General features: G+C 39.8%; 1 protein-coding gene and 1 non-coding gene across 2 annotated transcripts; one reads left to right on the top strand and one right to left on the bottom strand.

The window, feature by feature from the left end:
* Positions 1 to 47,840: 47,840 nt before the first annotated feature.
* On the top strand, positions 47,841 to 120,210 carry TMC1 (transmembrane channel like 1). Its single transcript, XM_075726846.1, has 20 exons — positions 47,841 to 47,880; positions 56,386 to 56,451; positions 56,580 to 56,952; positions 61,561 to 61,701; positions 76,188 to 76,278; positions 77,511 to 77,592; positions 82,278 to 82,384; positions 83,639 to 83,737; positions 88,583 to 88,725; positions 91,416 to 91,560; positions 93,517 to 93,711; positions 98,658 to 98,837; positions 99,057 to 99,209; positions 100,607 to 100,735; positions 105,826 to 105,893; positions 112,570 to 112,809; positions 116,929 to 117,054; positions 118,664 to 118,742; positions 118,837 to 118,972; positions 119,942 to 120,210. The coding sequence occupies exons 1-20, from the start codon at positions 47,841 to 47,843 to the stop codon at positions 120,208 to 120,210; spliced, it is 2,862 nt and encodes a 953-aa protein (XP_075582961.1).
* Positions 120,211 to 135,867: 15,657 nt separating this feature from the next.
* On the bottom strand, positions 135,868 to 136,030 carry LOC142596768 (U1 spliceosomal RNA). The gene has a single exon (XR_012831890.1). It is a non-coding gene; the product is annotated as a U1 spliceosomal RNA (small nuclear RNA).
* Between the last annotated feature and the right edge of the window lie 8,149 nt (positions 136,031 to 144,179).

Genomic DNA, 144,179 nt, shown 5'->3' with positions numbered 1-144,179 from the left:
TTAGAAAGCAAGGGGGTCCATTCTGAACCTCGTGACTCAACGGGAGGGTTTCTGTATCCCCAACATACGATTTCTTCCTCCCTCCCTCCCTCTCTCTCTCTCTCTCTCATGTAACCCAATTTCCTTTATACACTTCTTCTATGTACTAGATATAAATATATACATATATATATATTATCCTTATTCATATAAACTGTTGACCAAGTCTGAGACTAAGATTAGACCTAGCCGTACCTAGGCTCCTCCCTGAGAAGGAGTTTAGAAAGCAAGGGGGTCTATTCTAAACCTCGTGACTCAACGGGAGGGTCCTCCTTATCCCCTATATATGCAATGCCTTTACGAATCATTTGTGTGTGTGATTTAATTTTCCTTTATGCTCTTCCATGTAGTAATAGAGTGAACCTTGCCATCTTTGAATCTGTAACTAAGTCACTGTTTTGATCAATTTTGTCTAATCACTTTATTAATCATTGATGATTGAGTGCTATTAAAAATATTATAATCAAATTCTGCGATTTGCTACAAGTAAATTCTAACTGTTACTAAATCAAACTCTGTAAAGACACTCATTCATAGTGAATTGACATAATCAGCAGGATTCACAAACCTGCATTCGTGACAATTTGGCGTAGTCGGCAGGATGGCAAGCAGTGTCACTCATTACTTAAAGGTGCATGGAATAAGTCCAAGTCCTAAGTTCTCAGATGAATGGGCTCTTGATAACTGGGATAATTGGTAAGCAATGGAAAAACAGCTAAAGGTGGCCAGAGGGAATATTAAAAATGGTAAAGGAAAAGGAATCATCTGTAAAATGCTAGGCACTTGCCTAGAAGCTGCCTGCAAAGACAAAAAAAAATCTAAGAGAAGGCAGCAGCATCTAAAGGATGAAATAGAAGGCAGGAAGGCAGCTGAATTAATACTGTCCCAACAAATTGAAGAACTACAGAAACAGTTGCAGAAAGAAAAGGAGGAAAACCAAAAATTGGCAAAAAAGGTTGAGATGATGCTCATGCAAGCTCCCAATTTGCTTGACATTGTACAAATTAGGAAACTAATTGTATCCCCTGAAGAATGGGATGGAAACATCTGGGGTCACCCTGATGATAATGAAACGGGGAAAGATGATTCCTTATCTCCTCCAAATCCCCCTACATATGTAGCTAAGCCCATTATAAAATCAGAAGAACTACTGGGCCTCAGAGTGGAGTAGGAAGTCGTACCTGAAAAATAACCCCATTTGATCCAATCCAAGTGCCTGACCTACAAGAACACTATGGCTTTAAGCCAGGCGAAACTGAAACTGAATATTTATGGAAAGTATGTTTAACTGGACAAGACAGAATTTTACTAAATGGCAATGAAGCCAGTGTATATTGGGGCCCTGGTGTCTTCTTAAATGCTGGCCCTGTGCCTCTGAATGATCCCCATTCGATAACCAGTAGACTGGCATACTGGGCTGGTGGAATTGATGTACGGAAGAGAAGAGAACCTCTAGTAGTACCTATTAAATCCCTAAATGAACTTTCCACAGCTATTACAAAAGCTGCCTGTATCCAGGCCATGTATGATTGCAGCATTTTTGACAGTCCCATATCAGCAATCATGCATCATGAGATGCTAAAGCCATTAATTAAGAGAGCCCCTGCTATGCTCAAATCCTACCTTATTGCAAAACTAGATGAAATAAGGGGGAACACAGAGTTCAATGCCCTATTAGACATGAGGGAGGTTGTCAATGGGCAAGAAGGGGCCCTACTGCGCAGAGATCTCCCCACCTGGGCAACACTGATGCATGACATTATAAAACATGGGCAAGGAGTGGGATGGAGTAATCAATCTGTTGAAACTGAAAATCCTAATCATAACATCGGACAAATGAAACAGGTTGATATTGCACACCAGGGATCACTGTTTCCCAAAAGTGTGCTCTGTGGTTACCCTGCAGCTGCTTTGGTGACTGTTAGACAGTTTCTGGTATAAGCGAGTCTTCATCAGCTGTGGTAGCTGGAAGAAAACAGGAAGACTCAGAAGAAGATAGGAAAACACACAGTAATCTCCATGCATCCAAACAGTCAGCAGCAATCTTGAGGACTGCTGAGGACAAGGCAGTGGCAATAGCTGTAATTCAAGGGATGTGCCCACCTTCATCACAACAGCTCTGCTTGTCAGGCTGTCAGCACTGTGTTGGCTAGCACCAGCAGGCAGCAATGGAGCATCATGATCTGCCAAGTGCTGTAGGTGCTTGCAGGAGGTCTCCTGTGTGCATGTTCCTGCTGCTGAAGTGCACAGATCTTTGTCTTCTGCAGCCATGGGTCTGCAGCACCAACTGCTTCTCCCTGACGATGCCTCATTATTGCCTCCAGAACAACAATGCGCTAAAGGAAGCTATTCTGTGTTGTCCTCACTCACGCAGCTACCTAGGCTTCTTCTCTTTCCTTGGCCTCATGCTTGTGCTCTTTCCCGGGCAGCTGCAGATGAGACAGAGGAACCTGTGACTGTGGCCACTAAAGCCACTGTCACAGCTGTTGACTAGTACAGTGCTTGGCTTACAGCCACCTTGCAGTGGTCAGCGTCACATCAAATGTACACACACCATGTGTGTAGTGCATCTGCCTGAATATCAGATTGAAGCATAAGTTGCTTCTGTGGTGGCTGTGGCTGTTCACTGGTGCTGGCTGTTCAAAGGAGTTAGAACACAAGATGGCAGGAGAACTTCCCAGGATTGTTCTTGTGTGATCTGGAGGTGGGGCACAACAGTTTTTAGTTGCTTCATGGCCCACATCCAAGTGCACAAGTGCTAGGAAAATTGCCACTGTGAATTCAGATCAGCACTGTTATAAGCAAGTGAAACTGTCAGAGGAAACCTTCCTTGTCTGAAAGCACTAACTCACTGCAAAATGAAAGCTATTAGGATGCTGCCCCTTCATGCCTACTCAGATGGTATGCTTAAAATGAAGGACATCACCTTGATGTAACCCAAAGAAAGCAGACAAGCTCTAAATCTTTTTCTGTATTGGGCTGGCTTGAGTTGATATCGCTGAAATAAATGGGCTTGCACAAGTGAGTTGTGCTTATTCATTGCGACTGCTCTAGACTACTTTTTAGAGAGGTGTTGCCTTGTTTCATGTGATCCCAAAGCTCGAATAATTCTTGCCATGACACTAGAATTTAGCTTCTCTTTAGCAGGTAAAATTATAATAGGCATTCAACAATCTGGGAGTACTCTGCCTTTTTGCACCAAGGCTCCAGCTATAAGCTGGTGGTGAAATCTAACAACATTATTTCATTCCCAGAATATCTGGGGAAAAAATACCTAGAATTAGCTACCAATCCCAGATTAATTATGCTAAATAAAAGTTGTGTTGTCTTCTCAGTTCTGTTCCAAGTTATGGCCTAACTACAGAATGGCAAGGTTTGTGTATTGCCATAAAATGCCACAGACCGGAGTTATGAGCATGTCAGGGTATGGAGGTTGAGCTGCCAGACCTGCTGAACACCATCGGAGCAATCAGAGATACTGCTGGTCCAGAAGACTGCAAATTCCCTTAACACTAATTCAGAAAGCCTATCAGCAAATGGCTGGAAAATGCAGGACATTTATCTCAGTGCTTCATTATTGCTGCACTCATGCCACAATTCTTTTTCCTCAGCAGCTCTGTGAGGAAAACTATACTTTAAGTGCATGAAAATAAAACCAGGCTGCCACTCTGAACACTGGCAGAGCCAGTCCTGAGATGAGAGTAACAACGGGAAGCAAACTCCTTTCTTCTGTTCACAATTTTCTTGTCTTCATTTCATTGTCCAGCTTTGTAATTAAAATCAAAATTGAATAAAGAGAAGTTTGACTATTGTGAGATAGAATTACTTTTTGTCTTACAATTAGCTGTTGCTTACTTATTTGCTATACATTACATCAGGCCACAATTTCAATCCTCTCCCAAACTGCATGAAAGAAGACTACGTGTGTGTGCGTGTGTGTGTGTGTGTGTTCAAACTGTCTTTTCTCTGTGTGTGGTGAAAGCATGCCAAGCACATTGTCATCATTACCAAAATACAAATGAATAAAAATAACACAATATACAATAATCTATTTTACATGTGCATGGGGTGTGCATGCAGATCATATTGGTGCAGCTTAGCAGCCCATACTTTAAAGACTTGCTCTGCAGTGTCTTGACACAAAGCTTTCTGTAAGCTGTGTTGTATGCTGATGCCTTGTTATTTAATTTTGCAAAATATAAAGTCAGTATGTATCTTCCCCATGTGTCTCCCTGGGCAAGAGGGAGCAGTTATAACAATTGGGATCTTGCATAATGAGTGGCTCCATTGGAGGAGTGGAGAGAAATACAGCAATTAGAAACTTGCAGCATCTGGTTAATATTCAATGCTAGCCCTAATTCTGAAAATGATTGTTCATTTATTTAAATCTGAACACATTTTCAAAGTTCAGGGCCCTTTACGGTCCTTCCTTGAACTGACAACATGAGAAAACAAAACCCTGGTCAATTTTCCTTCTCCAAGGCTACTATAGCCTCTCTCTGTTCTCTCAGGATCATATGATTTGCTTGGACTCTTTTAAAAATAATATTGTAAGTATAAACAATTAAAGGTGGAGCTTAACCTACCACATCAGCACTGTTTGACTCTGTGCTAATGCTGAACTTTTCTTACGGCTGAGAGTGCAGTTATTCTCTGAACCCTAGCAATTGTGACAGTCCCTTGGGAATTGTTATTAAAATCTAAGTGTTGCTTAATACTTAGAACTGTCATAAGTCTCTGTGGAACAATAAAATTACAGGCAGTTTTGCACAAGTGTCTTTTAAATGACAGCAGAGCATCCCTCTTTCTTCCATTCAGTATTGATCAGAAAACTCCCTCCCACACATCTTCCCTGCTTTTAAAGTAGAACATGATGTGTTTTTCTCTCTCTTGAATAAAATTTATTTTAAGGAGGGGTGTGCAACAGGTTTATGCTTGTGCTGAATTGGAAAATGTTTATACTTACATTCAGAACATGTTGGAGTTCACTCAGGGGTGTACACTGTACATACTTTGACATACACGAAAGGAACAAAATAGGAATGTATTTACCATATATCTAGACTGGCATTTGCTATGGCTGAACAAAAAAAAAAAAAAGTGCAAGGCTACATTTCTGACAAGCTTTCTATTGGAAAATGCGCAGTGAAAGTGTGTAAATATCAAAATTCTAAAGAAATCAAGCCTATTTTGCTGTCTGGAACTTCTCTTAAAAATGTGAGCAGGAAAACGTTTGAACCATATGAAGATTTCCCAATCAATATTGAAGCTGAAAATTTACAGTGTTTAATAAATGACTATTCATTTCAAGTATTAAATGTGTACAATATACTTTATGTACATAATGCAATATAACAGTTGAAAAATTGATGTTAATACAGGATGATTTTAAGAAGTTTTGACCATTCCAACACTTCCCTTTTCTCCCCAGGACCTGGAATTTCCTTCCTGAAGAATTTTTAAATTTTGGAGTTTTGGCCATACAAAGGGATAAAAAGTGAAAATTCTTCATAAAACTTAATTCCTGGCACTGCTCAGTACTAGTGATGACTGCTGTATTGACAGAGCTTTGGTGGTGATAATAGATTAGATATAATGCTTCAAAGAAACTGGAAGAAACTGATTTGAGACAGCTACAATCTAGACAATATGTTTTAGGCAACAAGCTAGCACAAGACTAGATGAACTAAAATGGCTTACGTATCTTTTACTTTTCTGATTCTGTGACCCTGTACTATGTGTTGTTAACCCATTAAAATAAGCTTTGAATGCTCACCATCAATTTCCAGCCTTACAGTCAGTAACAGCAAAATGAGGTGTATTACTCATGCTCAGACTGCTGCCTGGCACTAGTGGCTGTGCTGTGATCTGACACTGTCAGAAGATGATAAACGACCATTCTGAGCCTCCCTCCGAGGCCACCATGTAATTTAGGAGAAAACTACTAGATAGTAAGGTTTTCTTTTTCTCACCTTCCTGTGTGCCAGGTAGGGCAACATTTTCCATGAAGAAAGACGATGGAGGCAACTGAAAAGTTCACTTAAATCAAATGCTGAATCACCTCAGGGCAAATGATAAGCCGCACAAGTGCTTCTAATTTCTATGGCATTATCACCTTTGTAGTGGGAGGAAAGGAGTGCAGGTAACAAGGTAGTGAATACAAGCACACTGTCTAGAATCTGGTCTTTTAAACCGGGCTTCTGGCATACTGAGCAACTGGCATGTTCTAAAATGGGATATTTATTGCCAGACCTGCAACTTCAGTCTGAAGAATAGATAGCAATCATAATAGAAAATGCATTATACAGAAAGACTGCATCAGGAAGCTACCTGTGTACTTGTAACCAACATATACAATTACTCATGGGCGAATATGACATTTTAAGAATGCAGAAAAATTGTCCAGTTAGAGAACTCTTTCAGTTTCCATTACAGGAAGGTTAAACAGCAAGAGGAAACCTCAAATTTTGGCGTGTGGTATTTTCTTTGTAGGTTCTTGTTAGTGTTTCATAAACAGACTGCATAAGATGTAGCAACATTCAGGAAAGCCTGTTGCTCCTCAGTAACGGTTCAGTCATGCCTCCATTAGCAGAAGTCTGTCCCTGTACTTTTGTGTAATTTTGCCCTTTGTTTTAGTAGCTGTTCACCGTCCACCCCAGCAACCACGCTGTTCGATGTAGAGCTGATCTGAAAATTTTTGAGGATGCTAAAAACTGCCACCTTTGTGGATCTGCTCCTTTGGTGTGGCCTTTGACAGGAATGATGAGGCAGAAGTGGAAACAAGCAGAAAGAGACTTAAACATATAGAGAAGTTGCCAAGGGCATGCCAAGGAGGTTATGCCATGAAATAAGGCAATAGCTACACATTAAGAACTGTTTTCTAATTTGGGAGCCATTAGGCTTGTGCATTGCCAAAGAATTGGTGGAAGTCTGCAACTTTTGTAAAAGGACTTGAAAGCAGTGCTGAATATATGGCAGGGGATAAGACTGACCTGGCAGTAGAAGGATAGATGAGCTAATAGATCTTTTCTATCTTTAATTATTATGATTCCTATTCCATCAGTCAGCACATGGTATAAGGAGAGGGAACTCAGTGCCTGCCAAATTGGTCCAGTTTTACAGCTGGGATCGTTTTCAGCAGTTTGTTCATGTCTGCCAAGAACCACTTGCATAAAGTCCTTAACCCATCAAAGACGGGCACTTTTCGGCATGCAGGGCCTCATTGATCCTAAGGGAAAAAACAATGCACTGTTTCAAGAACTCGTTCTCCTTCCTGAAGGGCAGTGCTGCACTTTGTAAGTGAAGTGGTTTTACCAGCCCTGTAGTATTGGCTCCTTGCACTCAAAAATCACAGAATGTCTAAGCAGTTGTGCAACTGTAACATACTTTGGCATCTTTGAATGGTTGCTCAAGCTTTAAACTTTTAGTTTTTTCTTCTTCAGGAACAACAAAGATGGAACTCTTTTAGAAATAGCAAAGATGCCCTAATAAATGCATACACCAGGAACTAAATATCCATTGTAAAATCAAACGTGATTCTGGGTGTACAATTCATGTACCTGCACGCACAAAAATGATACTTAGAGGCCAGACGAGGCCCTGGTGTAGACTTTTACATGATTTAGAAATGCAGAATAAGAGCTGTAGTTTTGAGCATGGACTGCTGGCAGCCAGTTCAGTCTTTGTATTTTAACCTGTGCTGTTGGCAAGGAACAGTGTTGTTCCCCCGAAGCTGATCTGGGGATGGGGAAGAAAGAATTAAGCCAAAGGATAGGATGAGAGTCTGCAGGGGTGTGCAGAGTTAGTTAGCATTGGTACATCTGGCACCTGCATTTCAAAGAAGAGAAGCCATTGTCACCCCACACTAATCTGCATGATATCTCGTGGGGACTGGGAGTCTAACCGCAGCTCCGTAATGACCTGTTAGAAAGACTCCTCAGGGTCAGCTGGAGATGCAGTCCCAATGTAATGGGCACTGTGTGACATGGCTTGGGTCATGTCTGCCTGGGTGTCTACATCCTAAGTCCAGCATCAACAGCTTGCTTCTCAGTCTATTAACACGAGATGCAAGGCAGACAGGTAGCGTTGCATCCTTTGAGACAAAGGAAGACACGGATAAGTGCGTTATAATAATTTATTGTGTCCCATGAGATGCCTCTCACTCATGTCCAGAAATTTTGGTCTATTAATATTCAGGAAATGTGCATGTTCAAGCAGTGTTTACTTTCTTGCCTGGTCCAAGGTTCCTCTGCTGCAAAATAATCTTGCAATGATAGGGTGTTTAAATGGACAAATAGCAGGCAAGAAAGTAAGCAAAGACATCTGGGTCACTAAGGTGGAGATGACTTCTGTCCTATCCTCCCATCAAGCTGCCAGCTTTTCAGGTTTTGAAATAAATTTGTTTACCAACTCTCTGTAAGCCCCAATGTCCATGGATTATCTCTTCTATTCATCTCAGAGCAGATACATGTGTCAAAATTTTTGAGTTTCCCATGCAGACTTACTCCAGGCTGAACTGATCTGGATGTTTAAATACCTTCCAGGCATTTAAAGTTACAATCTTGTAATTTAATTCATCTGAAGAAAGACGATAATAAGAAATAATTGCACGATGAAACTTTACTGCGCAGGTGACAAAACATCTGCAGCCAAGTGCAAGGCATCAACAGGAAGAAGGAAAATGCTTTTCCTGAAACCTGACTCTGGCAACTCTCAGGTCTTAGAAACTCTCTGCAGAAGTGGAAGCCCTGGGAACGGTGTCTTTGGCTGAGCCCTCAGACTCTTGGTTTGCAGGTATAAATTTGAGGCTCTCAAAATTGACTGCTAATTCATCCATAGCTACCAGCATTTTTAACAATCTGGCTCTTTTTCGCTCCTATAAGGCTGTTAGGAAGAGGAAAAAAAACAGACTCCGGCACCCACAGCTATGAGGATCCTTAGGGTTGCTGCCTTCATTTTGTGCAGAATTCCTCTAAAGAAAATGTTCCATTTGTTCTGAAATAGTATTACAGAAGTATGGATGTTTTCCATGCCACAGGAAATATAAAAACATCCTATTAACCTGCTGCTGTGGTTCCTCACACTGTTAGTAGAAGCTGAATGGAAAGCATTTTTAAAATTGTGAGTGTAATGGTCTGTATCCAGTTGTAGCTCCTGACTGATAGTGGTGCTAAGCAAAGAATTAGGTCTGGCCTATCACCAGGATATGAATGGGGGGAGCAAGGTGGTGCTGCATGTGGGTCTCAGGTTTAGCTTAGTAACTGCAGAAGAGGATGACACAGCTACACAGTGAGGAAGGGTGAGCACAGCTGCATGATGTCATTTGACCTTCCTAGGATAAACACCAGAAAGTACAAATGGAGGAGCTATTGCGGGCTTAGAGAGCTGTCAAGGACATTTATTCTGCAGACTTTGCACAAAGAGCAGTGGGGAGAAACTCAGGACTCCTGTGGTATAATGCTGGGCTAATACTAGCTAAACTGTGGACCTGGTTTTCTAGCCCATGCTCTAGTTTTTTAAGATGGTGAAGTTACTGTAACACAAGGGAACAGAAGATGATTAAAAAAACTGAAACAGAATTCATTCACTGAGCTGTAATACTTGAATCACCAGTGCCCTGTAAGACAATATTCTCCACTTAAGCCATTAGCGTGCACTGACTAAATTGGTATATACACTTAACAGCAAGTACTTTCAGTCTGTCTGCAAGCACAGATGAGTAATCAGTACTGCAGATATGACACATTCATAATACTTCGTAATAGTAATAGCTCCATCCAACGCACACACACACACACTATGTCATGTTAACCTAGTTAATAATTAGTCAAAACTTGTTTATGACTTATCATATTCCTCTTGGAGCAGCCCATTGAATTAGCCTGCATTATAGATACTAAGCTGTTATTTCTCTGATACTCATATCATCTCTTGAAATAACAATAACAAAGTTCCAGTCTTGTAATGAATGTTAATTTGCAATTGATGTTGTTGAAGAACAAGTTCACAGTCCAAAACAGCTTCTTTTTCCATAGTTGGCTTTATTGCTTTTGCTGTACTGAAACTCCTGCAAGTTTGTATTTGGATATACTCAAATGAGATTTCATGACAAAATAGCAGTTCAAACAGAATAATGTCATTTTGGCATTTCTTCTGGAAAAAACAGGCATTAATATTTTTATTTGGAGAAAATGCCATTTTCATTGAATTTACATACTCAATCTGGGAAGTTTTCAGCAGGAAATTTGGACCAGCTGTAAAAATGACAAAATTATTATTTTTCTCCTTCCCTTCCAGTAAGGAATGGGCATCAGGGAGCATTTATTTCCTTCCAGTGATATACATAACTATGAGAGGAAAGGAAAGAAGGCACTACCATGGCGATAGGAGCATTTGTGTGAAAAGGTGGTTTTGCATTGACCTTGCTGTGCACTGAACTCAAAAACTGTTCTCACTTCAGCTGGCAATTAGGTACAGCCTTTGTCCTCAGCCCATTAAAATTTGGGTCATGATTTTGCCTGCATGAATAAACATTTCTGCTTTGACAGTGGAACAGGGGTATCTTGAAATGTTTTGTTCTCAGGAAGAAGAGATCTGTCTCAGGTAGCTGGAACCAAATTAATTCGGATTTTAACTTGAATTAGCTTCTGAGTTCAGTCGTGAAGTGGGGCAGACATCAGCAGACTGATTCTAGGTGACCTGTGCTGCAGCAGGAGCAGACCACAAGGTGGGCTTAGAACATTACAGGAGTTTTAAGTAATCTGACATGTTCATTACAGCTTACCTTTAGTACCGGGATGTGAGAGGTTTATTCATCCTGGGAAATAGTTTTCTGCCTGTGCTCACTTCTACTGTTTCCATCCTTAAAATTCATAATGATGACATGTTAAAAGAGAGGTAATATCTACAGAGGAATGAATCTCATTGATGAGATGTTTGAATCTCCACTACCCATTAACTGGCAAAAAACTGATAAAATAATTAGATCCTACAGTTTTAGAAATTGTTTAAAATATTCCTTCTAAGAGGTTTTAGGGATTTTTTTTTTTTTTTTTTTTTTTTTTACATTTATGCAGAGCAGTTTCACTGGGCACAGTGCTGATTTTTCTGCAGTTTTTGCCAAAGTACTCATTTCCAGCAACAAAGACATCAGTGACAAGGTGATAAAGCGACATGGGCAGAGAAGGAAAAGAAGAGAGGGAGGGGAGATGCTGAGGGAGGTAAGCACCCTTCTAGTTCCCCTTGTTTCTTTCCCCTTCAGTAGCTGTGAATTTGCTACTGAAATAAGTAAATAAATGAGAAACCCCCAAACGGCCTGTCCCACCCTCCTCTTCTTGTCTTACTCCTGCGCCGTACTAAATGTCTGGTGTGTAAACATGACCCAAGGGGGATGTGCAGGCTGTTCTCCAGAACCATTCCCACCAGCCATCCATGTGTTTCCCAAGGGTTAAGGGACAGATCTCTCTGCTTGGCTGCCCCTCTGCCAGCCCCGGGGTGGAAAGGTGCGGGAGAGCATGTTGCTTTCCGAGGGTGGTAACTAGGGAGTAACCTTCGCCACTTGCATCTGCCTCCAGCTCCAAAACATATGACCAGTAGAAACCTGTATGGGGATCGCAGGGTTCAAATAAACAAGTTTCAGCTCATGCACTGTATGTTAGTCAGCTGTCTTGAGGGGAGTTATTTACAGCTAGTTCTGCCTACCTCTTGGCCTCTCTAGCCTTCTGCCCCCCCTTCCCCAAATTCTTGATTGATTTCCAAGGTATGACTAATGCATTTCTATAAATGCTTCAGGCTTCACACCCCAATTCTTTTACTTTGATGATTTGTTTCATCATATTCCTGTTTACTAATGTTTCAGTCAACAAGAGTTGTTTGCTGCCTGGGGGGAACGCAGGAATAACAATGGTTAAATTATTCCTAATCAAGTTCCAACCCCTACCTGATGGGAAAGATGAGAGATTTATTGTTAATTTAATCCTTGTGAGACATCAGATGCTTTGCTGATGACCATCAAGATAAGAGCTCAACTACATAAACAGTGAATGAGATTAAATAATGGTGGTATTAAGGATTAAAGTGAAAGACCGCTTCTGCCAATGAATGCAAATTGGTCATCAGAACAGTCGCAAACACTTTCTATTGTTTCATTTAGACTTGTCCAGGCCAGGGTTTATCAAGAGATCTAACACTGTTACAGCTTCATTACAACGAGACTCAAGCTTTATAGTGTAGGAGAAATTATGTTATTTGATCAGTCCTGTCCCTGGTTTAAATACCATTGAATCTGGTCTGGTAAACTGGGCAGCAGGCAGTGCAGGAAAGCTACCCTAAAGAGACGCAGAAGAGAAGCTGCAAACACTGGAAAATGGGTAGCTGTGTGTCTCCCCTCTGCATCCAACAGAAAGGGCAGGTTGGGATCTGGCGCTGGTTAGTAGCTGGTAGGAGGCATCTGGGGAAGTGCAAAGGAGCCCTTAAGCTCCCTCTAATCCTTGGAGAGGTTCCTGTGGGTATGGGGTGATGGGTATGACTATGAGTGTGATCTAAGCTGGAGTTCAGGATCAGGGACTGGAAAGGTCACTGGGACACTTTATATTCTTCCTCTACTCTCTTGTACTTGGCTGAAGTGAGAATCTTTCCTCATCCAGCATGTGCATGAATATTTGTATTCTTTCTATGCTCTGTCATCCCAAAAGACATGGAGACTTTGCCGAGTTGTTCACAGAGACACAATCAGTAACATGACTGAATGGAGGTCCACAATGTCATGACCAAGATATTGTGCTGACAAGATGGGCAAACAAAAAACTCATGGAAAAATTAATTAATTTCAACACAAATGAATAATGTTTTGAAAGTCATCTATCCAGCTGGAAAAGCAGGTGGGCATAGTCTACTAACAGGACTTTTGCATTGCTTCTCTTTAATCTTACAGTATAGGGAGATGCAATACTCCAGGGAGGATCTGATGAACATGGGAGAGAAAGTGACTGAGTCTGGAACCTCAGCTGGGAGGAAAGGGTGCCATTTCCCATAGAGGAAAATGGAATAAGACTCTTACAACCTAGTGCATGCAGGCTGATGATGACAACATGGGCGGTTATCTAGGAAGGTCCTAAGCCTTTGCTGGATTTCTAGGCATATAAATTGGTTTTGTGCAAGAGCTGTTCTCACATGGCTTTCTAATTTCTAACGTGTTTTAAAGACTACACTAATCTATGCAACTAATGAAAAGCACACTTTTCCTCCTGCTGAGATCCAAAAAGATCAGAAAGCAATTACACCAAGAGTGTTAACCACCTCCTTTATTGCAGCTGCTGTTTTATCAGTTGTCATTCCCAGATATAAGCAGGTAAATTTCTTCCAATTTTTACATTGCAATTGACAAGCCCTAATCAGCTAAACTTTTCAGTAATTGCTTTGCAGACGTCATAGAGCTGGTAAGTAAAGAACACTGGTAATAGCAACTGAAGCCTCAGTTGCTTTCTCCAAAAAACATATTGAAAGCCAAACAAGCATTCACAAAAAAGGAACTATAGTGAAGTCTCTGCCACATCTAACCTGGCTTGTACCTCAGATGCTGATAGCAGTGTTTTATCACTTTAAAAAAAAAAGTAAACTAGATACTTTGCTCGATATTAATTAGGTGATATTTTATATTTGAAAGCCACCCCACATATATTTTCAAGCCTGTCTACTGCTTTCGATACTCCTATGCTTTAGATTCATTTCGAGGTAGTTGTTTTTGTAGCATTTCCCTTGTCAGAGGAAAGAATTTTGCTGCTTGTTTTTCTGTTTCAATTGGCATTTAAAATCTCACCTTTTTCAAGACTTTCTTCATTAAATTGCACATGTTTAGCAGCAAAGGAAGTATGTATTCTGCTATGTAATGTGCTAAAGTAAAAGTAGTACATGCTGCTTCTGAAGGCATGTATGGTACTTGGTAAAGAACAAATTGTTCAGTGATTTTTTGCCTTTTCTATTCCCAAACATTATTTAAAAAAAAAAAGAAAAGAAGAAAAATGGAAAAAAAGAAAGACTTAATCAGTCTCTGTGGCAAGGTTGATGGCAAGGATAAGATGTACCCGCACTGGACTCAATGTGCTTATCAGTTAGAGTCTGTATCCTTATCCAGCACATTCTTCCTCTGATTAGTACACATTTGCACACCACATGGAAAGATGAAGTTTTCTTCCTGCAAACAGTTCCCAAATCCCATCAAATATGAGTACAGACAAGTTGGAGTCATCCATGAGTAACCTTTTGCTGAACTCTTGAGTGAATCTTCAGCAGTATGTGTATGAGGAGCGAGTGACCTCCAGGTAGACGGGGACTTCCCCATGGGACTCACACACAATCTGCTCAGTTTTTTCCAACTAAAGTTAAACTGTGTGAGCTGCTCAGAAAAAATTTGGTTATAAATGATGTGATAGGAGGCCCTGGGTGGGCACTGCAGTCTGCTCCAGAGCTGCTGGCTGCTAGGAGTCCAGCCTGACCTCCTGCTGGAGGGGCCCATTTCATTCCAGCAATAGCTGGGGAACTGGCAGGAGCCGGGGACATGAGGAGTAAAAGGACTCCTATTCTTGTTAGGAGTAGGTTTCTAGGAAGTTGCTCAGCTGGTGAGAAGCACCTGCTGGGTTTCTTAAGAAGCTTGATCTGGTTTTAGAGACTGGCACTACGGCAGGAGAGGGCACCTGGATTTCAATCAAATGTTTCTCAAACTGCAGTCTGGTGACCTTTCCCTGAGCTCTACCCTGTGTAACTGCGAGGTCACTGCCAGTAGGAGTTTAAGTGAAAACAGCTGAGTGCAGATTTTTTACTGTTTGAGGATTCCCTTTCTCAAAACGTCTTGTCTCTCCTGCTTAAACTACTTAAGGTATGAGAAGCCAGAGGGAATTCACGGCTGGTTGCAAACCCCCAAAGGGAAAAGCAAATTGCACACACATACCAGCCAAACAAACATGATAATTAATCAAACAGACAAATTCAAAGACTGGGAGAGTCAGAAACTTTCACATTTCCTGGTGTAGGGTCAAGAAGCTCAGACACCTGACCAGATTTACTCAGATACATAAAAAGATTGACAGAAGAACAGGTTACTTTTCAATTAATTTCTTCTAAAGAGCATTCCTGTAGGAGGATAACACGGACTGAGGGAATGGGGAGTTGGAATGTTACTCTCTGTTATTAGCAGGGGCTGTTAATACCAGGGATGATCCAAATTGTTCAATATGGGAAAGCTTTTTTTGTCCCAAGGAAACAGGGCCCACAACACCCACCTAACCCCAAGCCAAAATTCATCAATAAACTCACCTCTGACTCCGACAGGTACCTGCCCTGTTTCCACTAAAGAAACAGCTAGTCACTGTTTCTTGGATGTTATTTGTGAATATATCTGTATAAAATTAAAAATGAAAGATTAGGTCATATCCCTATAGAAATGTTGATGTTTCTTAATACTCTTTCTGTCTGGATACTCTAAACTTAAAAGTGAATTTTTAAAGGGTAGAGTCTTGATTTCAAGTGCAGGTGGTTATACTAAGATTGTTATTTGACTTGTGACTGAACTTGTTACAAAGCTACTCTGTCCTTTATGTGTGTCCCCTGAAATGTTTTAGAGGGTTGATTGGTAAGACTCAGGTTATCACATGATTGTACAAATTTCAGGAAATAACATGGCATGATATTGCATGGGGAATAGATTAAGAGGGTTTTTTTTTCTTACAGCAGAGACAATGATGTGCTAGGTACTTTCCAGACACTCCAGGAGAGTCTGTAGTACAAAGGGTCATTCTCTAAGAGGAAGACAAAGTGACAGAGAAGAGGAAAGTAGAACAAAAAAGCTAATTGCTGTTGAAATAAACAAGATTCTCCACAAGAAAAAACAAAACAAACAAACCCCCCCAAAGACCCCAGTAGTGTGTTGGAGGCGGGGGGGAGTTGAAGACAGAATTAAAAGTGGAAATGATAATGGTCTGTGGACAAATTCATGCATGGTCTGGGGGAGTGCTACCAAAGAAGGCATAGACATGACTATGTGAGAAACTAGCAGTCCCAGAGACATGGGCGATTGCTTAGTGGAGTGGTGTGACATGAAAGCCAATGAATGTAGAGAGACACATTTACAGAATCTTGAAAATGAAAAAAAAAAAAACCCAAACAATGCCATAATTTCAGGAAGGAGTGAGAAACTGGGCAAAGAAGAGGAAGGCACTTTGGAAGGATAAATACCAAATAAAATCTGGCATGCAGAGCCTACATGTTCATTTCTTCTGTGCCATGACACATTTCCATTTTGCAGTCCTGTCCCACCAGTGACAGAAATAGTGAGAACACTTACACAAATTGCACAGGAAAATTGCCCCCAAATTCTTGCTTATTCTCAGAGACAAATCACCTTCAGATAGGGTACAGAGACATGAGAAGAGGTGGGTGGACCCAGAGAGGGCCTGGAATAAAAGAGGGTCAGGAAGTTATAAATAGAAATAAGCAAGTCACCGGCCACATTGCCATTCCTATTCTGACTGAATCATCTTTATCTTCCTCATCTTTACAGGTGATTCTGTGAAGACCTTGCCTATGGAGGAAAGATATTCCAGTTAAGCAACTAGGGACAAGGATCTTAATTTGTTCCAAAGCCTGAGGCTGTTAAATGTACTCAGGATGTCTCCAGTCTACTTTTTCCTCCTTCCGTTTTCCATCCTTGCTTATTTCTCTTTGAAGTAAGTCCTAGTTAATATAGAGTGAGGTGAAGCCTGGATGGAGTATGAACCTCTTCAATGTTCAACTGCTTTGGTCCCATTCCCTGTGGGCTACACAGCTGCAGGAAAAGTTTATTTCTGTCCTATTAGTCCTGGCACTTTATTCCACATGCATTGTCATGACTTCTGGGGGAAGTGTGTATTCTTCAGTGTAAGCAGCAGCAGCAGCAGCAGCAGTGCCATTTGGCCCATAGCCATGTGTCTGTGGAATATTGAAGTAAGTGCATTACTTGAAGTTCCTTTGTCTTTGTGACCTCGGCAGCGCATTTTTCCTATGGCTTTGTCCCTTTCCCTTTATGCCAAACGGTGCCTAAACTTGGATTGCTAAAGCAGTGGAAGTGCAGAAAAAAAACAATTAACCCAAGCCCCCAAAGGAAACAAAGCGCTGTAGTTCAGCATCACTTGGCTTTTTGCATAACTGTGTAAGGAGATCTCAGGAGAAGATTGCACAGAAAAAATGGGTGGAGTTAGCCATTCACTTCTCACTGATCAATGAACACATGTAGCAGAGTTACCTGAAGAAAAAAAAGTGCTTCCAGTTTCTGTAACTGCATATTACAGAAATACTCATTGCCATAGCACCTGTAGAAGATAAGGCCAATCTTGCAGCCCGTATGCTTCTATCTGCTTATGTTATCATGACTGCATATGGCACTTGGACAAAAAAAATAGACAGGATGCATGGAAAGTAATTCCTCTGGGGTCTAAAACTTATCAATTGTGGGTTTTCTTTCTTTCTTTTTTTTTTTTTTTTTTTTAATAAGGCCACAATCATGGATGCGAGTTGTGAAGAGAAATGCAAAGGCATAGAAGGTAAGCATGTGAATCAATTCAAGAAGTTGTTCAACAGATGACTAACGTGGATGAAGGAGTAAACATTTTCTGTGGGATAAAGTGTTTTGTGCAGCCAGAAGGGGGAAGAAGAGCTATCATAGTAGTAATCTCTTTCTTCAGGAGAGGAGATTAAGAAATGGGCAAAAGCAAATTTGAAAAGGGAACAGAAGGTGAGGGCTGCAAGTACTTGAACATCACACAGCAAAGCTGGAAAGTTTCAAACAAGTGTGACACCAAGATAAAAGACCAGGGAAACAATTTTGCAGTGATGAAGGACAACATGTGTGTAGAAGAGGCTTGAAACAGGTTTGTTGTTCAGACATGACTAGAATAAAGTCAACAGTATAGTAGTCTGCCTTCCTCCCATAGCTCAAGACAATAGCTCAAGACATAGAAAATGGAGTATGAGTAGGACTAACAGTCATGGGACATCAGCAGAGAGATGGAAGTGGAAATCGTGTCAGCAGGTGAGAAGCACTGACTGAAAAAGAAAACTGAAAGCCCTTTGGTGCCTCAGTGAGAATGGGAGAGCAAGGGGAGGAGGACCTACTGAAGAATCATTGCAGTGACTTCATTGCATCTTGCCACAGTACACTTAGTTCCACTTATTTCAAAAGTACTGCAGAAAGGGATGCCTGGATTAACTGATTGCATCTATGACTAGCCTCATGTTTTTAATTTTTTTATCATAGGTTCTTCTAGAATTATTAAGATATTTTTACAAATATCTGCTGAATGGAATGATTCTTTTGGAACAAATAATTATGAAGTTATTGGAGGAGGGGAGAGGGAGAATGGGGGAAGAAAAAAAAGACTAGTTCTAACTAACTGAACTCTAATAAGAGTCTTACACTTGTGTGAAAATACTTAGTAGTGGTTTTGCACACCCCATTGTATCACTAAACTATGTATCATAATGGTCAATGGCTATTTATTGACTATGGTTAGTAGGATACATATATTTTAAGCTGTGTAAAGAACAGTAGTATACCACAACTGTTTGCAAGAATAAAGGAGCTCAGACTGTGGTCTCCTCAGGGCAGGGATTTTGCGGCTTATGCTGTGCTTGCCTAAAGAAGCCTTTGTAGAGCAGCATGTTCACCTGTGGTGCTACTGAAATGCTTATAAATAGTCATCTCTTTGTAGCTTAGCGAACCTTTTTTCATCAAAGACTTCTGACTTTTAAATGACTTGAGTTACCTTAGAAATATATTCTACTCTGTGGAGGACTTTTTCTTTTCTGTAGTGAATTCAGTGTTCAGGATTCACAGCCTTGAAGACTGCAACTGTTTTATCTCCCACAGAATAATGGATAATGGAAAACAATAACTGCTAACCCTACCTGCTTGTATTTTCACATTGTCATATTTTATGGTAGTCCTCTGACCAGCTTTGCCTGACAGTGGGTGACTCTCTGGAAGTACCTGTGGTATAATGTCATCTTAATTTCAAGATGCTTATTCAAGGACTCAGCTAGTCTATAAAAATCTGAAAGCAATGGGTTTATATTATGGGAGGGATCTTTTTTTTCTGTCAGTACTTTCTCTTGACATTTGTGGTAGGTAGAGTGCTTTGGTCAGCACCTCCTGGGGACCATCATTTGCAGAAGCTCTGGGTCATCTAAAACAGGGTCTGTCCGCTTCTGAATGTTTCTCTGCCAGATGAGGAGGTTATTGTTACCAGCTTTTTGCTACGATCTGCCAAACAAAGGTTACCATCCAAAGGCTTGTGCCAGTAGAAGGGATCCCATGAGCTGTGAGTTATCCACATCAGAAAAAGTCAGGTAGGTCAACTCTAACCACCTGGCTGGATAAAAACATTTTGAAATGGACAAGGGAGTACTTCTATAATTCCTTTTCCTACACTGGTTGTGGTGGTAACAACCAGTTGTTGACCAGAACACACATTTGCCAGCTAAGCATCTGTCTAAACACGACAGACCCCTTGCCTCTCCCCGCCGCCCCCCCCCCCCCCCCCCCCGAAAATGTAGTTTATTTGGGTTTTTTTGTTTCCCTGAGGGATATGTGAGTCAGGTAAACCAAATTAGAGCCTTCAGTATATAAACTATCCCATATGATGTGCATTTTTTTCTAAGTATGACAGCTTATTCATACTTAATTGCATTTGCCATATTCAGCTAAGCTGAGAATGAAACCTGGGGTAAAATGCTCAAGTAGCTCGTGATGGATTTGGTTGCCAGCACAATGCTTGCATAAATTAAATGCAGACTAATAATTTGTGGCCTTGAAATCTTAGAAGAGTGATGGAAAGAATGATGTAAGAGCTGAAGTCCACATGGACCCAGACATATTTTTACGAAGCAGCCACTTGACAAAAGACCATCACACTCAAGGCTGGGCTTGCTGAGAGTCCAGACAGGGCAACAAATAGCAGAAGCAATAGTTTCACTATGCACCCAAGCCAGCCACTAGGAGTTTGACCTTGGGGCCCTTTCTATTACCATTGCTTTTCTTGTCAATGTTAATAAGCTGATGCATTGCCCAATGGTCCTGATAAATAGGCTGTCATCGGAAGGAGCTGGTATCGAAACTATGAGTAAAGACGAGGAAGGCAAAGATGATTCATCTAGAACGGGAAGGGCAATGTGGCTGGTGACTGTCATCACTGCACTTCCACTGTACAGCATATTGCCCTGGGCAAAGCATGGCCTTTTGTTACCAATATTAGCCTGCTTAGGTCTGTTGGGTTTTTTTTGCTTTGCTGCACATTTTTGTTATGACTTTAAAATATTTCTTAAAATATTGGGCAAAAAAAATTTCCCATAATCATAACAGTCACAATTCAATACCACACAAAGACATTACCTCATGGAGGAGAAAGAAGGGATACTTGTTACATCTCTCTTTGTTCCTGGTTAACCTTCTCTCAGAAGTTTGTCTCTCAGAAGCAAATCACCATTAGGGAGGTTTTTCTTGGAAGAACTTCTTTATTTGATTGTATCTTGGGAAAAAAATGGGTGTAAGGCACAAAGACATGTTGAACTGCTGTAGTTCACTGGATGCTGGACAACAGAAAAACAATTCATTTACATTGTTACATTTTCTGGGTTGCTGGCTATAAGAAATGCCTATTTTCTCTGCAGTATGACATTAGGTTCAGTTTCTGAACAGTAAATAGTAATTGAGGTCAAACCCTCAGTCTGTAGTCCCAGTTTATATGGTTTTTTCCCTCTTTAAGGTGCTACTCATTTCTTTATTGCTTTCCTACTGTGATCTTCACCCTTTTTCTTTAACAGTTCTCTTTCCTGCAGAGTAAATAAATAGTAAATCATCTGGAGATTATATTTTCCCTCTGTGTCCTATGTGTAATATTTAGAAGATGCTTAAACATCTCAATAACTTTACACTTTTTTTTCAACCTAAAAACCAATGTGGGTTTCCAGAGTCATTTCCTTGAAATACTTGAAGATATTCCGATTTGACACTTGGACAGATGTACACATTTTCAGAAGACATGCAGAACAATTTTCAGAGTTGTTGATTGGAACTGATTATAACTGCAGTTGATTTGTGGTATGTAATCAGATTACATTTCAAGTTTTGTACTGATTTTTTATACTACCTGTTACAGACCCCAAGTAAACAATAGAAAAAATAACGTAGTTCTTTAGCCAGTTGATCATGACTACATTTGCATAGCAAAACCTTTTCATAAATAGCCCTTGGAAATGAAGGAAAAAATATAATTTAATGAAAGGTAGTTTTCGTAAGACATGGACATGTTTTAGTCTAGTCTACCCTTGGTTGGTTTAGTGTGGACTTGGTAGTGTAGGTTAATGGTTGGACTGGATGATCTTAAATGTCTTTTGTAACCTAAACTATTCTATGATTCTATGATTCTAACTTTTACTCTGCCCTTCATTGTCACAGGTGAAATGAATACTCCAACCCAAATGTGCCTTAATGAATGGATTTATTTTCATATAGTTACATACACTCTCAGTTGTAAAGATACAAACTCTTTGTGAGGCAATACAGTGGGTTGGATTAGAGACCTCATCTGGGACAAAAACTTGAAGAAGGAAAAAAAAAAATTCACAGGCAAATCAGCTCCATGAGCTGTAACAACTGAAGAGCTGAAGCAAGGATGCTTCAAAAGAAACAGTTATATTTTTAAAGCCCTTCAGCAGGTTAATTTCTCTGTGGCTGAATTTTGCCTTAATAATTTAGTAAGGGGGTTTAAGTGCATTAGCAGCCCACTTCATCCAGTGATTGGGATAATTTCTGCTTGCCTGGTGAAGTACGGTAAGAGTACCCAATGGGTATCAGATACTGCCCGGAGGCTCCACATGCTTCTGTTGAAATAGTAATTGGCAATGTTTTGACATACATGGGCATGTAATTTCCATGCTAGCTTTTTGCTCATCTGCCCAGTGAAGATAGTAGACAACACACATTTCAGCAGACTATTCTGTGTGAGCAGGAGTGAATGGCACCATGTCCCAACCCTGTCCCAATGTGTCCCACTGCCTCCACTCTGTCTTTGGATGGCAGGTGTCCTTCACAGGGGTGCGAGTACTTCCGTGTCCCTGAGAACAGGACAGAGAGAGCACAGACTCCTACCTGCATGGGAGGCCCCTATTCTTCCCCTTCTTGCAGGTTTGCTTGTGATTTGTGTCCTCCTGAAGCTGATTTAGGCCAAGAAAATTGGTGTTACTCCTCGGCACTGCAAGCACAGGCAAGTAGTGTGCCAGACTAGCATGATGGAGACAAAGGATATTATACTGATGCAATTCAGTCATTGTAATTATATATATCAAGACACTAATTTTATTATTTGTTTTGTGATCTTGGATAGAAGATACTAAAGAAATATGGAGAAAAATTTAGCTATTGTCCATCTAGTAATGAAGACTAGGTATTAATGAATGATGCTAGACAAACCTTAACATTCTGTGTCTCCATAACTTGCTTTTCCCTTTCTAAGGAAAAATAAAGCCTAGAAAAGTTGCACCCACTGTAATATCTGCTCAGCAAGCTACAAAATGGGACCTGCTCTGCCAGAAGTCCTGTAGCACATTCATTTTACCCCGTCCTCTTTGCCATTTCGATCTGCTATGTAACATACTAAAAGAATGATTAACATAGCTGAGTAGTGCTCTTGTTGTCTCTGACTTTTTCCCCCTTCCATGACTTAATGCCTCATTCTAATAAACTTCTGAAGTAGCTTTGAAACTCTGCCAAGAATTCTTCTGTTCCATGATTAGTAAGTCTGTTTTGGCAGGCATGTGATGTCATGCAGCATTGCATTTAGACTGGATTTATTCAGATTTGATTGTGAGATCACTGCATATCACAGACACAGTGTACAACTCCTTGAGAAAATTTTTTGCTCATTTTGCTGCATGCTGAGAGAGACACACAAATCTGTATCCACATTTTTAATAACTGGAATTGCTGAGTGATTCCAGACATTATAACCAGGAATCATTCTGAGGTCCAGAGAAAGTCCTGAGGGGGTCTACCAAGGGAAGTTGCCTCAAACTGCCATCTGAGAGTCATACCACATTGGCAGATGGTGAAACCTCCAAACACAGCAGGAACTAAGGATTTGCTAAGACCTAGGTTCAAATGAGAAACTTCTTACTCTGCTTCCCATCTGCCTGTGCTCTATCCACCATGGCAACATGGCTTTGGACATCAGCTAGCATCTCTACAGATGTTCAGCACAGGTTTTGAAAGAATTAATGGAGCTCAGTGTCATATTAATTTTCACCTTGACTACTGTATAGAAATTACAGGGAGAAGGATACGGGGATGAGGTGCTGAAGCAGTTTGAGCTCTGCCTTGGCTCTTACTGGCATTAACAGGGTCCACAATGTTGTGTTCCTACGAGTGGACAGCAATCCCTCCTTTCTGAGCAAGCACTTCAGTGGGTGGTGCCCACCTCTTCCCTCAGGTTGCAAATCAGAGTTTGGAGTTTCTGTTAGCTAAAACAGAGACATGTGGTACATAACTGTTTGCAACTCGGTATGCAGTTATTTGAGACAGATTTCAGCCTGGATTGCAAAGGTGTCTCTTCTGTCCCTGGCTTGGCTACACTAGATTTTGGGCAGGATTCATGAAGTGTGGGAACTGGCTGTACTAAAACCCCCAACCTGATGTGTGTGTGGGGGGGAAAGGAGTGGTGGGAACCACCAGTGTTTTTGTGGACAAACCTGAGGGAACAGGCTTTGAAGAGGGTCTTGAGGGGTTTTTTGGTAGCTAATATCCAGGCAATATTTAATATTCAGAAGTTGCAACTTTATCTTGTAATAGTTCACTTGCTCCTGTGGTTTTCTTTCTATGACCTGCTTGGACAGTATTTATCAAGTATTTCATTTCTACTTTAAATGAATTTTACTTCACGTCTCAGCAGATGTGTCCATTTGATGAACAGAAAATCAACCAGAAATGTGACATCTGGTGTTTCTAAGCACATAAGTGAGAGAACCTTTTGTGAGATGAAAGTTTGTAAACATCCATCAATACAAGAGGTACAAGTAGCCTGAATCACAGTCTGTCTCCTCGTTCAGGAAACTGTGAACAGATTCTTACCCTCACAACCGTGTAGCAATTCTAAAGCCTGTAGAGTAGTTGAAAACCAGTTCACTGACTGAGTTAATCCTGTTCTTGAAACAAAAGCTTTCTAAAGGTGTTCTTTCCGGAAGCTATCTTCACAAAAAGGCATTTCAGATGGCTCCTGACAATGGAAGACTGGAAATTTGCTGTGCTTTCCAATTCACAAGAATACCTTTTGTTTCTAGCTATTCTTCTCTGCTGGCTTAAAAGAATAGCTAAGTGCACAGATGTTCATCCAGCACTGCTCTTCACTAAACAATGGTTATGATCTCTTCCTTTCTCATTCTGTACAAGTTTCATTTTTTAAATCCAGTTAGGTTAAATGCATAGTTTTGTGTCCCGTTTGGTGCCAAAGCAGCACTGCTTTGGCAATGGGACTATAACAGCAAATAGGTGAGGTACTTTGATACTCTATAAGCACACTGTGAGGGTGTGAAAGGCTTCCTTGCTTGTGTTGTGCATTTGTGGCACAGTGAGTTGGAACTGTCATGCCACATTCCTCAGGTGTGCCGTACAGTCAGATGTGCACCACTTCCCTACTCTGCTAGTGTCCTTACAAAGTGTGCCTTGTGTGGATGGCATTACAAAATAGATAAAGCTTTAATGATTACTGTGATTTCAGTGCAATACACTTTGGGGAAATTTGACAGGTTGTTTGTATGAATATTGTCACACACTGGAGGGTACTGTGAGCTGCAGCTATAACCAGTTTTAAAACAGGCTTACAATTTGGGGATAATTTTTTCCTGCATTAACTAAGACTTGTTAAAAAACAAGAAAACAAACATACAGCTTTGGTCAGTGATAACTGAGTCAGTGGGTGGAGCAGTTATGTATATAGGTAGAACATTTTATTTAAGGATATGACACAAAACAGGCAAAGCTTTTTTGACTAATAGGAGGAATATTTTCCTCAGGAGGCTGACATGAGTGAGTGAAAGGAAAGCAGAACCCTAACCCTATTTACTAGTGGAAGATGCTTACTGATTTGAAGCTGAAAAGTTGTATAGCTTGATAATTTCCATATTTTCTTGCTTTTATTGAATGGGAAGGAGGAGGACAGTGTGAGGTGAAACTCTTAATATCTTTTTTTCCAGGCACAGGAATGCTGTTCAGTATCACTGTTTTTACTGTCAACTCTTCCCACACAGCTGATGAGGGACAAATGGAAACTGTCTGAAGCATAAGGTGCATTGAGAGCTATACAGGTCTCCAGGACATATCTCTGTGCCTCTCATACCTGTGCCTGAGCATCACATGCCATTTTGCTATACTTTCCAATTTATATCCTTCCCACCACAACAATATCTCAACAATATGGTAAAGGTCTCAGCTTTCCTTTTTTTTTTTTTTATCTAGTGTGTAGGTGGGTATTTCTTATATGTAACAATACAGTGTAAAATCTGAGCACTCAGTCTTCTACCTAAGGATTAAGGGCTTTATCTCAGTGAAAGCAGAAAGTATTTTAAGAACATTATGAGAAGGCTTCCTTCAGGCAGGCTTTTAACTGAAGTTTTCTGTGCCCTAACACTGGGCACATACATTACAAGCTAGTATCCCTCTTTTATCTTAGCAGAGAGAGTGCCTAAATTAGATAGCTGGAGATCTGCTGAATAAAACCAAAAGCATGTGGGTTCTTCAGACATTATAAAAATCACGTCTTAAATGGCATCAGGCCTCCAAATCAAAATCGCTAGTCCAAAAAGGTCACACCGAACAGGACAGAAGAACCAAAAGATGCTCAGGTGACCACAGATGGATTAGCCATATTCATGCATACTTAAAAAGGAGGGAACTGAAAACAGGCTTTTCACAGTGTAGACTTTCCAGGCACAGCTGCATTGAGACCAAAAGCAAATGACTGAGACCTGGTCACCTGTGGTGTCCTGTCCTGCAGGACCAAGCTTAGTGGAATGAGTGACATAAAACTTTAAGCGCAGTGTCTTCAGCTCCTGCAGAAAGGCACAGTTTTGTTGAATTCAGCTGGACTCTTTCCAGCTCATCTAAATCACCCCAAGATTATTGACTTCAGCAGAACCCTCTTCAAGCCCATGTCATGTAGTACAGCATCTTAGCCTTTCCCCTTATTTCAGCTACTAATCAATAACCTGTTTTGGAGGGAGCTCTGTATTCATCATTCAGCTTTTCTTCCTGCTCACCCCCTGACAGAAAGTGGGGAAACCCAGCTGATGTCTTTGCCTTACACTGTCCGGCAGCACCGCCTCCTTTCAACACTCCCAGAGTGCCTGCAGCCAGTGTGAGGTGGTGTAGAGGGGAAGGGATGGATGACAGCAGTTACCAGGCTTTTCCTCAGGTTAACACTGAGCTCAGCTTTTGTAATTTAGAACATGAGAAGATGTATTTTGCTACCAAAGACTTAATTGGTAACAAAAGACTGCAAACAGCTCATAATTTTAATGCTGTTCATCCAAAATGCAGAGCTAGTTTTCTTGTTGAAATGAAGAAATCCTCTCATTGCCTTGCTTGAACTCAGCTGAACTACATGGATGTAAAGCTAGTATAAAGGAAAGAAGAATCAGTCCCACTCTTTAAAGAGATATATAGCTGTTTGGTGAGGAGCACTGGCATATTGCTTTTGCAGTCATTCATAAATAGGAATGCTTTGGCTATTAGGCAATACATTTAAAGCCAAAGGAGCAGGATGGAAAGCAGACACTTCGAGTGCCCCTTCACCATGTTTACTTAATATGCAGACTAATTGGGAGCATCATCTGACATCAGCTCCGGGGAAAGATATTTCCCTTGTTTGAAAATAGGTCAGGAGGAAACCTGACATTTCCTTGACTACCTGATTGCTGTGCTTGCCAGTCTGGGCAGTCTTACTCAGAATGTCTTCTGGGAATAAGAAATAAAAAAAGTGTTAAAGGGGCTGGGAGTCCTTACCCTGCTAATTTCATTTACCAGTTTCAGCTTTCTGCTCTTTTTTTTCCCCAAAAACAAATGACTCTCAGGCTTTGCAGCTGCAGTGTTGTAAGCATCTGATTAATTTCTTGGGTAATCCAGAGCAGAGAGGGGAATTGGCTGGTTGGAGAGGACTGTTTCTTACTGGCTGGGGAGATACTGTGAGGTGTGGCTTTGATGACAACTTTGGGGGTGACTCAGCAGACACTCCTATTGTCGCTGGGTTGAAAAAATTGTTCAAAAGCAGCTGGTGTGTCTCTTTCTATTTTTGTTCACTTCATCCAACTGCACCAGTGAAACAACCTGTAATAACATGAATGAGTCATTTCTTACATTGCTCAATATTTGTTTTGAAGTTCTGATGCAGATTTGAGCACCAGGCTACTCCTTCTCCCATGATGACTTGGTTTTAAAAACAAATGCAGAATTGTTGAGCACTTGGTTTAAGGAGTCACAACAGGCAACAGCCCTGATCAAACAGGAATGCTCTTCTGTGTATTTGAAAGTAGGGTTAGTCTCTGGGATGGCTCAAGGATTTTTTGTGTGTGGTGCAGCATACACTGGAGTGATGCTCTGGTTGGAGACTCAAAAAGAAGAGTTTTGTGGCTTCCAGGCACACAGAGCTACAGCACCCATGCATACAAACAAACAGGGAACTTTGTTTTTGTACACATACATGTACCTACTTGTGCAGTTGCAACAAGTGCTTTCTTAAAATAGTTAGGCATCAGCATATGATTTTGGAAGGCTTGCAAAGTTTCAAACCCCAAGTCCTCAGGGCTACCCACCTACCTTCTATACAGCAGGAAAAGGAACAGGGTTCAACCTACTATGTGCAAAGACCATAATAAAAATGGAGCTGCACCCACCAAAAGATGGTTTGAAAGTCTACAGATTAAGACCAGCCTTCTTCTCCCTGTCTTCTGAGCTTTCTCTGAGCTGACTGCTCTATCTCAGATTACTTCTCCTCTCTCTCCCCCCTGCCTGCACTACAAGCAGGTGATACGAGATGATGGATATGAAAGTCACAGGATGCTAGCAGCTGACTTGTCCAGCTCAGGACAACCCTTGCAGCTGTTTGGCATTGGCAACGTGCTTCCCTGTGTGGACCTGAGGAGTGGGGAGCAGGGACAGCTGCAACCATCCTGTTTCCAGGGCTCCACAGCAAGTCCTGGCAGCCTGAGGGAAGGAGATTAGAGGAAAGGCAGGTGTCTGTGACCATTAATAACACAACAGGGGTTGTTGTGTTGTTAAAATTGCTGGGCCTACTTCTTTCTGCCGAAGGGTGGCTGTTCAGGACATCTGAGGCAAGCTGTGTGGTTTCCTAAGACTGCCCCTGGAGGGGATGGAGGCTAAGCAGTAACACAGTTTCTGCCCCATTGGTGAAATCTGGCTGACCCCATAAGGAAAAAGTAGTGACTGGTGTGGCTTCACCTGTATTTGTCTTGCAGTGAATTGGTACTTTCTAATTACCCCAATCAGTAGCTATAACTTCCTTTAGGAAGGCAAACTAATCTGGTGCATGCTGCAGCACCATGAATCATGGGCTTTGCTGCTCCAAGCCACATTTATCATGGATGGGTGAATGTGCTTAAAGGGTATAGGAACCCTGTTTAAAACTGCACCGTTCTGCTTTCTGCTTGTAGGACTGTATCTTGGAAGGCTTCATGATCTGCAAACAGAAAGTGAGTAAATTTTCTGAAATACGGCCCTAGACTGAAGAATTCACCTGTCCCATAGGGGCTGCCTAAAGCAAGCGATCGCAGACATTCCCTGAGTGCATTGAGCAATTGCAGTGTCTCCTGCCTCTTTCCCTGAGTGGACCTGTAACTGTTACACAAAAGACACTGGCCAGGTGAACACAAAAGAATGAAAAAGACTTGCTGGATTTGGAGGAGAGACATGTGCAGATCAGAGCTCGGTGATGGAGGAATTGCTTATTGCAAGATAAGGAAAGGAGAGAGGAACTGAAGGGGCAGGGGATGGGAGGGAAGGGAAAGGGTAGGTAAAGATTTAGCTATGTGGTACAGGGTAGTTGAAAAAGGGAGAGAGCCAAGACCAAGAGGAGATACAGGGTGAGGCCATGTTTCAGTAACAGCACTTTCGGTAAGGACATTAATTTCCATCCCCATGCTGCAGCATGCATAGCGTGAACACTGTTATACCATACTCAGAGTGTTGGGATATGGCCCTGCAGGAGTGGGAGGTTATCAGCCCCATCCTCATACAGTGAGTCTCAGCTGAGGACACCTGCCCAATTCCTTGGAGTCAACAAGACTTCACAAAATGCTTAACTAACCCTGAGCCTCTGTACCTGTGCCCCTAAACTAGGGAGACCACCCAAGGTCAAGAGAGAGGGATGGTAGACGGATGGGGAAAAAATGTGTGGGACTGCTGACAGAGGCCCTGGCAGCAGGAGCTTTGCCAGCATGCATGCTCTGACTCAGGGCATTCGAAGTGAGCTTTGAAAAATCACATTGCCTGCACACATAAACTTCACCATGTGAAGCAGATTGCTTTAGTCATTTTTTTGGCATGTAAAAAGCCAAACTCCCCCTCACCCCTTTTAGAAGAAAAGAACATTGTTCATTAGGCTCAGTAGATGCTGGTTTTTTTTCTTTTCTTTTTAGCAATCAGTGAAAGAAAAAAGGCAGCAAGAATGAATAAATAAACAAACAAACAAACAAACACACAAGAAGCCAGCCTCTTAATTCCCAGTGGCAACGTGTGGCTTTTGCTCTGGAAATCATACTTGTCTCCGTACAGAGATCCCAAAGGTCCAAATCACCCCTGCTCCACTTTTCAGTAGGCATCCCTGACTGTAACTCATGGTGACTTATCCTACTGTGTCCCCCCAGGATCTCACTGTTACTGCCTCAGGAAAAACTATCGGTAGCTCCTTTCTCCTCACACCACGTGACCATGCCAGTGGTATCAGTCCCATCAAAGGCCTGGATTCAGAGTATTTCTTCTACTGATATGAAATAATTTTGTTGATTGACTGCCCAGCACACAAAATTAGCTCAAATTGAATCTTCCAAAAATAAAGCGTTTGAAATTCTTTCACAACTATGCTGACGGCTATTATCTAGCTTTTACCAGTTCTACATGCAAATCAAGTGAGCTGCTTAGAAAATAAAAGACTTTTAGAAAGCTAATGTTTGTGAAGAGGACAGAAAACCACCCTGCCATACCTGTGTTGCCATTGAGCTTCACAGCAACTTGATGGCAATCCTTCAACTGGCCTGTGCAAAGCATGGCACTTGGAAGGATTTGGCAGAGGCTGGCCATGTCTGAGATATCAGGCCAGTGTGGTTTGTTCTCAGGGATCTATCAAATCATGAGTGCAATGCATTAGGCGGGGTCACTCATTTGCGGTCTTTTCCAATATGAGTGTAGGAGGGAACTAAAGTGGGGCTGGATTCAGCACTAGCAGAGGCTCTGGTTCATCAGGCTGATAGGGGTCAGGGTGTGGAAGGGTGCCAAAATAATGCATGGGCTGAGGGACAAATTCATGGAGGAAGAGTCTCCTAAGAAACCATGTCAGGCTCAGGAGGTCTGTGAACTGAAAAGGGTGAGAGGTTGCGAGGAGAGCACTAGAAGGAAGAGTCAGAGATGCCTGTCTTGCATCGCTTGTGCTTATGGCCACTGTTACAGGCAGGGTGGACCTTTGGTCTGGTCCAGAAAAACTCTTCTTATTTATATATATGCAAAAATACACAACCTATTTTGAAATAACAAGCCATTAAAGGAAGGGAGTGTTAGTTTGAAAAATGCCCTAGGAATATTTTTGAAGATGACAAAAATGACAGAGGATCTTGACTTTCCTGATGATTTTAATAAATATTGTTCTCCTGCTCACTCTTCTAAAATGTTTCTAGAATGTTCATATGTAGACGAGGAATAGTCACATTGCTGGGGGGTCTATCATGAATAGGGATTGATCTTTGTCATGGGGAAACACGTTAACTCAGAACTTTTTGTGTAGGCTTTTATTGTAAGTGTATAGTTGTGTGTTTTTTAGGAATTCCATGAGTTAGAAGGAAATTACAGTACAAAATGTAGGTGCAATGGTTTCTGGAGGCAGTATCTGCCTTTGCAACAAGCATTCCCACACACATTTTAGTACCTGTGACTCACCGTGGAGGCTGATATTAATTGTTAGTGCGAGTGCTTTCATGATAGCCCACTGATTTAGTGTGGCTCAGTGTTTGGGTGCTCAAATGAAGATGTCATCAGGAACTGCCTCTTACTGACTAATTCCCACTAGCTTCAGTGGGTGTTAAGTGCCCAACTACATAAACATCCTTTGTAAATCTCATTGGCTATTATTCTGCATTTTAGTGAATATCTTCCTTTGTGCTCTATGTTCTGTCCTGGGGACAAACAAAGGTGTCTAGAGCACTTTATTTGCCCTCATACATGCCTCTGCTATGGAAACTGTCCTTAGAAGACCCCCATAACCTTTGCTCAACAAAAATTGATTTAGTTGAGGTCTTCAGGAAGGCAGTGGTAGTCCAACATAATGTTTTCTTAGCTTGTGAGGCAATGAGTAACCTAGCTAGATTTGGCATGATCCACAAGAGTGGCACAACTCTCACATGACAGATCAGTGTGGTTAAAACCAGGAAGGACGACTTCCATTTTTAAATCACGGGATGCTGTATAAACAGTAGCACCCGTTGAGCTTTTTATAGGTAGCACTGATCAGTGCAGTTAATTAAGGTAACTGGCATAATGTCACAAGCTGGTAATTAGCTTGAAGCATGCTTTACCATGGTTGTGCCATTTATATTGACTCACAATAAATCAGCACAAATAATGAGAGCCATGCTATAAAATTCATAGTTTTTGTTGTGACAAAACAAAACTCATGTGCTGGATTGTTTGCTGTCTAAATTGTAAGAAACTGGAGGCAGACGACAAATGATAACTCCTGGTTACAATTTTCTTCTGGGGTTTTCTGCTAATTAAGAAGATGTTTTTTCTTAAGCATGCCCACTATAAAAGCAACTGAGGGTTGATATAATGTCATCACTGGCAATATTACACTACCTGTATGCCCTGAACTGGTTTGACTGACTTACTGACAGTAATGATTTAATTAGTCTGAGAGGCACAGAATCCAGGCGCATACCCTTGCAAACAGTGTGTGTATATGAATAAGTTCTTTTTTAAAGGTGTGGTGGCTTGACCCTGGCTAGACACTAGATGCCCATGAAAGCAATTCTATTACTCCCCTTCTTAACACGACAGGGGATAGAAAATATAACAAAATTTGGGTTGAGATAAGGACAGGGAGATCACTCAGCAATTACTGTCATGGGCAAAACAGACTGAACTTGGGGAAATTAATCTATTGCCAATAAAAATCAGAGTAGTATAATTAGAAAACAAAAGCTAAATCTTAAAACACGTTCCTCCCACCACTCGCTTCTTCCCAGGCTTAACTTCACTCCTTAATTCTCTACCTCCTCCCCCTGAGTGTCACAGGGGGATGGGGAATAGTGGTTGCGGTCAGTTCATCACACGTTGTCTCTGCTGCTCCTTCCTCCTCAGGGGGAGGACTCCTCGCACTCTTCCCCTGCACCAGAGTGGGGTCCCTCCTATGGGAGACAGTCCTCCATGAACTTCTCAAATCTAAGTCCTTCCCACAGGCTGCAGTTTTTCATGAACAGCTCCAGCATGGGTCCCTTCCATGGGGTGCAGTCCTCCAGGAGCAGACTGTTCCAGCGTGGGTTCCCCCACAGGGTCCCAAGCCCTGCCAGCAAACCTGCTCCAGCGTGGGCTCCTCTCTCTCCACGGGTCCACAGGTCCTGCCAGGAGCCTGCTCCAGCGCAGGCTTCCCACAGGGTCACAGCCTCCTTCAGGCACATCCACCTGCTCCGGTGTGGGGTCCTCGTGGGCTGCAGGGGTACGGCCTGCCTCATCATGTTCTTCATCACAGGCTGCAGGGGAATCTCTGCTTCGGTGCCTGGAGCACCTCCTCCCCCTCCTACTTCACTGACCTTGGAGTCTGCAGGGCTGCTTCTCTCACAGATTCTCACTCCTCTCTTCAGTTGCAATTACTGTTGCACAGCAACTTTTCCCCCCTCTTAAATATGTTATCCCGGAGGTGCTACCTCTGTCACTGATGGGCTCAGCCTTGGCCAGTGTTGGGTCCATCTTGGAGCCAGCTGGCACTGGCTCTCGGACATGCTTCTGGCAGCTTCTCACAGAAGCCGCCCCTGTACGCTCCCACTACCAAAACCTTGCCATGCAAGGTCAATACAAATGGTTAGTATAAAGCAAACTAATAGAGAAACAATCACCAATGTTATACTAAATCTAACCAATTCAGAGCACACCTATTAGGCTTCTGCTAATGGAGGACCATCTCTTTTCTCTCTCCTAGGTAGATAAACTGATCATATTAGTTCATTAATATAGATACTGAAATTTGAATGAAATATATACTCATAATACATAAACAGTGTCATCCACAAAAATGGGATTTTGTAGGATTTTTTTCCCTTCTGCATTATATAATTATATCAATGAAATTTTGACTTTAAGAATGAAATCCAATGAACAAGTAGCATATTTGTACAAAAGTAGCTTTTGTATTAGTCTGGCTCAGTTTAAAGTTCTAGCTGTGAAAATTGTCTGATATACTGATATTCTTTTTTGGTTATTTGTCTGTCCATGTCCACTGTCCTGTCTGAACAAATGCAGTAGGCCTTAGCATAAAACATAGCACTACAAATTTGCAAGATTCTCCTGGTGCATTTTATGATTTAGCAGGCTCTACTGTGCAACTTCTTCAGATCTTTTAATCATGAAATCTATTGATATTTCATCTTACCAAAAATCAATCTTTTTGGTTGAAAATATATGCTCTGTGTAGTATTTTTAAAAATGAAATTATGAGGGCAAGAAAAAGGAGTGAAAGCAAAAGGAGCAAAGGAGAGACCACTCTCTCATAAGAGAATAAGCTGAAAAGAAGGTAAGAGAGAAACTTACATTAGTTCTGAGTAAAATATTAAGATAAGGAAAAAATAATTCCCACAGAATATTTGAGATTTGGTTACCACTGAATTAAATCAGTTTTATAGATTCAAAACTGGTTTTCAATGGAGTTACATGTCCAAAATGAAAATAATGAAATGGTGAATTGCAACAGTGCCCTGCCATCTGTGGGAAGACTCCCACAAACCTTGACAGTCTGATTTGGGCACTCTTTGGAGCATGTGGTTGGGCTGATCCCTAGTCACTGACCTTGATGTGGCCTGCTCTTCATGAGGGGTTTGCCATTGGCTTTGCTGAGAATCAAACACCTCATGCTTATGCCACTTGGTAAGCAGGAACAAGGTTAGTGATTTAAACATCTAATGCCTAATTGTTTTCCTGGATGAGACTGCTCACATGCTTCAGAGTGAGCATGTGATTTGATGTTCACCTGAAACAGGGTCTCCACTAGTCATCCAAGCAACCTCTACTGCAGTCTGCTGGCTCTGGCTGACAATGGCTCTTTGTAGCACATGAGAAGGTTTCTACACTTTCTGAAAGCTTCATTTCATGCTCACAGAGTCTCAGAAGAAAAAATTATATTACTGTATGCTTCAGTTAATTCCTAAAAACCCACTGTGAAATATAAATAGAAGATGCAGAAGTAGAACTAGAAGGAAAAAAAGGATTGCAGTATTCTTTTACTCACCCTGTACCAGTGTAGCCAGTCTGCACATTCTCTGGAGGAGGAATGCTGGCTGTATTTTGTGTACTACAACCTAGTTTGCACAAAGTTTTCTATCACTAGGTCTCAAGGTCATGGTATCCCCTTGTAGCAGATGAGGAAGCAAGAGCATAGAGTGGTAAGATATTCTGCCAAAAGTCACCCAGCATTTTGATATTAGATCCAAGTCTTCCAAACAGTAGCAGTCCCTTCTCCATACAGCAGGCCAAAGTCACTCCCAAATACTTTCCGGCATCTGTATAGACAAATAGATAATCTAGCAGGATTTCTGTCTGTATGAGGAAAAGAGTAAGAAGCAGTGAATGGTAGCAAGTTGGAAAAAAAAGCAGAAGTGATAACTTAGACACATCTAGAATTCTTGGAAACTCAGAGTCTGATACGCTCTCAATTAAAAATAAGCATCATCATCTCATTAATGCATGCCAGCCAGAACTGTTCTGAAATCATAAGTCTAAATAGCAACATACAGAATGTTTACATATACCTTCTAGCACTTGCAGTTCTAAGAACATATTTGTAACCTTATTATGAGGGCAATTCTTTTGAAAGAGAGGCTATGTTCAGATGACTGAAGATCAATGATTTTAAGAAATACTGAGTATTGTGGAACTTCAAAATAAGTTGACAGTGTAGCAATGTTATTGTTGGCTACTAGTTAAAAAGCAGGGATGGAAGAAAGAAGAGGAATAAAATACAAAATAATTTTTGTCTATGCCAAAATTGAATCGAACATATATATCTTCTGAGTTCCAAAATATATAATTGCTATTCAGTTTTATTTGTATTGCCCATTTTGCCTGGTCAGGATAAAGAAATGCTAATATAGTAAAAGTAAGAGCACAATTTTTCTGGCCTGGCTTGAAGATTTGGAGATCTTATAAATTTATCTGTTCTTATAACATTTAAGGTTTCTTTGCTGATGCAAGGGGCTTTTTTTAGTTAAAAAAAGGGCACCAGTTCAGGACTTTTGTTCCTCATCATTACTGTTCAGTTTGAATAGTGAACCAAAATGACTTAAAAGTTTACAGATATTATATCAATTTATAATAAGTATAGAGCATGTACAATTTGAAATGCAACAGCTCCCCAGAGCTATACATAAGAAAGTGACCCATTTTTCTGTATCAGCTGTAGAAGTGAGTTCCACCATACTCAGGATAGGTGTGACACATTAATTCAGTGGGAACAGTGCATATTTTCTGGTAATTGCACTTTTTCATAGTGTTACAGGTCTTTAGGTTTGTGTGTAATGGGGAACATGTAGCCCCATTTACTGTGGCAATTAAAATATGACAAGAGAAAGACTCTGGGACATCATAAAACTTGATTGAACTATGGGATAGACATGAATGTTTTAATTTAAGCCATCATCTCTGTGCATTCCAGTGACAGGCCGGCCTGTGTCTGCTGGGAAGCAAACCCTTTCCACAGATGGGTGTGTCAAAGAGGTTGCCTCTGTGGTTTTAATGCCTACAAGGCAGAGTGTCTTGGTTATCTCCCTTCAGTCCGCAGTTCTGTTCTGCAGAAGGGGCAAGCAAAACCTGTGTCTTTTTAAATTTAAAAAAAAAAACTTGTAAAGAACTTGGCTATGATCTGTTAGAAACATAAATGTGCTGAAATCCCACAATGAAGAGGTCCTTTGTGATTTACAAGGAGAATATCCTTAAACAGTAATCACTAAGTGAATTGGAAGTGCCTACAACTGACCATGGCTGTTGCCAACATGGCTGTGAAAAAGGTTATGTTTGGCAGACTAACTTGAATCAGCTGGTTTTGTGGTTACTGGTTGGTGCTAGCGTCTATATTAAAGGATCTGTGACAGCGTCATCTGCGTTAAATGTGCTTTCATTTACATTTTACATTACTGAAACTGAAGACTGCTTTGTATATGGGTGATACTGCAGAGAGCAGAACATGACCCATAAATATACATGCATATCCCCAAGGCAGACTTAAATGAAAATCCTGAATTTGAACATCACAAAAATTTTAGTAAGGATCCGATGTGGTAATGAACTTCATGTCTTTCCTTCTTATGACAAAAGTCTGATCTCATTTGCACAGTTTACTAGGTATGTTCTTTAGGGTATGTAGGATTACACCAGTGAAAATAAAATTAAGTTCCCTAGATCTAATACCTTGAATATCTGAAAGATTTCAACTCTGTTTCAAACACAGACTCATTTAAATGACTTATATTCCAAGTCTGCTTTACTTGCAGAACCTTTCCAGAAATCTCCAGAAAAAGGCCTTGTCACCACACCACTGCTCAGCTTCTCCATCTTAGATTCATGTATTGTGTTTACATGAAGACAATGAAAAATATTCTTCATAATTAGAACAAGATAAAAATTTAAAGGAAATTTAAGCCTTCAGCAAGATCTCATTATTTAAAAAAAAATAAAAAGGACAAAACATGGAAAGTTTTATAAAGGACCTTATGGAAGAAACATGATACTTGACAGAAAAACTGATCCCCTCCCCAATTTTTTTATTTAGCTGCTACATGAAACACAAAATTAAAGAAATAATTGGATTTTATGATCATTTTAGTGTCAATTTCTTCACTGAGGGTATCAGAGCTCGTTGGAAGGATTCGGTGAAGCCTGGGGCTGCTCCAGTGCTACTTCTCCCCCTCCAGGTAGGTATGTGGCCAGGCACTGCAGGCTGCATCCTCAGCACACTGCTTCTGCTCATTCAGCTGTTTTGGTACAGCCCAACCACTGCTGCCCCAAGGGAGAAAAAAACATGGTCAGCTGTATTTTGAACTCATTGCTGTTGGTAAAAGAACACCCTTTAAAGAAGTGCTACAAAAAGTTGGATCCTGCCAGAAGATAACAAGGGTTTGTGCATTCAAAGCACAGCTATCCTCCACTGGTATTTTTCTAAAACATTTTCCTCTGTTAACACTTACTCTGATTTGCACATTGACTTTGACTAACTGACTTTTGCAGCTTGCCCTGTTGAGCAGTGAAACTTTGGCGATTCAGGGTAGAGGCCGCAAGATCCTTCCAACACATTAGGGACCATGGAGGTCTCCAGAAACAGACTGGTATGGACTGGTATAGAGATGCCTCATTCCTACGCCTGCATTTGCAACATCCCTAAGAAATTCAGATTTCCCTCTGCATGTAACAAGCAGTGCACAGCAACCTGTAGACGTGTATAACAGCAAGTTTTATCTGTCCTTGACAATCCCAGGAAAAGTGCTACATATTCTTGAGTGCCAGCTGCTGGCACTTTCCTTATGTCATATAGACAGTCATACTTTTCTTACAAGTACTTTCATATTAGCTTCTTCATAATAGCTTTCACTGCCAGCTTGAGTGGTGGGGGTTACTTTATCCAGGACTGTAGGGTAAGTTCTTCACCATGCATCCCAAGGAGGACCCTCACATCTCCCACTGCATGCAGGACCCACACCCCCAGAGACCTGCACCCAGCTCCTAGACCTACAAAGCATTCATGCTGGTCCTCAGACAAACACCATACATATCTCAGCATCCTAGTTCTTCACTTGTAATGGTTCTTCCCTCTCCTTATCCTTTCTGCTGCCTTTGAAGGTATCTTGGGACAGAAGATCAAGTGCCTGCATTGAGGAATATGAACAATATATGCATAGTTAGCTAATGGCAAAACAGCTAGTCACAGAATCATAGAATATCTCAAGTTGGAAGGGACCCATAAGGATCATCAAGTCCAACTCCCTGCTCCTCTCAGAACTTCCTAAAACTAAACCATATGACTAAGAGCATTGTACAGATGCTCCTTGAACTCTGACAGGCTTGGTGCTGTGACCACTTCCCTGGAGAACCTCTTCCAGTGACTGACCACCCTCTCAGTGAAGAACATTTTCCTAATGTCCAATCTGAACTTCCCCTAATGCAGCTTCATTCCATTTCCTCGTGTCCTATTGCTGGTCACCAAAGAGAGGAGATCAGCACCTCCCCCTCTGCTGTCCCCCCTTGAGGAAGTTGTAGACTGCAATGAGGTCACCCCCCAGCCTTCCCTTCTCCAGGCTGAACAAACCAAGTGACCTCAGCTGTTCCTCATAAGTTTTGCCCTCGAGGCCTTTCACCATCTTGGTCACCCTCCTCTGGACACACTCTAATAGTCTGGTGCCCTTCGTATATTGAGGCACCTAAAACTGCACACAGTACTCAAGGTGGGGCGTCACCAGTGCAGTGCAGAGTGGGACAGTTGCCTCCCTTCACTGGCTAGCTATTCCGTGCTTGATGCACCCCAGGGCATGGTTGGCCTTTTTGGCTGCCAGGGCACACTGTTGACTCATATTCAACTTGCCATCAACCCAAGCCCCAGATCTGTTTCTATGGGGCTGGTCTCCAGCCTCTTGACCCCCAATTTGTGTGTATAACCAGGTTTATCCAATCCCAGGTGGAGAATCTGGCACTTGCTCTTGTTAATTTTCATATGGCTGGTGATTGCCCAGCTCTCCAGTCTATCCAGATCTCTCTGGAAGGCCTCTCTACCCTCGAGGCAGTGCACAGCTCCTCCTAGTTTAATATCATCGGCAAACTTACTTAATGTACATTTGATTCCTGCATCCAGACCATTTACAAAAACATTAAAGAGCACTGGCCCTAAAATTGGGCCCTGGGGAACCCCACTGGTGACTGGCTGCCAGCCTGATGTAACTCCGTTTGCTATAACTCTTTAAGCCTGACCCATCAGCCAATTACTCACCCAATGTATTATGGACTTGTCTAGCTGTGTGCTGGACATATCTTCTTGCTTTGCTTTCTAGTTCACATTGTTGAGTGGTGCATTTTGTGCATGTCAGCATCCATTTACTGTTAGAAACAACAGCCAAAGAAACAAGATATGTGTGTAATACCAAAAGTGGACTGTCTTCAGAGCCTTTATCTCCTGTAGTTAGCTGCAATCCAGGTGTTGCTCTGAACTTGTTTCACTTAAGCCATATAAACACACTGAAACAGAAGAGAACATTGTTTATGTCATTGCCAAAATGACCAAAAATCGTATTTTATCTCTGTCATCCAAATGGTTGATCAATTTAAATCTAACAGGTCATAGAAAGTAGGGACATAACTGACACGGTGCAAGAGTAATGTGGTTTAATTTCGTTGTCTCTCTTTTGCTACTTCTAAGCAAAACCTCTGTTGCGTGGTCCTCTGCTTTCTTAAGTAATGAGACGGTATTTTTCTCTGGCTTCAGGTTTTGTTGTGAATGGGGCCCTTCCTTCAAGGTGCGATTGACTCACATGCATTGCCATCTGCTGACAGCAGCTGAAACTGCAGCTTCTCGGGAGAGCTCTTCAAGGCCTGGAGTTTCTCACAGCAAATTGTTATCCAAATAGTTTAAAAGAACCTCTGTCTGTTTGTCTGTCTGTCTGTCTATCTACCTACCTACCTACCTACCTACCTACCTACCTATCTACCTACCTACCTACCTACCTACCTAGAAGCTAGAGATGTGACATATCATTCATGAACACTGCCTATTTTTCTAGCTTTGCATAATTTTACAAACTAAGTGAGATATTTTGAAGATGTATGAAGGCTCTTCCCTGACACTTTTCATTATTGTGATGGTCAAAGAATGACAACAACAATAAACAAATAATCTTCATCTACTTTTGCAGAAGTTAGGTGTATTAATTAAGTAAATTAATATAATTTGACAGATATGTGTGTGTGTATGTGGAGAGATGAAATTAATGGGTTAGTGTTGCATCACATAATAAAAACAAGTATGCGCTAATAAAACTGTCATATTCTTTCCCAGAGTTTGGCCCAGTGGCCTTGGCCAGGACTGTGTGAAACGGCATGTTAGAAACAGAAAGTGGATAGTGAAAACTCCAAGACATTAAGAAACACTAGGAAGAAAAGAAACCCCTTTCCATGCCTTGTGCTCAGCTGCCTCACCTCCTCTTGGGGGTGGTTGGAAGGCTGACCCAGGGTTTGGAGTACCAGGACTGTCACTGATATTAAGCTTTTGGTTGTGGCATCTTATCATGGCGGTGCTGCTGTAGTGTCTGCTCAGGAGTGCGAAACTTTGTTTTTCCCAAGGATCTTCCCTCAATAAATGATGACACAATATTGCTGTGTTCAGGAACAAGGACAAGGGTATTCTGAAAAAGCTCATGCAAAATTGCCTTTGTCTTTCAGCAACTGCCAAAGCTTATGCAAAGAAAAGCTCACTTGCAGGTCATAATGGTGTAGTTTTCTGTAATTTGTTCAGTAGTCGATGATCTGCATTTTGCCCAAATCATAGTAATTTTAAGACAAGCTTTAGTCTTTGCTACATTTACTGATATTTTTTTCAAAGCATCTTTGATGTTGCAAATCATTCTTTCAAGGGTGCTTATCTTTATAGCTTTGGTTTAAATGAGAATGTGATTTTATGGTTTCAAGCATATATTTCAAGCCTCTGTTTGTGTGCCCAAGGTTGGAGCATACTAGTATTTTTGCAGTCATTGTTCCTTGTACATGTGTGTATTTTTGCAGGCCTTCATGTTATGTTTTCAAAACATTTTATCTTATTTTATCCTTGGTTTGTTCTGTGTTCACTTGATACAAGCATATTTATTTCCCTCATCAGTTGAATTGCTGGATTTGTGTCTCAAGAGATCATTAATAGTCTAGAAATGCTTAGCCTGCAGTTAACCTGTTACAAATTTAGCCTATTGTATGAGTTTGTCCAGGGTTGTGAAATAATAAAACTTATCACTGTACAGCAGCTGTTCAAGGGGTCAGCAGAGAATGAGTTAATAGTTTCAAAATATTTTGTATTGAAGGGTTGTCCACATATCAAAGACTGATATTATCACTGACACTGATTGGCATCTATTCTGGCATATCAGCTCACAAAACTAAGGCTGAATGTGTATGGAAGTTAAAAAATAACTTTTCAGTCATATGTTCATATTCTCATAACAATGCTGAGGCAAATGGGTTTTATGGAAATTTTGCCATATGAGTATCTGAAAAGACTATAAGTAGTATGTTTTTGGGGTCTTTTTTCCCCTTCATGAAAACAATTTTCTTTCTATTCTTTTAGTACCAGGCTTTTCCCAGTACTACAATAAAGACTGCAGGTGTGCTTAGCTTGTTTGACCTTGTCCTCTCAGGGTACTTATTACCTCCTAGGAGCAGGCACTGATTGAGTGCATTGGAGGACTACAGGCAGTGTTATTAATAATCTTTCATTCAGTGGCTGAAGAATTTGTCATTGAATTGACTACTTGTTACACTGTTCTTCCCTGGACTCCTGCCTTTCATTGTATTATATTCACTTGATTGTACAGGCAGCATGAAACAGAGAGGTATGAATAGACTGGTTCCTCTGGCTAAAGGCACCATGCCCTTGGTCATTCTGCAGAATTTGCTTTTTTACCTCAGGGTTTTGTTATTTTGTTGAAGCTTCGCATTCAAGATTTTACTTTCTAACTCCCTGATGGAACATAGTTCTGGTGCCCTTTGCTCTATGATTCCCCTGAAAAAAAAAAAAATAAAGGTGGTGGGGTCATTATTGGTTGTATAGCATTTATCACTTGCCATGACAGCAGAGGAACCAGAGTGGGGTACAGATGCTAGCTGGGGAATATGCAGAGCTCATTATGATCCCAGTGCCTTCGTAAGATACAGACAGGTCTGCTCCAAGAACATGCAATGGTCAAAGTCCAAAGAGAGGAGTCCCTGAAGATGATTACAACCTTTTCACTTCCTCTGGCATGTGCAGTAGTAAAGAAAGTTTTGAGCTGTGCCACTTGTGCCTGCTAAGTCCTTTGCAAACAGGCTGCCTGAAAAATGCAATGAAACCTTGGAGTGGAAAGTGGTCACTGTTGAATGTTATGTTCTCTGAGTGATAATGGCTTGTGCAAGTGTTATCTGGTGTAGTAGAGTACATTAAAATGGATGTGGTATTTAGGAGGACCTCATCTGTGATTTACATGGGGCATTGATGACTATGGAGTCATAAAGTCTCAGGATTTTAGTGCTCCCAAGTACACATTGCCTCAGCCTGTCTGTGCAGGCTGAGACTTCTGTTCACCCCTTTTTGGCTGCTGCAGCTGCACTTACTATGGAAATAAGTCCTTCAAGACATGTAAAAATTAGTGGTTTTTTTTAAATGTAATTTTAGAACAAATAAGCTGTAAAGGGTTGCACCGAGAAGTAAATCTGGAGTCCCTCCATTGAGTGCAGCCGCAGCTAAGCAGCAAATGAAATTATTTGAGCAGTGTGCCCATTTGTGAGCATAGCAGGTACTGCGAGCTGTCAGACATAGCCTGCAGTGTGTGATATTGGATATTATTAAAGAAAGCAGCTGTATTAATGACCATTCAGTCAGCCATTCATTTTGGCTGGGATAAAGACAAGAATATGATTCTAAGTAGAATTATTTAAGTAGCATTATCATTAGAGGAAATACATATACACGTATCTTCAGAAGAACTTACCAAACGCTTGCAGCTACAAATTTTCAGAAGTGGTCTAAAGAACAGAGCATATAGATATGTAGAAACTCTACTAAATATTTCCCTTTCTAATAAAAAATTCATTTGGCAGAATTCTAATGAATGTTTAGGAATTTAAAGCTGGTTTTGAACTTTTAATAAAACATTCTGATTAATGATGGAATAGGATAGATTCTGTGATCAAGAGAAATTCAGATAAATTCCTCTAAATCTTATATATTACCCTAATTTCTTGTGATCCCCATAATTGACTAGAAAATTTAAAAAAATAGCTTCTTCATGAGACCTCTGATGTTTTTGCTCTGAACCTGGTGATCTTGTCTACCAGAGAGTCTAAAGAACCTAAGTATAATGAAAAATACATTACTCTGTGCTTTTGGCTTAAATTCCAGCTTTTCAGAGAAACTTGAAATACAGTATTTCTGAAATGTCAGAAAAGCTACAAATGGCTTCAGAAACAATAATTACAGAAGTCTGTTGGAATTTTGTGTAGTTTTTTGACATAGCTGTTAGATTTCCTTTTCATGAGCTGCTCAGAGACCTCTACCCAAATAAGTTTTTTTCTGCAAGTAGATTTAAGCTGTAGCAGTTTTCTCTGTGAATACCAGTGTGGCATCAGAACAAGGTTACTTGTGTTTCTGTTACATGGCATTCCCTAATCAGGGTTCAAGAGCTGAACATGTTGATCTGGGAGTTAATATTCTAAAAGGATGCAAGTCGGCTTTTGAAATTTTCTTGCATGTAATTAATCAATCTGATTTGTCATCTGACTGTGCCTTCCCACCCTCACCAGGGTCCCCCCAGTGCCACTTACAGCGCCCTGCTCTGTTTGTGTTGCTGTGGGATGGTGCCCCATGGGGAAGTTTTGACCCCCATCCCACCTTGGGTCCCTCGTGGTGCAGCCTCCTGCCACTCCCAGACACGGTCAGCATAACCATTCAGTCAGCTGTGAAAATATGTGGGATAATGAGGACAGTAGGCACAGACTTACCAGTTAATGCTGTTCAGGCTCATCTGACTCATTTGGATGCAGCAGGTTAGGGAAAGATCAATGTAAGTATTACATTACATAGAAAAAGGCGTTTTCACTGGCACAGCTACAGTGCCATGACTTCAGCTTGTTTTTGTATCTATTTCCAGAACTGCCTGATTTTACCATGTGCTTCAACAGGGCAGAATATACATTTTGTGTGCCTTCAAACAGAATGGCATTTTAAAATCCCATCCTGAAAAGAGTCACCTTTAGCAACAAAGTCTGACAGAAAATAATTTATTGCCCTAAGTTTTGCAGTATGTTTAGAAACTCATGGAAAATGCACCATGAAACACGGAAAAACTAACATTCAAGGCATTTCATTGTGGTACAAAGGGTTTGCAGCTGATGGGAGGAAGTGGCAGGAAAGAAATTACATACTCACTATTCTTTGTGAGTAGTTTGTGGCACTGTAGCTTAAGTGATGATTGCAAGCAAAATTGATGCTTGCAGCTTTATTGAGGCGCTAATGTTTGTACCAAACATAATTATGTCATTGTTCTTTAGTGCCATCTTTATTTCCCTTGGATGGATTTATCTGGTTGGCAGAGAGCTATCAAACAGGTTATCAGTTTAGCAGTATGAGGAAGGGTGTGTGGACCAGTACTTTCCACTTCTCTTTCATTACAGGTTTTTCCATGAGTTTCAGCTGTGGTAAAGGGATAATCGTGTATTTCCATCCTCATCTTTTGTCCACCACGCATGCTTCAGCACCTTGAATATGTAGTAAGTGTCTCTCACAAGAAGATACAGATTTGAACAAAGAAACAAAAACGTGGCATATTCGCTAACAGAAATATTTGCAGTGTTCAACAAATTCATTTATGAATGAGCCCAGTTCTCTGAGCCTGTCTGCACTGGGGCCATTTTAATAATTTATTATTATATATTAAAACTCCTCTGTGTTGTTCTGATTTTATTGCTATTAAATAGAGCTGAATTAAATTAAAGGCCTTTTTTTTGCAAGACCGGTGTGCTGTAAAGAGAACCTTGAATAAATGAAGACTGTCCATCCTCTCTATGCAGTCATTTATATTTGTGCTAGAGAAGCAGTAGGTTGCTATGAAGTTAAATTGGTACAGTTTTTCCTCAATCTCTGCTTAGTATTTGGTCTCCAAGGATAAACAGAAACATAGGACTTAGCTCCATGATATGCTATCTCCAGTGGCAAGTCTGTCTTCAAAGGCTTGCACCCTCTTTCTGCCTCCTGACCCTAGCTGCCCTTTCCCACATCATGTCACAATTTGACTCCCACTTCTCTGCTAATACAACTGTTTGTGGGACCGTGCTGCGGATGGGATCACTGCACTAAGCTGACTTAAGAAAATGATTATTTGCTTTGATTAGTGACCCAGTTTACAGGGCAGCCCCATGGACAGTTTTAGTGGTACACCGGTGAGGGCAGCAAGTGGTGGAATTCATGGAGAAAGTTAACTCCTGAAGCCACCAGACTGGATCTGGCTTGTGTACACTAAAAACTTGCACTGTGGTAAAAGTATTTAACTAAATCTGATCACTGTCTGAGTCAAAAGATGTTGAGAAACAAATAAAATAAAGTGTGCAATTCACCTATATCATAGCCAATGTTCATCCAGAGACCACATTCAGACTGCATGTATGACCTTAATTCTTTTATTTATCTATCTTTTTTTAATACTGCCTTTGCATCTTTGATATTAATGTAATGTCAATTTTGTTGGTAAGATTAATAAATCAGCCCTCAACGTATGTCCCTTTCCTTTTCATATAGCCAGTCAAATATTTTCCAGTGTGGCTAATAAATGAAAGTGAGGTATTATTAATCAAAATTTCTGATGAAGACTTATACAGTTCCATCAAGACTATGGTCCTGATTTGACTGCAACGGTGAAACATCTTGTTACAATGCTTTCACTGCTTCTTTTTGCAAGTACTTGCAGAACCATTAACTTGAATGCCATGCTTATCATTCCTCCCAAGCTGTTGTTCTTTCTGTTATTAAAGAAGTACAGAAGTCTGCCAACTGAATTTTTAGAACATGATTATGCTTTTTCTGAGTTCTTAAAACCATGGTTTATTAGAAATGGACTAACTATGGATTTTCAGAGATGATTTGAATATTTTCTTGCATTTCTTTTTTGCCTTAGGAGTCTTTCCCAAGTATATAAAAACATGCAAGCTAGGATGTTATATAATGACTCGCATGAGAATGCAGTAAAGGAAATAATAATAGTTCAGAAAACATGTTTTATTGACAAAGGTGTAGGGACTCTTAAAATTGTATATGTAGACTTAATCTCTTTGGGGATATTTGAAACATAGCATGTTAATGTTCCAACAGAAATAGGACTAAACACCTGGACGTATTTTGTCTGTGAACTGAATTTCGAGTCAGTCCAAACAACACCCACAAACATTTTCAGCGTTTCCAAAAAAACACTGATGCTAAAATTTGAAAATTAAAAGGTAAGGCAGCCTTCATCACTGGATAAATTTCCAGATAAACTTCTTTCAGACATCTGAATGACAGCTCCAAAGAAAAACAAATGGCTTTCATAGTCATGTGGGTCAGAGGATCTAGAAACCACTCAGGAGTGTCTAAGAATGTGGGGATTCTGCAGATGCTTACCCCTTTTTTCAAGCTGGGTCACACTGAAATAATTCCGGATGAGGAATACTGGGGAAGCTATGAAGGAATTATCTACTCAAATACAGATCCAAAATTGCATTTTATGTTGTTTTATTTGTAACATGTTTTATTTGTAGCAAGTTGTTTCAAATCTTTCACTTGCAAGCCTGACCTGTCTTCTTAATTAAATTTTTTCTTTGTTTCACCATTAAGCTTGTCTGGTGTTGTAGATATAAGGTGAATCAGGGTAAAACTGGTAAACTTAGGATGTAATATCTGCATAAGGGCAGAAGCAAAGAGTCTTAATGAAACTGCAAGGAGATGCAAATATAAACCAGCAGATGTATCAGCATCCAGCTCCTTTTGCTAAGATGTTTTAAATCAGTGTCACGTTGTTAAAGCTATGCAATTTAGATATATCTAAGGTAAAAGCTGTCTTTCATGAGAAAAAAAATCCGAGTAACATCCTCCACATGCTGAAGTGTAGATGTGTATACAGCATCAGAGTATGCCCAGGTGGACAATGTGCAACATCCTTGCTCAGTAAGGCACTTGAGCATGTAAACATTAGCGTTAGTGATAAGTAAGTACATTGCATGAGATTTTTTCTTTTTTCAATGATAGTAATAAAGAAGGTGAACAACTTATTCCATTCTTTTGACCCTAGCATGCCAACCCTAAATAGTAAACTAAACATTCATGAAAGATTAATCACTTAGGAAATTAGTATCTTCTTATATTTCAGTCAGTGAAACTTCACCAGCGCCGTCCGTTCAGTGACAGACAGGACGATGTTGATGTAGTACACTTCATCTTGAACCACCCAACCTTCTTATATAGGTAGCAGCTGGAGCAGCCCTGTGAAATACAGTCACGATGCCTAAACATGAAATGCCAACCACCATTGAAGGAAATGGTAATTACAACTATTATTATGCATCTTAAGCACATATTCATTTTCTGCATGTAGGTCAACAGTGTGCAAGTTTTGTCTTCTTCTTGTTCATTATAATAAAAAATGTCCTTTGTCACAATTCATTATCTTTTTTTCAGAAATGTATTTTACTTGGCTTTTGAAAGCAGCTTTGCTGTGTAAGTTAGCTAGTTGTAGCATAGCAGTGTGTCTTTCCATTGGTTAGTAAATCAAAAGTGTGCAACCACAGCCCTGTTACTGTCTTAAATTTACATGTAGTTTATAGGGAAGATTAAGAAAACAAGGGTATTTTGTGGCTTCTGTAAGCTGCACAAAGGCAATGCCTCCTTTTCTTGTTGCTTTCAGTATTTTGTATGAAATGTCAAACATTCTTCATAGTAAGATTAACAATATTTCTCTACTGAGACTGCAACATTCTGGGTGTAAGAAATGTTTTTGTAGGATGATAATGCCTAATGGCTTATTCTGGCGAAGTGCAAGGCAACTCTGTGATATGGGAAGTGCTTTCAGTTCTCATGGGCCATACCACTCTTTCCAAAATACGGATCTTTTTGTATGGAACAGGTATGACATTTCTGATCTTCAGCATGGAAGAAAATTGCCAGAGACCTTATTCTAGAATGATTTCTGAATAAATTCATTAGGTCTTGCTAAGTACCAGGGCTGGTACTGCTAAACAGTGCATTCTGTATTTTTAATCTACACTTGTAACATGCAATAACAATAAAATGGGTTCTGCTTCCATAGAAAACATCAGAAGGGACTACTTAGCACTTTGGCAGAATGTAACATGTTCATTTTAAGAGTCCTTATTTTCTTTCGTTGTCTGAGTACCTTCATTGGGTTTTTTTTCCACCAGTTTTTTCTACAAGTCCCTTTACTGACCAATTTAATTTTCAAGCAGTACCTGCTAATGGATCTCATTTTAACATGAGAAGCACAGAATTTAATGTAGCATAGGCAAAATACTTGCCAGCTTCAGCAGAATTTTCACCTGATAAGAAACAAGAGGAGCATGACCATAGAACAGACATTTTTTAAGAACAATTTCTAACAAACTAATTCTTGGAATATCAAGATTCTAAGTTTACTGTAAACACCTGCCTTCTACCTGCAGATATCTGACTGAATTGACTGATCTTCTGATTCAGTGATTTTATTATTCATTCAAAGTACAGAGGTTAGCATTCCCACAGTGAAGAAAAAAATCTTTTGACTGGAGAAGGTTGAGATCTTTAGGTTGCAGAATCATGATCATTCTGACACACTTTGCATGAAAATTTATCCTGTACATAATTTATAATAAAATCTAACTACCTTAATGCCAGTTATGAGTACATTTGGATATGAGATTGTGTGAGTAATTTCAAGTCTCAGTCTTGATTTAAGAAGATTTAAAAAGCTGGAGCTGCACTATAAGTAACTATGAGGCACTTTCAGAATGTGGTTCTGAGTCCACTTTTGCCTTAAAATGTTCCATGGGCTGGAATTAGTCAGCACAGAGCTCAGGCATTAATCTAGTTGTGATTTCTTTACATGAGGTTTTGCTTCATCATTGCTGACTGTCCTGAGGAATATTCTTGCAAATATTGGACCAAACCAACAATTACAAAAATGCAGTCTAGGGCCATACATTTTTGCTTTTTGAGATCTTTATTTCTAGTGAAGGCCTAGTTTGACCATTCTTCTTGTTTCATAACATGTCTTCTGCAAAATCTATGATAGTAGGAGATGTATGGTTCTTACGCTAAGTTCATGAATGTGAATTCATTGTTCTAGGCTTCTCATACAGGAAAAGGTGACTTAGAGCACAAATCTTCAGAGTGTATATTTAAAAAAGATCAGGTGGAAGGTGCCTATTATCCTCTAAAAATAATGAAGAGAATCTGTGGTGAGCTGGTCAGCTGTCAGTATCAACCTTAAAAGAGCTGTCTTCTCACAAGGTTCTAAAATATACAATTGACTTCAGATCCATTAAGAATGCTACCTTTGTATCTTGAACGTAAACTGTTTTCTCCATATTAATGTGTTCTTCCCTTGTTAACAGTACTATGAATGAATGACAATAAGCTAAGTAAATCATATTTCAGAACCTGAAAAGGTCAGATAGGTATGATTTACTGCAGTCTCACACTTCCCAGAATGCACTGGAAAATTAATATTCTGATCCTAATTCTTGCACTAAAGACTGCAATGAAGATGAAAAATTGCCGATCATCAAGCCAACTGTGTGATGAAGACACAATGCAAGTGTGGCTTCCTCTTGTTTTATTACAGTAACCAATGGGTCCTGCAAGCTTTTCAGATCTCTAGTCTTGGGTAGGACAAAGCACTACATGGTTAGGTCTTTGTCTGGGATAGGCAGGGAAATGTGGGTGTATCCACAGAGATAGTGTAAGACACAGTGGCCTGAAAACTTTTATCTATGTGTTCCTGAAGAGGGTGAAATACTGAGGGGTTTCCCACTGAATTATCTTCCTCCTCTGCCTTCTGTAGGTTTTATAATAGCAAAATCCAATTTGGCCTAAAATTCTTGCACTGAAATCATGCAATAAACTTATTTATCCCTGAAGGGGAACTTTGTTTAAGAGAAGTCCTGACCCACAAACTGAGACACAACACTCAAACCTGATGGTGTGTAAGCATAGCCCAGAAGGAAACGAGAAAGAGGAGAGTGTAATCAGATGATGTGCCCAATGCCAGCCACAGTGCCAACTTGATCTATGAGAGCTCAGTCTCTCATTTTAGTAGAGCATTTGTAATTTTTAATTACCAGTGGAAAACATACAAGAAATTTATGGATGTGAAATGAACGGATTCTATTTATTCCCTGTGGTCCCCATCTCTAATTTTCAAATGTTGACTGGACTGCAGTTAGTTGGGCAAATTCTCCTTAGTGGCAATCTGCAGAGAGAGAAAGCTTATTGCCCCTCAGCGTACTTCTGGAAACCCTTTGGGTGCAGAAATCTGCAGGCCACACTATATACATTAAGACTAACAAGTCTTTTGAGACACTAGTGGCTTTATGACATTGTAGTATAAATATTCTGCCTACTTTATTATTTACAACCTTGTCAATTCAGGTGCAGAAAAATAAGCACTATATTTGCTAGTATGAGTGTAACTGAATAGGAATTATTATTTTACTTCATAAATTCATAGCTATTGCTGGAAAGGATGGTTTTTTGGGGTTGTGATTTTTATTTCAGTCCATTGGAAGAAAAAAATGCAACACTAGCTGGGAAAAACAGAAGAAAAATCAAGCATGGTCTCAAATACTAAGTGTTCTGGTTGTTCTATGAATGCAATTTTTATTTGTAATTTCGGTGTTTCAAGTGCCGTTCTCCTGTGCACAAGGTAGGCCAAGCTGTTTTTCTCTATGTTTGGAAATACACTAAGAGGATGGGGTCTATAGTATTAAAGTCTCAGATCTTGGATGTTGAAGTCTGCACCAATTCACTCTTGCCATAGACTTTCTGTGAGATTTTGGTATGTCTGGTATGTTTCACAGCTGTTACTTCTAGTGATATTTATCCTCACAGAAGTGTTGTGAGACACCCTCAAATTTACGTGATCAGAAAGAATAGTAGGGAAATGGATGTAAATACCTAGAACTGAATATTATACAATTCTTCCTATTCTTTTTGACTACTTCACATGGATTTGTTGTCTAATGTGATCTTGCATTGCTGACATTTCTACATGTTGGGCACCCAGTTTCTTAGCTCTTTAGGCTGATGTCTTTCTGGCACTGAAAAAAGTCCAGCATGGTCCAGTCCAGAGGAAGACACAACAGTTGCTTGCAAGGCTCTGTCTACGTGTGATCCATTTAATTGACTTGACAATTAATTAATAAAGTAGAAAATCATTTTATAACATATACAAAAATTCTGATAGCATTTTTTGAATTACAGATTACTTTGCATAACACTGATTTTTTTCTTTTTTTTTTAAAGGCACCAGCATGCAAAATTGCTTAGCAGCAGTCAGTTTTGCATAGTAGTAATGTAAGCAGTAATATTGCAACAGTGAGCTGTATTTTATGGGGTAGTTCCAAGAGTCATTATCCCTCTCTCAGCGAAAAATCAAGGAAACTTTGTCAGTATAAAACAAGTTTAAAAAAAAAAACCAAAACATGAAATCTGAGTAGTACTCTCTGATAAGTGGTATACAAACAACTGGGGAAAATAAGGTGAGGATACAACAGCCCCCACAATCCGCTAAATGGCCACCTCATATAGCAAAGACTCCTATGGTTTTATAAATTTTTTTCTGTCCTTAATTTCCTCACTAGCCAACATGTCAATATTTTGAGCTCTCTCCTGAGCTGTCTGATGTTCTGTCTTCATTGCAGTCTCTGATTTGCAGGTTAGTCTGAGCCCATATTCAGGACACCCTCCTTTAGTCCTGTTGGCTCATTTCTGGCTATAGTCTAAAACATAAATAAGACTTCAAGTAAAATGATAGCTTACTCAGATTACACTTTCCCTGCCCTTAGTCTAGAAAGATGAGAAAGTTTCCCTTAAACTACTGTGGAAAAAAAAAGATCAGAAAGTAATTTGGTTTCCTAGGGCATAAGAAGTTATGGACTATAGCTCCAAATATACCTAATGATATATGTATCGCTGGGGCAGGATGATGTATCCTGGAAGGTGTAACAGCTGAGCAACAGTTTGCTCTGGGCCACTTACAGTCAAGTTAGCTGACTCAAAGCCTAATAACTGACATTAGCCCTATGGATACTAATACCATGAAGAAAAGAGGTCCTATCAACTCTTTTCTGGAACAATGAGTTATTCTAGACAGTGCTTTAGTGAGACTTAGTTGATTTTAGTGGAGGATTCACTGAACTTTTGACAGTAGGATTGCATGAAGATATGTTTAAAAAAGCAGAAGACAAGTATACAGACCTAAAAGAATGCCACATAATGATGATTTTGTTCTTGCATGAAAGTCTATATATTTCTATTTTAACAAACCAGAGCATCAAAAATGCTCTTCAGTTTTCCTATAGGATGATAATACAGTGCCTGAGGAATACGCTCTACTGTTTTTCTATATTGTGGTTTATAGAAGAACATTTAAATTTAGTGCTAAACTGCATTGAGATTTAGTGTCACCATGAAATGTAATTTGTGTATTGTTGAAATGCTTCTCCAATAATTCAGTAAGACAGGGTTTTCCACAAGCCACTAAAGTGCTGAGTTATGAGCTGCCTAGCCTCTTTATTTCCTCTTTGAAAAGTATTACAGAGTTAATGACCTGAAATAGCTTAATAATAGTAGTAGTAGTAGTAGTAATAATAATAATAATAATAATGTTAAACACAGTGATGATTATTTCTTTCTCTTATTGCTCAAATACTCAACCAACTAACAACATTGGTCTTTTAATGACATGTGCAAAAACCCCAAACACAAAAATATAATTATTAATAGAGCTTGTCTGAATTAAAAGTCTCCAGAGAGAGCAGTAATGTGGGTGCGGCGTGGGGTAGCTTACACGAATGTATGCATAAGTGCTGTTCAGGACAGACCTCAGGGGTGGTAAAGGGCTCCTTCATTCGGCATCTTCAGTGACTTTGTTCCTCCTAAACAGCACCAACTGCTATCACAGCTGACACAAGTGATTAACTTTTAGTTCTACCCTGAGCTTCAGCTTTTATACTAGTGACACAGCTCATGGCATAGAGTGAGAGGAAACTGGAGGATTGGAGGGTAGTCCTTGGCTTCCAGCTTCTTTTAAAAATAAATGCTAGTACAGTGCTTTCTGCATCATACCCCAAGGCCTGGGAGAGATCTTTTATTCTGTGGATACACCAGCATGAGAAGGACAAAACTCTAACATCCTTTGTATCAACACATTTCATCTCTGCCTGAGCATGGGGCTGTGGAGGCAAGAATGTTCTGAAATTCAGTTTGGAGTTATAATTTTAAATTTTTGCAGAAATATCTTTTGAAGCTATACTTGTGCTTGTTGGTTATGTCTGTAGTACCTACTACTCTTCTAGCTGCATGATTCCATGTAATCACGGGTCATTTTTTTCTAGGCTTGTTTAATGGCAATATATATTTCTGTTTGATTTTATGCTTTTTATTAATGTCTTTAAAAAATTTTTTTTTTTTTTTTAATCACTCATGTGCCTGAGCATTTAGATGAAAAAAAAGACATAAACACGCAGCAGTCACTATTCAGATACACTTCTCTCTGGTACTGTGTTCCCTCTACTTTCTTCAAGCAGCCTGAAATCTATTAATTAGTTTAACACTTTATTTTACCTGAAATGTTGGATTCAGACTAGAGCATTTGTTACCCTTATGCTATTAGAATTAGACCCTAAAAGCTACCTTCTTCCCTGCCTAAGCCTCCGCGTTGCATAGTCCATTGTCACTTTCACTATTATGTCAATATGATGTCAACTCGAGCACGATACACTTTCACTGCTAATGCATGTTTCAGTAGATACGATAAACCCCCAGCTATTTGCTTGTTGTATGTGCTCATCAGAATCTTAGGCCAATCTTGTACCATTGAAGTGCTTTCCTGGGTATTTCTGTTTGGCTGGAGGAGATCAGCAAAAACATTAGTTGCAATAAAAGACTGTGCCCTATTGTTGCATGCAAAGTATCTCTTTAAAAGAGTCTGTCTTCATCTTTGCAAGCTTTCAATAGCAATGTAATGATCTTTGTCAAATGGAGATCCTGTTACTGTCAGCAGCAGAAGGCGTATGTTCAAACAGAACAAAGGAGCACTTATTTTCACATTCAGCTGATGATATTGAATGATAACATTTTTGCACAGTCTTAAAAAATTATTGTGCAGATGCTGTGGAAATGATATAAAATGTAATTACAAAGAAATGTTTTGTGGAGGGAACTTAGACTCCCTACATATATCCCAGTTTTAAAATGCCTGTGAAATTCTGGATAATAACCCTTTGCCCATTATTGCACACAGTGAAACAAGACCCTAGGTTCCTTCCTTTTTGCAGGCTTACATATTTTACTGCTTTTCTTTGATACTGGGTAAAGGGGAGAAGTTGTGCCTCATAGTTAGCTACAGCAGCCCCTAGATAAATCAATTTGTGTATACATTTTCAATGAATCACTAGTGGCTTAATAAAATTCATAAAAGGAACTAGGGAATGGGTGGAGAAAGACAGACTATAAAGAAAAAATCAAAAGTATTAAAGATGAGCAAAGAAGGAAGATAACTGTAGTTTCTTCTTGCCTGAAAACTGCAACTATGACATGGTCATGACATGTCTCCTGTCCTGTCTGTACAGAGGGGAAATTAGACAACATATATCTGGAACATACATGGTATATAGGAGTGGAATGACAACTGCCTATTTCTATTCATGGTAATATTTCTCAGTTTTCTCATTAATATCCTACTACCATGTATTTCTATATATTTCACTGATGTGTCTCAAGTGCTGCGCCACATGTACAAGCTCAAAGATACCTCAAGAGAGCCTATTAGCTCCTGGCTTCTCAGGTGTTTGTTGGATTGCTTCTGAAGAAACATTGCTGGTAAATACCACTAATAGTTTCAGGAGCAACCTGTTAAATAACGTGTTCATACCAATATTTGCAGAGAGTGTATTAATTAAATATTATGATAGTTATAATGCATATGGAAAAGAGGATTATTTTTCTTTCTTGTCTATATATGCATGATCCCAGTTTCAAAGTGTACCAGGCAAATGAATTAGATACTTTCCTTGTTATTGATGGGTAGCAGAGACACGATCTCTTATTGAAATTACTGAGACTGAAAAACTTAAGGAAGAGATCCACTCCAAACCAAAGATGTTTCTGAGCAGAGATACTGCTTGCTTCTGTAAATAGGCTCTCTCTCTAGAGTCTCCAATGTTTTTATCATCTCCTGAGTGGTAGAAGAGGACTGTGGTACAGCATACGAGTGAGCTGGGTCAACTTTTGTCACTATGCTTACAGATTTAGTTGCTGGAACTGAGAGTATGTCTCCTCTTTCTTCTGGGACTGCTTTCTTCAGCCATGCTGCAGTTATGAAGCTTCATGCCCTCCAGTCAGTCAAATTGGAAGATGATTCTTTTAATCTTCTTTAATCTCAGCCAGTGCTTATCTTTCATATGTTTATGAAAATCTCTGAGAATTGCCTGAGAAGCATTTTCATCTTCCTTGTTCTTTTCCTCAAACTGTAGCATATTGCTGTCATGTTTCTTTTTGAGGGTTCTCCTGTCCTATGTATTTCTTCCATGAGAGTGAGTTCTTCATGGCATCACTTTGGGGCTTATTTATTTGAGTGCTGAACAAAAGTGTAACTATTTTTTCTGTCTTCATCTTATTTCTTGCAAGCTATTTGCCATGATCCAAAAAGCTGGTTTTCTGAAATGGTGTAAGGGAGTACAATGCAGTAATTGCCAAGAATTTCTTAAAATCCCTGCATTCCTAATGACTGATCCACACTTCACATGCACTGGCCTTTGATTTTGCTCCACAGATGGCAGTGATGTTGACAATGAAGAAGGCAGTGCAGCTGAGAATGAAGAAAATGTCAAAGGAACAGGTCAGTAGTGTGGATTACTTTGAGGCCACACACAGATGTTTTCTGATTATCTGTATGAATGAAGGAGGAGGAAAGGTCTCCCTCTAACTTCCTGCCTTCTCTCATGTGTTTTTTCTCCTCCATAACAGATAAAATGCAGAAGACAGCAACACCGAGAACCAGAAGGGGACATGTCAGAGGGAGAGCCAGGCATGGTGGTGAGGAGGATGAGGATGATGAAGATGGGACAAGGAGAGCTGGGCATCGCAGGCATAGAAACCGTAGAGGACGGGGACGAGCAGCTGGAAATGAGGGCACTGATTCTGATGGGGACCCTGCAAAAAACAGGAAGAACCAAGCAAATCAGAAATCCAAGGAAGATGATGAAGATGGGGAAGATGAGAAGGGGGGTAAAAGTGGAAAAGGGAAAAATGAGAAGAAGCAGGACAAAAAGCCTGATAAGAAAGGGAAAAAAGAGAAGGCCAACAAGAAGAAAAAAGACAAAAAGAAATCAGGATCTGGGTAATTCAGTAATTTTTTTTTTTTTTTTTTTAAATATAAACCCATGGTTATCTTACACAAAACCTGCTTTCATTTATAGCTGTGAAATACAAAAGGCATTATGACTCCCTTACTCATTACAGCTCAGTTAGAGCTGGACAGATATTTTTTTGTCCTGCAGTGAGGAAATAGTTGGCTGAGTAAAATAGAAAGCCACTTAGCCATATCCACTTTGGTGGAACAAAGTCAGGGGTTTGTCACAGGTCCAGGGTCGAACCTGAGGAACTTATCAGCCAGGCCCCTCTGGGACTGCTGATACCCTGAGGATTAGGTCAAATCTGGTCAGGCAGAATGGGAACTCAAGCCAGGGTCACCCTTACTGTAGTTAAATACCTTAAGTTGATGAGCCATTCTCTGGAGAAAGGGAGTGAAAGTGACAGAAGACGGGAGCAAATGACAGCGAGAGGTGATAACAGGTGAGATCTCTCTGGCTTTTTCCTTTCCCCAAAACTAAAATCCCTCAAACGCCAAGCTGATAACCCTCCAAAGATGCAAGGTCTAGTTCTATTTCGAATACAGAACTAAAATCTTGACCCTTCACAAGATTGAGTTCTTGTTTCCCAGCCAAGTTTGAGCCAGCTTTTTATAAAACATCAGTGCCAAAATTTCAGGAACCCAGAACCAAGGACTGAGATGGGATTTTCCAGTCTGTCTCCTACTCACTCCCTCTGAAATATTACGATTCACTTTTCCAAAGCATTTAGTGCAACCTGGGATCTTTGGAAGACCCCACTGACATGGAGCCCTTCAGAAAATTATTTTGTATTTTTCTGCTATCCTGGCATTCTCTTGCTCCCTGTCCCCTCTTGTGCTATTGAAAGCAAACAACTCCTGGGAATGGTGTATAATGGAGCAAATGGAGCTAGGCATGCTTATCTCAGTGGAGAGGGAGAGAGATTCCCCTTCCTCCCCATTCAGCACTTGCTACAGCTGTTTGTCTTCCCATAGGCATCGTTGGAGAGCACAGCAGGAGTCAAAGGAAAGAAAAAACATACAGCAAGACATGCTGTTGCATTAATTTGTCTATGATCCCAATTCAATATACTTCTGCTTCATTTCCCTTCCCTACAAGAATGCCTAAAATCTTTCTTTGCATTGGCTCTTCAGTGTGATGCCTATTACACCCCTCTGTGCAATTTCCTGTACTCATATAGCAACAGTCCTGAATGTGTCAATCCATGTTCCTTTGCTTATTATTGTCTTCCGTTGTAAACATCTAGTGAGTGTTAATTAAAAAAAGACCACTGAAAATATAAAATGGAATGAGGGCACAATGTTTTGGATAGTCTTCCAAAGTTCTTAACATTAGAATACATATGTTTGGGCTAAATAATTAGAAATTGCTACTTGGATCAAGACTTTGTTCTTGAAGTAATAAACATAACATTTGAGGAAAAACTGAGGATGCACTGGAAGATATGTCAAGAACATTATATTTTCAGACTTTTAGGACACTAGCTGGCGAGATTGCAGAGTAATAAATATAAGAATATTTTTTAAAAATTCTAAAAGAAAAACAAAAATAATGTAAGAACAAAGAAAAATAGGCTGGTGATCAGTTCAGCTGTGATTCAGATAAAAGATTTGTAGACCTTCAGGACAGAAGAGAAGGGTGGCAGCATAGAAAGATAGCCTGTCTGGCAAGTCCATGAGGATCTGTCATAATAAATGCTATGTACTGTTTAAAAGTACATCTGGCTGCTGTAGTTTTTTAATTGCCAAGATATTTCAGCATCAAAAAGCATGATAAGAGTAAAATAAGAAGCTGAGATAGAAAAAAACCTGAAAAAAACCCAAACCAAAAAGTAATATTGAATGTGATATTATTCCACAGGGAGATAGTATTGTATTTGCTGCTGTCACTGTGGATTTTGCTAACCTCTGTGAACACTGCCCTTTTTGGCTAGGTCACAGTACAGTTCAGTAGAATCTGGTGCTGTTTCCCTCTACCTCCCTACTACTTTTCATCTAAATCAGGAAAACCTCTTTATGCCCTAATTATTCTACATAAAGGACATAAAGGAATCCTAGATGAGTTTTGTGTTGATTCTTTTTTTTTTAACCTGATTATTTTGATCTCTGCTAATTTCTGGTAGTGAGTTTCATTGGGTAATTCCATGGTGAAAGGAGTTATTTCTGGGTGAGTTTTAAATCCCCAAGCTCTCAGAACAGTGAATTATAAGCAAACCAGCCTGAAAACTGCTTGCTTGATAAAGTCTGAATGAACGGTTCCCAAAACAAACTAGAAAACTATTTAAAAAAACCCCTGCAGTACATTTTCAAACATTCAAAACAGAAAAAAAAAGGCAAAAGAAAACACAAGAAACAAGTAGAAATGCATCAAACTGCTTTTACTAAGAGCTTGCTTAGTGGTAGTCATCACTGGTAGGCTTTTAGGGCAGGAAGTCAGAGTCTAATGATTTCCATTTTATCATTTTCCTGTTTGCTGGCATAAGAGGAGGAAACACCTGCTCCTAATGATTTGCTATATGCTGTTATGTAAGATGTAAGATTGCTCACAGAAAAGGTTATCTATGCAGGTTTTAGGAAAGTAGACATTGCCTTAATCAGAAATGGATGGAGCGGTTCATATTGAGTGAACTCAACAGGCAAGTGCAGGTCAACCAGGGGATCAGGCCCAGCCAGCATGGGTTCATGAAAGACAGGTCCTGCTTGACCAACCTGATCTCCTTTTATGACCTGGTGACCCGCCTGGTGGGTGAAGGAAAGGCTGCGGACATCATTTACCTGGACTTTAGCAAAGCTTTTGACACAGTCTCCAATAACATTCTCCTTGGGAAGCTGGCAGCTCATGGCTTGCACGGGCATAGTCTTTGCTGGGTAAAAAAACTGGCTGGGTGGCCGAGCCCAGAGAGTAGTTGTAAATGGAGTTAAGTCCAGTTGGCAGCCGGTCATGAGCAGTGTTCCCCAGGGCTCAGTTTTGAGGCCAGCCTTGTTTAATATCTTTATTGATGATCTGGATGAGGGGATTGAGTGCACCCTCAGTAAGTTTCAGATGACACCAAGTTGGGTGGGAGTGTCAATTTGCTCGAGGGTAGGATGGCCCTGCAGATGGAGCTGGACAGGCTGGATCAATGGGCCAAGGCCAACTGTATGAGGTTTAACAAGGCCAAGTGCCGGGTCCTGCACTTGGGTCACAACAACCCCATGCAATGCTACAGGCTTGGGGAAGAGTGGCTGGAAAGCTGCCTGGCCAAAAAGGACCTGGTCAACCACCAGCTGGACATGAGGCAGCAGTGTGCCCAGGTGGCCAAGAAGGCCAACAGCATCCTGGCTTGTATCAGGAATAGTGTGGCCAGCAGAACTAGGGAAGTGATTGTCCCCCTGTAGTTGGTGCTGGTGAGGCCGCACCTGGAATACTGTGTCCAGTTTTGGGCCCCTCCCTACAAGAAAGACATTGAGGTGCTGGAGCATGTTCAGAAAAGGGCAACAAGGCTGGTGAAGGGTCTAGAGAACAGGCCTGATGAGGAGTGGCTGAGGGAACTGGGGGTGTTTAGCTTAGAGAAGAGGAGGCTGAGGGGAGACCTTATTGCTCTCTACGACTACCTGAAAGGAGGTTGTAGTGAGGTGGGTCTTGGTCTCTTCTCCCAAGTAGCTAGCGATAGGACGAGAGGAAATGGGCTTAAGCTGCGTCAGGGGAGGGTTAGATTGGATATTAGGAAAAACTTCTTCATGGAAAGGGTGGTCAAGCATTGGAACAGTCTGCCCAGAGAGGTGGTGGAGTCACCATCCCTGGAAGTGTTCAAAAAACGGGTAGACGTGGCACTTTGGGACATGGTTTAGTCTAGTCTACCCTTGATTGGTTTAGAGTGGACTTGGTAGTGTAGGTTAATGGTTGGACTGGATGATCTTAAAGGTCTTTTCCAACCTAAACAATTCTATGATTCTATGATTCTAGGAATGCTTTCCAAAGGTAGTATAAACCACTGCATAGATAAGTTCAGGTTACAAACACAACAGATCTAGAGATACCATTACTGTTGCATCTGCTTACTCTGAGTGCTAGGACACAACGCAGCCTTGCTGCAGTGTTGTTTTGAATCTTTCTCATCTCTGAAATGTTACTGCCTTGATCAGTGGACAGGCTGTCATCTGGTGTTTAAACTTGTCTTTGATGTGTCTGTGGTGTCTCTTATCTCTCCTGTGGCACAGTGAAGTGGGGTGAACAAGTTCATTTTTGTGGCTGCAGTTATAGTGTCCTCACTTGCCTCTTGTGAGTTTGGGTTGGACTCTTAGGAAGCTGGTTACTCCTGCAGGAACATTCATTGGCTGCCAGACACTTCCCCAGGAGCTCTGCCCACTCTCCAGGGGATGCGCTGGGTGTAGCGCTGGTTCAGCTGCGACTCTGCACTTTGTGTGCTGACTTTGCCTTTCATACTAAAATTAATAACAAGTCCAAGTGAATTGTGTCCTCCCTTCTGTGCAACAGTGAAGGCATTTATCAAGGTCTCAAAGTTAACGAGAATTAATAGCAAGTATGTGCTTCAGTGAAAACTTTTGTCCTTTCTGAGTTTTGGTGATGGTTTTTGTTCCTGCTTTTGTTTGAAGCTCAGATTCTGACTCTGAGGAGGAGCCAATTACAGAGGAGGAACTGGCCAAGCTGAAAGAAGAGGTAGAGGAAAAAAAGAAACTAATTGCCATGCTACGAAACAAGCCATGGAAGATGAAAAAGAAGTTGTCTGTCCTGAAGTATGGTTTGATTTCCATAGTGAATATCTGCCATCCTGATTTGCACTTTGCACTGTTTTTCTGAACTTGCACTTTATTTCTAGACCTACTGACACAATTAACTTCAAATGATCTCTAATCTCTTTTTCACATGAAGTGCTTTCACAGAAAGGGGAGGTAAAAGACATTGCCGATCAGTGCTTTCTTGTCTCTGTAGACCTGAAATCAAATATGAAAAACTCAGATCTTTTTCTTTTTTAAGTTCCCATTATACCCCCTGCCAAATCTTTCATTTTGTTTGGTTAGGTTAATGTTAGTAAATTCTTCCATTGACAAGTTTGATATCTCATTCGAACAAAATGATCCAATTTCAGGAATACTCAAGATTACTGGGGTAGGAAGAGAGGATTTTTCTTTCTAGTCTAACGTTTTGGAAAGAAAATTAGATTTTTTTTTTAACTTATGAAAAAGCAAACTGATTGGAAACTGAGCTCACATTTTCATGTATTTTTAGGTATGCCACATATAAAACTGTATTTTTCCCTAGCAAACCTATCACTACATTTTCATTAAGGCTAAAAATTGTTTCCATTTACAGTTAAATTTCCACTAAGCACAGGAAACTGGGTAAACACAGAGAACTTTATTCTTTTGCCAAAACTGTTACGCTCCTCTGTTTTGAATAACTCATTTACTGCAGTACTGCCCAAACACCAAAAAAAATGTATGGTTGTATTTCATTAGATGCATCTAACAGAGAAAAGATGGTCTCTCCTGCAGTTTTTGATATGGATAGAAAATGCGGACATAATGGTAGGAGAGAGCATATGAAATATGGTGTGGAAGGTCTACAATAGGTAAGGTCATTTTGGGAAAGCTATGGTTACAAAGAGGAAATGGAAGGTATGTTGTGAAAGAAGGTGACATGGAAGGAGGTAAAAGAGAACAGAGTACCTAGGACATGTAAAGTGGAGACATTGTGAAGGTGAGAGAAATTTCAGAAAAAATAGATGAGCAGATCAGATAATCAGATAGCAATTACTTCATTTTGCATAGTCTATAATTGAAGGATACCCATGTACATAAAGTTAAAATTTGTTGTATTCTTACTATGAACAGAGCTTCTCTTTTTATAGCCATTCTCCTATCCCAGCATTCCTAGCAATTTCTAGTTCCTAGGAACCCTCCTAGCCTGGTACAGCCCTCAGACTATTACCCATTATTGCTCTTCCATGTGGGTGGTGATCAGGTTGTAACATGTAGTCCAAGGATGATCAAAAGAGACTTCTGGGCCTTGGGACAGCTGTTAGGGAAGCTGGAGGAGAGGTAATTTTTTCCTCTACCCTTCCAGTTGCAGGCAGCAATACTGGAAGACACAGATGTCTGCTAATACATGGCTCCGTGGCTGGTGTCACCGACAGAATTTTGGATTTTTCAGTAAAGGGGTGGTTTACACTGCACCAGGCCTGCTGGTGTTGGATGGGATTCACCTTTCTCAAAGAAGATGGCCTTTGCTCAAGAGCTAGTGGGGCTCATTGACAGAGCTTTAAACTAGACTTGAAGGGGGAAGGGGATAACATCAGGTGATGAGACAATGCACCAAGGTTTGAGGGATGAGGTACTACCGAGGGCCCTCAGCCTGTTGCTCTGTGACATGCTGGGTACACTGGAGCACATTTGAAGTCTTACAGAGAGAAGCCAGGGGCTCTAGCTGCAACAGGCATTGTGCTTGCAGGTTCTCATCCTGCTGGAGGACTTCAAACATCCTGCTATCTGCTGGAAAAGTAGCACAGCAAGCTGTAGGCAACCCAGGAGACTCTTGGAGCGCATCAAGGATAACTTCTTAGGCCAGGTAATAGACAGCCCTACCAGAGGGGATGCAATACTGAATATGTTGGTCACCAGCACAAGTGAGCTAATCAGAGATGTCAAGATTGGAGGCAGCCTGGGCTGCAGTGATCAGGTACTGGTGGAGTTTGTACTCTTGAGGGTTATGGGACAGGCAAAGAGTAAAGTCAGGACCCATAGAGCGCAAGAGCTCTCAATACTCAGGTGCAAGAAATCAGGAAAGGACAGCAAGAGATGGGCATGGATGAGTCAAGACCTGCTGGTCAAACTAAAAAGCAAGAAAGAAATGAACAGGCAGTGGAAGCAGGGACAAGTATCCTGGCAAGAATATAGGGACGTCACCTGGTTGTGTAGGGAAGGGGTCAGGAAGGTCAAGGTGTGGCTGGAGCTGAATGTGGCAAGGAATGCAAAGAATAATAATAAGGGCTTCTGTAGGTACGTCAGCCAGAAAAGGAAGCTCAAAGAAAGTGTACCACCCGATGAACACAACTGGCAAATTGGTAACAACAGACAAGGAGAAGGCTGAGGTACTCAACAACTTTTTTACCTTAGTCTTCACTGGCAACCTCTCTTCCCACACCTCTCAAGTCAACGGACCTTAAGGCAGGGACTGGCGGAGCAAAGTCCCTCCCACTGTAAGAGAAGATCAGGTCCACCTGAGGAACCTGAACATGCATAAGTCTCTGGGACCCGACGAGGTGCATCCCAGAGTCCTGAAGGAGTTGGCTGATGTAGTTGCCAAGCCACTCTCCATGATATTTGAAAAGTCATGGCAGTCAGGAAAAGTACCTGGTGACTGGAAAAAGGGAAACATTGCACCCATTTTTTAAAGTAGTGAAAAGGAGGACCCTGGGAACTACCAGCCTATTGGCCTCACCTTTATGCCTGGGAAGATCATGGAACAGATCTTCCTAGAAATTATGTTAAGGCACATGGAGGACAGGGAGGTGATTTGAGACAGGCAGCATGGCTTTTCTAAGGGCAAGTCTTGCCTGACCAACCTAGTGGCCTTCTTTGATGGAGTGACTATAACAGTGGACAAGAGAAGAGCTATGGATGTCATCTATCTGGACTTCTCTAAAGCCTGTAAGGCCTTTGACATGGTCCTACACATCATCCTTCTCTCTAAACTGGAGAGATATGGATTTGATGGATGGACTACTTGGTGGATACGGTGGACTAATGGCTGGATGGTTGCATCCAGAGAGTTAGTGGTCAATAGCTCAATGTCCAGATGGAGTTCAGTGATGAGTAGTGTCCCTCAGGTGTCCATACTGGGGCAAGTACTGTTTAATATCTTCATCAGTGACACAGACAGTGGGATCGAATGCACTCTCAGCAAATTTGCAGATGACACCAAGCTGAGTGGTGCGGTTGACATGCCTGAGGGGTGGGATGCCATTCAGAGGGACCTGCACAAGCTCAAGAAGTGGGCCCATGTGAACCTCATGAGGTTCAACAAGACCAAGTGCAAGGTCTTGCACCTGGGTCAGGGCAACCCCCAGTATCAATACAGGTTGGGCAATGAAGGGATTGAGAGTACTCCTGCAGAGAAGGACTTGTGGGTACGGGTGGATGAAAAACTGAACGTGAGCCAGCAATGTATGTTTGCAGCCCAGAAGGCCAACTGCATCCTAGGCTGCATCAAAAGAAGTGTGGCAGCAGGTCAAGGGAGGTGATTCTGCCCCTCTTCTCCACTCTGGTGAGACCCAATCTGGAGTACCGCATCCAGCTCTGTAGTCCTCAGTACAAGAAACACATGGACCTGTTGGAGCGGGCCCAGAGGAGGGCCACAAAAATGATCAGAGGGATGGAATACCTCCCCTATGAGGAAAGGCTGAGAGAGTTGGGGTTGTTTACCTTGGAGAAGAAAGGGCCCTGGGGACGCATTATTGCAGCCTTTCAATACTTAAAGGGGGCTTATAAGAAAGGTGGGGACAGACATTTTAGTAGGGCCTGTAGTGACAGGGCAAGGAATAATGGATTTAAACTAAAAGAAGGTAGATTTGGACTAGATAAAAGGAAGAAAGTTTTTATGATGAGGGTGGTCAAGCACTGGAACAGGTTGCCCAGAGAGGTGGTGGATGCCCCATCCCTAGAAACATTCAAGGTCAGGTTGGATGGGGCTCTGAGCAACCTGATGTAGTTAAAGCTGTCCCTGCTCACTGCAGGGGGGTTGGGCTACATGATCTCTAAAGGTCCCTTCCAACCCAAAGCATTCTATGATTCTGAATATATGTATGTCCACAGAAAAGATATGCTAGTGGAAAAGTCAATAGGGATTTTATGCAGAAAAACACAATGAACTTTTTGTAGAGATAGAAAGGAAATGTCTCATATTAATGTAATAGGCTGGAAAATTAAGGCAATCAGAACTGTGACAATCTGAATGGGATTGCCTGGAACAGGTTACCCAGAGAAGCTGTAGATGCCTCATCCCTGGGAACATCCAAGGTCAGGTGGACAGGGCTCTGAGCAACCTGGTCAAGTTAAAGATGTCACTGCTTATTGCAGGGGGTTGGACTAGATGACCGCTAAATGTCCCTTCCCATTCAAACCAGCCTATAATTCTATCATTAACAACAGCTGATTGTCTCAGTCTGCTTATATGACCTTGTAAAAAATATGTGTTTGAGGACAACTGGCAAACATATTTACAGTGAATGTGAATGGTGATTAACTACAGATACAAACCTCTACAATCAGATGTGTAATTTTTTACATAATACCTTTTAGCTCAGCCACTAGTTGTGGGTTTGAATCAAGAGCCCCTTTACGAACACCTGCAGCCTGTGTCATCCTTCCAGGTCAGAGGGAGAGGGAATGTCAGTCCTTTCCAGCCTTAATAATCTGTGTTACTATGAAATGTTTGTAATTGGATGAGTGCTTCTAGTCATCCTCAGTGACTGCTAAATTACTGCACTTTTTTTAATTCTCTGAAGTGGGCTTTCTCAATTAAGCCAATAGTGGGTTTTCAAAATCCCAGCCTTGTTTTCGGCCTTTTTACCTTAACAATTTCTTTATTAGTACTCAGGGTGAAGTGGTCCTTGTACATTCAGAATGGGCAGCAATTCTACCTAAACATCCATTAGTTTATCAACTTTTTAATTCTTATGTTTATGAAATCTAGACTGTGAGACTAGATATTTATTCAATTTTATTTGCTGACATCAGAAGGTTTATTTTAGTAAAAAATATGCATCAATGTACTCTTATGGCAGTTTGCAACGATGCTTTGTTTTTTTCCTATGCTTTGCTATAGCCTTCTCTTGGAAACATTTTATCAGCTTATTTGCCCTAGAAAAATTCCAAGAGCAATTGACAGTTCTTCAGATTAGCTTGTTTATTTTCAATCTACTTTTATTAACTGAAGAATTATGTTTATTACTATGTTTCACTGTCAAATAAGACTCCAAAATCAGTCACCTTTTATTCCAGGCAATCCCATTCAGATTGTCACAGTTCTGTACAGAGTCATGTATATCTCATCAGACAAAACACATAAATACAGCAAACAGCTGGAATAAAAAATAAAAGCCAAAAAATAATTTTTAAATATGTGCCATTTTTATGGTCACATTTGTAAATGTGTGAGCTGAGAATTAGGCATGTAAATCTATGTTTAGCATCTTAGATGAAAATGATGGAGTTTGGAAGCACCAAGCACCTTTAAAAAAAATCAAACTCAATCATTTACATAACAAAATACAGTCATAGACTAAGTTTTCTAGAGTCCCGTTTTTGTAATTGGCTCTTTGGAGCCTAAGTTAAACTGAGTTGCAATGGAAGACCTGGTGTTATTATGCTGCTTAAAATAAGAAGTAATATCTTATCAGTGGGTGCTCTATTATGATTGTAGGTATAACAATGCAGAAGTGTCTATATCAGTACATTTTAGGGTATCTATGTAGTTTGTTTGTATTTTAACAAGTTATTTAAGATTTATACCAGAATCATTAGTCTTGATAGATTGGCATTATTCTTGTACCTGTGGAAAATGGACACACACTGGCTTTAAATGCCTTAAACTTGCAAACCAGTAACAAGTGAATGTAATACTCTTATATTAGCATGTCTTGCTGTTGAAACTTTTGTTCAACAGTTATTATTAGTGAGTATTTCCCTATGTCATCTGCTTCTTCCCCTGTGTAGGTTTTAGAGTATTATGGGATGTGTGGGGGAAAAAAAAAGCAGCCTATCTTCTTAGATGTGGAAGAAGAAATTTCCCTATTCTTTGTCTTCCAGCTTCCACAATAGAGAGATAATTCATTGGAGATTTCTTCTCAGCATTATGAGAAATGTTCTTTACTGTGAGCCAAACCCCATTTCCATTTTTATTCTGTATTAGCACCTATTTTTTTCCAAGAATGGAAAAAATGCTCCCCAGGAATGCTCAGGGATCTGTTACATATTCGTGACAAAATAAAACCACCACCTCCCCTTTTTTGATATTATTTTGAAAAGTGAATATTAGGGTTGATTTGGACTTTTCATTCTAAATATTATTTTTTTAAAAGAAGTGTTAATTTGTTAGAACAAACTATTTTTGGGGAAAGATTTAATTCCTACTAAATTTTGCATTTTAAAAAAAGCAATAAGAAATTTTAAACTGTTGAAACATTTTGTTTAAGCATTTTCAAGACTGAACACCCCCCTCAGTTTGATGATTCAAAACCAGTTTCTCCCAAGAGAGCATTTTTTCATAGCTTAAAAAGTATAGGGTGGAAAAGATGATTTCGACTTAGCTCTAGTGACTACTTTGTAGAATAAACTTTTTCCCTCATCCTTTTGTTCTGAAAATACATGACTGAACAATAACTTTAGAACACAGATGCAGAACTAGTTGCTCTGTAGAAAATGCCTTCTGTCAAAACCTGTCTGAGATACTCATTGCTGAAATGGCATTCTTAATAGAGCCACACTGGTAAATTAGATCAGCTTTAATTTCTCATTTGCTTCCCTGTGTCCAGAAAGATGCATTTCAAACAGCTCCTGATTATTCTCTGAAGTACCATGACTGAGGATGCTGCTCTGCTGCAGAGCGTCCCCCTGCAGTTTGAAGTTAAGCTGTACCGGCACTGTCAGACTCTAACCTCATCTTGAGACATCATGGTCAGATCTTTACAGTTGTGGAGATGTGAAAGAAGTGAGGAAGAAACCACGGAGAGGAATGAAAAGATGTTATGCAGGAAACAGCATCACCACTCTCCCAGGCCCTAAACAATAGACATGTTAGGCTGCAGGCTGGGAACATAGTGCTCTGTGTTGTTAAGAGGATGAGTGTGCCTGGAGTCCAGACTTTTTCTCATTTCCAAGACACATATTCTCTTTCAGAAGAGTTTTCTCATTTTTCTTCCACTGGTTTACATGTTTTGTGAGTACTGTTGTTGTGCCTTTTCTATGGGAGATGATAATTTGTGCAAATTTCCTCTTGATACTGCCTACTTAGGCCAGCACAAAATTATCTGAAGTGCCATCAGATGATAATGACCATCAATCATCATTTACAAGACTGAGGTTTAGAGAGGGGGAGTAACTATTGAAAAGATTTTTGCACTAGGAAAAGGTATAAAAACCCAAAACTCATGGGCCACAGCTTCAGCTGTTGCAAGCTGGGAAACGTCCAGGGAAAGCTATCCCAATTTACCTCTGAGTGTCTGATTTTGGGGACTGCAGCCCTGTCTGTGCATTCTCTGTTGGGTTTTGCACAGATATGAATGAAAGGGGAAGGTTTAAAAGCTGTGCTACTGTGTTTTGTTCTGGTATACTAATCCCACTTCCCTTGTTAGTGCACATAACACTTTAGATAGCCAAAGTTTTGTGCTGTAAAAAAGCAGACTATTAACAGCTATGTAGTTTATATCTACCAGCAAAGCCTATTATGTTACCATAGAATCACAGAATCGTTTAGGTTGGAAAAGCCCTTTAAGATCATCCAGTCCAACCATTAACCTACACTACCAAGTCCACACTAAACCAACCAAGGGTAGACTAGACTAAACCATGTCCCAAAGTGCCACATCTACCCGTTACAATCAGAGAATTCAGCACAAGAATCCAGAAATGTGCCAACAGTGGTCCCAATTTAAAGCTGTACCACAAGCCAGTTAGCAAACTATCAAAACAAGAGAAATGACAATATATTAAAAAAATGGCAGTCAAATGTCAAGCTTAGGCTTTTTAAAGGACTTCTAGTTAAATACACACTATAAAAAGAGCCATAAGAACTTTATGTTTTTTCTAAGAAAAATGGAGCAGAACAGAGCAGTCTCCTCTTCATCTGCCAGGGACAGAATATAATGTGGCAATTTTTCAGTATTTTTTTAGCATCATTTATTTTATTACAGAGCTTAGATTACCCATCAAGGCAGATGAAATGGATACACAATATTTTATAAGTATACAAAACCCAAAGATATATAAGGTGCATATGTGCAATGGCAGAAATTTGTCATCTTTGGATGTGTTCTTTGTACTCCAATGAATCATTATTTCATCTCTCTTACTGTGGACATACTGGCAGTCCTGGAGGCCAGCCTGGATATCCTGCAGGCCAGCTAGGTATTAAATAACACTATAATTTGCCCATTATTACTCATGAACTTTTTTTCAAATGAGCTGTGCCTGACAACAGTTGTTTTGCAGTCAGTTTTTAGCCAGTCTTTTTAAGACTTGGAGAAGTCCTGGATGATCAGTATTAATATGATATTTCTTTTTAATGAGTTTTTAGATCTTGGAGACTGAAACCTTCATGAACTGTTACTGAAAAATGTGAACAATCCACTTGAATCCCGTTCATTAACAACAACCTCTGAGAGCTGTAATTCATCCTCTCTGCAACACTGAAGTGCCCGAAGTACCGTACACCTAGCACTTTGGAAGCTGTAACTCCACACCTAGTATTAATAATTAACTCAGGCTTCTCTGGGACAATAATGCCCAGCCCCATGCAACATTTATTAGTTCCTTGTGTCTGTAATTCAATTAATAAGGTTTCTCTGAAGCTTCTTTAAATTCACAGTTAGCTAACGGGGCACACTTTGGCCTACCTTGTGATATAGATAATTTACCTATAACACATGATACCACTGATTACAAAGCTCAGTTTTGTCACTCTGTGTTGTTTTTGACACATCCTCATGTTAGTGAAGTTGCATTACTTCTAAGTAGGCATGCATATATATATATATGTATGTATGTGGTTTTGGTTATTGTGGTTTCTAAAACAGTTCTATGGGTTTAGGACTACTTTTTATTGCTTGATCATTCTTCCTGTCCTCACATTTTATTTTTAGCACAAAAGAAATAGAGGAAAGACCAAAGCATGGCAAAAGTCTGGAGGGATGTACAAATAAAGGTCTTTCAGTCAGATCATTTAGACATCAAGGTAGAAACCTGAATTAAGTAACATATTGGTTTGTATTTAATAGAAAAGATCATGTGTCACAGAAGTGGAAAGGACATGGCAAGCCTGTTGCCAGACTGAATGGTGCCAATTTGTTGCTGAACTTTTAAAGCCAGGAAGCTTAAGTAGAAGTCAGGGAAAGGTCTCAACCTACAAATCACAGAGGTCAGGACTAACCCAGCGGGACTAACCTGCTGAAGGGCTGGTGAGAGAAGAAAAGCTGAGGGGCAGAAGGAAAATATGTTCTGTTTGATGGCTCCAGCATCGTCTGGTAGTTATGGTTTCTGTATTACTTCCTTGCACACATGTTTCATCCTCATTACCCATAGGTGCTTTCTCAAGCTCTGCTTCTGCACTGAATTTGCTTTTCAGATATTTCATTAAAACTCTAGTGGGAATTTTTCATAGAACAAAGTTGTTGTTGAGATTTGCATTTAATGGCCAATTAAATAAGATCTTTAAGTCATGCAAATATTCATGGATGCAGCTAACAGATAGGCTGCTGTGGGGCACTTAATAACTCCTCTGTATATTTGCATGTGGTGGGGTTCCCTTGTAAGACTTAGTATTTCTAAATGAGCGGTATGAAAATGCTATTTGGAATGTTATTGGTAAAAATCCACCACACACCAAAGGGTAAGACATGCTTGTAGAACATAGGATCATAGGAGCTTTTGGGTTGGAAGGGACCTTGAGAGATCATCGAGGCCAACCCCCCCTGCAGTAAGCAGGGATTGAACCTGTGAACTTGGTGTTATTAGCACCATGTTCTAATCAACTGAGCTAACCCCGCTGGTCAACATCAAAGGTAACTTGATTTCATTTGTTCCAAGAGTGGAAGAGGACTTTCACTCTTTTCTTTCACAAAATAATTTCTTTTTTTAAAAGATAATTTCTTTTCTTTCAACTGCATAATAATCATAGAATTGTAGAATCATTTAGGTTGGAAAGGACCCTTAAGATTAAGTCCAACCGTTAACCTAACACTGCCAAGTCCAACCATGTCCCTAAGCACCACGTCTACACGTCTTTTAAATACCTCCAGGGATGTTCACTCAACCACTTCCCTGGGCAGCCTGTTCCAATGCTTGACAACCCTTTCCATAAAGAAATTTTTCCTAATATCCAATCTAAACCTGCCCTGGTGCAGCTTGAGACCATTTCCTCTTGTCCTATTGCTAGCTACTTAGGAGAAGAGACCAACACCCACCTCACTACAACCTCCTTTTAGGTAGTTGTAGAGAGCAATAAGGTGTCCCCTCAGTTGCCTTTTCTCCAGATTAAACAACCCCAGTTACCTGAGATGCTCCTTATAAGACTTGTGCTCCAGTCCCCTTCACCATCTTTGTTGCCCTTCTATGGATGTGCTCCAGCACTTCAATGTCTTTCTTCTAGTGAGGGGCCCAAAACTGAACATAGTATTCCAGGTGCTGCCTCACCAGTGCTGAGTACAGGGGGACGGTCACTTCCCTAGTTCTGCTGACCAGACTATTCCTGATACAAGCCAGGATGCTGTTGGCCTTCTTGGCCACCTGGGCGCACTGCTGGCTCATACTCAGCTGGCTGTTGACCAACATCCCCATGTTCTTTTCTGCCAGGCAGCTTTCCAGCCACTCTTCCCCAAGCCTGTAGCGTTGCATGGGGGTGTTGTGACCGCAGTGCAGGACCCGGCACTTGGCCTTGTTGAACCTCATACAGTTGGCCTCAGCCCATCGGTCCAGCCTGTCCAGATCCCTCTGTAGAACGTTTCTATGCTCAAGCAGATGAACACACCTGCCCAGCTTGGTGTCATCTGCAAACTTACTGAGGATGCACTTGATCTCCTCATCCAGATCATTGATAAAGATATTAAACAGGACTGGCCCAAAAACAGAGCCCTGGGGAACACTGCTTGTGACTGGCTGCCAACTGGGTTTAACTCCATTCACCACAACTCTTTGGGCCATATAGCATGTGCTACATTTTTATTAACTATGCGAGATTTTTGACTTGGAATGGGAAATATTAACAGCCACAGTTTTAATGCATGTTTGAAACACCTTCTTGTGATGGTCAGTGTAAAATATGCATTAATGCCAAAGCCCTATTAATTCTGAAATTCACAGTGTATTGTAACTAGACTAGAATGCAAATACAGTGTAATGGAAAACTAAAATAATACTGTAAGTCCACCATTTGGACTCAGTTGATTTTTTTCAAGATTTATATAACAAATTTATAAGTACAGGAAAGCAATATATTAAAAAATGAAAGGAGTTGCTTCATAGTTCTTTCATGAAATGTGAAAGAGCTTCACAAATACTGGGCATGTATGGATCTCACTGGTTTTGTTCTCTGGTCGTGTAACTCAGTTGACTGCATGTGTAACTACCCATTAAGAAGTTTAACTGGTATCAGATCATCGTCTGGTTTGTTTGTACTGCCGTGATGAACTTAGTCCAATGCAGGCCAATGGAGTAAGAATCTGAGAAAAACAGATTATAAAGCAGTAACATTTAGGGACGGCTAATAACAGTTCTGTAACCAGCCCACACTGGAGTGGGGCTGTGTTGGGGAAGAAGAGATGCAGGGAGAAAAGAAACCTCAACCACTGGCAAAGTAAACCCAGGGAAGCATTCAGTAGAGTCGGTGGCATTAAACCTGGAGATCTGGATCACCACCTTCAAAAAGAAATGTTTTGGTTTTTCCTGGAGAAAAAGCTTAAATACTGCTAACACTAACTTGAAAGATTGCTTGATGGAGAGTCCAGAAGGCAGAGAGGGATAAGAAATACTATTTTTTGTAGAAAACCTTGTAAAAAGACATTTCAAACAAGTGAACAGAAGGGTTGGATTAAAAGTTTAAAATAAATCTTTTTATGACTTTCATTGTGTCAAGTTTGTTCTTGTTTTGGATTAGCTTAATTTTACAGCAGAACATGTTTGTGGAGAACTGTTGTGTTCAGCTACAGATATAAAATATGTTCATATCCACTAAGGAGGATTTTTAATGTGTTAATGGCTGTTTTCATATTATCCTCTTAAATTTCTAACTTACTGCTTCACTGTAAAAACAACCAACCTACAATTTGAAATCGTCATATTCTGCAGCATAACTGCATGAAATTAGTGACTGAAAGCACAGGTTTTCTACAGCTCTGTAGGTTTTGATTTCAGTAATTTGTGTGAAGAAGGCTATTAGCTGTGTCATAATTTCTCTTAACTCATGGTTTAAAATCTCAACATCAAGCTCCAATGCTTGAATTACCTCGCGACAGAAGTGGTGGTAGAAGGTTTTCCTCTGAAGTCCAGAATATGATATGCTGACTTGGGAGATTGGTATGTGTCCAATTTCTTGATTCTGTCTGCTTTTATAGTACTGCTCCAGCACTGACTGCTGAGTTTATGAGGAAGCTGCCATCTGCTGTTAGGACTGCATTATATCTCCTGACTGTGCAACAAGATTTTAAATCCTGAGGACATGGATTTAAAAGATACTCTTGGACACCGGTTTCCTGAAGCTGAAACAATCTGTTTTCTCTGACTTATTTGAGAGGGCTGCAATTTAAGAGTAGAATTTTTTGAGAATCAAAATGAAAGAATGAGATGTGAGCACTGAGCCAGAAAATCCCTGAAGGACTCAAAGTGGCTTGGAAAATAAAGAAGGCTCAGTCAGTGTCAGAGGTATCTGAAGTACAGAAAGATCAGACTCCAAAATCCAGAATACAAACATGATCCAGAAATGCAGAATTCAGAATAGGGGATCTAGAGTCTCAAAAAGACACTGACTCAATCCCCAAAGAACACTTTGAATTGAAGAAAAGATAAGATGTGTGTCTGGGTATTTTATCTTTTTTATCTGAATCTGTGCATGCCTTGTGCCACAGGGAAAGAAAAAAAAAAAAAGAGTGGTTGGACTGGGATTCATGTCATTGTGTGTGGCTTTTTGCTTCTGCCAACCTGTGTCTTTGAAGGAGAAAATGGGATCTTGGATGGTGGGAAAAGGCATGCTGAACTCCCGGGGAGGTCAGGTGAACAGGTACTGGTCCTCATGTCTCACCAGCTGTGTTTAGGTGTGAGCACTTGGAAGGTGAGAGCACTCAGAGAGCCCTCAAAGAGGAAGAGCTCTCAAAGAGTGAAAGCTAAATTCAGTAGCTCAGTTTTGCACTGTCTTGGGAAAGCATAGAAAATAAAATGCTGTTCAGAGCCTTGGTACTGCAAGCTAGAGACTGGTGCAGTGGGTGTCTAATGGGGAAAGATTTTGATAGGTCTTCAAATAATAGTATGAAGATCACCCTAAGCATTTGCAGTTACTAAAAATACACAGTATTTTTAAAGATGTTGAGATTTTTAACCATGCATTAAGAGAAATTATGACACGGCTAATAGCCTTCTTCACAAAAAATGGTTATACAGTCTTGTGCATACACTGACAGCAAGAATTCTTACTCTATTTTACAGTGTTTTAGATCAGGACATTTAGCCTTTAAGGCACATTTTCTCAACAGAGACATACATTAATATCATACTTATAAATGAAAATTAGATGAAATGGAGGAAAAAATAGTCTGCTCTTGATCTCATCTGTTTATTTTTTTAATCCATGGATATTATGCCTTTTTAAAACAATTTAAAAAATCTTCCTTTCATATTTGTATTACTAGGGTATTATTTGAATACCATATCTTTATAAGCAAAATTTTAGTCTTTTGGCACCACTGAATCTACACTTCTAAGAAATGATTCCAAGAATGGTACAGTTAGAGATGATACATGCGCAAATTCTGAAGAGTTGAATCTACTCTTAAGAAGGGTAGACACAGGGGAACCAAGGCTCTAGTGCATACATATCTCCAAAATAAAAAATGAAAATAAATTTCCCTTAGGTAGCTGGACAAAAATTTATATTAGATGGAACCAGGAGGAAGAACAGTTTGTGAGTGGCACAAATGGGCAGCAGCTGAACTGCAAGAGAAAGTCACTGTGACTAAAAATATTTCATAGTATTAACTGGAAGTAGGCAGATCTCAGAACTCCAAATGCATTTGGATTAGAGCAGATGACTGAAGTTGCTTGTTCTGTTTGCACTACATATGATTAGTCTTCTGTGAAATACAAAATCTCAGAGCTTTTATTTCTAAATGTTACTAAAGGAACAATATTATACAGAACTCTATGGGGAGCTGGAACACATAAAAAATTACATTGCTATGGTAGACACATTGTCAAATTTATCATAGTATCGTCTATATCTCTCTTTTGCCCTCATTTTCCAGGGAAGCCCAGCTTTTTGTTGAAAAGTTTGAAGGTGCTCTTGGAAAAGGAAAAGGAAAAAAATTCTATGCATACAAAGTGATGATGACCAAGGTAAATTTCTCTAACTTCATGTTAATACAAACCGAGAACCTTTTGCAGATTATTGCCATGTGTACCCATCTTCCAAAATAGAGTTCCTTGCCTTTGCATTTTAACACTTTTTTTCCCCCTGCTCTCACATGAAAAGATTTCTAATGCAAGCTCACATTTTGATTGAGACTTGTAATCAAAACAAAAATCAAAAGCTTATCAACTATTTTGCAAGAGTTTGCAAGAGTTTAGTATCTTGTGAAAGTTAATTTCTCTTGGTGTAGATCAGGTTTTTCTGTGGACTGAATCCAAAGCTCAGTCTTTCCATTGAGACAGCCCTCTGTGAAAGATCAAAAAGTGTCTTTTTGCCCGACAGCAAAAATACTGTAGGCATCTCCACTGAGCCAAGGTTCTAGGGCGATGTATAACCTAGGAAGCAATATGGCTCTGTAGGATTGTGACCAAAAGACCAAACAGTGGTTGCTGAGGACCCAAAGTCCACACAACATGCATTCTGGCAGGTCTTTGGGCTAAGTCCTGTAACTGATGTGGATTAGCATGCTCCTCAAGTACACTCCCTAAGTACATCTTTTGACTTAGTGTTATGCTCTGACACTGCTTTACAGTGCAAATGTAAGTAGGGTAAATTGAGATGGTTTGGGAGATTAACTTCAAAAGCACAGTCTTGCCCCAAATTAAGATGCTGATGCAGAATGATGCTAAGAATATATGCTATGGCCTGGCTATGGCCAGGTTTACCCTTAGTTAGACTGGATTTTCTGCAAGCAGTTTTGTAGTCACATCTCATGAGTATTACTGTTTACAAAAAATAATTAGGCTTTCAAACTCAGCTGGGCACAGGAAGCTCATTTACAGAAGTTATACTTATCCAATAGATAAACTACTGGGTAGAGTAACTGTAATTAAATGGCAAAGCTTGAGCTCCAGATCTGAATTTTGAATAGCAAAGGAAATAACAAATTAAATTCTCAGAAACAATAGTCAAATAAATGTATGGCATTAGGAAGGGATTATTTAATCATTATTGTGGAAGAAATAGAAACTTCACATAAAGCCAGTAGGAGACACATTCAGAACAAACAGAGATGGTTCTTCATAAGCTAGTGCTTCTATTGCAGTGGGCTCTGCTAAAAGATACTGTGGATGATTAAGGGGTTACATTAGCTCAAGGGGAAATTGAGTGTTTGGGCACTGAGATGATGGTGGGATTTTTTTATCTTCACCCTTTTCAGAAATGGATGAAATTTCAAAGAGATTTTGAGAATTTTAAGACAGCCTGCATACCCTGGGAAATGAAAATTAAGGAGATTGAAAGTAAGTACTTATGGAAGGTAATAAAGAGTAGTATCTAGTATCATATTCCTGATGCATGCCAAAATAGTAAATTACTTTTTGATACTTTTTGATACTTTAGAAATACATGTCTGTATTCAATGTGTAGTATAAAATCAAGTGATATTTATTTTTTGTTAATATTTATTGAGCTTGATATTACAGCTAGTTGAAAATTTCCTTGAGAGAGTGTTAGTCACCTTACAGGTAAAAATCCTCAATACACAGGTAACAGTTCAGGACCCCATGCTGAAGTTAATCCTAGAAAAGTGGAGCTGTGACTTAGCTATTGGCCACCTTCACCTTATTTTGTCTGTATTTATACTATAATTATTTCTGTGATGTTTTTTCATCATCTTGAGTCTTACGTAAGAGGTATTTTGGTGTTATTTCTCTCATTTTCAACCATATAATACAACACAGAGAAACAATAGTGGTCTTGGATGTCCCCATACATTAGGCATAAATATGAACAAAACAGTGTAGTTAGTACTATGGGTATGTTTGAGAGTAGGTTTTTGGTACAAGTCAGTTTTGTTTTTTGATTCCAGTGATGAGTTTAAACTGCAGCCCTCTCTCTGAAGGAAATTTGGCTTAACTGAATGGGTACCTGAGTGAGGCTCTGCCACTGATGAAGTGCAGATGAAAGTGCAATGGAAACTGATTTTAGAGACGTTGCCTGTGGAAGAAGCTGTGGGTTGCATTGGAAGACAATAACCAGAACAGTATAAGAACAGGAAAATGATAAATTGTGAATTTTGTGGAGTTGGCGAGAACTTATATAATGTTGTTAAACATATGGTCTACAGACTGCTGAACAGATTATTTACTCATTTGAGGTGGAGTTTAGAAAGAAGTTGCTGCATATGTGTAGTTAAAATCAAACTCAGCAGCAAGATGCACGTGTTCTCTTGCTGGTCTGAACACATAATAGACATCTTGAGAATTTATTTGTGAGAGTGACGTTTCTGTAAAGGAGTAGTCCTGGCACAAGCTGTTCTGTTAGTAGTAACTTCCAACAGACATATTTCTTTTCTTGTAAAATCAGAATGCAAAAATAGAACAGGGTCTTTTCACCAGTCCTGCTTTTATATCTATTTGTTTTTTCATTTGAAACGAATAACATTTTTCCTGTCACCTGGAAGGTCCCAAAATCACAGTGGTAGTAGTACCTTTTAATAATGTCAAGGGGTAAGAGTGTGACGTTTACTCTTTTTCTACTAATTTTTTTTTCTGTTCAGTGCATTGCTAAGGCAAGCTGCCATTGCTTTTACTTGCAGAAACAATCCTCTGTCTGAATATTAGTAATTTAAGAAGTCCAGTTATACCACAGTTTGGTCCAAAACTCTATAGTCTAGAATAAGGCTTGATTTCAAGGGAACAGCTCTGAAATACTGCTGAGGAAAAGAATTCTAAGTCATAATTTGTTTGATTCTGGTTAATCAAAGCAGCAGCTCTCAACATTTACCTCATATTAGCAAATTTGTAGTACTAAGATCAAGATCATCTTAATGATGACGCTGATAAAGGTGCCAAGTCCCCACCAGAAAAAGGGTTTTAGATATTAAAAAAGGACAAGTGAGGGAAACTGAAATGGAAAAAAGCTAATCTGTGTGTAAGGGAAGAGTAGAGATTAAGACACATTGAGTCACAGAGACCAAAAACCTGCTGCTTCAACTTTTTCTAGAAACATAATTGTCATCTGAATTTATATGTAGGTACAACATGCACTACAGTAGTCATATGGTATCAAGTTTAGTAAAAGGGAAAGAGTTATCCTCTATTTCTTGGCATTTAACAAACTGTGCTGAGTAAAGGATTACACTTCATTCTCCAAATTTCAGGTTAACACAGTCAGTATGAGATCATTTGTAAAACCATTTTTTATATCAAGCTCTGATGAAAATCTCCAGATTTGATCAGAGATCTAATACAGAACATATTGGAGGAGCAGCCACCTTTTCAACAGTCAGCTTCAAGTTTGTATGCATGAACTCTGGGGAATGAAATGTTCTTAACAATTGCTCTCTTCAGACATGCAACTGTGTTAAAGAAGCAGAAGCAGCAAGTCTGCAGGGGGAGGCTTTTTTCCAGATGGCTTCAAACTGAGGACCCTATTTCCCTTTGACTCCTAGCACCAATAGCTTTGTCTTTTGGGCCTCAATTCAACCCCTTGTAAAATGACAGTAACACTACTGACTTGTTTACTATCTTTATCGATGATCTGGATGAGGAGATTGAGTGCACTCTCAGTAAGTTTGCAGATGACACCAAGTTGGGTGGGAGTGTCGATCTGCTGGAGGGTAGGATGGCCCTGCAGAGGGACCTGGACAGGCTGGACTGATGGGCCGAGGCCAGCTGTATGAGGTTTAGCAAGGCCAAGTGCCGGGTCCTGCACTTCGGTCATAACAACCCCATGCAAGGTAACAGGCTTGGGGAAGGGTGGCTGGAAAGCTGCCTGGCTGAAAAGGACCTGGGGGTGTTGGTCAACAGTCGGCTGAACATGAGCCAGCAGTGTGCCAAGGTCAACAGCGTGCTTCATACTGAGTAAACTCTCTGTATCTGGAGTTGTGTTGGAATGCCTGGGAATTCCCAAGTTGTAAGACACAAATTTTATCAAGCTTTTCTTGTTAGCATAGTTTCAGCTTGATGGGAAAATTTAAACAGACGTCAGGAAGATACTTTTGATAAACAAAGGGCTCCTATATGATAGGTCAGACTAGTCTAAGAAGGAGACCAGCTGATGTTATAGGTAAATCTAAGTGCTCCTGTCTGCTTTGAAGAAACAATTCTGATTTCATTTCAAGACCACTTGTAGATACCCAGGAACCACCTTGACCACATCATCAGATATTCAACAGTTACATTAATGTGCCTTAGACATGCTACAAAAGAGTATAGGAAAAATAAATAAGTATTATTCACTAGTAATCATTATTAATATTGGCATGAGAAGACACACCCCTGTTTTAAACTGTTCATACTGTGTCCTAAACTACAAACTTGCATTAACCACACATTTAAACTTTATACAGGGATCATTTCTGGTGGGCCTATGGACAAGCAGCAGGGGGATTGTTAATGGTTAGATACTAAAATTCTTGAAAGAATTTTTCTTCCTGTGATAATTATAATGAACAATGTCATTTAATAATAAATAATAAAGAAATCAAGAGAGTAATAAAAAGGAGAAGAAAAAAAGAAAGTATAGAATCATAGAATCATTTAGGTTGGAAAAGACCTTTAAGATCATCCCGTCCAACCATTAACCTACACTACCAAGTCTACTCTAAACCAATCAAGCATAGACTAGACTAAACCATGTCCCAAAGTGCCACATCTACCCGTTTTTTGAACACTTCCAGGGATGGTGACTCCACCACCTCTCTGGGCAGACTGTTCCAATGCTTGACCACCCTTTCCATGAAGAAATTTTTCCTAATTTCCAACCTAAACCTCCCCTGGCGCAGCTTAAGCCCATTTCCTCTTGTCCTATCACTAAGTACTTGGGAGAAGAGACCAACACCCACCTCACTACAACCTCCTTTCAGGTAGTTGTAGAGAGCAAGAAGGTGTCCCCTTAGCCTTCTCTTCTCTAAGCTAAACACCCCCAGTTCCCTCAGCCACTCTTCATAAGGCCTGTTCTCTAGACCCTTCACCAGCCTTGTTGCCCTTCTCTGGACATGCTCCAGCACCTCAATGTCTTTCTTGTATTGAGGGGCCCAAAACTGAACACAGTATTCCAGGTGCGGCCTCACCAGTGCTGAGTACAGGGGAACAATCACCTCCCTGCTCCTGCTGGCCACACTATTCCTGATACAGGCCAGGATGTTGTTGGCCTTCTTGGCCACCTGGGCACACTGCTGGCTCATGTTCAGCCGGCTGTCAAGCAGCACCCCCAGGTCCTTTTTGGCCAGGCAGCTTTCCAGCCACTCTTCCCCAAGCCTGTAGCGTTGCATGGGGTTGTTGTGACAGAAGTGCAGGACCCGGCACTTGGCCTTGTTAAACCTCATACAGTTGGCCTCGGCCCATTGATCCAGCCTGTCCAGCTCCCTCTGCAGGGCCATCCTACCCTCGAGGAAATCGACACTCCCACCCAACTTGGTGTCATCTGCAAACTTACTGAGGGTGCACTCGATCCCCTCATCCAGATCATCAATAAAGATATTAAACAAGGCTGGCCTCAAAACTGAGCCCTGGGGAACACTGCTCGTGACCGGCCGCCAACTGAACTTAACTCCATTTACAACTACTCTCTGCGCTCGGCCACCCAACCAAGTTTTTTACCCAGCGAAGACTACACCCATCCAAGCCATGAGCTGCCAGTACTAACTACATTTAAGCCCTAGCAAGCATCTTTAACCTCTGCTTAGTTTCATAATGCTCCCCACTGTAACAAATAGTGCACAGCCCTCTTCATTTAGGTCTGACTCTTCCAGGCTGCCAGCTATCCTGAAAGACCAGGCATCAGTATGAAGTGCTGGGCTGTCTCAGGTAGGCTCCCTGCATCAAGATGGGAGTCCTTTCTAGCACAAGGAGCCCAGCTTCAGAATAACAGATATAAAGCTCTACTGTGCTGCATCCTTGCATCAGAAATAGGTGAATCTGCTGTGGGGGTTTTGATGTTTAAATTATCTGCCCTTTTTTCACATCTTACGTTTTCATAGGTCACTTTGGCTCTTCAGTAGCATCTTATTTCATATTCTTGCGCTGGATGTATGGAATAAACATGATTCTTTTCGGACTGACCTTTGGACTTGTAATGGTGCCTGAGGTGGGAATCTTTTAAATTATCATTGAGAATTGTTATGTGAATTTCTGTCTTTGCAGTGAGATTTCATAGGACTGGACCTTTAAATAAATTTGTAATCTCTTTATGCTCCATTTAAAAGTATTAAGGTGTACTAGGGCTGTAAAGATGTATTTTCTTTGTGGACAGTTGTCTCTACAAAGAGATGTCTTGAAATAGACATGACAGAAAAATATATATAGGGTTGTGTCCTGAAAGTGTTCTCCCATGGTCTGGGATGGTGCTAACTCTTTTTTGTGTAGAGAACTAAGGAGAGCAACTGAGAGAAAGCAGCAGCCAAATGGAGTATCTTGACTAAAACATGCACTGCAATAGAAAGATACATTCCAGGCCTCTGAGGCCCCATGGATCCTTTTCAGTTGCCTTAATACTCACATGCTGATAAGGCCCAACAGGGCTGTAAAGTCACAAGGGAGACCCCTCATGTTTTGTGCTGTGTGCAGCATCACTGTTACTACTGCTCAGAGCAGATGTAATTCAGGCAGAAATCACTTCTGTGAGTGGTAGTATTTTTCTAGTTCCTTTGAGCTATTATCTTCCTAAAAAGAGGGCTTATATGGAATTAAAAGTATTGTGCCATCTCCCTGATTTCACTATTCCACACCCTCTTACTTAGCTTCTAGTAAGCAGATGGGAAAGAGTCAGGTAGGAATTTCCAACAGTTTCCTAGTACAGCTTTTCAATAGCATGACTCATCTCCCATGGAAGCCAAAACAGACAAAATGCCCAACAGTTTTCAGGGTAAAGCCTGGAAAGGACGCTGTGAGGACATGGCTGAGCGAGCATTTCGCTAGCAGCAGTGGGACTCTCAGAATCCAAAAACTGAATCCCATCTTCCCATACATTTCAATTAAAAGAACCCCAAAAAATCATAATGCAAGAAAAATGAATGTTCTGGCCTTGTCTGTAAGAAAAACACCACTCATCAGAGGAATTTGGACTTCTGTGTTGCCTTTGAATATAAGAGGCACAGTTTGACAAGCCATGGATACTAGTGGAACATCACTTGAAATTTAGAAAACACCATTAATACATACTTTAAACATAGCCTCAATCATTAATGTGAGGAGCAATGTAATGAATTAGAGAAGCAGGTCAGCCTCACTAAGGAGCTTAGGACCATAAAACAAGTCTTCCTAAGAAATGACAGATCACTGACCCTTTCCTTTGTTGGTATTTTGCTTTAAAATGTAAATTCCTCTCATTTTTTGGTTCCAGGCTTTGATGGGGAAGCCATACGGCTCTATACCTAGGAAGACTGTCCCAAGAGCTGAAGAAGCAAGTGCTATGAACTTTGCTACTCTGTGGGATTTTAGTGTAAGTGCATAAATTTGCAATACTACATATTCACATGACTGATTATTATGGGCTTTTACCTCATTATTTAATATTCAGAGATTTAATATGAAATATTTCAGGAGAAAATGGCAAAAGAATTAATTTACATATTTTTTTCACACGTTCTGAGCATAGATGTTTCCTTCAGACAAAACACATAATGAAGTTCAATGTCCACACGCACATTTCAGTATATGTAGCAATCCAAGGACACATGGGAAAAAGTCTCAAAGCTGGATCCACATCCCTGAGTACTGACTTTCCATTTCTTATGGGTGAATTTGGTCCTCTGTTCTTACGTGATTAAGGTTCTGAATTTGAGGTTGCAGCATTAATTAAAAAAAAGAAAAGAAATTCCAATAATGTGCTCTGTGGGCTTTTTCTGAAACAAAGAATGCTATTTTTACTTTTTCTCAGTCTTATAGAATATACAGATACTTTAGCTGAATTGAGAAGCATGTCTTCATTCTTTACTGTTGATGGGATGCCCAGTCTAGCCTGTGAATCTATACCTTCTGTACTGACAACTAATGTTATATTCCTAAATATGTCATACTGCTTTTTCTTCCTAAAAACAATTTAAATAGTTTTATCTAATTTTGCACGTGGCATGTCTCTGTAGTCAGCCTCTTTATATAAAGATGATACAACTTTGCATAAAGTCAGCTGATGATAAATTTGGTATTACAATATATTGTGTAGAAGGTTGTTAGGTTTCTCTACGGTGTGCAGTCAATGTCATCAAAAGGTACTCTTCTCCTGTGAAAGGGTGCAACCATCTAGTTAAGTTTTTCCTTCAGATTAATGGAAGCAGCATCCGTTGAACTAAGTATGATTTCTCCCTCAATCTGCTGCACTCTTTCCCTTCTGCAAGAATTACCAAGAGTTTTAAAGAGTTATGCATATACATATCTTTTAGCACTTGAGTTGTTTTAGCGACAGCAAGCATGAATATAATGTTGGAAGCAGACCAGTCTTTTTGAAGAATAAACTCAGGCGCAGGTTCCTCCAGTTTACAGCTCAGCCTCTTCAGCTGTCTGCAGAATGACTCATCTACAAGTGGCCTCTCCATGTACGTTTGCCCCATGTAAGGTCCTGCTCCACCTGCGCTGCTGGGGAGAACTCTGCAGGCTGCAGAGCTCTGCACAGGCATGCCCAGGAGAGTCACAAGCAGATTTTCATACCTGTCCCCTTTCCAACAGGAGGCCAGCTCTGATCTCTCCTGGAAAAAAACATAAAAAGGGTACAGTGTCTATGCTTCTCATTAATATTGCCATTTTTTAGTATGGTTAAGGTGTGGAGAGATCATTAATCGTGTGACATGCAGATGTCAAACAGAATCCCTTGGTTTGTGGCTTAATACCTTCATGTGGAGACTCAGATGATGCCAGATTTTCATCCTTTATTTAGCTTCCTTGGCTTTATTTGCAATCTTCAGCTATCAGCGGAGGAAGAATCAGGTTGTAAGACAACAGCACACCAGAAAAACTTGAGTGGATATACCCATTTTCTATTTTACAAGCAAATCTTTCAGGCTTATTAACTGTAGACAACTTAATTTAAAGAAAATAATATAACAATAGCTAGAATTTACAATATTTGTCTGGTTTTTTACTATAAAGGTATGTAAAGGTGTCCTGGTTTCAGCTGGAATAGAGTTAATTTTCTTCCTAGTAGCAGGCATAGTGCTGTGTTTCAGATTTAGTGTGAGAATAATGCTGATAACACACTGATGTTTCAGTTGTTGCTAAGTACTGCTTATGCTAGTCAAGGACTTTTCAGCTTCCCATGCTCTACCAGGTGCACAAGAAACTGGGAGGGGGAACAGCCAGAATACTTGATCCAAACTGACCAAAGGGCTATTCCATACCATATGATGTCATGCTCAGTACATAAACTGGGGGGAGTCGGCCGGCTAGCAGCTTTGGTCAGCGGGTGGTGAGCAATTGCATTGTGCATCACTTGTTTTGTATATTATTATTATTATTATTATTATTATTATTATTATTATTATTATTAATTTTTATTTTTATTTTGTTACTATGATCATTACTATTTTACTTTATTTCAATTATTAAACTGTTCTTATCTCAACCCAGGAGTGTTTCTCACTCTTACTTTTCCAATTCTCTCCCCCATCCCACCGGGGCAGGAGGAGTGAGTGAGCTGCTGTGTGGTGCTTAGTTGCTGGCTGGGATTAAACCATGACAAAAGTGAACAGATTAATTCTGCTTTAGTTCACCACATAAAGTGATGGAACCTCCTTAGATACAAAAGGATAGAAAGATCTTTCTAAAAAAACACATATGTAAATTTTGCAATGACTGCTGCATAAGATGATGTTGAGTCTGGTTCATCAGGAGTTGTATATTTGAGTGACAGGAAGAATACATCTAGACATGTAGCTGGGACGTTAGATAATGATGATGACATTATAAAATGAGAAATTAAAACATCAGGGAGATATTGGAGAAAAAGGAATCATGGTAACTTGGAGATTTTGTAAAAACAATAGAGACTAGAAGAGCTTTATGCAGCAAATGGGAACGAAGTTTTTAAAAGAAATGTATCTGAGAAAAGATGAATGAAGACAGATGGTGGAAAGAGAGGAGAAGTTTATAATAACTGGCAGAAACAGGATCTGACAGCTCTGAAGAATAAGGTATAGCAGTTAACACAAGGAGCAAATGCAAAGGTAATAAACACAGAATAGGGAAGTGAAAGAGATGGATCCCCTGAAATATTGAGGGGAAAAGAGAATTTTCTTGAGGCATGTCAGATTGATGAATATCCCTGAAGACAATGACGTCTTTAATTAAACAGTACAGGAAATAGTACCTTTTATCTGCTATCAGTTCTTGTATGTTACTAGGTAAGTTACAAGTAAATGAACTCACACCAGCAAATGTTTTCTCACCCTAAAAAAACCGCCCAAGCCCCACCAATCTTTAAGACAGCAAAGAAAAGATGAGCTGAACATATCTTTTGGTTTTGCGTGCTTGAAATTCTATTAATTCTACTGACATGGCAAAGGGAAACAGTTTTGGATTTTGATATATTTTACTTGGAATTCAGTTTTAACATTTGTATATTTTACAGTCCAGATAATAATTCAAACCTAAAAAAAATGCCTCTCAAGTCTCATTACAATAAAGCATTTGACCATTAATCTTATCTCACCTCTCTTTTATGTTAGGCTTAGAAAGGAGTGAAAGAGATCTTCCATGCATTCTTGCCTTTACACAGCTAAAGATGTTTCAAGTCTCATGGTGAAATGCAGTAGGCAAAGCTCACGAAACACTAAGAAATGACACACATTGGAGGAATTATCTCTGACTTTGCAGAACACAGTGACTTAAAAAGCATTTTAATAATCTGAGGGATCCAAAAGGATCTCCAGAGCCTCATTAGGCTGTATTGAAACCTGGTCTAAAATGGAATTATAGGATGCTTTAATAAGCAAAAAGGTGAAAAAGACATACTATTGAATTTGAACGTGTCCTGACTGGTGTAGATGTTTAACTAGTAATTAGTAATAAATGTGTTCTATAACAATATTTCCCTTATAAGGAAGAACATACTACTGTCTGTTATGTGTAGGCACATCTTTCAAAGCTAGTCTGATATGAAGAAAAATGAGATATGTTGATTACCAAATCAAGACATTTTTAATAATATTTCTGTTTATCATATATTAATATTTCATTTTCAGCTTAGAATTGCAAATTAGTTTTTTCCAGATAACTCTGTGACTCATTTTGTATATATAGTAAAAGCTACAATAAATTAAGTGCATGTTTTGCAGTAATATATGAGAGAAAGATGTTATTTATTTTAAGTAAAATGAGCAACTGAAAAGCAGAAGGGAAGTAAATGGCTTTTTAAATTCACAAACCCCTCATCTGACTGTATTAGTGTCAAAATAATGCATGGTCTCTCCACCAATTACATGGTCAAATACTCTGTATTTGACTTGGAATCATTACATCCAGCTGGAGCTTTGCCTCTGCTGTGCATGTGCTGAGCTGTCCTTGTAAAAGCTCTGGATACAGTCTTCTTCTAGGAGGTGAGTTCTTGCTCTAACCTGAGGATTATCGGGAAGCTTTAGCTATTTGGATCATTTTCGATATAAGCAATTGCTTACAGTTAATAAAGTACTAGTAAATTATTTTGACAAATCAGCAATCCAACCCATAAAAGAGAGGGTAATTGTCATTAAGATTTTTAGAAAAGGAGATACCCTTTGAACTGCTGAGAAAGAAGGTACACTTACATTGCACTTTTTACAGCCTTGGAGTCTAAGTGTTAAAAACCCCTGCATAATGAATAATCATCCATAAAATGCACTATTGGTTAACATATATTGAATGATCACCTAATGAACAGTAGACAACATTGCTAGGCAGAGAAGGCATATAAGAATTTTATATCAAATAGGCTATGCAAGTAAATTTTACAAATGTGAAAATTAAGTTAAAATCTGGCATTTTATCTGCAAGTAATTTGTAAAACAAATTTTGTAAACTGAAATGTTTTTGTATTTACAGCAAGAAGTGTGTGGATAAAAAAGTTTTGGCTCATTAAATCACAGATGGAGTGGCCATGAAGAGTTTTAAAGATAAAAGATTTGAAAGTTGATGTGAAATATTCTAAATCTTTTTAAATGAAATGAGAGATTTTACATCCTGTGAGATTTAATACAGTGATGCTTATAACTATTTTGAATGCATTTAAATGAATGTTTCAGTACATTGCTATTGGTACAATTTCTGAATACAAGCATATTTAACAGATGTAACATTATAATTTTTGCTGGCTTTTCAGGGCTTTGCACAGTATTCTGTACTCTTTTATGGTTATTACAATAACCAGAGGACAATTGGATGGCTCAAGTTCAGGATGCCTCTTTCGTATTTCCTTGTTGGAGTTGGGACTATTGGCTACAGCTTCATGATTGTCATTCGAACGTAAGTTCTCCTTGACTCTGGAATAAAGTACATTGAAAAAGGCAGATAATTCCACTGTTGACCACTGAGACTATCTTTTTAAAAATATGATAATTGTAAAGGCAGGACAATGCAAAATTGAATGCAAGGTCAAAGCCATGTAAGATTTCTTCAGCCTGTATCTATTTTCCTGCACCAGCAGCTGTGTTGTAGTGTTGTGGAAATGGGAAAAAATCTTTACTGAAATAACATAACACTTCCTACCTGCAACTTCAAAATGAAAAAATGAATGCATAAAGTAAGAAACAGAGCTGTCAGCCCATCTTTTCATAATACTCTGCATCTAGCAGAATGTCAGCTAACATCTAGGAAATCAGTTGTTCTACCTTTAATGATACCTTATGGGATTTATCCTTTTATGAAGGAAGGAGACAAGAAAGAAAGAAACATATGGCAAATAATTCTGTGTGTAACTCACAGTCAGCAGTAAAAGACTATAGTGCACAGTGGTGTAGAATTAATGCTACTGGCCACAGTAAGAGTTTAATGTTCTGTGGAATGCAAAATATTCTCCAGCAGTGTGAAAACTATGCTTAATATAATGTTAAGAACATAATGTTGAAACAGTAGGAAGCATAAGGGTAAGTGAAACAGGTCCTAGGTGGTACAGCTGGTGATAACATTAGCCTTTTGGATCTCAAATTCCGGACTTGAATTTTGTCTTAGGATCAGAATTTAAATGAAATGAAATTATTATTTTATAGTCAGATTGACTATTGGAATAAACTGTGATAATTCTGGTAGTTTCTAAGGAGATAGGCTGCTAATGAATATAATCTTTAATACTCTTGATTCAAGCAAGGTGACCACCTACCACAATAATACAGTTAGCTATAGTGGTGGCTTTAAAAGATGCCTATGGTGAAAAAAATCAGAGCATTGCAGATCAAGATTCAAGGGCACTCATGAACATAGAGAGAACTGCAGTTAATCTATTTCCACTGTTTTGTGCTGAAGTCAGTATTTTTCACTTGCATGAGCACTATTTTTCAAATATTACATGGTTTCCTGCATAGGACAAGAAGCATTTTGGAAGGAACAAAAAAAGTCTTCAGTTACATATATGTATTTTTGGAGGAGGAACAAACTACTATGATAAAAAAGTAATTGGTTTAGCTTGAAAATATATTTTTAAATATTTTTGATAATGTAGGTGTGAAGATTAGGAAAGTCTTAATCTTAGACAACTGTATTTCAATGACTGTCACCCTGAAAAAAAGAAAAAAAAAATTCCTTCTAGCAGAAAATCCCTGTGGCCCAAACAAAGGAATATCTTTGAGGAAAAAATACACTGTACGTGCTAACTTCCCATTTGGCCGCATGACACTAATGTTGATTAATATTCAGGTAATCTTATAAGCAGATCTTGCAGTCTTCTGCCCTTTGCTGTTTCTCCAGAAAGCAACACGGAAACTAAAAGCAGTGTAACAGGAGCTGTTACCATTTTTCTGTTGTTGACTGAGATCTGGGAAAGGGAATGTTTATGTGAAAGAGGCAGCGAGGATTATAAGCACTATTATTCTATTTAGGGGAAATATTTAGATTTAGGCTTCTCTCCTCAGCTCTTCCAGTCCATAACATAAAATGGAAACATTACTGGTCTCAAAGAAATGATATCCCAACCACAAGACTGTTCACTATTTCGTTGGGAACTCTTGAGAAGGAATTATCTTAGTCTAGAAACCAGCAGCAGGGCAGATCCCACCAAGAACCTTTCATGATCTCTGTCCCTTCTGTATATGAGGAGCAAAACAAAAAAAAAACAACACTGGTATTGGTTTATGACAGCTCAGAAGGATTTTCTGTATTATTTACTTACTATTCTCTTCTGAGATTTGAGAGTACGTATTTTACTGGACTACTAAAAATGTGATCTGTAGAATGTATTGATATTAATAACATAACTCTGCTGCATTAGTGAGCTTTAAAATAGACATTGCTTTTTCCTGACCAAGAAATCGATACAATACGGAAGGCTAAATGATTTGTACCCTACTGATATACTCCATCCTTGTGCTTAATGATTTGAATTAAGTGATAAAGTATGCAGAAGCAAGACCACTATTATTGCATGAATGACAACACTTGGAAATAGAGAAGTTAGTAGTCAAGATTAAGTCAAATCACTGAAGAAATAATTTGATGTTTCTGGATACTGTTATAAATCTTGTTTATAAGTGCATAGGAGATGAAAGGGAAGATAGAAAGCTATACTAATGATACTTTCATATGGTATAACCAGGTTTTGTTCTGGCTTGTTATTTTAGAATTCTTTTCTTCTATTTGTGAAGTCTCTAATAAAATCTATTGCAGTTCAGGATTCTCTGCAGCTTTCTATTTGAGAGATCTTGATATTTTTTTCCTATTGAGTTTCTTATCCAGCAGAGTTTCTCTGAGGTGTTAATGAAACAAATTCATTCGTTCTCATCAAAATGTGTGTTGTGAGCTTATAAATTGTCTAAATATGAAAATCTCCGTCCTTCTCTCTTGTTTCAGACTGAACTTTCCAGATTTAGTATAACATGTCTGACTGCAATAATAATATACATTTTTTCTGAACAATGTTAGAATTTAGGAACAATTTAAAAATCATGCTCACATAGCAGAACTAGTTCTAACAAGGTCTTCCTGTGTCTTTCTGGCTTTTGTAGAATGGCAAAGAATGCAAATGAAGAAGGTGGTGGGGATGATACTAGTTTTAATTTCAGCTGGAAAATGTTTACAAGCTGGGACTACCTGATTGGCAATCCTGAGACAGCCGATAATAAGTTTGCCTCCATCACAACAAGCTTTAAGGTAAAACAGAACTCACTAAGGAGAGGTAACCTGATTTGTCTTTCACACTGGTGTGAATCAGATGGAACTAAGGTCAAGTATTAGCTGTGCCTGGGGCCTAGAAACTTAAACTAGAATTGGCAGATCTATATCCTGCTAAGTCTGTGTCTTTGTGCTTTGGCATCTTATTTTTTTCCTTTTGATTGTGGAAGAAAAAGCATTAATGGCATCTTTTGTGTCCTCTGTGACTGCAGTACTAGTTTTAGAAAAATTATTCTACTGTAAAAATAATATTTTCCTTTTTCTCATCTCTGATGGATTCCAGTTTCTATGATGCTTGTCTGAAAAATTTTTTTTAAATGTTGGTGACATTTTGCCAACCTCACATTATCATCTTCCCTTGCTACACTGAAAAGATACCATAAGATAAAGCAATAGGATCATCTATAAAGGGCTATTCATCATGTCAGAAGAATTGGCCTCAGAATTTTGAGTGTATACTTGCTTTTCAGTAAGAAAAAAAGGGTTGTTTTCCTTGCATAATATAAAGTTTTTATTTTCAAATTAATTATGAAATATAACCCAGATTTCAAGGCAATACAAAGTGTTATTTGGCCTCTTTTCAGTTTATAGGGTATGTTGAAGAACGTCTTTCTACACCGGGATCACTGGGACACACCAGTACAGCATGTAAAGGAAAACTTAATTTTCAATGTAATAAAGTACAGGGAATGCATTGGCAAGGTGTTGCCAGGTAATGAACAAGATTGTAGACTTGCAGTCACACTGAAAACATACAGCATGGGAGCTGGAGGACCAAGCATTAACTGCAGTATCCAATCACACGCAACACCCTTCCTTTCTACAGTGGTGGTATAGCCAATATACCACCTCAGCCTGGCCAGACTCCCAACTGGAGGCATGAAGGACAACTGCATTCAAATTCAGTAGAAAGAAAAGCTCCCAGGAAAACAAATATTGAAGAAGTACTGACTGAAAGCTCCGAAACTGTATGAGCTTTCCCTGACTGCCTACTAAGTTGCTGAAAGATATTTGGAGAAGAATACAAATCAGCTGAGACAGAGACTTACTTTTGAGAAATAAACTCATGAAGCTTTACTCTGATCTTTGCAAACGAGCAAGGAACCTCAGAGAGAAAGGGTGAAGTCTTAGCTTGGGTGAAGTCATGGGAGTTTTGCTCAAGAGCTTCTGCAATCTCCTTTCATTTATGTAACAAATACAAGTCATAAGAAAAGCAGAGCCATGCAGAGTAATTATTACAATGCAGGAGTTCATCTTCCCCTCTGGGCAACTGCTCTCTATGCCAGTGAGAAGCCGTAACCAAACTCCCTTTCATGAGGACACTTCAGAGCAAAAGCTCTTTCTGCTGGTAAAAGTAGGAAGTGGAAATTATAGTTACACCAGAGTCTTAGTATTTATCAGTCCTGGCCAAGGGTAAATGTGGGACAGATGTTTTATTCTGCAGTCTGAAGCTGTGCACTATTTGCCTTTTTTGGCATTTCTACATCTAAACTGTCTTTTCGTTCTTTCTGAATTGCTGACTTTCAGAATAAAAATTTTTGCTTTTTTTCTCAAAAATGCACATTTTTAAAGTGTGACAGTTCCTTTTCTGGCAGCTAAAACCACATTTATCCTGCTGGGTCACTCAGCCTCATAGCACCTTGCAAGCAGACAGAACATGCTAGTTTCTTTTTGGCACATGAGTGTGAGTGTAACGAGACTCAGTGGGGACACACTCAACAGATGCAAAGTGAACTCTGGGGATCCAAAATACCAGGGTCTGCCAGGGTCCAAAATAGATTTTATGAGACAATATAAGCTCATCTCAAAACATGATGGCCAGGTGTGCATTCACATGTCTGTAATTTATTTAACTGAATTCTAACAACTGGGGAAGCAATGTGGGGTTTGACCATTCAAGCACTCATAATATTCTTTTCTTTCTAACAAGTGCAGGAAGCTATCGTGGAGGAGCAGGAGAGCCGAAAAGAGGAAAATATTCACTTGACTAGATTCCTGAGGGTTCTTGCTAACTTCTTAGCCCTATGCACGCTTGCTGGGAGTGGCTACCTCATCTTTTTTGTTGTCAGAAGATCCCAGAAATTTGCCCTGGAAGGTCTGGAGAACTACGGGTGGTGGGAAAGAAATGAAGTTCGTGCTAGCACATTTCTAAAATAGATGTGGTTTGAAACTGTGTTCCTCTACTCTGCATGTTGCCTTTTTCCCTGAGAATTTAAATACTCTGAGTGTGGGTGGTAAATGTCTAACAAAAGAATTGTTGTCTCTCTGCTTCCTGCTTTATTAAAATAATTATTTCTCAGTTGGTTCTTTCAAATCTCCCTTTGTATTTAGTTTTCATCTGAGGCTTTTACCTTTCTTCCTTTGTGCTCTTAAGATTTTTTTCCAGCTACTCTATGGATTCACAAGATATCTTCAAGGAGGCCACTCTCCTGTTGCTTTGCTCCTGAGACTGGCCCAAGCAAAGTGACTGGTGTTTGGCCATATCCAAAGTTATTTGACGCCTCATGTATACCACTCTGCAGTGTAGCAACAGGATAAAACTCATGCCTTCCAGTTCCAGCTGCCCAGTCCAATACCATTTTTTTGTGTTTATTCTGCTTTCTTCTAGAGCAGATGCAGCCCTGCCTGATAGAGATGTATGGTGATAGTGACTGTGTTGCTCTAACAGTGTGCAGCAAGCACCTGAAGTCAGTGCTGCTATATGAAAACCTGGGCAGGTTTTACTTTCTTAGCAAAGATGCTGCCGTGTATGTTGTAAAACTAGCTGTTTGTTACTTAAAGCTCATCTTCTGAGCTGGAGTGTGAAGTAAGGCAAAAAAGATGCTAGCCTCAGAAAGCTACTGGGATGGGTGACAATGGAATGAGGAAAGTCAATCCTTAATTTCCAACACCAAAATCTGACTGAGAAAGTAATGTAAAAAGCTCCAACAATCCACCTCTGGATTCCAGAGAAATGGTGCTGTTGAGATTGGGTTAAGTTACTTGATAAAACTATTACATTTTGATCTGATGGGAAAGAAAAGTCGTGTACAAAACTGCTTGGCTTAAGGCAACACGAGCTCTAAGTGTGACAACAGACTAGCAGATGAAGACAGTTCAGGAGGAATTCACCTTTCTCTCAGTTGAAAGGTGCGGTAATAGATTTGTACTAACGAGAACTGTGCTACCGAAAACTGTTATATTAGCTTATGCTGCAATCTGGAAAGCAGCTAAACATATGCATATTTACACTCATTGTTTTACTTTTGTTTGCTTTACAAAAAAATACTGCTAAGGAGACTCTGTATCACAGAAATAAGATCTGGAACAGGTGAGTCTCTAAAGGAGAGTGGATAGGGCAGCATTACCATTTGGCTGAAAAATTTTTCCCATTGACAGGTAATGAACATATTTGTGAGTTACAAAATATTGCACTTGATGGATATTAATATTTATTTACATAAATATATTTGGCTTCTATGTAAAAGCCATTGAAACTTTTTTCTTATCTTCTAGATCAAGCTCTTTTATGTTCATATCATAAATAAATTAATTGAGATTTTGATCAGAAAAAAAACCCATAAACACTTAATGTCCTACTTAGAGCAAATGAAAGTGCAGCTCTTACATACAGTTCAAGCAACAGTATGTAAAAATTGGCATTCTTCATAAAAATATTAAGCTACTTTTGTAAAAAATTTCTTTTCATCACACTGGATGTATTAAGGTATTAAAAAATGTTTACACTTAATTATGGTGTCCTTGGAGCAATCCAGGGTAAATAAATTTTATATCATCTGTTCCTAAAGCTCACAGCCTAATAAAGCGCCACTGGTGATTTTGTGGACAAGACCTTTTCTTTCTGACTATCCTCCTCTGTCATAATGTTGTAGATTTTTAAACTCCCTCTCCATACCAGCAGTACCTAGTCCTGTCAGATCACAGTTCAGATAAAATTGCCTACTGTGTCCTGGAGAGCAGGAAATCGGTGGAAACAGGCAGACTGGGACTGTTAAGGGATTTAATCAGCCTTTGCATCACTCCTCATACATGGCTGTGGCCTGGTGGTTGGTCATGGATGAATGATGATTCTGCACCATGTGACAATTTCCCCATGACTGTGGAAATTTTGGGAAAATGAAGAATAATGCCACTGATTCCCTTAGTAAAGTGTTCTGAAATTGGGTGAAAATTGATGAATAAAATTGACTTTTCTCATTTGATAGAAGATAGTTTGCAGAGCTAGAAGGTAGTATGAGCATCTGTCTGGTACTGAGGTACTCTGTTTTCTCAAATATATTCCTGTACTGTTTAAAAATAAAGCTACTTAAAAGCAGAGAAAACTTACGAGGAGACAGACTGATTTTTCTGAATCAGAATCAATAACAACATTTTGGCAAAGAGGAAATAAGTTTGACACATAATTTTTTTTTTCCAGCAACAAAAAGTATAGCTTTAACATTTCAGATCTTGCAAGTTGAAACAACCCCATGATCTTTTGCCAAAAATATCCTGCTGTTTACTTTAATGTTCCTAATAGTGGGTATGGAGTACATTTATATTGAAGTTATTAGACCATGTTGTGAGGCTCTGTTTAATTCTAGAAATCATCAGGCAGCTTTTATTAGTATGAAATATAATTTCTAATTCTAATTTTTTTAAAAAATGAAACTGTATTTACTAGAAAAATAGGTCCTTATTAGTGCTTTCTGCAGCAGATGGTAGACAAATCTATGACTACTGCAATCATTGTTAGTGGAAGATATGATTTATTTTAGCTAGACTACTTACTCTTAATGAACTTATCATTTAACCAACAAACAGTCAGTGTTCAATATTTAATGTTGTGTTGGCACAGTTTAATATGCCGGGGGGCTGGTGTTTAGATGTGATTGCAGTCACAGGATTTCTTACCAGATTCAGAACAGCTGGAAAAGCTATTGTAGGCAGTGATTGTCTAGCTTTCGGAGTGTAATGCAGGGACTTGGTATCTGGAGTAGTTAATGTCACAGAGAGACAAAAAACTTTATTTTGAACCAGAGTTTTGATATTTAGTGGGTGCTGCTTGGCTGTTCCTTTCTTAGGGAAAATTCTCTCTCAGTAGGGCAGAGAGGGCTTTAGAGATTCATTCAATAGATAGTGAATATAAGACCACATTGGCTATCAACTATAACTGTACCATGTATGCATGCTGGCATGCTGCCCCTCTTCTGGCATATCATTCCACAATTTTTAAGTCATAAAGAGCAGTGCACCATCAATCATAAAAACAGGGGAAGAAAATCTGCTCCAGCACCTGAGCTTCAAGTTGTCAAGAAATCCAGAATATAAATCAGCTTCTTTCTGAAATCAAACTAGATTAAAGTGGCTAAAATCCAATGGACAATTCAACGGAAGATTTCTTTGTTCAGCGAAATCCTTCACAAGAAACTGAAAGTCTAATGATAATATAGCTATGAAACTATATGAGAAATGTTTATGCTTTTGAAATATAGAACCCATCATAATTTTTGGATTTTGAAAGCTAAATGTGCTATATTTTGTCTCAGTAAAACATTGCATTTTTAGTTGTAATAATTTCTCACTTTTCAGCTTTGCAAGTTTCTGTGCCTTATTTCACCTCTTATCTTAATAACATCTTTTCTCTAGAATTAGAAATGCTCTTGAGATGGGGAGCATGAATAGTGAAGGCATGGAAAAATGCAGATAGAAAGCAAATACAAAAGAATATGCTGGCTTCAGATAAGTGGTAAAAAGGGCAGAACATAATAAAAATATGGAAAATATTGAAAGTTCAAGAGAAAGAAAAGCAGTGACTCCTGTCCTGCCTCTCCCACGCAGCAATAAGGAAACTTTCAAATGAAGTTAGCAGGTACTATATTTAAAACTGCCCAAAGGACAAACATTTTCTTCCAAAATACATATTCACTATGTCTTCCAGTATGAGAACTAAGGGACATCAAATAAATTGAGCAGAAGCCAGGTTCAGAAAAAGCAAAAGGTAAGGATGGTAGATGGTGGGTGCCAATGCTACGAATGCCAAAATTTACATCCGTCTGAAGGAAGACCGATCTAACGAATGAAAGAGAAATTCTCTGGGGGTTAGTAAATACATAAAAACCACACCTGACTGAACAAGTACCCAAACTGAATATAGTTGGAGTCTAGGACTTATTATTCATATATGTTTGCCATGTTGTTACTCATCCCTGGGCATCTGTTGGGCTAGGCCAACCTTTGGTGTCACCCAGGACATCTCCTCTTATGCACACATTTGCCCCTCAAGGCGGGCAGCAGAGGGGAAGGTGCTGATCTCCTCTCTTTGGTGACCAGCAATAGGACACGAGGAAGTGGAATGAAGCCGCATTAGGGGAAGTTCAGACTGGACATTGGGAAAAGGTTCTTCACTGAGAGGGTGGTTGGTCACTGGAACAAGCTCCCCAGGGAAGTGGTCACAGCACCAAGCCTGTCAGATTTCAAGAAGTGTCTGGATGATGTTCTTAGTCATATGGTTTAGTTTTAGGTAGTCCTGCAAGGAGCAAGGAGTTGGACTCGATGATCCTTATGGGTTCTTTCCAACTTGAGGTATTCTGTGATTCTATGATTTTGTGACATCTAGAATTAATTTCAGGTAAAATTGCAGATAAATTTAATTTAGTGCAGTATTTTTGTAGGAATGCTTTTTATAGAACATCTGTGTGTCTGTTGGGAAGATGTGGTAGAGACATAATATAAAACAGTACTGGAAATAGGGTTTGCTAAGTTCTCTGGTACTCTCTGGTAATAGCATTTGGTTAAAATGTAGGTTCTAGTCAGAATAACTAACATTTGATTATTTCAGAGGTTTAAGTGAAATGAAAAAAAGATCTCTCATATCCATCTGCAGTAGACTACCACTTACTTTCCATCCCTTCCTTCCTTTGTGAAAACAACGTGTGACTCCCAGATTTGGATTTTGGTTTTCATAAAAAAAAAAAACCCAAAATCCAAATAGAAAGTAGTAATGAAAATACAGTCTCCACCCAAATAACAAATAATAAAAGAACTTGCTTCTAATGTTTCACTGTAAACTTTTTTTTTTCTTTTCCCCCTCTCAGGTGAACATGGTTATGTCACTTTTAGGAATGTTCTGCCCAACTTTATTTGATGTAATCAGTTCTCTGGAAAACTACCATCCTCGAATAGCTCTAAGATGGCAGCTGGGACGAATCTTTGCTCTTTTTCTTGGCAATCTCTACACTTTCATTATCGCCTTAATGGATGAAATCAATCTCAAGGCAAGCTATTTAATTCCCTTCACTATTTTTAACATGTAGCTGGGCAAGGATGAGGATTTCCAGCCAGTCACAGATATGTCAGCGAAAGATGTTTTTTTCTTTCCGTACTGTAATTCACGTCCATGCTTGAGCTGGTAATGGGATTCTTGGACTACAGAAGGCTGAGAGATTGTAACAAGCTCATGCTGGGTTTTTTTCCCAATTTATTTCCTTATTTAGTTGGAAGAAGAAAAGATAGTCAAGTATAACATGTCAATATGGGAAGCCAGTCTGTACAATGGTACTATTCCAGAAAATTCGACTGCTCCTCCAATACAGGTGGACCCTGCAGAAGTCCCCAGAGGGCCGTGCTGGGAAACCATGGTAGGACAGGTAATGTAACTGCTTTGAGCTCATATTTGAAAATAGTTCATACTCTGTTACAAGATATGATATCTAAACCCTCTTTATTTCTGCTAATAAGTGGCATTAAGGTGGCAAAATGTGAGGAAAAGCAGATGTGGGACTTTTTCCTGAGAAAAAATTATTTGAGTTTCTTTGGACGCTGTCTAGTAGGGAATTCTTTCTCCTGGTAGCTGACAGCATTGAAAGCATTTCTCTTTTTCCCCCTCCTTTTCACTATTCTCTTCATTTACCTTCCTCTTCCTCATCCCATCTTTGTCTTGCAAAACCTGTTTAGCAATTTTGAAAAGTTGGATTTGTCACAATCCCTAATAAAAGTGGTAATTCCAATTAGAATTTTGATCAGGCAATATCAGTTTCTGACTACAACAGACCTATAGAAAAGATAAAAAAAGGTAGCTCAACAATGAAATACATGTAAGGTAACATTTACAGCAGCGTGCTTTTGAGAAGGCATCTCTATCTTTAGCCAAATAATGTAATGCAAAAGAACAATAGTGATTTAATGGTAAAGCTGCTCTGTCATTTTATTTTATTCAGTTGAACTTTTATTCTTATTTAATTATTAATTTAAAATATAATTTTCAAAGAATTTTCTAGCATCCCCCTTTTGTCTATTTGATCATACCCCATTGTTGTTGTTTTGTGTGTGAGAATGAACTCACCACTTAATCACAACTTTTGTTGTTGATCTATCACTCTGACAATCTCACCTCCTGACTGAATAAATCACTAGCAGGGAGCAGACAGGCAGGAAAACCAGCCCCTCTATTCTTTTCACTGATGCTGAGTAATAAGCTAAGAACACCAAGAGCTCATCCCTGCACTTTTTCTCCTTAATTTCAGATCATGGAGAATAATATCCTTTTGGGCTATTGCGGTAAGGCCTGTTACAGTAGGGTTTAGTGGGACTTACTAAAATAAAAGTAGAGGAGTGAGGATTTCCATTAGGATTTTCTTCTTTCTTCTCCTTATTCACTAAGAGGTAGTGCTCCTTGAGAAAGCAAGCCATTCACTTTTTTTTTTTTTTTTAATCTTCCCGAAGTCAAAGGGATCAAAAGCAATTTAAGATACCAGCTCAGATTTCTGTCACAGCAGCAATCTTGGCTGGAAGCCTTTCCTAATCTAATCATACCCTGGAAGACACATCTGGTAATATAAGCATGAATTAGAACAAAGGATACCTGTAGTAAACGAGGGGCAGTTTTTCTCCTGGCATTTTTCAGAATCAGTGAATGTAAAGGTAGAGCGGAGTCTTCCAGGTTGAAGCAGGGTAAGTACAATTAGGGATCTAGTCCAGTATTTAATTATTATTGTAATTATTAATTGCTTAAATATATTCTTAAAATAAAATATTGCTCTAACAGGAATTTGTGCGGCTGACAGTCTCTGACACGATGACAACATACATCACAATTCTAATTGGCGATTTCTTGAGAGCCGTCTTCGTTAGGTTTTTCAATTACTGCTGGTGCTGGGACTTGGAGTATGGATTTGTAAGTATCTGATTTGTTATTTTAAATGTCTTTGTCAGATTATCACTTCACATTTTTCTAGTAAATTACATTTTCTTTTCAATCCTACAGAGTTAGCTGTTGGCTAGACACATCACCTTCAAAATCCCTGAACAACATTGTGTTAGTTTTCCTCAGAATTTGCTTATGCCTTAATATTGTCTTATTCTTTAGACTTGGTAACTTTAGGAAATGTGGTGGGTTTTTTTTTCATTTGATTGTGTAAGAAAACTGGGTACACAGTCTTCACACATTTCCAATCTGAAGACTCATTCTCTCTTCCACAGAATAAAAACTCATTGATGTCTATAGGACTTCGGATAGGGTCTTCTAGCACACAGTGTTTATGGAAAAAAATATGAAAGAACTTGTTCTAGAAATCATATTATATATATTTTTTGCTTGAATTAGTTTAGCTGAAATAAAGTTAGTAAGTCCCATGACATAAGCAGGTGTAAAGCTCTTCACTCGTGTGTTCAACCTCACTTGAAAGTTGAGACTTTCTCTCTTTTACACAGATCTGAGCTAGGTTAACTTAGCCAGCTAAAATACCTACACTGTAAGGTCTGATCCTGCTTTTTCACCTGTTAAATAGTAGTCAGGGTACTGGCAAAGCTTGTGAAGCTCCTGAAGCCTCTTTTGTACTTACTGAGAGGTATGGAAAAGAGCTAGGCCATTTAAAGCTATTTTGGATACATCTGCATAAGTAGCCATTGTAGCTGTTCTGCCATCTTTTTGTCCTCCTTTCCTCAAAATTTTGTCTTCACACGTGTACAAATTTCTTGTTTTACTAAAAGCAGCCTCCCAGGAAATTATAATTTTAAAGAGGAAGAGAAAGTTTTGGTGTTTTCTATAGAAAAAACAGTTTTCCAGTATAGCAATCTCATTGCTATTGGCTGGCTCCAATGAAATTTCAGCCTTTATAGCAAGGTTCAGGTTTCTGCCTGTTAATTCTATGGCATGTCTCAAACAGAACTGGTGTAGGGCTGGAGGCAAAGACTACCAGCCAGCTAGGCTGTGGTCAAACAAGTTATAACCCTTGCAATATCAAAATCCAATGCAGGAATTTGAATACAGCATGGGCAGAGAGCCAGCACAGCTTGTGGAACCATGTATTTTCATATACTTAAATTGCATCTGGAGCTTCCTCACATATTCAGATGTTCCACAGCCACCACAATAGCTAAGGCTGGATGTGGGGAACACATGAATTATTCTATCCAGTGCTACATCTGACAGGAAATAGCTCAGACGTCATATTTTCCAAAGATGTTGAAGTGATATCCTGGATCTTTTCCCTCTCAGGATACCCGTGATCAATGAAGGAGCCTGAATAAATGCAAGCCTGAAAGCCATTCTGAAGACTATAGGACAGACTCTTTACCTAGGATGATTTGGCTTCCATTTGGACTTCCTGAAGCCTCTTCTGTCTTGCTGTTTACTCTGAATCAGCTGCCTTTTATGCAGGGACTTTTTATTGCATGACCTGCCCAACCACAGGTGCCTAGTGCTATTTGAGATGACCCTGGGTATGCAGAACAGCTGGACGGAGCTACTAGATGTATTTTTTGGGAGGTGCCTGCAGTCTTTTGGTGTTGGGAGCCACACAGTGAACTGTAGGACAGCTTAGCTTGAACTGGGAATGCCGGTTAGCAAATGAAGATGCATACATTCATCCATTAACACTTCAGACTTAATTTTTGCTTTTTGTTTTTTGTTACCATTAGGGGTGTTAATAGAATATAATACAGTAATTCAATCAAAAAACCAGAGCCTATAAAGGAAAGAGCTTTAATTAAGGGTCTGGACTAAAGAGCCGCACAGATACCATCCTTCTTGCTAGCCATTCATCCATATACAAAGTAAAGAACATAGAGAGAGGTGATAAGCAGTGAGAGTGAACCTCACAGCCCACACACAAGGTCTTCAACACTGTTAATGCAGGTTGTGGCATGTTTATCCAGCAATGAGGGGACACTTTTTCCATAACATATTATTGTGCTCAAAGTATCAACAACATATCTGCTGGTAGGGGATGCTGAAACCAATTTATTATTTATATTTTTATTTGGCAGTATGTAAGAATGACTATAATGGTCTGGTCCATTATGGTCCTCAGGTCCAGTAAGCTGCCTGAAACAACAGCCAGAAGTGGAAATGCAAACTGGAAATCATTGCACTTCTTGAAATATCTGAGCTCAAAATCTTCCCAGGAAATAGCTATACCTGTGTCTCTGTGTTTAGTGGCCATGGTGTACCTATCATCCATTAATTTTTAGACTTTTTTTATGCCCTAAATATTTTTGACAATCAAAATATCCTTTGGCAAAGAATTCCAGAAATTACTTGCATGTTGTGTGGAAAAACACTTCCTTTTGTTTGTTAAAAATTGAATTTTGCATTATTTTATATGTTATGAAGAACAGTGTCGGTTTTGCATGGCAAGGTTTCGGTAATGGGGGGCTACAGGGCTGGCTTCTGTGAGAAGCTGCTAGAAGCTTCCCCTATGTCTGATAGAGCCAATGCCAGCTGGCTCCAAGACCTGCTGCTGGCCAAGGCTGAGCCCATCAGTGATGGTAGTAGCGCTTCTGGGATAACATATTTAAGAAAGGGGGGGGGGGGGGGGGGGGAAATGCAATGGGACACAAACTGCAGCTGGAGTGAGGAGTGAGAATATGTGAGAGGAACAACTCTGCAGACACCAAGGTCAGTGAAGAAGGAGGGGGAGGAGGTGCTTCAGGCACAGGAGCAGATATTCCCCTGCAGCCTGTGGTGAAGACCATGGTGAGGGCAGGCTGTGCCCCTGCAGCCAGTGGAGGTCCATGGTGGAGCAGATATCCACCTGCAGCCCATGGAGGACCCCACGCCGGAGCAGGTGGATGTGCCCAAAGGAGGCTGTGACCCTGTGGGAAGCTTACACTGGAGCAGGCTCCTGGCAGGACCTGTGGACCCGTGGAGAAACAGGAGCCCACACTGGAGCAGGTTTGCTGGCAGGACTCGTGACCCTGTGGGGGACCCACACTGGAACAGTCTGCTCCTGAAGGACTGCACCCCATGGAAGGGACCCACGCTGGAGCAGTTCGTGAAGAACTGCAGCCTGTGGGAAGGACCCACATTGGAGAAGTTCGTGGAGGACTGTCTCCTGGGGGTGGACCCCACTCTGGAGCAGGGGAAGAGTGTGAGGATTCCTCCCCCTGAGGAGGGAGGAACAGCACAGATGATGTGTGATGAACTGACCACAACCCCCATTCCCTGTCTCCCTGCACTGCTTGGCAGAAGGAAGTAGAGAAAATTGAGAGTGAAGTTGAGCCTGGGAAGAAGGGAGGGGTGAGGGAAAGGTGTTTTAAGATTTAATTTTTATTTCTCATTATCCTACTCTGATTTGACTCGTAATAAATTGAACTGATTTTCCTTAAGTCGAGTCTGTTTTGCACATGATGGTAATTGCTGAGTCACCACTCCCTGTCCTTATCTCAACCCAAGAGCTTTTTTGTTATATTTTCTCTGCCTGTCCAGTTGAGAAAGGGTGTGATAGAGCAGCTTTGGTGGGCACTTGGCATCCAGCCAGGGTTAAACCACCACAAACAGTCATACATTATTTGATTCTGTATGATCTTATTCATCTCTCCATGTCACTTATGACATTCTATCCCTCTATCCCTCTATCCCTCTATACAGCTCTCCTTAGGCAACTGCTTTCCAAGTTGAATACTACTAATCTATTTAGTCTTTCCTCATATGGAAGCAGATCCATAAATACATGCAGCATGAATATAGCAGTTTGCTGTAAACATATACATATATATCTGTACATATACAAAAAACTACACAGAAAGACTGTAGGGGCTCCAAATATTCCAACAGTATGACATAGTACAATTCAAAATTGTGACTTTAAATGCTGATTTTAATAGAATAACTTCATCTTGGTTCAACCATAAGGGAATAGTTACTTTTGTATCTCATGCCCCTTCCTCCTTCTATCAGTCATTCATGTAATTAATGCCTGGAAGATATACATTATTCATGATCTTTTCATCCACCCACTATGGTGAATCACGTAAGTCTCCAGCTATGGTGTAGAAAAACTCTCTTTCATGAGAAAGATGATTAAACAAAATCTTGTGACAATGCAAAACCATATGAATAGTACACTTGAATCAGACTTTTAGGTGTAAACCAAAAGTGCATAGCCACAATTTCTTACCAGAACATTTTGTTCTGGTGTGTATACACACAAACTAATATGTATGTATGTATTTCAATCATTGCTCAAATGCAGTGTATTCAATGTTTGCAGATGGAAGTGTTAATGAATTAGAGATTAATAAATAGGGTAAAAGAAGAGACGTGGAAATGATTAAGATTTGGAAAAACAGAATGAAAGGGTCAGATGAATAGGGCAGAAATATAAGACTAAAGAAGTATTTGTTTAAGGTATTTACGTGTCTATATTGGAAACAAAAATTTATGACCCAGTGCTTTCTCCAGCAGACAAAGCAATAATGAGACCCCATGGATCGATCTTGAAGTAAAAATTAGAATCAAACACACTCAATTCAGAAAGAAGATAATCATATTAAGCAGGAAAGACCATGATTAGCAACATCTATCAATGCTTCAAAAGAATTCTTCAGCAGTGTAACTGTTAAACTTAAAATATGAAAGATAGTGTTATAGTTCAAACAGGAATTAAATTACAGCAGTCTCATGTCTGGTACTGTATTGGAGGACACATTAGATGACCACCACTAGCCACTCCAATGGAAAATTTGTGAACTCTTTTAAATTTACCCAGTATGCACAACTATTTTTAATTCTCCATTAGCACCTTCTGCTGAACTAATCTCAAAAAGATTTTCAGTAAAATACCGTGAAGTGTGTTAAAGTTTGCCTGTTGGCCTTGAGTTATACGAATTTGTTTCATAATTCACTGATAAGATGCAACAAGTGGCCTTACAACACAATGCCAGCATGCTGCTGCTATTGGAAGTGTCAATTTTAATCTACTGTAAGTCATCTTAAAACCCTTTGTGCAAGCCTAATGAAAGCATCTGTATTATTTCTTTCAGCCATCGTATTCTGAGTTCGATATAAGTGGAAATGTGCTGGGACTGATCTTTAACCAAGGCATGATCTGGTAGGTGTGGCAAAGCGTCTTGCATCTGCAGGACTGCAGGATTTAGCTGTATCTGTGAAAGATTCTTCTGAAATGCTGATCCTGCCCCATTCCTTTATTTTGATGGAAGTGTAAAGCAATATATATCAAACCCTGGTATGCTGCAATCAGTGGGGCCACTTCAAACTAGTTCTGGGCTAAGATTATGGGACCAGATACATCAGGATTTTGCAATGAGCTGGTAAGACCAAACAGTAAAAAGCTGCACGGATGAATGCTATCTTTTTGTTGACTGACTGCTTGCTAGAGCAAGCACCTGGCCTGTACTGTTTTGCTTTGAATTCCAGCCTTTCAAAATACCATACCACTCTTTTCCCACATGTCCTGTGAAAAAAGGCCTCAAAACAAATGTATGTACCGTTATCTGTGCAGGCATGTCAATGTGCATAAAATGTTACTGCTGCAATATTACTCCTTAGCTCTAGAGCAGAAGTAATCTATGTTTCATCCCATTTTTGGACTTTACTTGAGTGGCAAAGAATACCAGCATGTAGAGTCCTCATGCAAGATACTCAGTCTTCCTCAGGAGCTGTCCTCCTCAAGCCTTGTTGACTTCTCAAAGTTAGTTCTTGCTAAGTCCTAATTTTTCACCTTTAATATGACTTTGCTGATAAGACTTTTTGCTTGGTGAAAGCCCTCACTTCTGTAATGTCCAAAGGTTGTGTCTTATGTGGATGTCAAAGAAATGCCACATAAATATGGCAAAGAAAGAGGCTGCAAATATCTTGCAGCCCCTGCAACCAAATACTGTTGGGGGGATCACTGAGGGCCCCAACAGCAGCACCGTGGGTTTGCTCAGAAGGAGGGTATATTGTGGGGGATGAGCACAGCACCACCTATGGCCTCGTAGTGATGGCATGCCATAAGAGTGTGGCTGAAGGGAACCCAGCCCTGCTGCTGGCATGTAAGGCACCTATACTGTGTCTTGCACCTCAGAAAAGCAGCTTAGCTTTGCAACTGGCATCTTGCTATGTGCCTTAGAACTGGCATTCTAATTTATGGTAGGAAACATTTCTCAGGCTGCAGTTCATCAAAATTACGAGGCTGCAGCGTAAACTGTGCTTGCAATTTGATACACAATTGATGGCACTAATACTTTCTACTTTTGTAATTAACACTTTGGAAGATAGGTTGGAAATCATTCTCTGCCTGAGAGAAGTTGAGGACTGGGTGAGGGAGTCGATTCCTGATTATTCTCTAACATAAATCTATACATAAATATAATTTTTATACTTCATTACATGCTGTCATGGGTTTAACCCCAGCCAGCCAGTAACCACCATGCAGCTGCTCACTCAATCCCCCTGCCCCGGTGGGATGGGGGAGAGAATTGGAAGAGTAAGAGTGAGAGACAATCCTGGGTTGAGATAAGAACAGTTTAATAATTGAAATAAAATAAAGTAAAATAATAGTAGTAATAATTACAATATAATAATAACAGTAATGATAATATACAAAGCAAGTGATGCACAATGCAATTGCTCACCACCCGCCGACCAATACCCAGACAGTTCCCGAGCAGCGATTGCAGCCCCCTGGCCAACTCCCCCCAGTTTATATACTGAGCATGATGCCATATGGTATGGAATAGCCCTTTGGTCTGTTTGGATCAACTCTTCTGGCTGTGCCCCCTCCCAGTTTCTTGTGCACCTGGCAGAGCATGGGAAGCTGAAAAGTCCTTGACTAGCATAAGCAGTACTTAGCAACAACTAAAATGTCAATGTGTTATCAACATTCTTCTCGTACTAAATCCAAAACACAGCACTATGCCAGCTACTAGGAAGAAAATTTAACTCTATCCCAGGCAAAACCAGGACACATGCACAGACTCTGTGGACTTCTAAGTTGCCATGCCCCAATATATACACTGTGGCACAGAAACTGTGACTTGTGCTTTGGTGATATTATTTAGATACAGCGTCCTTTGGCTTACTGCTTATTGCAAGGTTTGGATCACATTTACGTGCTAAATGATATTTGCAGGGCCAGGTAAGGCACTAGAGCTGTAATGTTTTTGAAAATAATGTCTGATGATTTAAACTAAACCAAATATATCAGATGACTAAAAAAAGGTTGACAGAATTATAATAAACATACACTGCCAAAACCATGTTTATCTTTAACACATACATAGGATAAATTGGTTTCTATTTTATCTGAGCTTTACAAATTCCGTTGCACATGCTTGTGCTCATCCGAAATGTAATATAAAAGAGTTTCAGGTGCAGCTGGTGAGCTGGTGCTATCACAGAGCTAAAAAGGATACAAGAGGTATGTATATGTGCATTTATTTTTGTGTACAAGAGAGACCATGTGGTTAGGAAAACATTCTTCTCTTTCTCTGTGTTTCCACAAAGCAAGTGGGATACAAATTTGTAAGTCTTCTCCATATTAATAAGCTTTGTCAAAAATTTGTCTACCACACAATAAATGTTATACTGAAATATTATGATAACAGCCATAAGTTACGCGGATTCAGAACTTGTTGCAATTGGAGAGTATTTTGCAACTGATTTCCATGAGGGTAAGGAACAGGGCCATGAGGTGCTTTCTCCCTTCAACTTTAGAGTGGCAAACCCTTTATCTTTTCACTGAAGATATATGAAAAGAGGAAGGAGAGATATTAATATAATAGAGTCTGTCATAATATTTCTGTACTCGGAAGGTCTTTCCAACCATGTAGATCTATTTCTTATTTTTTAAGTAGAAAAACTGAGGCACTCAGAGGCAAAGCAGCTCAGCCCACGTCACCTGGACAATGATTAAGGAAAAAGTAGGTTCCTGATCTCTTACATTATGTACCATTTGACCAGGCAAATGAAAGCTATTGCTCTTCAGTCAGTATGGCACAAGAAACAAAGTGTGATAAAAATAAACTGGTCCCAGCTGTTTCAGTGTCATAACCATGCAACCACACATAATAAGGAAAAAACCATATTTAGCAGAATCCATAAATGGAATGTAGCACTAATAATAACCACAGTAATAGAAGTAAAACAAATGTCAACTTGGCAAAAATATCCTTCCTAAAATGGTGTTAGTATATTAAGAAAAATAATAAAGAATAAACTTGATTATTTTGGTAATACCTAGCTTTAGGGCTATGCTTTTTTATACAAGTAAGGTCCTACCTGAACTAAACGGACAAAGTAAGAGTGGATAACGTTTCACCAGGTGATCGTTTAATTTGCAGAGAAAGAGGGCTTTGTAACTTTGAAGCAAAAAGTTCATACAGAGAATCCTCTCCATACACCTCCAGTTCTTCTTAAGGCAAGACTGAAGAGACAAGACCAGAAAAAAATATGAAGATGATTTTACGAACTTGATTTCTGAGTGTACAGTGTGATCCTTGCACAGGACTTAGCAGGGCTCATTGAAAGAGCTTTAAACTAGATTGGAAGGGGGAAAGGGATAAAACAAGGCCCACTAGACAGAAGCCTGGGGACAGCGCACCAATGTCTGAGGGACAGTGTGCTAGCAAGGTCCTGATCTGCCATCGCAATGGAGGTAGGGGATGGAGATCCATGCAGCAGCAAAGACACAAGGAGTATGGATGCATTGGTAACCATGGAACTGTCTGAGAATGGCCACGTCGCAATTAGGGCTTCTCCCCCCAAAAAGGTGGCAGGATCAATAGCCCAAATGAAGTGCACCTACACCAGTGCACGCAGCATGGGCAACAAACAGGAGAGGCTGGGAGCCACTGTGCAGCGGGAAAACTATAATATAGATGCCATCACAGAAACATGGTGGACTTGCATGACTGGAGTGCTGCAATGGATGGCTATAAACTCTTCAGAAGGGATAGCCAAGGAACCTCATACAATTAGCCTCAGCCCCTTGATCCAGCCTGTCCAGATCCCTCTGCAGAATAGCCAAGGAAGGAGAGGTAGTGGGATAGCTCTGTATGTTAGGGAATGTTTTGATTGGCTAGAGTTTGATGATGGTGATGATAGGGTTGAGTGTTTATGTGTAAGAGTCAGGGGGAAGGCCAACAATGTAGATATGGTGGGAGTCTGTTACAGACTGACCAACCAGGATGAAGAGGCAGACAAAATATTTTATAAGCAGCTGGGAGAAGCCTCACAATCGCTAGCCCTTGTTCTCATGGGGGACTTCAACCTACCAGATACCTGCTGGAAATACAATACAGTGGAGAGGAAACTGTCCAGGAGGTTTCTGGAGTGTGTGGAAGATAACTTCCTGACAGACCTGGTGAGTGAGCCAACTAGGGAAGACACCCCACTAGACCTGTTGTTTATGAACAGAGAAGGCTGCCTTGGGTACAGTGATCATGAAATTATAGTGTTTTCAATTCTTGGAGAAGTAAGGAGTGGGCGCCAGCAGAACAGCTACCTTGGACTTCCAGAGGGCAGACTTTGGCCTGTTTAGGAGCCTGGTTGACAAGAGTCCCGCTGGCGGCAGTCTTGAAGAGTAAAGGAGTCCAGGAAGACTGGACTTCAAGTTCTTCAAGAAGGAAATTTTAAAGGCGCAGGAATAGGCCGTCCCCATGTGCTGAAAGATGAGCTGGCAGGGAAGAAGACTGGCCTGGCTGAATAGAGAGTTTTGGCTGGAACTTAGGAAAAAAAGGAGAGATTATGACCTTTGGAAGAAGGGCCAGGCAACTCAGGAGGACTGCAAGAATGTCGTGAGGCTATGCAGGGAGAAAATTAGAAGGGCCAAAGCCCAATTAGAACTTAATCTGGCTACTGCTGTAAAAGACAACAAAAACTGTTTCTATAAATACATTAACAGCAAAAGGAGGGCTAAGGAGAATCTCCATACTTTATTGGATGCAGGGGAAACATAGTGATAAAGGATGAGGAAAAGTCTGAGGTACTTAATGCCTTCTTTGCCTCAGTCTTTAATAGTAAGACCAGTTGTTCTTGGGGTACCCAGCCCCCTGAGCTGGAAGACAGGGACAGGGAGCAGAATGAAGCCCCCATAATCCAAGGGCAAATGGTCAGCGGCCTGCTACACCGCTTAGACACTCACAAGTCTATGGGGCTGGATGGGAACCACCCAAAGGTACTGAGGGAGCTGGCAGAAATGCTCACCAAGCCACTCTCAATCCTTTATCAACAATCCTGGCTAACTGGGGAGGTCCCAGCTGACTGGAGGTTAGCAAATGTGATGCCCATCTACAAGAAGGGCTGGAAGGAGGATCTGGGGAACTACAGGCCTGTCGGTCTGACCTCTGTGCCGGGTAAGGTTATGGAGCAGATCATCTTAAGTACCATCATGCAGCACATACAGGAACCAGCTGAACAGGCCCAGTCAGCATAGGTTTATGAAAGACAGGTTCTGCTTGACTAATCTGATGTCCTTCTATGACGAGGTGACCTACTTAGTGGCTGAGGGAAAGGCTGTGGATGTTGTCTACCTAGACTTTAGTAAAGCCTTTGACACCGTCTCCCACAGCATTCTCCTGGAGAAACTGGCTGCTCATGGCTTGGGTGGGCATGCTCTTCACTGGGTAAAAAACTGCATGGATGTCCAGGCCCAAAGAGTAGTGGTGAATGGAGTTAAGTCCAGTTGGTGGCCAGTCACAAGTGGTGTTCCCCAGGGCTCAATATAGGGGCCGGTTCTGTTTGGTATCTTTATCAATGATCTGGACAAGGGGATCAGTAAGTTTGCAAATGACACTAAGTTGGGTGGGAGTGTTGATCTGCTTGAGGGTAGGAAGGTTCTGCAGAGGGATTTGGACAGGCTGGATCAAGGGGCTGAGGCCAACTGTATGAGGTTCAACAAAGCTAAGTGCTGGGTCCTGCACTTCGGTCACAACAACCCCATGCACCCCATGCAACACTACAGGTTTGGGGAAGGGTGGCTGGAAAGCTGCCGGGCAGAAAAGAACATGGGGATGCTGGTCAACAGCCAGCTGAGTATGAGCCAGCAGTGTGCGCAGGTGGCCAAGAAGGCCAATAGCATCTTGGCTTGCTTCAGAAATAGTCTGGCCAGCAGGACTAGGGAAGCTATTTTCTGTCCCCCTGTACTTGGCACTGGTGAGGCCACACCTCGAATACGGTGTTCAGTTTTGGGCCCCTCAATACAAGAAAGACATTGAGTTGCTGGACCATGTCCAAAAAGCGGCAGAGAAGCTGATGAGGGGGACTGGAGCACAAGTCTTATGAGGAGTGGCTGAGGGAACTGGGGTTGTTCAGCCTGGAGAAAAGGAGGCTGAGGGGAGACCTTATTGCTCTCTACAACTGTCTGAAAGATTGTAGTGAGGTGGGTGTTGGTCTTTTTTTCTAAGTAGCAAGTGATAGGACAAGAAGAAATGGCCTCAGGTTGCACCAGAGAAAGTTTAGATTGGATATTAGGAAAAATTTCTTCACCAAAAGGGTTGTCAAGCATTGGAACAAGCTTCCCAGGAAAGTAGTTGAGTGACCATCCCTGGAGGTATTTAAAAGACATGTAGATGTGGCACTTAGGAATATGGTTTAGTGGTGGACTTGGTAGTGTTAGGTTAACAGTTGGACTTGATGATCTTAAATGTCTTTCCCAACCTAAATTACTCTATGATTCTATGATGCTATGGCTGCAAAGCACATTGACATAGGGAATGGGTGCCATTTCTAGGAAGACAGAAGTCCTCCAACAAAGTGGTTATTTTTTTCCTTTGCTTCTTTTCTAGGATGGGATCTTTTTATGCTCCATGTCTCCCAGCGATCAATGTGTTCCGCCTCCACACTTCAATGTACCTGCAGTGCTGGGCAGTGATGTGCTGCAATGTCCCCCAAGAGAGGGTCTTCAAGGCTTCTAGATCCAATAACTTCTACATGGCCATGCTGCTTTTCATCCTCTTTCTCTCCACACTGCCTGCAGTGTACACCATTGTCTCCATCCCACCATCTTTTGACTGTGGTCCTTTCAGGTTTTTTGCATTTTACATCCATCTTTTGTTATTGATGTAATGCACCACCTCATCCCATCATGGTGAATGATGCAGTAATGAAAAAGAACTTCTATAATAAGCATTAGCACCTGACAGGCTGAGTGTTTAATTGTATCACATTTCTCATTGTGGGTTAATTCCTGAGGCTGGAATCCTAGAAAAGTGAATAATTCTTTAGAAAGTTTTATCTGATGTATAGAACAGAAAATCTTTTCTTTTAGTTAGTTGTAATGTAAAACATTGTCATTACTGCTCTAATTAAGCCATGAATTATTCTTAAGGAATAGAGCAGTGACCTGTTATGCATCTCTGGTCTCCTGGCTTGAGAATGATGGCTTTCAGGAAATGTCTGCATATGCCCTGGAGAAGGGGCATATCAGAACTTATGGTGTGCTAAACATATGGTAGTGCAGTCTTTGACTGCTGTGACCCCCTCCAACTGACACAGTATTTCATGCATCTGCGTTACCACCCTGAAGCTGATTCTGTTTCTGAAGTCTTCAAGACCTCCAAGCCCATTAGACCCTTCTAAAAACTTAGGCCTGTCTTGCCTGTGCAAACATATGCCTTGCATTCAAGCTAGCTGTTGTGGTCTAACCTGGTAGACAGCTAAACACCATACAGCCATTTGCTCACTCCACTCCCTCCCCAATGGGATGGGGGAGAAAATTGGAGGTGGGGGAAACCCCAAAAGTAAAATTCGTGGGTTGAGATAAAGACAGTTTAATAGGACAGAAAAGGAAGGGGAAATAATAATAATAATAATAATAATAATAATAATAATAATAATAATAATAATAATAATAATAATAATAATAATAAACAAAATAAGTGATGCACAATGCAATTGCTCACCACCTGCTGACCGATACTCAGCCAGTTCCAAGCAGCAATCGCAGCCTCCTGACCAGCTACCACCCGTTTATATACTGAGCATGATGTCATATGGTATGGAATAGCCCTTTGGGCAGTTTGGATCAACTCTTCTGGCTGTGCCCCCTCCCAGTTTCTTGTGCACCTGGCAGAGCATGGGAAGCTGAAAAAGTCCTTGACTAGCATAAGCAGTACTTAGCAACAACTAAAACATCAGTGTGTTACCAACATTCTTCTCCTACTAAATCCAAAACACAGCACTATACCAGCTACTAGGAAGAAAATTAACTCTATCCCAGCTGAAACCAGGACACTAGCTTAGATGCTGCCACACTTTCTCCTTCTGTGCACCCTACCTGGAAAGTCCAGGACCATTTTCGTCATCCTTACTTGCCAGGTAGCATGACGTACAACTATAATGAGTACACAACAACAGTCAATATATGAAATTAAAATTTTAAAAATACTTTAGTCTTTGTTATTTAACAAAGTATTAGCCAAGCAAGAGTAGGAGAATAGTAAAAGAGTCATCGTGATTCCAATGAAAGGTTTGAAGATTACATTACTATTGTGAGTAAAATGATATCTGCATAATCCCCATTGCACTTTGTAAAGGAGCAGAAGTCTTGCCACATTAACTTTGGCCAAAGGCAAAATATCTGGGAGATTGTTTATAGCTACCTGCAATAGTCACAGTTGCCTAAAAGGGAGACTTGCATGATGTGCCAAAAATTCTGATGAGACAGAAAATTGCTTGAATTTATGAAAGCAATGATAAAGAAAGTGATGCAAAGTAAGATTTTTTTATTTGAGTCATAGCAAAGAAAGTACAGAGGGAGACATCTGGAGTCAGATCTGAGTAGCTGCAGTTATTGATTTGGATATTACTGAACTGGTAAGATTACTGTTCAAAATGAGAAAGATAATAGTGCCTGCAACTTTTTCTCTGTCAAATGCAGACATAATTTGCTCTTCAAAAAAAATGCGAAATCTTCAATGTAACTTTTAATGGGGGAGGACTTGAAACTAATGAAGGCTCATTCAACATGGGTATAGGTAATACTAGCTAAGGCTATCTATTGTGAAACTTCAGGTTCTCTTGGGTTTTTTTCTGTTTTGTTTTTCTTTGTTTTGTTTTAATCCATCATTAAAGGCAACATATACAACTCAACAGAGTCCTGCCAGGAGTAGGGAAGCCAGGACAGAATTAGCAAGGTTGCAACAGAAGAAGCTTTATGCATGCTGGGGAAAAGAGAAAGGAGAGCACAGAATGGAATTTCTCATCTACCATGGGTGGGTGGGGGAAATGGAGAGAAAGAACTGGTCTGAAGAAGAATTCTATCTACAACCTTTATAGGTTACTGGGAAGAGGGTAAACATTTAATATCTTTATCAATAATCTAGATGAGGGGATTGAGTGCACTCTCAGTAAGTTTGCAGATGACACCAAGTTGGGTGGGAGTGTTGATCTGCTGGAGGGTAGGATGGCCCTGCAGAGGGACCTGGACAGGCTGGACCGATGGGCCGAGGCCAACTGTATGAGGTTTAACAAGGCCAAGTGCCGGGTCCTGCACTTCGGTCACAACAACCCCATGCAACGCTACAGGCTTGGGGAAGAGTGGCTGGAAAGCTGCCTGGCTGAAAAGGACCTGGGGGCGCTGGTTGACAGCCAGCTGAACATGAGGCAGCAGTGTGCCCAGGTGGCCAAGAAGGCCAACAACATCCTGGCCTGTATCAGGAATAGTGTGGCCAGCAGGAGCAGGGAGGTGATTGTCCCCCTGTACTTGGCGCTGGTGAGGCCGCACCTGGAATACTGTGTGCAGTTTTGGGCCCCTCAATACAAGAAAGACATTGAGGTGCTGGAGCGTGTTCAGAAAAGGGCAACAAGGCTGGTGAAGGGTCTGGAGCACAGGCCTTCTGAGGAGTGGCTGAGGGAACTGGGGTTGTTTAGCCTGGAGAAGAGGAGGCTGAGGGGAGACCTTATCGCTCTCTACAACTACCTGAGAGGAGGTTGTAGTGAGGTGGGTGTTGGTCTCTTCTCCCAAGTACTTAGTGATAGGACAAGAAGAAATGGGCTCAAGCTGCGCCAGGGGAGGTTTAGATTGGATATTAGGAAAAATTTATGGAAAGAATAGTCAAGCATTGGGACAGGCTGCCCAGAGAGGTGGTGGAGTCACCATCCCTGGAAGTGTTCAAAAAACGGGTAGACGTGGCACTTTGGGACATGGTTTAGTCTAGTCTACCCTTGATTGGATTAGTGTGGACTTGGTAATGTTAGGTTAATGGTTGGACTGGATGATCTTAAAGGTCTTTTCCAACCTAAACAATTCTATGATTCTATGATTCTATGTTTAAGAACAATGGGTCAAGAAAAAGACCCAGTTGTCAGAATGGTTTACAAGAACGGAAGAGATGTGACAGGAGACCTCAATGACTGGAATATCAAGTGGCAATTTGGTGACAATTCCTTTAACCAACTAAAACTACCAGTTACTTTCAGTGCACATAAGACCCCTTTTTCTGGTCTTGTTCAGGCAAAAAACTTCCAATTCTATATTGTGAGGCACAGCCAAAAGCAAAATGGACAGGAAGGGACTTTTGGAACATCTGTTAAAATGCTTCTGCAAGAAAAACTTAATGTTAATGGTCTAGGGAGAAAATACTTTCTAGATAAGCTGGCCATGGAATAATTATGCGTGAAGGTTACTGGATTGCTGTAATAATAACAAAAATCTCCTAAAACACACCCACTGAATCCTATAGCATTGGTACAAAGCAAAGAGAGAAGAGAATTAGGCTGAACCATGCTGAACAGAAACCAATTGCAAGCAGACCATTTTTTTGCCTATCAACCATACAAAAATGGGATTTGAATTTTTCACCAGGGCTTCATAGAACACAAATTGCACTTCAATCTTTGGTTGGTGGTATGGAGTTCACAGCTTGGTACACTGATTCTTTCAGGAGTAATCTTGGTGGTAACTGCAGGCAAAATCTTTTAGCATACAATAAAAACATTGGTGTCTATTTTCCCCCTTAAAATACATAAATACTACTTTAAATAATATTCCTTTCAGAATGTCAAGTTTTAAAAAATGTTAACAAATAGTTTATTGTCCTTTTCCCAGGTTTGATGTGATGTGACTAACCTATATATTCATACTACTGCACTGATGTTGCCATGATATTTTTATGTGATATATTGTCAACTTTTCTGTTTAATAGTGGGAAGACTAGAATGTTTGAAGTCTTATCAGAAACTCTGGAGCATGACTTTCCTTCCTGGTTTGGGAAGGTATTTGGTTATGCCTCTAACCCTGGACTCATCCTGCCTTTTATATTGCTGATGGTGTACGTATAGAATATTATCAGTATCAAATATATCAATATCAAAGCTTGCTTAATATAAAGTCTGTTATGTTTCTTTCACTCCAAATCTTCATTCCCTGAATATCTAATTAAATACAGTGCTGATTGCCCTGTGGTGAGGGACTTGAAGAATTCATGAGCCTTTTATTTGATCATAATTAATGCGCCTTTGCACAAAGGTTAATATCTCTTTTTTTGTTCAATGGCTTTCTTCTTCTTTTTGTTATTGTTTTTCAAAAATGTTGTTGTTGCCACAATAGTGGCAAAGCTATTAAAATGAAAAAGCCTACAGAGGATCTGAAGTGCTGTAACTTTGAACAGCTTGTCCAGCAGACAGAACAGCAGATCATAAATCCTTAGCAAGTTCAATAGAAACATGACCACCATGAAGCAGTTTTTTCTCAATAACTTTCAGTGAGTCTGATCTTCAGTGCCTTGGCCTTTTCTTGATGAACAAGGTACTCTATGAGACAAGGTGTTGGAGATTTTATGAAATAGGTCTAGTAGAGATTTTTTGTAAGTCAGTACCTGGCAAAGAATAATGACCCCAGAATAGTCTTTCTTAGAAACTGTATTCAGTCCTGCTTTATAAAGGCATTTTAAACTGCTGTATACATATATCAGATTATTTAGCATACTGCTGAACTAAAAGTTAATTCTATGTAGAGATGAGCTGGGATTTAACCCTGCATTGTAGAACTGCCAATAAATATAGAGAAGATTACAGAATACAGTAGAAATTGCAGAAGGATTTTACATGAGCAAAATGAAATTATGAGATGAAATTTTGCCAAGGTTCACTTAACATCATATTCTATTTTAATCCTTGGCTAGAAAACCAAAGAATCTAGACTGTCCTCTGATTACAAATAAATAAAGAAAAGAAAAAAAAAAAAGAAGGAAAATACAAGGCAAAATGAGGCAAAGTAGAGAAAACAACATATGCAGATTAATTATTTACTGGTTACATCAATAAAAGACTTCATATCAGAATTTCTCTAAAGCAGGATGGTGAAAAATACTAATTTCATAGCATTTCACAAAAATAATACAATACATTGAAAAATTAAAATTGCATTATGCAGTTATGTTTCTGTTTAGTAGAAGGAGGAGGTTGTAATTTAAAACAAAAATTAAAACCTAGGCTTTTGGCTGGTTTTTTGGCACTACTTGAGTTTGTCTATTGTATTAGTTCAAAAGCTTTTATAAATACGATTTATTAATTTTTAAGGTATGTCATACAAGTTAATTAACTTTTATAAGTCATTCTTTAGCACACATTTCATAGTGAGGCATAGCTTTATGGAACATCTTCTTTAACTACTACAAGACTGAATGTAGAGAATTAATAGACAGGATAATTTCTTTCAGCTTTTTTTTCCCCTGAAATAAGAGTGCCTCCTTCATACTGTAAGGAAGCACACTGTTTGCTGTCAAAATAATACTACTGATTAGGCACAATAAATGAGGAAAGGATACAGACTTTGTATTAGTACAAATGTAGTTGTTGCTCTAGGAATGTTGTAAGAGTCTTTATATTTTAAAGATTTCATTTATTTCCTAACAAAAAATTATTTTTCTTTAAATTTAGCCTGAGTATTTATTATCTCAATGCAACATCCAAATCCTACAAGGAAGCTAATTTGGAACTTAAAAAGAAGCTACAAAGTGTAAGGAATAAAAAATTATTGATTTTTGGTTTTACTAAATATTAGAGAAGCTGTGCAGATCACTGAAATATGCCCTCTCTCTCCCCATCATTAGCAAGCAGAAGAAAATAAAAGAAGAAACAAACAAAAGGCACAAAAATCAAATGAACAAGAGGAAAATCCATTTGAGACAGAACCACCACAGCCAAAGCAAAAAGGAGGCAAACAAGAGGAATCCACTGCAAATGAAGGTAAGGACTGTTTTGAACTCCTCAGGATGACAAATTCATGTATACCAGACCATAATCTTCCTTACTGCCTTGACTGCTTCCTTTGCCATAATCTCCTGAAAGATATTTACAATATTGAGTCACAAGTATTAGCCTAATCTCCAGTCCATTTTTCTTTCTTCATCTCATTTAAGAAATACTGTAAATGTTATTCCACACCAGGCAGCACCAAAGCAAAAAAAACTGTAATAGTGCTATAATGAATTGCACGATCCCAGCCCTGCAAAAAAGCCACTTAAAGCCTGGTCTGAATGTCACTGATCCCTCTTACCCATCACAAATCAGTTGGATCCAAATCTTGTACCCTCCTATCGTATTTCATTGATCCAGGACTGCTCAGGACAGTGTTTTTGTCCTTTGTGCCGGGTTCACCAGGAGAAGGTGTAGTGAGAACACAGTACGGTATTGATCCTTATCAGAAAGCTTAGCTTGGTCAGGCAGGTTTCAGTCTGTCCTGAAGGATTTCACAGGCTGTTTCTTTCCCCTGGACACTGCTAGACCTTTCCCATCAGGCATGCAGACCATACAGCCAGTATAGGCTCAAGCCCAGCAGAGAAACCCAGATTAGAGATGACTGTCTTTGGAAGAATCACGTGCAAGGCATGTCTGCAGCCTCAAAGCCTGCCTGCTTAACTTTGAAATTGCTAACTTCATCACCATTTATAGATGACATCTAAGTGCCTCTAGCTACTTGGAAAAAGCCTCCACTTTCTTCCTTGCAGAAAGGACTGGAGAGAAAATATAGTGCAAAGATCATGAAGGTGCATTACCCCAGATTTCAGGCTGTTGGCAGGGGAGGCCCCAGATTTTCTAACGCACTCTGGAGTGGACAGGCGGCTGCACAGTTTCCCTCTCAGGGCATTTCTGGTTTGCAGGGAATTTCTGGTTTGCATGTTCATTTTTTAATTCTGTTCTCCAAACACATTTCAGACAAGAAGAAAGGACAGGGTGGCAATGAAATGAAGACGACAGGCCAGCCACAAGAAACCAGCTCCTCTCAGGCACTCCAGCATCCAGGCCCTGCCCCAAATGGCCACTATCCCCCACAGAGCAGAGGAGGAAACCTTCCTCCCCCGTCCATAGCTGTGACGAGGCCACCGGGGCCCAGGGGGTATGGAGTGCCGGGCTATCCACCTGGAAACCCACGCTTCCTGGGAGCGCAGCCAGGAATGCCCAGGGGTCCTCCCAACTACAGATAAGGAGCCTGAAGCATATTGTGATACGATGAAGGATGCTGAGGGACAGAAGAGTGGTCCTAAACCCAAACACACTCCTGCCAGTGTAGAACCCCACTGTGTTCATTGTAAATCTTCATGTGCATAGAAGTTACTCATGAGCTTCAGTTTTTGCAGGATGGGAGGCTTCAGAATAAAACATTGCATACATCTTCTTGCATCTGAAGGTATTGCAAAAATGCATTATCTGTGTCAATAGGTTACTAAACTTGGGGATATTTATTGGAAGATATTTGTTAGAAGAATGAAAACCATTTTGTATTCAGTTGAAAATTTTCTTAAGAGCCTGAAAGTGTGTCCCTAACATCTTTTTCTTAGAAGCACTGTTCACTGAAAACATAGCTTTGTACAAAGTGTGTGAGAGTCAGTTATATTTAAAATCTGCATATAGCTTGTCTTCTGCAAGTCAGATGTGCTTGCCGAAGGATTTCAGATTGTACATGGGAAAACTAGGATCTTTTCAAAAGCTTGATGATTATCTCTAAAGTCTTTGGGAAAATATTAAAAAGATAAAAGAAAAGCAATATTCTGTCTGTTGTTATGAAGAAAATTTAACTCCTATTACAGTACCACTTTTAGCTAATAATAGTTTTATCACATTCTGAAAGACTAAAAATAAATTTAAAAAATCAAGGTGGTAAAGAATATCTCCTGTGCAGAAAAATTTATTTGAGGAATAGAGGTAAGACAGTTATTCAATAATTTCCCCCAGATACCCACCAGCATTGTGTTATGGCACAGAGACATATATGATTGCATAAGTATACTTGTATTGACCTCTATAGAGTCCAGGGTGGAACAGGTCCTTAGTCTGATAGGTCTTGTGGAAACACAAGATAGATGCAAGCCCATGTCTGAGCTGATGTTACTTATTCCAACAAGGCAGCTTTATTTTTACATTCTGATTTTATTTCCTTGTCCAGAATTTGGGCCTTAATAATTATTTTAAGACTCACAAGATTAATAACAACAAAATTAGTCAAGTGACTGTCTTCTAAAAAATAAATGTAATTCTACTGGGGGTTTTCTGTATAATAGAGGTCCATTTTGTACAGTAGAAAGGCTTTAACCATATCTTAGTACAAAACAAGTCTGTGACATCACAAACCAACCTCCATGTAATTAAATTGTGGAACTTATTGAAAAAGGCTTACAAAACCTCTCAGTATAGGCTATGTATCCCTATAAAACACAATGATCCAGATGCAATTTCCAGCTTTAAATCCAGTCTTTAAATCAATTGCCAGAATGTGGTGGAGATAAACCAAGGGAAAGTTCACGTTATACCTGACTTGAATCTTGTACTGCTTCCATAAGCACCTGCTATCAGCTGGAGATAAGGTATTAGATCAATCAGACCTTTAGTGAGCACCAATATGGCTGTTCTGCATGTAAACACTAGGCACTGATAACCAAATCAAGAGATAAGTGTATTGCAATAACTACAAGGGAGGGTCTTTTCTAGCGATCAGACTGGAAACATCTTGTTACTAAGGGAGAGGACAGAAGATTTAAGACTGGATCCCAAGACATGTCTGCATCTGCAGTTCAGCGAGTCTTGTATTTTAAATTAGAGAAAGTACACTTAAGTGCAGCGTAAGTTGTTTCACCTTTCTCAGATAAGGTTTCTAGTCTATGGACTTCAGACGTGGAAAAAGTACAGTAATTCAAACTCTCTATTAATTTGAAATCTTCTCCTAACATGATTAATTTTCAAACAGCAAATATTTTCAGCCCAGAAACTTATAAGATTGCCAGTAGTCTTACTGAAGTTAAGCATGGGCCCCAGTACTCTAGTGCTTGCATGCTTTTAAGATAAACTTTTTCCTACAAGGTGAGATTGATCTGTCATGAGACACTGATTTGCATAGAGCTTTTAGCTCACTGTTTGTTACCATTTCATAACAAAACACTGGATATTCCTTAGAAAAAGGAAGAAAGATTGTTTATGGAACAAGTGAAGACACTGATTTTAAGGATGTTTTATGGCTTGGTGATCCATCTGGGTTTTTCAAGAGGTGTTGGAATGAACTGGAGTTGTAAACTGGTTTTGATGCAGTCTGGTTCCCTGAAATGTAGACGGAGGTTTATGCTACCTGCACAGATCTTAATAAGGCTTCCTTGTTCTGTATGGAGTGAAATTTTTCTCTGGATATTAAAGCCTTTCTCGTTATTAGCAGGCTTGGTATTTCATTCTGTGGGATTGCTTTGCATCATGAATGGGAGAGAGACACAGCAAGAAATCCACCAGCTGAAATTATTCTGAGGAACTTTCTTTTAGATCCTTATGCTGTATTGATTTTCAACAATAAATGTGTTCTCAGAATGCACCTGTATATGCAGTGGTGAGCATGTAATAGCCAACATGAATAACAATAACAAGACTAGATGTTGCTCATGTCCTGTGATCAGCATCAGACTGCTGTGACTGAAAATGAAATATTTGTTCTTATTCTTTGGTACTTCTAAGTAAAGGTCTTTCACCACTGTGTTTCATGAAGTTATGCTTTCAATGCTTCCTAGCTTAGTTCTGTTTAATTGCCTGTCATCTTATTGATAACATAACGTTGACTTAGCAGACGTGATCTTATACATTACAACATTCTATACTAAGTCCACCTTTAAGAAAACATGCTGTTTACTCGGTAAAAGTAATTTTGAGATTGTTACAGTAATTTTGCATGATCAGATTTCAAGTCACATTTCCTTTCTGTACAACATTTCTCTATCCCTCCTATATTTTGAGTCTTTCAGTTCAAATTCTTTGTCTCAGCTTTTTTTTGAAAAAGCACCTCAAGCAACCTTCATCCACTTACCCACACAGCTACTCCTCTGTTTGAGTCTTGTACTGTGATGAACAGGTAACAAATACCCTTGATAGCAGGAATAATACTTACTGTGATACAAATTATGACAAATGATCTTGCTTATAGAAACAGAATATATTTTGTTTCCATTGCTGACACGTATACTATTTTCTTTCTTCTGTGCTTTTAGACCTGCAAATTGTGCTAGGGATATTTCAGAGCTCTATTAGTCAGTTACTTTCAGTCAAATCAGGGCTCAGTGCATCTTACCATGTCCCACATCTTCCTCTGCACAATTTACATGCCATCTTCATAGCACTTGGCTAAGCATTTTGCGTAATTTTCTGTGTAATAGAAGTGCAGTTCACTATATTAGTGTACTGGTACAGATGGACCTTCAAAATATTTTGACGTCTCTGCCAAATGTTTAATTTCTCACTGCTCTGTGAAAATTATAATTACCGTATAATGATGGTTATTGAATACATCTCCCTTCTATTAATCTTTTTTCTGTTCTGTTCAATTAAATATTTTTACTCAATGACAAAGCCCTACCCTGGGACTGCACAATTCTTTCAAATGAACAGGAAGCAAAAAGATGAAAATAAAGTCCAGATTTGACTGAATTCACAGCAAGGGAGAGACAGGACTTTTTATAACATATCCTTTTCAACACTACGTTTCTGGTAGCCAGGACTTGAAAATACCAAGTATAATACATGCAATAATAACATCCATGGAGATCTGTGGAAATCTAGAGCTGTTGTAAAGCTGATAGAGGTTTAAATCCAAGGAATCATTTCATTAGTCTACGTTGTTTAAAAAAAAAAACCAAAATGCTCACTGGAAAATTAGGTGCAGTTTTTATCTGTGCTGAATTGCCTGCTTCACTTTCTAGTCCTCTGTGAAAAACCAGACTGTTAAACTCATTATGGCTAGAGATTAACTTCAAAAGCACATAACATCTGCTCTGTTTGTCCTTTGTTGAAAAAATGAGTTTGTATGAGTTCACTATGAGCTTTATGCTGTCCATGTCACATAACCAGTCTGTATTAATTCCTTGAAATCACTGAATGGACAAAAAAAAAAAAAAAAGATATGGTGACACAAACAGTATTCCCCTACCTCCTGTAGAAAAGGTCATTATAATCTGAGGTCCAGCCATGCCCAGTGGTTATAAAAAAACTGTGAATACCACTATTTTCCTAAACTAAAGAAGGACCTGGGTGTCATGACAAGTTTCTTTACGGATGTGGCAAACTCTGCTTTACCTGATGTTTACAGTCTATAAAGACTGGACTATAAAAATGTCTGTGTGTGATTGTGCTGTATAACTGATGTTACCTACCAGGTTATAAGCATACTCAGTGGTAGCTGTGCTTCAAGTTATTAAAGTCAGGTTAATAATGGAATGTATAATTTTCTGTGAGTTCACTGTTTTCTCCATCTATTTCAGATCAGCTAGTGTCTCTAATGCATTCATGAGTCTAGTTATCACCTGGTAAAGGGCTGTTGTGGTTTAACCCAGCAGGCACCTAAACACCACACAGCCGTTTGCTTACTCGCCCCCTCCCCAGTGGGATGGGGGAGAGAATTGGGGGTGGTGGAAACCCCAAAAGTAAAATTCATGAGTTAAGATAAAGACAGTTAAATAGTACAGAAAAGGAAGGGAAAATAATAATAATAATAATAATAATAATAATAATAATAATAATAATAATAATAATAAAATATTTTATTATATTTTATAATAATAATTATTTTTATTTTATTAGTATATAATATATATTATATAATAATAATAATAATAATAATAATAATAATAATACAAAATAAATGCTGCACAATGCAATTGCTCACCACCCACTGACTGAAACCCAGACAGTTCCTGAGCAGTGATCGCAGGCTCCCAGCCAACTCCCCCCAGTTTATATACTGAACATGATATCATATGGTATAGAATAGCCCTTTGGTCAGTTTGGATCAACTCTTCTGGCTGTGCCCCCTCCCAGTTTCTTGTGCACTTGGCAGAGCATGGGAAGCTGAAAAGTCCTTGACTAGCATAAGCAGTACTTAGCAACAACTGAAACATCAGTGTGTTATCAGCATTATTCTCACACTAAATCCAAAACACAGCACTATGCCTGCTACTAGGAAGAAAGTTAACTCTATTATAGCTGAAACCAGCACAAATCAGGAAGCAGCATTCACCAGTGAGGTCTGTGGTTACATTATGGATGTGGGACCTAACTATAGCATAGTTTGGAGAGACAAAACACATAAGCACCCACTTCCTATCTTGTAAGTGAGGGGAAGGATGTAGTCCTCATTCTCCTGGCACAGGGAAGCTGTGGTAGTCTGTGGAGAGACACTGCTACACCCCTTTGGTGCATCAGCTACCACTTGGAGAAACTTTTTCACTTTTTATTGCTCTGTCTGGTGGGTGGAAAGAAAGATGTTTCCAGGGCATTGTGTCAGAAGAAACAGTGAGGTGGAAGGATGTAATTCCCTGGTAGCCAGGTTGTGGCTCAGCCTGCTGGCTCAAGAGAACATGATTTCAGCAGCAGGCTTCTTCCAGAGGGGCATAGTACAGAGGGCTTTGCAAGCCACAGCAGAGCTTCCTCTGACAGCTCAGTGACACTGCCTTGCAGCACTGGGGTGGGAGATTCAGCTCCTTGGGCCACAGCTGTGTGCAGATGAGCTCTGTCTCACATGGCTGATTCAGGCAATGACGCTAAGGCTGTGCACAAGGGAAAGGAGGCCAAGTCAGGGTCACTAGGATGCCATGGTAATGGTTTGTGAGACTCAAATGACAACATGGTTCCTTGTCAGATACTCACTGAAGTATTTCCCTGGGTGAAACTGGACTGTGTGAAAGTGCAGGGCTTTGGCTGCTGCAGTAACTGCTTTGGAAGGAAGCAGGGGCTCTGAAAGAGTGCTGCTGCATACTGGTCCCAGCCAGCTGTTCTCCCTTGGCCTTAGCAAAGGAAACAAGTCACAACCTTGTCCTTTCCTATCCCCTTTTAGTTTAGCTTCTTTCACTCAGTACCACAAGCAAGAAGCTGTCTCTTCATGGCCATACTCCATCAAATGCAGCCACCAAGTCCTACATACAGCTCCAATGTACATACTGTACATGACAGGTGGCCATTTCCCTAAATAGCAAGGTTATCCAGGGAATTCACATGTGTCTGTGTTAACAAAAAACACAGAACCAAGATATTTTTATTGCAGTAAGTTTTTGTCTTATTGTCTAAATGCTTCAGGAGAAGCCTGTGTCATAAATTACAGATCCTATTGACAGCTTGCAAATAGAAACGTTGCTAAGGTTAGGGCCCAAATGTACTACCAGTATCATATTTGGGTATAAACATTCTAATTGGAGTATTTTCTTGTATTTATACTATTAGAAGATTTTAGGTTAGTGTAAAGAGCTAAAAGATATTTGGCATTAATAGTAATTCAAGGTAGGAACAAATATCAGCTCTCTACATGTCAAGGGAACACCTGAGTATACTGACCTGCACTTCAAGGGTCTGATTATTTTATCCTGCTTAGCATGAAGATCTAAAGAGAGAAGCTTGTATACCATATCACACTATTTTTTCTCTAGTTTGAGACATAACATCTCAGCTGCAGTGCATAGTCATAGAAAGCTGTGAACCACATCTGCTGAAGTGTTAGCAAAATAATAAAAAAGAGTATTGCACACTTTATGCGAGGCTTTTTTTTGTCCTTTAATTTTTGGTAGAAGTTGTTTTGTGTATTTGTACATATGACTCTGTGCAGTTAACGTCACAGTTATGTACATGTTGAAAAATATTGGTTATTTAATTTTGAAATTGCACAAGAAAGGAGAATTGCCAAAAATTGTGGCTGATTTTCTGCTTAAATCCATTCTTATCATGTGCACATTGCTATCATACAATAATTAATGAGGTTTGCAGTAAATTATGTTTATCACTTACCATTTGACTCCTTTGTCTGTGTCCTTGCCAGCTCTCCACAGCTGTGGGGAAAGCTTTTAATATCTCAAACTTTTAATCCATTGTGAAGAAATTCCTAAAAAGTAGAACCAGAACATTTTTTCCCTCTCTTTCTTGGAATGAGATCAGCAAAAAAATTCCAATATGTAATCTATAGTCAATAATAGTTATAACCCCTTATCTCAAAATACTGGAGCAGGAAACAAAACAATTATATTGGAGATATTTAAATTGCATAATTCATAGAGCAAATAGTTTTCATTTGATATAAATTCTACTAATGGAAACTATTAATTTAAAATTTTGAATTTTCTGACTACAAAACTGTGCCTCTGCTTATTCCAAGTGATTGACTCCACAAACGAAAAGCTACTTTTATGCAATGAGCCAACCAAAAGAGAGTCAAATAGCTAACAGACCAATAAAACCATCAGTTTGCATCTCTGATAGGGAATGAGTCTTGTTTTTTCCACTAGATAAAATGGTTTTTAAGACCTGGAAAAATGAAGAGAAGAAAGATAAAAAGTGTTATGTAATAACTGTAGGAAAAAAATCTTCTAAAATACTTTCAGAGGTTCTCAAAATACAAAGGCCAAATCTTCAGCAAAACACCAACATCCACTGGTAAGATGATATCAGTCTAATACAGATCTTATATGAAGTAACAATTCAATCCTTACAGTGTGACAGTATGAAGCACAATTTCACAATTTCATTGTAATCAACATGGGATTAATTTCTTGCTAGCTGAAGATAAATGTGGTATTTCAAGACCTTTACCTTTCTTTCTCTCTTCTTTTTTGCTAGAAGGATGAAGCAAATGTATTTGCAGTGCTGTGCTGTTTTTTGTCAAGAGCATTCCCTTCTCTTTTTTTTTTTTTTTTTTTTTTTTTTTAAATCACTCAATGACTACTCTGCAGATAGAGCCAGAGCTCCAGATACCTTGCATAAAGTATATTTTTGGAAAGTCTGCAGGCCACATTCATTTGTTTAAAGGAATCGTATTTAAAACATTGAGGACATTTTTCCAAACACCTTGTAAGCCTTGTTATTGCTTGTAAACAACTAAGGCTGAAAGCCTCTAAAATCTTATACCATTCTAAAGGCATATTCCTGTCTCCAGTGCATAGCACCTGTCTGGCACCTTCAAGTATCTCTGATGACCACACAGCAATGATGCAGGTGGACCATAAATCAGCTCATGTTCCAGCTGCAACTAGATTAAAAATATGGAAGTGTGGGTTTTTTAATAAGCAGTTTCTTTTTGTCAAGATCAGCCTTAGTCTTACCTAGCATGCAAAAGCAGACTGATGGCTCTGTCTGTGCCACTGCTGCTCTCATGTGCTGGATTAGCATCGTGCAGATGGGTATTCTCAGATCATAAATTGTGCTCTCACTAATTTTGTCTGCTAAAATAAACTCCTTGGCACTTGGCATTCCTCTCCCCAAATGCTGCACAGTGGAAAGCAAATATTCTGTCATTTTCACACACAGAGGAAAGTGGCGTAACATACATTGAAAGTGAGATACTCTGGGGCATGGTGACAAAATTACTATAAATAGCAGTTTTCAGAGAAACTGAGGGCCCACCATTTGCATATATAATATTATATAAGGTTTCTTTCATCAGCAGGCAAGACTAGGAATAAATCTATCTAGCTATCTGTTTATCTATCTACCTACCTATAAACAGCATGTGTCCTAGGTTCTAGGACAGCTTAGAAAATGGGACATTAGCTATAATAAAGAGTACAAAACACATTATGTCTTAACATCTGATTTCCTCTTCTGCTTCAGTATTGTCTCCCAAGGGTTTTCCCAATCACCTGTGATTATGACAGGTTGTAAAGGCAGCTGCCCTCTACCCCAGCCATCCCCTTCGCATCAGGGTGCTGATGGCACTGGGAATCCTGGTCATCAGCTTCTAAATACTGCCTTAAATCAGAGAGGGAGCCTGATCTGATTCAGCAAACTGAGCATCAAGGTAGACAATCTCTCTCTCTCTCTCCTGCTTTGTTCACTAATCTGTAGAAGAATGATGAATTAAATTAAAAGAACGTAAGCCACAATGAACATTCTTTTGTTTATTGATGGGCTGTCTCCTGGCATATTTGTTCAGTGAAAACACAAACACGTCACTGCCACTACAGAGTTGCCTCTAACCTTTGCTCGGTCCCTGTTTTGGTTTCTCTTTGCACCAGGCTTTTAATGATAACTTAGTGGATGGGTGCAGCAGGCACAACGAAGAGCAGACAGATACTAACAAGAAGAGGGAAGTAACTTACTTTCCCTTCTCTGTGCAGCACTGTGGTGGTGCAGCTCTAGTGACAGCCCCGGCTGCAGACCCGCCACCCTAGTGACAAGGTGGTCCTGCCATGCACTGTGGGACCACCCTGACCCAGCAGAGGCAGGATCTGTTTTTTTGAGACTGCCACACTGTCTACCTGCAGCATGGCAAGAGGCTTCCTGCCCTTTCCCAGCCCTGCAGCTGCTACTCCCCTATGCCATGACTCAGCCCCATATCTGGGACACGGAAGGCACATTCATGTTTCCTCTCTGTTTACGCTACATATCTGTCTGTTTTCTGTGAAACATGAGACTGGGAATCCCTGTGTGTTAGGCTATGCAGGTTACACTAGTGGCACTATGCTGGGATGGTCATGCCGCAGCTGAGGGAGGAGGGGAGGTGCCCTGTGTTTAACCAATGTTCTTGAAATAGCAGCCCTGCCAGGCAGTCTTTTTCTGACATCAGAAGTCCTCCTTCTTTTACACATGGGATCAACTCTCAGGGCTCAGTGTCTTGTTTACATAATTTCATGCAGGTCTCTCTTTTTTTTTTTTTTTCCTTTTGTATGCAATGTATATGATTTAATCAGCAAAGGAAGTATCTTCAAATTCAAAATTACTTTTTTTCTTCTTTTTCCCCCACATCTAGATAGTGGTTTCTTTGTCTTCAATCTTCTCCAAGCCATTCCTGCATGGCAGAATCCAGCATTCCATTCCTGTTTTGATGAACAGCTGAGAGCAGCCTCAGTACTCTTGTTCTTGCTCTTTTTCTACTGTTTCACTTTACAGTTCACAGTAGAATTTAACTGAGACATAGGCTAAAATTGCAATTGCTTACTTAACATATGAGCATACCTCACTGCCTTACACTTCCCAAACTCACTTCCATGCTGCCATTTTGCAGAATATCATTAGAAAAAAAAAGCCACTTCTTATATGTAGGGTTATTTGGGCCTTTACCAGATTGAGCCCAGGCTGGTTAGATTTACTTTTAAAGATTATATGATATCTCTGACATGACGCTAATGTTTTCTAAAAGGCACTCATTAACTGTTTGAATCCCACCTTTAGCCTGTTTCTTCATTAGAAGGTGCCCCTAAGCCAAATTAAATTAGGTTGGTAAAATCCCTTTTGTATTTTCATATTCCAGAGTGTTTAAACTAGGAGATAGTTTATCTCAGTAGTTCATCAGCTTTAACTGAAGAAAGACAAATATGTCACTTTTTTCTTGTCAGTGGCTGAACTTAATGAAATTGTGTCCCTGAATTCTTCCTTGTCTTTCTCTCAACGTTCAACCCTCTCCTGAAATCCTGCTCTTTGCCTTTCCTCCTTACTAACTGTGGACCTCGCTTGTAGTTTAGCTTTGACCCTATTCACTCTATCACTACAAACTATAGATATAAAGATCATAATCCAGCATTTAAATACGAATTTAGCAAATACTTCACTGATTGCAGAAGGATGCCTTGTGTACTCATGCTAATAACTGCTGACTTTAACTTAAAGTTAACTAATGAAAAAAAAAATTACTATTGCTTTCATTTGCCTAGCCACTTTCTTTTCAGTTATTTCTCTTTGTCAAAATTACTGACTGCATCATGTCCTAAGCTATATGTAAACTCTTTGGGGTAGCTTACCCTTTTTATCTGTTTGTGAGGCTCCCACTGCAGAACTGCTCCTAATCTGAGTAGGATCTTTGAGTGCTACTAGTAAAGTGAACATCTAGGTGTGTGAGTACTTACTATTAGTTTCACATTGATATGTGCCATCAGATATGAACTAATCAATCACCTGAATGCATAATAAGAAATGGTTTTAAAACTTACAGTGAAGTAAAATGTGCCTTTTTCCTTTCCTTTCCAGTTTCAGGAAAAAAAAACCCCAACAAACCAAAATTAATGTGTCTCAGTCTTTTTTCTCCAGCAGAGGTCACAGTAACATAAGATATTGCCCTGCATCCATGTGATCAACTGCTTCAGGAAAGGATAAATCCTTACTATTTGATCCTGTAAAAGCTGACAGAACTAAGGCTGCCAGTAGAATTTCAGACCAACTGAGGATTTGTGGGAACACCAGAAGTTTGCTGATGCAATGTTTGGACTAATGCCAATAGTACAAGCTTTGCTGTGCTGTGGCTATCTAAAAGGAACAAAGAAATTTATAGGCCATCTGAAATAGTGCATAGGAAAATTCAGAGAAAAAAATAATCCTTCCAAAATTTGTGTGTTTTTCAGATATAATAACTGGCAGTATAAGTGCTTGGGAATAAGTCTATTGTTTTCTGTTTTTAAAAGCAGCATTGCTGCATCTTATAGTCTGACTCATAGGTATTTTGCTGGTCAAAGCAGACCATCTATTCTCTCATTTCAAACATGGCAATATGTAATAATTGTTCAAAAAGCTAGCTTTAAACATTATTTGTAAGTACAGAGAAAAGGCAAACTGCAAACTCATCAAAGTGAGTTCTCATTTCAGAAGCCTCTATTTGTGAAGGAAAAATAATACCCTCTGTCTTATGTGTCTTGTTTAAAGTAACTGAGTAATGATTTCCGCTTTGCTGGTTAAATGCATAGACATGTAGTAATATTCAGATAGAAAAGCCTTATCCAGAATAATTTTGGAAACTTTTTTACAAAGCAAACATGTTTGGACAAACTGTAAATTTTTATTCCCTGAGTGCAGGTAGCAAACAGCTCTTCAAAGAATCCAGCAGTATTCCATATCATGGAGCACCTGTAATGGCCCAAACACCACAACAATGAGAGATCACATGCAGAGATATGATTAAAGAGAAAGCCACAGCCTTTGTAATTTGTGACAGTATAGGGCAGAGGGAGAGAAGGTCCTGCCTCACACAAGCTGCCCGTGTAGTTAGGTACAACACAGCTTCAAAAGCTGAGATGTCTGTTGCAGGAGGTTACAGGTACCTATCTCTTCATTTCCGCATAATGGATGAACAGGATCAAGAATACCTCAGGATGCACTTTTCTGTTCCCTAACACAAAACAAGTATAAAGGTGCAGAAAGGATCTTATTCCCAACACAATGGAAGGCAAGACTGGAAGCCAGGTTCCATGCATGGCAGTGGTATACCCAATCCCCACTTTGTATTTCAGTTAACTACAACAAGTAAAAGTACGGCGGCAAAGAATACTCCCGTTAGGCAACATCTAACATTGCACTAGAAAAGGCAAGTATCACCTTAACTCCAGCTACCACTGTGCAATGTGGAGTAAGTTCTTTCTGTCTCCTAAGAGTCACTGGCAGACTAAAATATTATGAGAATCTTGCAGCAAGAAACAAGGAAAGCTAACTCCAGGGAAGTATGAATAGAAAACCCAGCATTATCAGGATAATTTTCCTCACTGTATTCATTGTTGCAATATTTTATTACTTATGTAGGATTATTTTTCTGTGGTGTTTCATGATGTGCCAAAGCACACAATGTGCAGCAGAATCACTCATGCTACACTTCAAGTGATGGTACTGTCTCTGCACATGTGGTGAACTTTGGTTACATTCCAGCAAGGCTGCAGGAGACTCTGCTGCTTGAAACTGCTCTTTTAGTTTGGCTTTGCTTTTTAAGGTTAGTCTACAAATACATGGCCATCCAAAGCGACTCAGTTGAGATCTCTCTGCTAGATGGTCAAGGAATAAGTGGATACTTTTCCTGTGTCAGCTGCACCTAGCTGAGAGATACAAAGTAAGGAGCAGTAGCTGAATCCACAAAGAAAGATAAGCGTGACTTCCACTTTCGTTGTGTGTATTCAGAATTACAGAATAAAAAAATTTCGCTGTCTTACTGCCTTGCCTGAAGTTTCCTGAAGTTTCTGTGAAAACATCTTTCCACTAGCAAAGTTACCCTTGTACCCGTGTGTCTACTATGGCATGCACAGACCTGTTTAAAACTTGATTGGTACAAGTGCCAAAAGCCCGGTCACCCAGTATATGCCTAAATTGTACTAAGAGTAACAACTCAGATACTAGCTTAAACCCTACCAGCTTTAACTGTGTAAGTGTTGCAGAGCATGACTTAACACTGGGTGAACAATCAGGCCAGTGATGTCCTTTTTCTATCCTAGGGTCTTGGTGGTGAATGGATTTTGTTGTGCAGGACTCCAGTTTCAAATCTCTGGTACCAGACTTTTCCCAGTGTCTTTTCTCTCTCCAGGAGACACTGATACAGCAGCCTGCTCTGTAGATGACACTTTCTCCTTTTCTCCTGTTTCACTTGCAACAAAGCATCCTTGTGCCAGAGACTGAATCAGAATGACTCCAGAGCCTAGTGATTACAGAGGATATTCCCTGCAAATGCAGGAAGCTGGCCCCTAGTCTGTGCTATGTTTCGTTGCCCCATTATCCTTGACTGTTTTGCAATTGTTAGCTTGGTGGTTAGCATACAAAGTTTTGCAGATTTCATTTCAATGTTCTTAATATGCCCACTTGGATCCTGAGAGCTCAGGGCACCTCCTGGAAATGTCATGGACAGCAGGGTGCCTTCCAGTTAGACTGCAGCCCTGAGCAGGGTAACATTAATGGTATTTTGCCAATCTCCTAGGAGTTCATGGGTGTGTTTAGGAGGGATTTCAATGAAGAGTAAATTTAAAAAAAAAACTTTGTTTTTTTTTTTTTAAATGTTTTAACTCAGTTGTAGTGTAGCTCTACATATAATTTATATAGGATTGTGGCATAAAAAGTATGATTTTCTCCCAGGCAGATAATGAAATAAAGAGTATTTCAATCCTAGGTTAAAATAGGATCCTTCCTGGTTCTGCAGGAACTATATCATTGTTCATTCATGTGTTTCTTATTTCACTGACAGATGAGGAGAGTTAAAGTAATGTTGTGCCATCACCTTCTTGAGGCTAGGAACATTTCCTTTATATAAATCCTTCTTCAGGTACTCTTTTGACAAGTTTTTGGTTTGGTTTTTTTTTTTTTTTTTTTGAGGAAATGTTTGTATTGCATTATGGCAAAGGAAAAATGTATTTACTATGAAGAAAAAACAAGACCCATCTGTCACAAATGTCATAGCATTAGAATCAGATTTCACAGATAAACCATTATTCAGAGCCTTCTTGAGATCCACATTAATAACTACATCAAAGCTGGAGCTGAACGGCATCCTAACCATTAGTAGGTTATCTGTGGATGACTCCTTTTTTACACAGCTATTTATTCTGAAACAGAAATTAAATTAAATAAATTAGTTCCTCTAACATGGCTACATAGGTTGTCAAATAGCTTCTTCTCCTTTGCTAACTACAGGGTATCACTGTAAATATTACTAATATGTGAGGGCCACATTGTGGCTTTTCTGCCCTATGTAATTGCATTTCTTTAAAGTCTAATCTTAACCATGAATTCTCTGAATCCGTCACTATGCTGAGTTTGTTCTGTGTAATTTTTTTCCTCAATTCTAAATTCTTCATATATATTCTGATCTCTAGCCTTCTGTTATATGTATTCCTTCATGAAATATATAAGGAAGAGCTATAAAGCTTAGGAGCTGGACTTAGAAGATGACCAAAAAATGTCATGGGGTGGAATGATTAATTTATTGTTACTTTCAAATGTTATAACCAAAAGTTTATTCTCACAAATGTTAAAATATCATAATTGCCTTAATTTTCCAGCCTATTACATTAATATGAGACATTTCCTTTCTATCTCTACAAAAAGTTCATTGTGTTTTTCTGCATAAAATCCCTATTGACTTTTCTGCTAGCATATCTTTTCTGTGGACATACATATATTCAGAATCATAGAATGCTTTGGGTTGGAAGGGACCTTTAGAGATCATGTAGCCCAACCCCCCTGCAGTGAGCAGGGACAGCTTTAACTACATCAGGTTGCTCAGAGCCCCATCCAACCTGACCTTCAATGTTGCCAGGGATGGGGCCTCCACTGCCTCTCTGGGCAACCTGTTCCAGTGCTTCAACACCCTCATTGTAAAAAATGTCTTCCTTATGTCCAGTCTAAATCTCTTCTTCTTTAGTTTAAATCCATTATTCCTTGTCCTGTCACAATAGGCTTTGCTAAAAAGATTGTCCCCATCCTTCCTGTAGGCCCCCTTTAAGTACTGGAAGGCCGCAATAAGGTCTCCTCACAGCCTTCTCTTCTCCAGGCTGAACAACCCCAACCTCTCAGCCTGGCCTCATAGGAGAGGTGCTCCAGCCCTCGGATCATTTTTGTGGCCCTCCTCTGGACCCACTCCAACAGGTCCATGTCTTTCCTGTGCTGAGGGCTCCAGAGCTGGACGCGGTACTCCAGGTGAGGTCTCACCAGAGCAGAGCAGAGGGGCAGAATCACCTCCCTCGACCTGCTGGCCACGCTTCTTTGATGCAGCCCAGGATACGGTTGGCTTTCTGGGCTGCAAGTGCACTTTGCTGGCTCATGTCCAGCTTTTCATCCACCAGTACCCCCAAGTCCTTCTCCGCAGGGCTGCTCTCAATCCCTTCATCCTCCAGCCCATATTGATATCAGGCATTACCCCGTCCCAGGTGCAGGATCTTACACTTGGCCTTGTTGATTTTTCATAACAGGGGAGAGCACGAATGCAGTCCCCCATACCACAAATTATGCAGTTGGGTTTCCTGCATTTGGGGAAATCGCAGGGGTCAGCACACCCGGAGTGCAGGGGATGATCCTCACCCTGGGAAAACCACCTGCCTGATCATGGTGTCTCCCCTGCCAGGTAAAGATTCTTCATTTACTTTATATCTTTGCTCCTGATTGTTTTTTAGAGCTTTACTTTTTAAGCCCATAAAGGTTTGGGGTGATAAAATCTTGTCCACCTTATTCACTGGAGTCCCTCTGCTTTCATCTGATTATTATGAAAAAGATTTGACCTTGGCATTATGGATTTTGCTAGGCGGTTGTAGTCCACTGCCATGCACACTTACAGATTTGTGCATCAGTACTTTAGAGCAGCAAGTTTTCTCACAGAGAGCACAATGACTAAAAAGTAAACAGATCTATTTTGTTTATTCATATAATGTCTTATTTATACAATGAGAATTTTAGTTTTAAATATTTAACTTGTTTCTGGATTCCCTCAACTGGTGTGCTCTTTTTTCTGTCCTCACATTTGTTATACATTTCCCTGGTTGAATACCATTATTAAAAGTCTCACCTTCAAAATAATTTATTCTATGCAGCATTCAAGAGAAAGATTAGTTTTAAAGATGTCCATTTGGGTTGTTTAAAAATTAAAGAGCTAAAATGCATCTTTCAGATAAAACATGCTTTTGGAATTTAAAGTGGTAATGTCATGCAAGCAGCCCTGAGGCAGTAAAGCACCAGACCACGATGAATAACAGGTTCTTCTGTTCAGAGCATAGCAATGCTCACAGGAGATGTTTACCTGAATCACATAGATATCTGGAGCTGTCAAAATTAATGCTAGTGACAGCTGACACCCCTAGAAATCTTCAGTTTAAAAAGTCTCTTCATGGATGAGACTGAAATTCTTGTATAGGCTATAGAGCGTTCAGGCTGGTCTCTGTCATCGACAAGTCAGTGCCAGCAGAGACAGTGCTGAGTGCTTGATTTAACAGTCAAAAATCATGTCAGACTCTGCTAGATTCGGTGGTTATGGAAAGTTTCTGTCTGTTAGGAATCAATCACTTTAATACACAGCTAGCTTCTCCTATACAGCTCTTCATATGACATGAAGGAACTCTTAATGAGCTGTGAATCTCTTCTTTCCAGCTGCAACAGTGACATAAAACCACACAAAAATCTGAGTCAATATGAGTCACCTCACTCTCCTCCCAGGCAGCTGTTTGTGTGCTAGGGAAGTAAGCACAGAAGGAGGCAGTGAAACTGCTATGACCTTGATCTGGAGAGGTATGTTTGGTATGAAGGAGAAGGCACATGTATTTTTCTTCCTGTATGTCCAGTATGTCAAAGTTTTTAATTTTCATAATCTCCTTTTATGAAATAAAATTCTGCCATGTTCTGTTCTGATAACTATATTCCATAATACAATGACTTATACATAAGCTCATATCTGTATATCAGTTGCACAGGATTAGTACTTAAATGTAGTTTTTTGTAAGCCAAGTATTTACAGAAAAAAATAAGAATGAAACAAATAGGCAGTAAATAGGCAACAAATGCATCTCATAAAAAATTAGTAATTTGGCTAAATAAAGATTGAAAAATGTCTTCCAGTGTCCATAAAGCCACATACTTAAAGCAGCCCAATTTCTAGCAGTGAATAAGCGAGTCGAGGTTAACTATTCAGCCTAAATATTCACGGAGGCATGGGAAACTGACAGACAAAATGTTGAATGTTTTGCAAAGGTTCCCTTGTTTAGTGGTAACTAGTACATCACATACTGAAAAGAAAATAAAAGTAGGTGATTCCTGAGATAACAACATATTGCCAGACATGATCTGTCTTATATTGGTGAACAGCATAATGCATGGACATTTTTCCTTTTGTTATATATAATTAAGACCTCTCTGAAGAGGAGCACAGTGACACAGTGCAGGCTGAGGAAACATTTTGTGAATGAAACACACACCTTACTTTGCTGAGCGTAGGTTTATGTTCCTAGAATACTTTCTCATGGAGATTGACCTCTCCTTAGTGTTAATAGCACCAACTGTTTGCTTCTGTTTGTTTGCTGAGGTCTAGAGAGAAATATAATGAAACTTAACCTTTCTATCAACGAAACACAAGATATGAAACATGCTGTTTATCAGACTGTGAAGTTTCTTTAGCTCTGTAGAGAGGACTGGTTTTTCTTTACCCATTTCTATAATACCATGGTTAATTGTCCATGTAAATAACTCCACAATTTTGTTTCTCAATCATAGTGACATTTTTTCATTATGGCATTCAACATGGAAAGCTAATTTCATATTAAACACCTCCTTTACATAGGTGTTAACAGAGAAGTAGCCATGGAACACAGGGGAGTATGTGCATCAACAGAAGGAGGCTGAAGGACTAGAAACCTTACTGTTTTTCCCATTGCAAATTAGATGCCAATAAATGGAGACTAACAAAGAAGCTATATGTTTTTCTTTTTTTTTTTTTCTTTTTCTGAGATGGGATTTGGGTATGTGGGCTGGGAGTGCTCCTCTCCTCTACTTTCTTACTGTTATTTTGACTGTAATTGCTCCCCCTCATTTGTGATCAAGCCTGAGAACAGGCAGCCAGCAGGTGACATGGAGAAAGCACTTTGTACTCAAGAGCTTCATTGTTGTTCTGCTATTTAACCTGGTCTTGTAAAAGACTTCACCTCTTTCTAATCTTGTTGTTTGGCCTTTAGACCCCTACAGCCACAACAGCATTAATGGTGAGTGCTTGTATCTCCTTCCTCCTTCAGTCTGAATCTCCCTCATGACACACGGATGTCTGGAGCTGTGACTTCAGACTCCTTCTGCTAGCTTCAGTTAACCTATGCCCAAGGCCTCCCATAATCAACAAACATAACCCTTGTATTGCTCAGGACATTAAAATATAAATACTTACATTGATTTTATTTTAGAGAATTTTGACTTAGTACACATAGAAGACATAAGCCAATTTCCCCTGGAAATTCCCCACTAGGAGAAAACAATAGGTTAAGAATATTGAATTATAATTAGTATATTAATATTGAATAAGAAATTTGCAATGAGTGCTGTGTATATTCATCATACTCCTCTGCTAGATAAGTATCTGTAGACAGATTATGATTTTCTTGTGTTCATCCATCATCCAAATGTATGCATTGTCATTTTTCCCTGCAGTTTGAACTTGACTGATGTGTTGTATGAGGGTCCATGCATTGTGCGGAAAATAAATGCTCTGTCGGTTGGTGATCCGGCCTTGAGGTGGGATAACTTGCATAGATTCTTTTCCTTGAGGATTTCTGGAGATGGAGAAGGCCAATTTTAAAGATTGCCATCAACACGGTGGATAAGCACGGTCAAAGATTCTTTATGTAAGAGTCAGGTATCTGATAGGCACTGTGCTTAGCAATACGTGCTGTTTGTCCATAATAAGAGTTCTAAAATATGTGTTGATGTGTCTATGCATGGGGTATACTTATAATCCAAACACAATGTTCACATGACACATTTCTTCCTTCACACTCATATAAAGTCTTTCTTGGTTCCTTAATAGTTAATTGTGGATGGTGTTGCTCGTTCTCACTTGGTTCACTTACTTGCCTGTCAGACATTCTTCTCTTCCAAGGGTAATAAATCTCTAATCTTGCTCAAATTTTGCCAGTCTCATTCATGCTGTCACCCCACGGTGTGCTCCTCGGTCTTAAGCATGTTCACTACTTGTATTAAGGAGCTATATTCAGAACGAATGTAGAATCCATATTACTGGAGTCATCAACTGCAAGGAGCCCATAGGTAAGGCCTTGACAACTTATACCATTTGGCAAAGTGTGATGATACAAAGGCATTATTCTGCTTGCTACAGCTGGATTTGTGCTGTATGAATCATGCTATATTACCAAAACTTGTTAATAGTTCATGAAAGAGGTACTAGTGGCTAAGGGGTTTTTCTGCTCTGACAGTGAGAGGATGGTGTGCAGTTGCAGTGGTTTGTTTAATAACTTGAAATGCTTGTCAGAGTTTATCAGATTGCTCTTTATGTCCAGAGCCATCTTGGATTGGGGTGTATTGAACATTTGTAATTGTAAAACTATCATTTACTGATAATCTTATACTCCACATAGAACTATAAGCAATATGAGGATATAAACTAAAATAATAAAACAAACCCTTTTCTTGCTGCTGTCTCTTCTAGCTTGCTTCCTTCTAAACAACCCTCAGGACTAATAATTTTTCTTGGAAGAGTCAGCTACTTCTATTCTGCTCCCACTGAGGACAACATTATTGTATTTTGGTTAATACTTCTCCCAAATCTCTCTGCAATGCCTGCTAGTAATGTATAAAAGCAGCTGTGGTCTTTTCCTCTTGTATGGCCAGTTTATTACACTGTGTATGAATCATCCTTGTTGCTGCCCTTAGAGGACTGTTTCGCGAGTTGGATTTTCAACAGTCAAACCACCCAATACTCAGTTCTGTTTATTGGATCGTTATGCCTGTCCAATTTTTCATGCAACAAGTGATTTATGTCCTTCCTACAAGACTATACAGCATTTTATTTGACTGAGTCAGTTTATGTTGTGCTTCCAGATCTTTAACTTTTGTTTCCAGAGCAGTATATTCATCAAGCCACTGTTTTTCTCTCAGCAAAGGTTATAATTCAGTCCTTGGGGCCTCCCACTAAGTTCACAGGGAATTGTTATTCCCAAATTTTCAGAGACTCTTTTTTTGCTACTTTATTTTAAAGTGGACTTTTCCTAATAAGGAGTTATTTAAATCTCACTTTTCAGTAGGGGAATAGATGGAAGACAACATTAACATCAAGAGAACTGGAGCATGACTTGAATGAGAAGAGGGAGAGCAGAAGGATCAAGCAGGACAAATACAATCTGACAGCAAACATGATGATGGAGAGGCTGGGGAAGGACACTTCATCTATTAAAGCCCTTCATGTTAACTCTTACAGAATTACAATAAGAACTTTAGAGTGAGATGTTTCAGAATCTCAAGGTGATCCTTAGCTTTGCTTTCATTCCTCGACTCCCTATACTTCTGCTATTGCTCCCTTCTTTTCTCCCTCTTTTTCTTGCACTTGTCTTTTCTGCACTTATCTTTTGTGTCGCAGATGGAACATCCCACTCTCCTCCCCCCAAGCCCTTTTGTCTGCCAAGTTCTCACATCTTTCAAATTCCTCCCTAAAACCTACTTCATCAGGGAATTTTCACTCCTTATCCAAGCCAGATGCCTTTCTTGCTCTGAATATTTTTTCCATATTTTCTCGTGTCTGTCTTAAGACCTGGATATCTGGCAGTCGAGGATTATCAATAATTTTCTTTCTTGAGACAGAATGAGAATTCCTTACAGCTTCTCTATTTTGACTGAAATAGCCTGAGGGTCCTTCTATCCTGCTGTTGACATTCAACAGCCTCCCCACTCTTAAAAAAAAATAGCGTGTCAGGGGCAGAGGAGGGGCAGGGATGGCCTCAGTGATGGCAAGATGATGGCTTTAAGGACCCAAAGTTTCTAGGGCTTGATTTTCTATATGGTATAAAATTGCCTGAAACAGATAACTTTCCAAGAAGACTGCAAAGGCATCTCCTTGGTTATACTTTAATGAAAATTAGAGGTATGCATTCAATAGTGTTAAGGAGATAGAAAGATAGTTCACTGGAGAAAGAAATATTCCCATTCAAGTCTGCTAGGATTTTGCTGTACATTATTTACTCAGGCACCCACTGCCTTGGAGAACTATATGAAAAATATCATCGTTTCAATCCTAACAGAAAATATAGATTTAGTAATTGCTGCTGACTATAGCAGTCAGTTTTCCAGGGCTTTGAAAGGAAGTGCAGTAAGTTCACTTCTCTTGTTAATTTTTATTCTCTGTGAAATGCTGACTACAACTTCACTAATGTTATAAGCAATATTTACATGGAGATCAACTATTGCTCTTCTTGTGTTTCATCCCAGTGAATTTCAATGGTGCTACTTTGGCATGCAACAGGAGTAACATGATAGTGATTCAAGCCCAGAAGGAAAGGACCTCTTTAGTTACCTGTGTAATATTTGTGGAGTTTAAGTCCTCATTTATTCCCGCTCAGACTGGGTGATCACAAGCCACCGTACCCATGTCCAGATATAATGCAAAGACATAGCAAAGATATTTCACTGTCAGATGGAATTTTTAATATTATGAACACAGTTACAAACACTCTTAATTGTGAAACAACATTTCTTGTACTCACAGAGAGATTGTATTAGTACTAATAATGGGGCGAAATCCACTCCTGACCTTGACTGTGAGTTAGTAACTGGGTAGTTGAGGAAAAAATCAGACCATATTTTGAAATTATTCTGGGTTGGACACTTTGCCATGCACTGTGAACTAATGTGATCTTGTAAGGTAAATTGGACTATGCAATTTATTGAGCCCTTGTTTGCCTCCTTCAAACATATCTCAAGTGCTTTAGGTAAGCACACACATACTGAATTGCTTAAACTTACTAGATGTCAAAAGGTGTATCTCTTTACACTGGCATCTCTTGGGAACAACTTTAGTGTGTCATCAGATTAACCCAAAGCTAACTTGTATCTGATGAAAAAGTTGGGTGTTTCACCTTGGTTGAATGACAGTCTTTGCCATCTTTTGCTCTTTCTTACGGGTAGATGTGGCACTTCGGGACATGGTTTAGTCCAGTCTACCCTTGACTGGCTTAGAGTAGACTTGGTAGTGTAGGTTAATAGCTGGACTGGATGATCTTAAAGGTCTTTTCCAGCCTAAACGATTCTATGATTCTATGATTCTCTCTCTCACGCACTCTTTCTCATGCATAATATACACATGGAAACACTTCTCTTACTCAAAGCTTTTGAAAAAATAAGAACTTAAAAAGTCACTTCTAGATGCTACATTTTGATCACATTGGAACATTTAAATTGACAAAACAAGACTATTGTCAGCTTTCTTTTACCTGTAAATAAAATACTCTGTCAAACAAGATCTCAAAATACATTTACAATATTGCTGAGAACAGTATTAAAATATTTTAGGCATTGTGAAGAAGAATACATATATGCATGCAAGGGTCAAGTTGATCCTTCTCCTATACCCTTCTATTTATGTTGGATTTTCTCCTTCCTTGGGTTATATTTCAAAGTCATTCTTTGCTTGTGCTTGCAGTTGCAGGCAGCATAACCTGGTGGGACTGGATTTGCAGTCCTATGCTACCAAAAGGCACCGCGAGGAGATGAGAACCAACCACCCACATAGTACACATTCAGAAGGGAGTTGCTTCAGACTAGCCCTAGTTTGCTTCTAAGAGCTCAATGGTTTTTAGTGGTTGGATCATACCAGACACAGGTCAAGTGTGCATCTTCTGGCTTAGTGTCATGAAAAGGCATCCAATTTTGTTCCCCTGTATCACTCTTCCATATGAACCAAGTGGGGGTGATCAGGAATATAAATTCAGAAGTGCACTCCTGATCCAAACCAAAATGTAAATGTAGACTTACTGTCATTTGGCTTATTTATCCTCCTTTGAGACTTCTACAACTGGCTTCAGCAAAAGCAGAATTTGGACAGCAGAGATTTAAGAAGACCCATACTTGCTCTACATACTGCTTTTCATCTCTTTATAAATACTGAATATTTCATTGTATCCAAGATTTCTCTAATATTATGTTAGTTACCACTTTTAAAGTCTTTTGGAGTGTTTTACCATTCTTTACTTCTCTGCAGCTTTCTTCAGGATTTTTTTCTTTTCCCTTTTTTTGGCATTTATTTTGATTTCTGTGCTTTCTTCTGTGCACTTTCCTCTGCTGAACCACCTCTGCTAATTATTGCCACAGTACATTTTTACTTTTGATTCTCTCTTCCTTCTTTTCTTTCTTCTATTATTTTGTTACTTGTTTCCTGATATGGAATCAGGATTGGGTTTGTTTCACAACTATGGATAATGAAATTATTTCAGAGGCATATGTATGGGATTTGGAACTGACACCTTTCAAGAACAGATAATGTAGAGGCCTGTGGAGAGATATACCTGTGCCACAAGTCTTACATCCAGTTCTTAACTTAATGAAAAAAAGCATCCAGAGAAGTGTCATAGGGTGAATGCCTGATCTGGGTTTTCTTTTAACCATCTTGTTTAAAGAAAAAAAAAAATAAATGACAAGCATATCCAAACAAACAAAACCTCTTTCTTTTCAATACTGTGCAAATCGTCCATACTTGCTCCCTAAAAATTTGTGGCGTGCAATGGTCTTACTAATGGGCAGAGCTTGTACA

Source organism: Pelecanus crispus, chromosome Z (assembly GCF_030463565.1).
Source record: "Pelecanus crispus isolate bPelCri1 chromosome Z, bPelCri1.pri, whole genome shotgun sequence".
Taxonomy (NCBI): domain Eukaryota; kingdom Metazoa; phylum Chordata; class Aves; order Pelecaniformes; family Pelecanidae; genus Pelecanus; species Pelecanus crispus.
The sequence above is the reverse complement of the archived record's forward strand: the minus strand, read 5'-3'. Positions and strand labels throughout refer to the sequence as shown.

Bases quoted from the DNA above. Each gene is read 5' to 3' on its own strand.
- TMC1 (XM_075726846.1), top strand. From the start codon at position 47,841: ATGCCTAAACATGAAATGCCAACCACCATTGAAGGAAATG. The intron at 47,881-56,385 runs GTAATTACAACT...TTTGCTCCACAG, and splicing joins AACCACCATTGAAGGAAATG to ATGGCAGTGATGTTGACAAT. The intron at 105,894-112,569 runs GTAGGTGTGGCA...CTTCTTTTCTAG, and splicing joins TTTAACCAAGGCATGATCTG to GATGGGATCTTTTTATGCTC.